Consider the following 129117-nt stretch of genomic DNA (forward strand, 5'->3'; position numbering starts at 1 on the left):
CTGTCTCTGTGAGTTGGCCCAAGGGATGGCTCTCTTGGACTCATCCTATGGGGAGAAGAGGGGGCTAAGGACACCTCACATTTACCCATTTCACTGTTCCAGAGGTCCATCTAAGAATAATTTTTCTGGTGCAACTGATGATGAGATTATCCAGAAGGAAGCCTTCCATTTAGGAGCTGAGCACTTCAGGGCATCTCTAGACTAATGTTCCAAAATCCCCCTTTACCTCTTTGAACACCCAATGTTCCTCTTCGCTGTCCATCTAGAATGTCCCTTCATTTGGTGCGTATCTGTGACTTGTCATCCTGGTTTTCTTCCAGATCCTAAGCAGCAGTGTGAAAATTCATGTTTTCTTTTTATCAGAGGAGCAGCCTGAGTCCCTCAACCCCAGGGGAGCCCTGGCCTTCGGAGAAACCGCTGGTGACAGGCGGTCCAGCAAGTGTCCGCAGCGTAGCTGTCCTCTTCCTGTTGGTGTGAGAGAATGAGCCTCTTCGGGGAGGGCGTCCACTTCTCCCTGATGCTGCGCTTCTGGGACCAGCAGGAAGGGAGGACTTCTGTGTGATGCTCAGCTCTCCCCTCACTACCCAAGGGTCCCACCCCCCATAAGACCTCAGGAGAATGGGAGGGTCGAAAGCAGTAGGCCACCTAAGGCAGTAATCCCCCAACAACACCGGTGTCAGGGAGCCTCGGACCAGAGCTCGAATCTTTCAAGGACAGGGAACTGTCTGGTCCATGTTCCAAAAAGAGATTTTGATGGAGATAGTAGCAGATTCACATGCATTTGTAGTAAATGATGCAGAGAGATCACATGTCCAGTTTTCTCCAATGGTAACATTTTCTGAAACTACAGTATAATATTACAACCAGGACATTAGCATTGCTACAACCCATGGACCTTATTCAATCTCTCCAGTTTTACTTGTGCTCGTTGCATCTGTGTGTGAAGTTCTGTAAAGCTTCATCACCTGCACAGGTTCACGAGTCCACCACCACTCAAGGCACATTGGCAGCACCACAGGGGTCCCTCCTGTGTCCTTTTTTACAAATTTTAATTTAATTTTAAAGGATTTTTCTTTTAATTAATTTATTTGAGAGAGAAAGAGAAATGTCGATTTGTTGTCCCACTTATTCATACATTCATTGGTTAATCTTGTATGTTCCCTGACTAGGGATAGAGCCCCCAGCCGTGGCGTATCGGGATGACACTTTAACCAACTGAGCTACCCGGCCAGGGCCTATAACTTAAGGAAAAGGTCCATCTTTGCCTTAAGCAGACCCTCTCCATTGTTTTCGTGCATCTAGGTGAACATACCCGAACTTGAGGTCACCACCCTCCAGAGAGCACGTGATCTTGTTAACTACCCCATGATCCAACACCACCTTGCTTTCTCCCCCCTTCATGGAATCCTCCTGACATCCTCTTAATTTCTAAAGCGTAACAGAAACTGCAGAACTGTCCTTCTCCAGAGCATTTGAGGTCTTGCTTCCTGGCAATTGTCCTCAGTTTTGGCTCAAATAAACACCTATAAAAATCCTCTTCTTTTTTTTCTTTCAAACTGACGACATATGCTGGGGAACAAGATCTCAAATGCTCCTGGACATGTCTTAAACCGACATTTCTCGCATTCCCTTCCTTGAGCCTGTGTTCCTGCTGCCAGAATTGATAGTTCCCAGAACACACGCCAGTGCTGTTCCCCTGCTTGGAGTACCCTTCCACCTGTTGTTTTTCTTCCTGGCTAATTCCTACCCATTCGTCACAGGTCAGCGTGCCATGTTGTTTCTGAAATTCTACCTCCGCATGCTGCCACATGGTAATGAGACAGGCTCGTACCCGGGACAAGCGGAACAGATACAGATAGTTAAACTGAGACAGATAGTTAAACAGCAGTTTGCAGCCACCTAGTAAATCCTCTCTTCCCTAAACTGGGGAAGACTGAGCTGCCCAGCCAGGGCCCTCCTTTGTCCTTTCTAAAATTTATTTTAGAGGAACATCGATGTGAGGGAGAAACATGACCAGCTGCCTACTGCATGCTCCCTACTGGGAATCAAACCTGCATCTCAGGCAGGTGCCCTGACTGGGAATCAAAGAGCATCGGCCCGCGGACCAGAGAGACCCGGGTTCAGTTCCCACTAAAGGCATGTACCTCGGGTGCAGTTTGTCTCCGGCTCTGGTTGGGGTTGTGTGGGTGGCAACCACTTGATGTGTCTCTCTCACACCGATGTTTCTCTCTCTCTTCCTCCCTCTTGCCCTCCAGCTCTATCTGAAGATAAATGCAAAAAAAAAAAAAGTGTTGTAAATAGAATCATAGTTGGAGAGTTAGCCTTTTTGCTCAGCATATTTCCCTGGAGCTTCACCCAAGACGCTGCATGTATCTATTGCTCGTTCCTTTTCATTGCTGAGGAATATTCCGAGGTATGGATGTACCCCAGTGTGTTGAACCACTCAGCCATTGAAGGGCATCTGATTCCAGTTTTTCAGGAAAGCTGGAATTACAAATAAAACCTCTGTCAACATTCAGGTCCAGATTTTTGTGTGAACATTCATTTTTTGTTTTAAATCTCTCTAGGGAACTGGACCATTTTTTTCAAACAGCTCTAATTAAAGCAGATCCTTGAGATTTTTGAGGGATCCATTTGGAGACCTACGTGTGTTCTCATACGCTCAATATTAGAAATGTGTTTACAGGTTCCTGGCTTGGTCTTAAATCACACAAATCTCACGTCTGTCCAGAAGCACTGTTTCCTGTGCATATTCTCCTGTCCCAGCTTGGGTGCCTTTTTTATTTGAATGTGTCTATTTATTCAATTTTGTTGAATCAGGTAAAGAAGATGTAAAGGAACAGGAAACATTAAGACAGCTGTGTAGAACACACTGAAGGATTACATCCTAGAATGAACTTGGTGATAAATACTTCATAGTCTGTGTATTTCAACGTTTTCAGCTTTTGACCCCTTCAGTCTTTGTTCTGAGCCAAAGATGTTCCTATCATGGAACATTCAAAAAAGTTTTCTTCTAGAGACATTGTGCAAAACCCCTGAGGGCTCAGCCGTAGCACCAGGCAACCAGGGCTCTGACGGACTTGAGCATGGAAACTAGCTATGGGGTCTTGGGCAAGTGTACTGACCTCTCTGAGGGTCTTGTTTCTGTCCCGCACCACGAGGATACATGTGATTCAGAGGATCCAATGAGACACCCCATGGAAACGCGAGAGCTGGTACATTTCAGTAGCGACCCCACTGGGAATAAAGCAGCCCTTCCCGGGAGGTTGCTGGAGGGGCTGTGAGGGGAGAGAATTACATCACACTTCCCGGCGAAAATAGGCCGGTCTCCTACACCTAGTGCCTCCCTCCACAGTCAAGTCCCCGCCATCCCTCCCAGTCAGCCAGTCTGTCTCGTTCTGTTACCTTCACTTCCAGGTGGTCTCCCTTCTTGCCCAGGTCTGTGTGTCCCATCTGTGGTGTGTCATTCTTCCGCCCTTCAGTTCCCGGGGATGAAGTCTGTGAGCACGGCACCGAGTTTTGTTTTCCTTGTTTTTTTTGGGTCCCTGTCATGCTTACTGTTCGGTTGGTCGCCAGATTTGCTCAGGTTCCCACAAAAGGGGCACAGATGCATTTCCATGCTGTCCGGCTGGTCATTCCTGAGCTCCACATACAAGTGAGGGCCTTTCTTAGCATCAAGCTGGAAATGTGATCCCAGCCCACACACAACAGGGGCCACTAACCACCTCTGCTGACTGCTGACAACTGTCCTTTTCCCTTTTCTATTGTCTTCAACCCTGGCAGTTGGCAGGAACACTCCTCTGACGCATGGCATTGGCTTTGACTGAGATTTGCCTCCTTAGCAATTTCATCAATAAGGTGAAGAGTTGCACCCTGGCCAGTTTTGCTCAGTGGTTGGAGCGTCAGCCTGCGGTCCAGAGAGACCTGGGTTCGGTTCCTGCTAAGGGCATGTACTTCGGTTGCAGTTTGTCCCCGGCCCTGGTTGGGTTGTGCGGGAGGCAGTCGATGTGTCCCTCTCACATCGATGTTTCTCTCTCTCTGTCTCTTCCTCTCTCTCCCTCCCACTCTATCTGAACAAAAAATGAAAAAATGTCCTTGGGTGAGGCTAAAAAAAAAATAATAATAAGGTGAAGAGTTGCTTGGTAGCCACAGTGTTCCCCCAGGAGAGGAGTGGCCCGTGTGGCTGCTGGTGGCCTCAGGACCTGGCATATCAATTCGCCTCTCGCCCCACTTGGCTGCCTTTGAAACCCTTCACAGAACTTTTCCTCACTGCCCAGCTGGTGTGGCTCAGTGGTTGCGCATCGACCCATGCACCAAGAGGTTACCAGTTCGATTCCCAGTCAGGGCACATGCCCAGGTGGACCCAATCCCCAGTGGGGGGCATGCAAGAGGCAGCCAATCGATGTTCCCTCTCATTGATGTTTCTCTCTCTCTCTAAAAATTGATAAAGAGAAAAAAAAAGAACTTTTCCTCACCTGCTGTGTTACAAAATTTGAACTGAAATACACCTCCCTATTATTTCTCCCCAAAAGTAGAAGAAAAAAGTCCCATTCCTTCTTCACATAATAACAGTGTAATTATTTGAAGATAATGATCAGATATGCCCCTAAATCTTAACATTCCTACTCCTTCAAATGCTCCGCTTAGATATGGTTTGAAGGCCCCTGCCTCAGCATTTTCATCATTGGTCCACATGCTTTGGGGTATCACGCCCTCTCTGCCCCCCAAACCAAGCATGTATGACAAAATACAGTGGGACTGTCTTCTCCCTTCTCCTGAACCTTCCCTTAATGCTGCCAACTAGGATGGCGGTGGTACCCCCTCCACACTCACCAGTCTTTCCCAAACCTTCTACTGTTAAGTAGCATCTCCCTCATCCTGTATCTGTAAGATCAGCTTTGAGGAGCTAAGATCAGGAACTTGACTTTCTATTATATACCACCATCTGGCCCATTAATTCCTCCTAGGGATGTCCTGCTGACTACCAGTTCAGTCATTTGACCTCTTCCCTTCTCCCCTCAGTGCTGTGTCATTAGTGACTCAATCAGCGTGTTTTCAACTAAAAGTGTCAAGCAAGAGAGGGAAGAAGACGGGCCATGTGCATGCACTCTGCTAGAGAGCTCCTTTGAATCAACCCCGATCAAAACTCTTTTGATATCATTGTCCCACAAATGACAGGTACCACACACTTCTCCATGAAGACACTCGGTCGCATGTCTTTCTGAAATCCAGAAACCCTGTATCTGCAGTATTTGATTGTTTTACAATCTAGTAACCCTGACAACAATGGAAACCTGGTTAACTTGTCCTGACTTGCTGTTAGCAGATGCCTGCTGGTCCCTGGTCATCACCACTTCCAGCCTGGTAGCTGCAAGTGTCCTCTACCAACACCTGTAAGAGTTCTGCTCTGCTCATCATCGTCCACAGGCTGCTAGCCCCCCATCTCAGGGCCTCACTGAGCACCCCTCCTCCTGCTTCGTATTTCAGGCCTCTTACCTGGCCCGATCCCTCCTGGGGGTGACCCTCACAGACAGCCCTTGTTAGGTCTGGCCCAGACTCCCCAGACTCTATCTTTCTCTAAACTCTAACCATACAGATCTGGGTCCTCTCCATAATTTTTTTTTCAACGCAGACTTTATTGAAGTTCTGCACACAGTGTGAGCCATGACTCGCTAGGAAAAGATTTTAGGGAATGAGTAGACGCACAGAGTTTTTACATACCTAATAAATAATCTGTTGGAGTTTTTAGTGGAATAGCAAGGCCCCTGTCCCCACCCTTGTTTGCTTCAGCTCAGGACATTTTCGGGGTTTTAGACTAGATACTAGGAGGGGACACACCTTCGTCTGCAGGCTCAGCCCAAGAATAGCACCAACACGCTTGGCCCAAAAAGCTGGGAGGAGAAGCCTCTTAGGCAGGAGCCATTGTTTTCTTTCACAGCAGAAAGCAGAAGGACTCTGAGAGCAGAGAAGAAAGTGCCCTCAGCCCCCAGCCTCTGCTTCCTCCGCAGCTCCTCTGGCCAGAGGCCAGATTTCCTCTTCAAACCGACGTGACAGCTGAGCGATAAGAAAGGTCACACACTTCTGCTGGCCCCACCAAAGCCAGCTGGATATGGACAAAACTAGCCATACACCAGACTGAGAACCAATCTGGTGAGTTGCGTTTTAAGTATTTTAAAGTAGTGTTCTCTTGTGAATTCCCAGAGCCTGTCGGCGGAAGCAGGCGGACCCTAGAGGGGTGATGCAGCCGGCAGCAGCCAACATTCCGTCTCTTACCTTCTGTGTTTTCGGCTACTCTTCCTCAATCCCTAATATTTTAAGGATGGGTATTTAAAGCACAAAGCTTTAGGCTTAAGAGAGCCAGTTGGATAAATGGCTGCTACCTTCCCGGGCCACCAGGTGAGGCTCCGTTTCTAGCAGAGCGGGGAGTCTCCAGGCACTGACAGGTGATGTGAGGGATGGGGACCCTGTTCTCTTGGTAAATACCCTGGAAAAGGGAATTAGGCTCTAGTGAACATGCTTTCAGATTATAGTCACTGAACTAAAAGTGATCCGGGCACACAGGCAGCTGCCAAGTCCCACCTATGGGGGAAGGAAACTGCCCAAACCTGCCCCTGGGAACAAAGGGGTTCAGAGCTTGGACACTGAAGAGACTTGGGGCTCAGGCTGCTCATAGTAAATTTCTTTTTTAAGGGACTTTTAAAAAATTAAATTTATTGGGGTGACATTGGTTAGTAGGGTCATTTAGGTTTCGAGTGTACATTTCTATGATACATAATCTGTATATTACATTGTGTGTACATTCTGTGCCCGCCACCCAAAGTCAAATCATCTTCCATCACCATATGTCCCCTCTAAACCTTCTTTCACCCCCACTCACGCTCTCCATCCCCGCAATCACCACACTGCCCATGTCCACAGGTTCTCTTTTTTTTTTTTTTTGCTTGATTCCTTCACACCCCCACCCCCGAGCTGCCAGTCTGTCTCTATTTTGCTTGCCAGTTCAGTTTGTTCATTAGAGTCCATATTGCTCACAGTAAATCTCAACCTCATTTCCAGCAAATGGTTGGAGGAGGGTGGTCAGGGAACCTCATCAGTGTTCCCTAGATTGTTGTTGAGTACACTTTGCGTTTGCTTAACAGCTAGTTTAAGAACAAACTCTGAATCGAAACCTGATGATAAGTACAGTGGAAACTGCCTGTACTTTAAAGCAAAGCCGTTCTTTGTACCTAAAACCATTTGGATGATTTTTATTTACTTATTTATTTTTTATCCTCACCCGATGACATTTTTCTATTTTTTTGTTCAGATAGAGTGGGAGGGAGAGAGAGAGAGAGAGAAACATCGATGTGAAAGGGACACATCGAGTGGCTGCCACTCACACAACCAACCAGGGCCGGGGACAAACTGCAACTGAGGCACGTGCCCCTAGCGGGAACCGAACCCGGGTCTCTCTGGACCCTAGGCCGATGCTTTAACCACTGAGCCAAAGCAGCCAGGGCATTTGGTTGATTTTTAGATAAACCATCCCCTCACCTCCTGCCCCACTTTTCCAAGAGTTGTTCCTGGCAGGGTAATTTCTCCAAGACCTTATGATAAACCATTTAGATTTTCCTCTTATTTTAGTAAAGTTTATCCATCTTAGATAGAAAGGACAGAAGAGGGAGAGCAAGGACAAAAAATATTCGATTGATTATTATTGTTGTTAGTATTATTATCATTACTGCTGTGACGACAGTGTCAAGAGCAGCCACTCTCTAATGGATGTATGGTTCGCCAGTACTTCTGGGTTTTACCCTCACGAGGGATCCTCATGTCCTCATGGAGGAGGTGATGAATAACAGAGTTAGTGGATTTGTAGCTTGCTAAACATTTTTATTTATTTATTTATTTTTTAATTATTTATTTTTTTGTTACAGATGTTTCTCCTTTTTCACCCCATTGGCCCCCCCACCCCACCCCATCCCCGGCTTTGTTGTCCATGTCCATTGGTCATGCATACATGCATATAAGTTCTGTGGTTTATCTCTTCCCACTCCCCCACCCCCTCTTCTGGGGGATGTCAGTCTGTGCCCTACTTCCATGTTTCTGGGTCTACCGTATTCCTCAGACTGTTATGTTTATTATATTCCATATATAAGTGAGATCATGTGGTATTTGTCTTTTTCTGCTTGGCTTATTTCACTTAGGATAATACTTTCCAGGTCCCTCCATGTCATCTCAAAGGATAAGAGATCTTTCTTTCTTACAGCTGCGTAGTACTCTATTGTGTATATGTACCACTGCTTTTTTTATCCATTCGTCTACTGATGGACACTTGGGCTGTTCCAGATCTTAGCTATTGTAAATAGTGCTGCTATGAACATGGGGGTACATATAGCTTGCTAAATATTTATATCAAAAGAATTTTGAGCCTGGCCAGTGTGGCTCAGTGGGTTGAGTGTCATCCCATGGACTGAGAAGTTCCGGTTTGATTCCACGTCAGGACACATGCCCAGCTTGTGGACCAAATCTCCAGTGGGGGGCGTGCAGAGGCAGCCAGTCGATGTTCTCTCTCATCGATGTTTCTATCTATCTCTCTCTCTAAAATCAATAATTAAAAAAAATTTTTTTTTTAAGAAAAAGAAAAAGAAACACCGAGGGAGGTTACACACAGGAGAAGGAAATGAGAAAGTGAAGCAGAGAGAGGCTTGAAGATGCCAGCCTTGACTATTAGTGATGCAGCCACAGGTCCAGGTGTGCCCGCAGCCACCAGACGCTGAGAGAGACAAGGAACAAACTCTCCCCGGAGTTTCTGGAGGGAGTGTGGTCCTGCTGACACCTTGATTTGGGTCCAGGATACTGATTTTGTATTTCTGCCCTTCAGAACTGTGAAAGAATGAGTTTCTGTTGTTTTAAGCCACAAAGTTTGTGGGAATTTGTTACAGCAGCCACAAGAAACTGAAACACCTGCCTCCTAGGATCTTTAAAATAACAACTTTATAGAGATGTATTTCACATATCATTACCATTCGTCTATTTAAAATGTACGATTCATTTTCTAGTATATTCACAGACTTGTACAACCATCACCACACTCAATTTTAGGACATTTTATTTTATTATGATTATTTTTAAAATATATTTTATTTCCCAGCCAGTGTGGCTCAGTGGTTGAGCGTCAACCCATGCACCAAGAGGTTGCTGGTTCGATCCCCGGTCGGAGCACATGCCCGGGTTGTGGGCCCGATCCCCAGTGGGGGGCATGCAGGAGGTGGCCAGTCAATGTTCTCTCTCATTGATGTTTCTATCTCTCTCTCCCTCTACCTTCTTCTCTCTCTAAAATCAATAAAGAAAAAATAAATAAATAAATAAATAAATATGTTTTATTGATTTTTTTAGAGAGAGATAGAAACATTGATGTAAGAGAGAAACATCAATCATGCCCCCTACTGGGGATCAAGCCCAGAACCCCGGCATGTGCCCTGACCAGGAATTGAACCAGGATCTCTTAGTCCATGGGTTGGCGCTCAATCCACTAAGCCACACCCGCCAGCAACTTTAGGACATTTTAATTACCCTTAAAAAGAAACCCCATACCCAAGCATTAGGAAACTACTAATCTACTTTCTGTCTCAGTGGGTTTGCTTATTGTGGACATTTCATGTAAATGAGATCAAATGGTATGTGGTCCTATGTGACTGGCATCTTTCACTTAGCATCACGGTTTCAAGTATTACCATGTTGGAGCGTGTATCAGTACTACTTCATTCATTTTTATGGCTAAATAATATTCTATTGTGTGGCTATAACATGTTTTGTTTATCTATTCATTAGTTGATAGACATTTGAGTTGTTTCTACTTTTTTGGCTATTATTAACGATGCGACCATGAACATTTCTGTAAACATGTTTTCATTTATTTTGGACATATACCTAAAAAAGGAATTGCTGCTGGGTCATATGGTAACTCTATTTTTATTTTTATTTATTTATTTTTTTAATCCTCATCCGAGGACATTTTTCCATTTTTTGTACAGACAGAGTGGGAGGGAGAGAGAGGAAGAGAGAGAGAGGGAAACATCGATGTGAAAGGGACACATCGAGTGGCTGCCACCCGCACGACCAACCAGGACCGGGGACAAACTGCAACCGAGGTACATGCCCTTAGCGGGAACCGAACCCGGGTCTCTCTGGACCGCAGGCCGATGCTCTAACCGCTGAGCCAAACCGGCCAGGGCGGTAACTCTATTTTTAACCTTTTGAGAAACTTTTTCAAAGTAAATGTATCATTTTACATGTTTTCCAGCAGTGTATGATGGTTCTAGGTTCTCCGCATCCTCACCAACACTTATTATTGTCTGTCTTCTTACTTATAGCCATCCTGGTGGGTGTGAAGTGACATTTATTGTGGTTTTTATTTGAAGTTCCTTAATGACTAATTATGTTGACCATCCTTTCATGTGCTTATGGGCTATTTGTATACCTTTTTTAGAGAAATGTCTGTTCAAGTCCTTTGCCCCTTTTAATTTTAATTTTATAAAATTTTATTTTTCAATTATAGTTGATGTTCAATATTATTTTATATTAGTTTCATGTATATAGCATAGTGATTAGACAATTATATAATTTATTAAGTGATTACCCCCCCCCAATTCTAGTACCCACCTGGCACCATACATAGTTATTATAATATTATTGACTATATTCCTTGTGCTGTACTTTACACCCCCAGGTGTATTTTGTGAGTACCAATTTGTACTTTTTAATCCCTTTACCTTTTTCACCCAGCCCCCCAAGCCCCCTGCCATCTGGCAACCCTCAGTTTGATTTTTGTATCTGTGAGTCTGTTTCTAGCAGGGGATGGAGGAGTACTGACCCCTCCCCAGTATCTCAGCCTGTTTCCCTCTGGCTCAGCTGTTCACCTTTCTGAGGGGCCGACTGAAGCTCTGAGGACAGGGCCTAGGTGGGTGTTGAATTAGGGTCTTTGAGGCCCTCCCTTTGTGCTCATTAAGCCAGTTTCCAGAGCAGCAATTCAGACAGGGCAGGCGGGGGCCCAAACCAGACCTACAGCTATTGTTGTTATCACACGTGTTTTCATTATTTTTATATTCTCATTGCACTCTGCTGATTTTCTTTCAAATCATGTCTTTCAAATGCCGGCTCTCCTTTGATCTTCATAACAAGACTAAAGTAGTTAGAGTGAGCATATTATTCCCATTTTATAGGTGAGGAAAGTGAACCTCAAAACATTGAAGTTATTAAACTGCGGAGCAGGGACTGGAGCCCCCCCAACCCTCTGATCTGCATGTTAATTCATCAGACCGGAGGCTACAGGCTGGGGGAAATGGCTGACATCTTATTTCCTGTCACTTTAGTCATGAGATAAATGGGGGGCCAGCTGTGTGAGGTGCCTGCAACTCTCAGACAGAACGGCTGCCTGCCTCCCCCACCCTTCCTCCCGGACCCCACCCCAGCTTCTCAGAAAAACCACTTCCTGAAGTCTGTTCCAGCAGGCAGCTTTTCACGCAGTAATGAATTGGTGTGATTTGGGTTCGTGTGACTTTCCTGGTATTTGAAGCAGAAGCACAGCATGTACAGACCACTCTGTCTTCTTTCCATCCCCTTTGGCTGAGAAGGGGAGAAGGGAGCAGCGCTCCTAGGGATGTAGGGCTCGGGGAGCTCGTCGGGCCTGCTGAGCACACCTGGGCCACCATCCTGGCCCCCGACCAGTCAGTGACTTGACTAGTTACCAGGGAGCTAAAATAATTGTGAGGAACACTTTTTTCTTGTTCCTGGTCAAGGAATCCACTAAGGAAAGGGGAAGGAAGGGGCAAGATATGTAAAGTTCACAGACATATAAAAAGCCATCCCACTTACAATTTTTTTAAAAAGCGAAATGGAAAAATTCCATTTATACATTGTTAATTTTCAATAAGACTTTCATACTTTACAAATAAAGACTAAGGAGCATGGTCGTCTTTTCTTTTTTATTTATTTATTTTTATTATTTTTTGTAAATCTAATTTTATTCTTTCATCCCCATTTATCCTCTCTATACCCCCCCCCCAACCGTCTTTTCAACGACTAAAATAAATGAGGAAGACCATATTCAGTTCTTACACCACAGCCAAGGCATTGGAAGAAAAGATTTCCATGAGAATGGGAAGGAGTGGTTCTGAAGGAAAGAGTGGGAGACAGACCCATGGGAAGTGGTGAGGGGAGCTCTCCCAGGAGGACCCACAAATCTTGTGCCAGACCAAACCATGTTGTCTTGGCTCTTGGGGCCTCATCATGTGACCCTGTGATACTGTCTGGGCTGGGCAGAGTTGGGTACAACAGGCGTTTTAAATGATTTCCAACCCTCTGAGGCACAGATTGTATTTTAAAATTCAATTTCTTAATTTGATTCTTAAAAGATAATACGTTCATATGATTTAAAAACTAACAAGGACACCAAGGTTTACAATGAAAAGGACACTGAAAACTCTAAAACATTAGTGAAAGTGGGCTTAAATAAATGAAGCGATGTGACTCATAGGTCAGAATACTCAGTATTGCCAAGATGTCAGTTCTCCTCAAGTTGATTTATATAGATTTAATGCAGTTCCAATCAAAATGTCAGAAGTTATTTTTTGGGTAGAAATTTAGAAGCCAATTTAAAAATTCATATAGAAGGGCAAAGGCACTAGAATAGCCCAAATAACTTTGAAAAGGAAGAAAAAAGTTCGAGGACTAAAACTACCTGACTTCAAGATGTATTATAGCGCTACATAAATCAAAACAGTGCGTTACTACAGAAGGATAAACAAATACATCAATGGAACAGGATAGAGACTCCAAAAATAAAGCCACACATATACAGACAACTGATTTTCAACAAAGTTGCAAAGAGAGTTCCCTGGAGAAAAGATCGTCTTTTGATAGTTTTTTTCAACAGGTGGTGCAATTCAACAAATGGAACAATTGGACGTTTATCTGGAGGGGGGGGGAGAACTTTGAATGACACCTTGCATCATTGCCAATGTTAACTCAAAATAGATAATAGATCTAAATGTAAAAACATGAGGGAAATCTTTGTGACCTTGGTAGGCAACAGTTTCTTAGATGTGAGACCAAAAGGATGATCCATAAAAGAAAAAAATTAATATACTGGACTTTATTCATTAAAAGTTAAAAACTTCGCCCTGGCCGGTTTGGTTCAGCAGTTAGAGCGTCGGCCTGCAGTCCTGAGAGACCCAGGTTCGGTTCCCGCTAAGGGTGCGTACCTCGGTTGCAGTTTGTCCCCGGCCCTGGTCGGTTGTGCGGGTGGCAGCCACTCGATGTGTTCCTTTCACATCGATGTTTCTCTCTCTCTCTCTGTTCCTCTCTCTCCCTCCCACTCTACCCGAACAAAAAATGGAAAAATGTCCTCAGGTGAGGATAAAAAAAAAAAAAAAAGTTAAAAACTTCGCCCTGGCCGGTTTTGCTCAGTGGTTAGAGCGTTGGCCTGCAGACCAGAGAGTCCTGGGTTCGAGTCCCACTAAGGGCACATGCCTCGGTTGTAGTTTGTCCCGGGCCCCGGTTGGGCTCTTGTGGGTGGCAACCACTTGATGTGTCTGTTTCACCGTCGATGTTTCATTCTCTCTTTTCCTCCCTCTCTCCCTCCTGCTCTATCTGAAGATAAATGCAAAACCAAAACCAAAACCAAAACAAAACAAAAACTGCTGCTCATCAAAAGACACCACTGAAAGGATAAAAAGCAAGCCACAACCTGGGAGAAAATATTTGAAAATCACATAATTGACAATGGACTTGTATCCAGAATATTGTATCAAGATCTCTAGCCCTTACCGGTTTGGCTCAGCGGTTGGAGTGTCGGCCTGCGGTCCAGAGAGATCCGGGTTCAGTTCTCGCTAAGGGTACGTACCTCAGTTGCAGTTTGTCCCCGGCCCTGGTTGGGTTGTGCGGGGGGGCAACGACTCGATGTGTCCCTTTCATGTCGATGTTTCTCTCTCTCTCTCTCCCTCCCACTCTATCTGAACAAAATATCAATGCCCTCAGGTGAGGATAAAAAAAAAAAAGAAAAGAACTCTAAAAATACAGTACTAATGCCCTGGCCAGTTTGGCTCAGCGGTTAGAGCGTCAGCCTGCGGTCCGGAGAGACCCGGGTTCGGTTCCCGCTAAGGGCACGTACTTCGGTTACAGTTTGTCCCCGGCCCTGGTTGGTCGTGCGGGTGGCAGCCACTCGATGTGTCCCTTCACGTTGATGTTTCTCTCTCTCTCTCCCTTCCTCTCTCTCCCTCCCACTCTATCTGTACAAAAAATGGAAAAATGTCCTCGGGTGAGGATAAAAAAAAAAAAAAAAATACAGTACTAAAAAAAAACAACCTAACCAAAAATTAGGCAGAAGATTTTAAGACACATAAGATAGAAAATAAGCACATGAAAACATGTTCAATATTATGGGTCATTAGGAAAATGCAAATTAAAGCCATGATAAGAAATCACTAGAACGGCTAAAATTAAAAAGATTGACCTGCCAAGTGCTGGTGATGATGTGAAGCAACTAGAACTCTCATTCTTTGCTGGTGGGAATGTTAAATGGTGTGATCAGTTTGGTAACAGCTGGGCAATTTCTTAAAATGTTAAACATACACCTACCATATAACACAGGCATTCCACTCCTAGGTATTTATCCAAGAGAAATGAAAGTATGTGTCCATACAGGGACTTATTCATAGCAGCTCTGTCCATATTAGCTTAAAATTGAAACAACTGAAATGTCTGTTAATAGGTGAATGGATAAACTAACTGTGTCATAATCATGTAATGGAATATTACTCAGCAATAAAAAGAAATGAAGTCTTGATTATGTGGATTGAATGAAGATAGGCAAAAAGAGTACATACTGTATGATTTCATTTATATAAAGTTCTAGAAATGCAAAGCAGCCCATAGTGACAGAAAGCAGATCAGTGTTTGCATGGGGGCTAGTGGGTGTAGAGAGAGGGGTGCAAAGGGGCATAGCTTTGAGGCGATGTATATTGTCAGTGCCCAGGGCAGGCCACCCCAAGATATCCCACAATGGCATATTGATTAAAATATGTTTTTTTAAAAATTCTCACCTGAGGATACTTTTCAAACATTTATCTTCAGATAAGGGAGGAGGAGGAGGAAGAGGAGGAGGAAGGAGAGAGAGAGAGAGAGAGAGAGAGAGAGAGAGACTTCGACTGGTTGCCTCCCACTGGTTGCCTCCCACATGACTCTGACCAGGGCTGGGACAAACTGCAACCAAGGTACATGCCCTTGACCGGAATCAAACCCACGATTCTTTGGTCAGCAGGCTGACGCTCTAACCACTGAGCAACCGTCTAGGGTTAAAATATGTTTTTATCGACTTTTTAGAGAGAGAGGAAGAGAATGAGATATAGAAACATCGATGTGAGAGAGAAACTTTGATCGGCTGCCTCCTGCCCGCCCCCCATTGGGGATCGAGCCTGCAACCCAGGCATGTGCCCTGACTGGGAATTGAACCTGGAGCTCTCAGTCCATGGGACAATGCTCAGTCCACTGAGCCACACTGGGCCAGGCGGCATATTGATTATTTTGAATGAAAATCACATGAGAAGTAGCAGGAGTGGGAGGCACTCTCTGACTTGCCTCTGTCCCTCTAAATGAAAGAAATAAACCTTCATAGTAGGTGCCCTCCATGTTCCTGAGGGCTCAGAGGCAAGCTTATCCAGGAGTTATAAAACCTTGTATAAACAAGCCTTGTAAAGCCTTTACGAATGTATTACCCAAGCCCAAACCTTGCTTAGATTCCTTTCTAGTGAGCACTAACTTTCTTTGTCCTGTCGGTTTCTCAGAAATGTATTGTGTTTTTTGGTCTGAAAAGTTTAAAAAAGTCTCCTGATTCAATAATTTCTTTGAGCCTTATTTTATGATCTGAGCATCATATTGTGATTCTCCTGTGCACATATATGAAGTTGATTTTCCCCCTGTTAACCTAGTCTGGTGGCAATTTTATTATTTTATTGTTAGTCCAGCCGTAAGAACTAAAGAAGGGGGGCGGATTATTCCCCTCCCTGACAACATGTTCAGTTGCTTAATTGGGGCTATCATGTCACGGAGTATATTTATGTCAACATTTTTCTAACTGTACCTTTTAAATATGTGCAATTTACAGTACATCAATTATAGATCAATGAAGATGTTAAAACTTTCCATTTCTTATGACAATTTTAAAATATAATACAAAAAAGGGTAATAGTTACATAATTTATTTATTTTTATTAAAGAGAGAGAAACATTGATGTGAGAGAGACACATCGACTGGCTGCCTCTCACATGACCCCAGCTGGGGCTGGGGATTGAACCTGCAACCCAGGTATGTGCCCTTGACCAGGAATCAAATCCGAGACCCTTCAGTCCATGGGCTGATGCTCTTACCGCTGAGCAAAACCAGCCTGGGCAGTGGTCACATAATTTAAAAATAAAAAGTGTGAAAGGTTTACAATTAAAAGAGTCCCAACTGCCCAGTTTTCACCACCCATCCCCCCATCACAGATAAGAATTATTTGCATTGCTCTAGACTTTCCCAAAGTTAATGTTTACCTTTACCGATTGTAAAATATCTTAGTCTACAGTAAACAGCAAGTCAAGCAGAGGTTCACACACCCTCAGGTAATCCCTAGGAGAGCCTACTACTTATGCCCAGCACTGAAAGAATACACTGTGATCCTTTCTGCCTATTTCCACATTTCAGATACTTTTTATTGTTATCTATCTGTTCATATCGTTTGCCCATTTTTTATTGTATTGTTGATCTTTTTCTTCTTGATTTCTGAGTGCTTTTTACAGTTAGAGAGATTAGCTCTTTGTTTATGATGTGAGTTGCAAATATATTTTCCAGTTTGCAGTTTTTCTCTTGACTGAATTTTTTTTTTTTTTGCAAAGCAGACATTTCATGGAGTATAATTTTTTTTTTTATCCTCACCGGAGGACATTTTTGCATTTATCTTTAGATAGAGTGGGAGGGAGAGAAGGAGGAAGAGAGAAAGAGAAACATCGATGTGAGAGAGACACATAGACTGGCTGCCACCCACACGACCCCATCCAGGGCTGGGGACAAACTGCAACCGAGGTACGTGCCCCTAGTGGGAACCAAACCCGGGTCTCTCTGGACCACGGGCCGACACTCTAACCGCTGAGCAAAACCGGCCAGGGCTCATGAAGTATAATTTAACAATTTTTTTATTTTAAGTCATAGTTAAACCAGCTTTTACCATTCCAAGGTTAAGAGGAATTCTTTCATATTTTCGTGTAGAACTTTTATGGTTTTATTTGTACCTTCAGATGGTTGGTTCATTTGGAATTTATTTTGGTGCATGACGTAAGTTGTAGGTTATAGTTTTTCTGCTTTTCTTTTAAAGCACTAACATGTTTTTTAAATAAAGCTTTTTTACTCTCCTGGTGTTCTCAAAGTATTAGCATTGTATATGAAACAATGACTAATTTTTAGAAGTTTACTTTTAGTTGGGCCAGTGGGGCTCAGTGGATTGAGCATTGTCCCATGGATTGAGAGGTCCCAGTTCGATTCCTGGTCGGCGGGGCACATGCCTGGGTTGCTGGCTTGATCCCCAGAGGGGGGCCTGCAGGAGGCACCCAGTGGATGTTTCTCAGATCGACGTTTCTCTCTCTCTCTCTCTCTCTTCCTCTCTCTTTAAAAAAATCAATAAAACATATTTTTAAAAATTAGAAGTTTAAACTTAAGAGTAAGGGGTGAGACATTTATCGCTATTGCTTGAATGTTACTTTGAGAAGCAAAAGTTGCTTACTCTACAGTATGGAAAAGTTAACTTTGGAGCCAACATGTATTTTCTTATTCATGATGATTCTTCTTTTCCTGCCAAATCAAAATTTGGTATATCGGTGGGGATAATTTCCAGCAGGCTTCCAAAGAAGATGGTTTACAGCGGGGAAAGGAGAACACAAAGCAACAAAGACAGAACAAGAGGAAGCACCTTCGCGCACGTTGGCTTCCACAGTTCTCATCAAAACGCACTGAGCCAACGAGAAGAGAATCGGGCTCTAGAGACTTCCGGTCAAGATGGCGGGCGGGTACCCGGGTCTCGCCTCCCACAGCCACGCCAAACTTACAACTAAACTACAGAACAACCATCCCCCAGAACCACCTGACACTGAGCTGAATGAAGTCCTACAACTACGGAGTTAAAGCAGCAGCTGCATCGAGACTGGTAGGGGGGTGGAGGGGACGGGCTGGTCCCACACCCACATGTGGCGGATAAAAATCAGGAGGACACCTCGGCTGGGAAGGTCCTCCCTGAAGACTGAGGGGTCCCCGTCCCACACCAGGTGCCCTGCTCAGGGTTCCAGTGCCAGGAAGAGAATCCCCATCACTTCTGGCTGGAAAAACCAGCGGGAACTGAGGCAGAGGGAGGCTGGGGTGGCTGGAGCCCCAGGCAGCTCCTCTTAAGGGCCCGCGCACGGACTTACTCAGACTTGCACCCTCTAGACTCCAGCATGGGGGAGGCAGCTCGAAAGGCACCAGAGACGTAAGGGGAAGAACTGAGTTGTTTGGCATCAGGGCAAGAGCTGGAGAGGCAGCTTTCTCCCAGACATGCTGGTGGAGGCCTTTGTTCCTTTGGTGAGCTCTTCCCCAGGGCGACAGACAGGTGTCATATCTGGCATTCCAGCAACCTGGCTCACACTGTTCGTCCCGCCCTGGTTATTCCCTGAGGCCCTGCCCCACCCAAGCTGTTTCCAGTGGCTTTACCACAGGATTGGCCTGTCTGGGCTCCTGCTATAGATTTTCCTAAATTCTCTCCTTCTTAAAAAAAAAAAATGTCTCTCTTGATTTTTTTAGAGACAGGAAGGGAGAGAGAGATAGAAACACCGATGTGAGAGAAAAACATCAATCTGTATGCCCCCTACTGGGGATTGAGCCTACAACCTGGGCCTGTACCCTGACTAGGAATTGAACTGGGACCTCTCAGTCCATGGGACAGTGCTCAATCCACTGAGCCACACTGGCTGAGCTCTAAATTCTCTCAAACAAGCAGCATCTGGCCTCAGTGATTCCCGTACCTCTCTCTAAGTGGCCCCAGGCACAGCACTAGAAGCAGCCAGCTTTGGCTCACAACTTGGCTTTGCCTGGGCACCTCCAAGCACAGCACAAGAAGCAGCCATCTACAGATCGCTTTGTAGCTTATGCCTGGTGGCCCCGGGTAGAACACAGGCAGTGGCTGACCTTGCTTCAGAGCCAGCACTCCTAGTGGACAGCTTCAGACCTCGGCATAGCACCACCACCCAACTATCTCCACAAGCAACACAATCAAGGAGTGGACTCAGTGGGTACCAGAGCCCTGCTGAAGCAAGTCTTGTTCTGTGTGGTGGGCCCCTGCATAGCTGAGGTAGTCAGAGGTCAGTGCTCAATGGGCATAGCCAGTCCTCGCAGCTGATCAGCCTGAGTAAATCACCCCCATTGACATGCCAACAGCAATCAAGACTCAATTACAATATAAGGGTGGACAGTCCACACTAGGAGTGCACCTTGAGGACCCAACTGGGGTGATCAGGGAGGTTGTGCTACTGGACCCTATAGGACACCTACTACAGTAGGCCACCCTACCAAGCCTAGGAGACATAGCAGCTCTACCTAATACATAGAAACAATCACAGGGAGGCAGCCAAAATGAGGATACAAAGAAACATGTCCCAAATGAAAGGACAGAACAAAACTCCAGGAAAAGAACTAAATGAAATGGACATAAGCAATCTAACAGATGCAGAGTTCAAAACACTGGTTATAAGGATGCTTAAGGAACTTAGTGAAGGCCTCAAGAGCATAAAAAAGGGTTAGTCAGAAATGAAAGATGCACTAACTGAAATAAAGAATAATTTACAGGGCCCAGCCATTGTGGCTCAGGGGATTGAGCATTGTTCCATGGACTGAGAGTCCTGGTTTGATTCCTGGTCAGGGCACATGCCCAGGTTTCAGGCTTGATACCCAGTGTGAGGTGTGCAGGAGCCAGCCAATCAATGTTTCTCTCTCACATAGATGTTTCTATCTCTCTCTCCCTTCCTCTCTCTAAAGGTTCAATAAAACATATATATATAATATATATATATATAATTTTTTATTCAGTGAATTAAAAAATAAAGAAATTAGCTACAAAGTCATGAAAAGACATGGAGGAGCCTTAAATGCATATTTCTAAGTGAAAGAAACATACTGCATGAATCCAGTGATAAAACATTCTGAAAAAGGTAAAACTAGAGAGACAGTAAAAAGATCAGTGGTGCTCTGGCCAGTTTGGCTCAGCGGTTAAAACATCAGCCCTCAGACAAAAGCGTTTCGGGTTCCATTCCGGTCAAGGGCATGTACCTCGGTTGCAGTTTGATCCCCAGCCCTGGTTGGGGTCATGCAGGAGACAGCCAATCGATATTCCTCTCTCTGTCTCAAACATATTTTTTATTATTAAAACAAAATTTTTTTTTTCTTTATTGATTTTAGAGAGAGAGGAAGGGAGAGGAAGAGAGAGATAGAAACATCAATGAGAGAGAACATCGACTGGCCACCTCTTGCATGCCCCCCACTGGGGATTGGGTCCACAACCTGGGAATTGAACCAGTGACCTCTTGGTGCATAGGTCAATGCTCAACCACTGAGCCACACCAGCTGGACAAAACATATTTTTTTAAAAAGAATAATTTATAGGAAATCAATAGTAGAGTAGGTAAAGCCAAGAAGCAAACCATCAATTTGGAATATAAGGAAGCAAAAAACACCCAATCAGAATAGCAAAAAGAAAAAAGAATACAAAAAATGAGGACAGTGTAAGGAGCCTCTGGAACAACTTCAAGCGTGCCAATTTTCGCATCATAGGGGTGCCAGAAGGAGAAGAGAGAGAGCAAGAAATTGAAAACCTATTTGAAAAAATAATGACAGAAAAGTTCCCTAAACTGATGAAGAAAACAGACATACAAGTCCAGGAAGCACAGAGAGTCCCAAACAAGATGAACCCACACCAAGGTGTGGTTTACACCAAGAGGCCCACACCAAGACACATCGTAATCAAAATGCAAAAGGTTAAGGACAAAGAGAGAATCTTAAAAGCAGCAAGAAAAAAGCAATTATTCATAGGTCCCTTATAGAAGGGAACCTCCCATAAGACTGTCAGCTGATTTCTCAAATGAAATTTTGCAAGCCGGAAGGGAGTGGCAAGAAATAGTCAAAGTGATGAAAAGCAAGGACCTACAACCAAGATTATTCTACCCTGCAAAGCTGTCATTTAGAATCAATGGACATATAAAGAGTGTCCCAGACAAGAAAAAGCTAAAGGAGTTCATCACCACCAAACCAATATTATATGAAATGTTGAAGGATCTTCTTGGAGAAGATAAAATATATAAACAATAAAATGGCAATAAATACATATTTACCAACTATTGAATCCAGAAATAAAATGAACAAGCAGAACAGAAACAGACTCTTAGATACAGAGAACTTTTTGTTGGTTGCCAGATGGGAGGGGAGTTGGGGGGATGGGTAAAAGGCGAAAGGATTAAGAAGTACAAATTGGTTATTAGACTGATGAACCTCAAAGGGAAGGGGGGAGAAGGGGCAGGAAGAGATAAACCAAAGAACGTATATGCATATATGCATAACCAATAGACACAGACAATAGTGTAGTGAAGGCAGGGATGGTAGGCTGGAGCGGGGGAGGGGGTCAATGAAGGGAAAAGGGGGGACATCTGTAATACTTTCAACAATAAAGGTAAGTTAAAAAAAAAAAAAAGAATTGTTCTCTAGCTGGAAGTCATCACTTCTTGGTACTGGCCCTGAAGTAGAGAAATCTTTGGTTTCTATCATCTCAGCTAGTCTGACTTAGCTTTACTATTACCAAAAAGGGGCCCTGGCCCTTAGCAGGTCTGCCTAGAGCTGACCAGTAGTGTGTGGGTTCTTGACTTCATGCAGGAAGAGTTTCACAACATGAGTCCAGGTAAATTTTAGAGGGTGTTTATTAAAGTTGGGGACAGTGAAACAAGAAAGGGCTGGGAAAAGAGCCTGGGCTGGGCTGCTCTGGCTCACTAGGAAGTCAGAGAAAAGGGGCCTTGGGGACAGGCTCACAGGGTTGGTCTGGAACGAACTGCTGCTGCCATTGCTGCCCCGGTTGCAAGCCTCATGGGGTCCCATAGAGTTTAGGAGACGCGTGCCTGTGGGGGAACAGCTCCTGGGAAGGAGAGTATGTGCTGGGATCTTCATTTTGAGGGGTATTACAGGCTGGGCAGTTAAGGGAAGTCTTAGGGGAGGATCGCAATAGAATATTCATCAGCTTTATGCTGATGTACCAAAATGAGGTTTATTCTCTTAACTTCATTTATCCTTGGGTGTGGTTGGTAAATGGCCCTAATTGGATTTATGCTATCTGTCTCCCTGAGTAGGGTGATTTAAGCTATTAGCCGCCTGGTTGGGGAGAAGTACAAGCCATTTACTCTCAAGTGTCCCTGGTTTAGGGAAGATAGGATTTACTAGGTGGCTGCAAACTGCTGTCTCAGTTTCCCCATTCCGCTTGTCCCGAGTACGAGCCTGTCTCATTACCATGTGGCAGCATGCGGAGGTAGCATTTCAGAAACAACATGGCACACTGCCCTGTGACGAATGGGTAGGAATTAGCCAGGAAGAAAAAAATGGGCGGAAGGGTACTCCAAGCAGGGGAATAGCACTGGCGTGTGTTCTGGGAACTATAAATTCTGGTAGCAGGAACAGAGGCTCAAGGAAGGGAATGCGAGAGATGTCAGCTTAAGAAATATCCAAGAGTAGCCCTGGCCGGCTTGGCTCAGCGGTTAGAGCATCGGCCTGTGGACCAGGGAGACCCAGGTTTGGTTCCCGCTTAAGGGCATGCACCTCGGTCGCAGTTTGTCCCTGGCCCCAGTTGGGGTCATGTGGGTGGCAACTGGTCAATGTGTCAATGTTTCTCCCTCCCACTCTAACTGAGGATAAATGCAAAAATGTCCTTGGGTGAGGATAAAAGAAAAAAAAAAAGAAATGTCCAGGAGCATTTGAGATCTTGTTCCCCATCAGTTTGTAAGAAAAAAAAAGAAGTAATGTCCAAATCTGTGGAGAATTTTTATAGGTATTTATTTGAGCCAAAACTGAGGATAATTGCTAGAAAGCAAGACCTCGAATGCTCTGGAGAAGGACAGTTCTGCAGTTTCTGTTACGCATTAGAAATTAAGAGGATGTCAGGAGGATTCCATGAAGGGGGCGAAAGCAAGGTGGTGTTGGATCACGGGGTAGTTAACAAGATCACGTGCTCTCTGGAGGGTGGTGACCTCAAGTTCGGGTATGTTCACCTAGATGCACAAAAACAATGGAGAGGGTCTGCTTAAGGCAAAGATGGACCTTTTCCTTAAGTTATAGGCCCTGGCCGGGTAGCTCAGTTGCTTAGAGTGTCATCCCGATACGCCAAGGTTGGGGACTTCATCCCCAGTCAGGGAACAGACTAGAAGCAGCCAATGACTACATGAGTAAGTGGAACAACAAATCAGTCTTTCTCTCTCTCTCCCCCCACCCTTCCACTCTATAAAATTAATTAAAAACAAGTTACGTGCCTGAGCATAACAACGCATCATGACCTGTCCAACTCAAACAGGAATTTATGATTAGGTCACCCTGTGAGGTTACTTTCTGTTGGACTCCTTTTTGTCCATGGAGACCAGGCTAGAGAGGTTAGCAAGGGCTGGATGGTGGAGGAGTGTAAACTGACTTTCTCTGGAGGGCAATAGGGAGCCAAGATGGGGTTTCCCTGGTGAACCCACAATTTTCTGGAAAAGTCAGCCCTGTCCCATGGCCCTGCCAGGAAAGGCAGGAGGTCCACACTTATGCTATGTGGAAAGAGTCCCTTTGGGGGTCAAAGGGAGGCAGAGGGGTCTTGCTGAGTGTCCAAGGAGAGAGGCCATTTGGCTGGAAGTCGGAGAAAGGGAGGAACCCTCTTACTCTTCCATGAGAAGGGGCCCCAAACCCAGGCAAGAGAGGAGCGTCAGGAAAGCTGAGGTGAAATACCACTTGTGCCTTTTTTCCCTCTTAAAAACTAAACAAAGCAGCTATGTTCCGTGGCCCCTCAGGAAGACCAGTCATTTCCTGAGGAGATATCAGGCCAGCCCCAGGCATTGTTCCCGGTTTCCAGCAATGGCCTCCATTACCTGACCAGCCTCGCAGCCGGTCCTTCTGCGGCGCTGGCAGAAGTCACCAGAGTGGTCTCCGTGCTTTGCGCAGAGCAGTTCCTCATCTGCAGTGTCTGAGAAGCATCTTCTGCTGTAGGAGCATGGCCCCAAAGCAGAACTAACTACTCGAAGTCTGGCTTTTCAGATTCAGCTGGGGTTGACTGCAGGCAAGATGTGGCCGGGAGCCCTGCTGACACTTCTGCTCTGTGAGTTTCACTCTCTTCCTACATCACTTGCACTGCAAGAGACTCGGAGCAGGTGAAGTCAACATCTTTTTCTGTCTTTTCCAGGTTCAAGCCTTGAGGCTCAAGAAAACTGTAAGTTGTAAACTTTCCACCTAGATGCATTCCATCTTTCTGTGACTCTTCACATTCATGTCAAACTGCTTGGGTTGATGTTTCTAACAATGGGGAAAACGTATTCCAGTTGAAAGCTAATGTTTATTGCTTTCTGGCATTTTTTAAAGGTTTTAGAAAAAAACAAAACAAAACACTTGTTCAAAGCCAAGTTCTAATCAGCATGTTTTCTAGATCCTAATGAACTGCTGTATGTTAGGATTGGGCGGGGTGATTAAAAAAAAGTGAGTGAGCCGCCTTGGTTGGTTTGGCTCAGCAGTTAGAGCGTCGGGCTGCGGTCCAGAGAGACCCGGGTTCGGTTCCCTCTAAGGGCACATAGCTCGGTTGCAGTTTGTCCCCAGCCCTGGTTGGGTTGTGTGGGTGGCAGCCACTCGATGTGTCCCTTTCACGTCACTGTTTCTCTCTCTCTCTCTCTCTCTCCCTCCCACTCTATCTGAACAAAAAATGGAAAAATGTGAGGATAAAAAAAAAAAGTGAGTGATTGAATAATTTGTTTTTTGTTGTCCTACTGTAAAATTCTCATTTTCATATTCTACTCCTCCCCAATTTTTTTATTCACAAATGAAATGTAATCAATTTGTTAGATTCATGAAGACAGAACATAGTTTATATTGTTGTTACAGCTCTTTTCCTCCTAAATGATCTAAAACATATTGGATTTCATTTCCCAGCCACCCACGAGGCAGCAGTTCTACCTACAATAGGGTGTGCTTGTGCACAGGGAGGTGGGCTCATCCTTGAATTCTGGTTTATCATTCACTTTGGAGTTCATTTTGAATCTTTAAGATAAGCGGGTGTGGTTCTGCTTCAATGGGGACCATGTGAAGGAGGGAGCTTGGCTGGATCTGGGGGCTTCGTGGAGGGAGAGCCCACAGGGCAGGGTCCCTTGTCAGTGATCACTTCAGTCGGCAAAGAATGGCGGTGACTGGGTTGTGAACAGTTGTACAGCTCTCTGGAGGCGGTGTACTTGGGTGATGCCAGTTTGTTGAGCCAGGGCTCAGAGCAGGGGCTCCAGGGCATGGAGGCCTGGTGTGGCTGCTAGCAAAGCCGGTCTGCTGGTCTCCCGCTCAGCTGCCCATGTGCTCTGGCAGGCATTTGATCCCTATGGCAACCCATGGAGGCAGGATATCCATTATCATCCCAATCAACTGATAATGTCTCTGCATCTCAGAGAAATAACTGACTTGCCTGATGAGGGCCAGGACATCAGCACTAGAACCTCTGCTATCCAAAACCCACCTAGTCTGTCTGGACCATAGGCCTGACTCAACTCTTTTTTAAAAATATTTTTTCTTTATTGATTTCTAGAGAGAGAGGGATGGAGGGAGAGAGAGATAAAAATATCGACGAGAGAGAACATCAATTGGCTGCCTCTTGCATGCCCCCCACTGGGGACTGGGCCTACAACCTGAGCATGTGCCCTGATCAGGAATTGAACCGGCAACCTCCTGGTGATGGCTCGATGCTCAACCACTGAACCACACTGGCTGGGCCTGACTAAACTCTTTAAAGCCACTTTTACTTTGCCTCTTTGAGCCTTTTTTTCACCTTGTAAAGTGGGGGTGATAATAGGATTAATCGCAGAGTCATGTAAGGATAAGAATCACAGAGTCATGTGCCTGCCCAGCATGTGGGCTAAGTGTGGTTTGCCATCTGCAGTCCTGGTTCTCCCCAACTGTACGTGCACAGCTCCTGCGCCACCCTCTCTGTCCATGCCAGCCCACTCCTCCCAGCTTTTGTCCAACCACACCCTGCCAACACTACTGCTTCTGGGCTTCTGTGTCCTTTGCTGTGGACATCCTGTTTCCCAGACCTCCGGGTTCTCCCACCTCCTTCTCCATCTCAGATGGACGTAAATCACCCGCTTCTCATGGTTCGTAGAGAAAGGTCTTTGTACTTTCAGGGAAGACCTCAGAACTGCAGATTTAGGGCAGGCGGCTCTCCCTCTGCTTCCTCAGGCCTCCACCTTGTTTTATACTTGAGCAAACTAAGGCCCGGAGGCCAGAAGGCACTTGTGCATGGTCACAGTCCTGGGTGTTAACAGAGTGGGGCCTAGGATGCAGGCTCCCACTCCTCGGGCCATCCCAGACCATGCTGAGAACTCCTTTGCCATGCATGGCCTCCGAACCTGCCCCACATCGCCTGCTCTCTGTGGTTGAGGTCCTGGCTAGCTTGGCCCTTCCACTCCTTAATCTCAGGCCCTCGCCCTCCCCGGGCCCTCCTGCCTCAGGAGATGACCTCAGCCTCATCTTCACCTTGAAAACAGTGCTGTCTGGAGGGAACTCCCTCAACTTCCCGCCCTGCCCTGGCTACAGCTTATCTGCCTCCCCACCCATCCTCCTGGCTTCCATCCCAACTCAGACAAGACTCAGACTGCCCCTCCCCCTGTGCTGACCAGGCCAGCCTGGCCCCCTGGGCTCTGAGCCCAGCCCTCGCCTGCCCCCAGGATCACTTTTTATCATTGATTCAGTTGCCATCCCACATTTAGTGTCTTACCCCCTCCTCTAGGTTCCCCCAAACATGATTGGTAGCTCTTATTTTTTTTGGAAAAAGGAAAATCACACACACCCCCTCCATTTATCTTGTGTCCCCCATCTGTCCACTCCCCTCCTCAATCAAATGTCTCTGAAGGCTGGGTTATCGGCACTGTCTGCTCCCTCCCCTCTTAGGCAGCCCTCACTCAGCAGTCTGGCCCAGGCCCCTCCTCCCTGCAAGGAAGCCTCTACCGACCCCCTGAGGCCAAATGCTATGCACACTCCAGCCCTTAGCACTGGGGCCCTTTGCACACGCCTCCTTCCCGGGCCTCCTGGCCCTCCTGCCTGGTGTTCTCTTACATCTCCGACAGACCTCTCCTTTCCCCAGGGTATCTGTGGACTTTCCCAGGGTCTGGACTCCCTCCATCCCCTTGTCTCTGCAGGCTCCCTGGTCTTATCCTCTCTGGAGCTCAACACCTCTCTACACTCCATATACCCGCAGGCCCCGTCCAGCCCTGGCCTCTCCCCTGAGCATCAGGTGGAGCCAGTGGGTGGCATCTCCTCCTAAATGTCTCCCAGGTCCCCCCAAACCAGTGTCATCACAGGACTTTTTTCTTCACCCTTATCTTTTTCTGCCATTCTCTACTTTAGTCAGTGACACCTATATCCTCCTGGGTACCTAATCTAGGAATCTTATCTTCCATTCTTTGCTTCAACCCCCGTATTTAATTAAACGAGTCATTTTTTTTTAAAAGATTCTCATCCGAAGATACTTTTTTCCATTTTTTATTTTCAGATAGAATGGGGGGGGGGGAGGTGTGTGGCGAGGAGAAATATCCATGAGAGAGGGACACATTGATTGGTTGTCTCCCACACAACCCCGACTGGGGCCGGGAACTGAACTGAAACCGAGGCACATGCCCTTGACCATAATCAAACCCACGACTCATTGGTCTGCAAATCAACACTCCACCGCTGAGCCAAACCAGCCAGGGCTTAAACAAGTCTTTAAAAATTTTTCTAAATAAAATTTATTTATTATTATTGATATTTAGTATATTCATAATGTTATGCAAACATCACCACTGTCTAGTTCCAGAAACTTTTCAACCCCCCCCCCCCACCACCACCAAATAAGTCCTTTTGTGTCCACTAAATAGTTCTCAGGTCCATCCCTTCCGTCATTCCCGCTGCACCTGGCCTCGCTCAGACCTCATCAGCTTTCGTCTGAACCCCTGTCCAAGGTGGTCTCCCTCTAGCCCACATTGATCTTTCTAAAGCTCCGGGGTCATCCTGTTACCCTTCTCCTAAACACCCAGGACAGGGCCCAGCTTGTCAGCACAGTGGGCCAGGCCCTCTGTTCTGGAACCTCTACCTGGCTCACTTGGCCCCTCTGGCCCCATTCTCTGGTTCCTGTAACTGTTTGTGCCCGTGCACTGATTTGTCATGCCCCTGTGCCCTGGTACATGCTGTTCCCCTGCCCAGAGCACCCCTGTTCTTGGCCTGGTTCAAGGCTTGGTTCAGAGATCACTTCCTTCAGACTTTCCTTGGCCTCTCCTGGGCAGCCTTTCCTCTTGGTGTTTGTATCACTGGACTCGAGCTATCTGCGTGGCCTGTGACAGGGGTGATTTAGTATTCACCTTGTAAGCCTACTACCTAGCACAGGGGCTCGGTAAATGTCTCATTGAAGGAGACACCAACTGAACTTGGAGATATTTGAGATTAAATGAGAAGATGGGCCAGCATGCTCTGTGCTGAGCGCTGAAGTTCCGCAGGGACTTTTGTGATTTTCCTGACAATAGCGGAGGCTTCTCCTTCTCTACCCCCCCTTTCTGTCTGCGTCATTTCCAGGTTGAGGGCCAAGTGGCTGGCTGAGTCATAATACCTCATCTTCCCAGGGAGCATCAGCATCCGCTGACTGGCAGCTGGAGGTAGAGGAAAGCAGGCCCCTTGGTTTGAGTGTTCGAGGACTTGCCACTGTGGTCCCTGGGTGCCTCATCTGTGCTGTGGTGACTTTGTTACTTTGGATTCTTCTCCATCAACCTTCATCTCCCCTGGTTGAAAAGAGCTGACCTCTTTAGGCTCTTTTACAACCCTGTCCTTCTATCACGACAAAACCTTTTGTATTTTATAAGAGAGCTGTGGATCCTCTCTCCAGAAAAATGCACACTTGCCCTGGCCAGTGTGGCTCAGTTGGTTGGGTGTTGTCTCATGCACCGAAATGTTGCTGGTTTGATTCCCAGTTAGGGCACATGCCCGGGTTGCAGGCTTGATCCCAGTGGGGGGGGTGTAGGAGGCAACTAACTGATTGATGCATCACTCTCACATTGATGTTTCTCTCTCCCTCTCCCTTTCTATCTCTCTCAAAATCAATGAAAAACCTTTGAAAAAAAATGTTCCAAGGGTCAGGAATCCAGGAGTGGCTTAGTTGAGTGGTTCTGAATCAGGGTCTGTCAGGAAATTGCAGATAAAATGTTGGTCAGGGTTATAGTGGTTGGAAGTCTTGTATGACACTGGGAGATCTTTTTTTTCTCCTTTTTTTCCCTTTATTGATTTTAGAGAGAGAGGAAGGGAGAGAGATAGAAACATCAATGAGAGAGAATATCGACTGGCCGCCTCCTGCATGCCCCCCACTGGGGATTGGGCCCACAACCTGGGCATGTGCCCTGAGCGGGAATTGAACTGGTGACCTCTTGATGCATGGGTCGATGCTCAACCGCTGAGCCACACCGGCCAGACTGGGGGATCTGCTTTTAAGCTCCCTTATTTGGCCGTTCCTCACCATGTGGTTCTCTCCATAGGGATGCTCATGAGATGGCAGCGGGCTGCCCAGAGTGAGTGACCACAGAGAAACAATGAGTGACTAAGACAAACGTTGCCATGTGTTTTATAATCTAACCTCTGAAGTGACATACCAGCCCTTTCGTTGTATGCTGTTGGTCACAAGACCAACCCTGACATGATGTGGGAGGGGACCACATGCAGATGTGACTACTAGAAGACAAGGCTCACTGGGGGCCATCGTGGAGGCTGGCTACCACACGGGTGGCGGAGGTGGTGGCGGTGTTGGCGGCGGAGGTGGTGGTGGCGGAGGTGTTGGCGGCGGAGGTGGTGGTGGCAGAGGTGGTGGTGGTGGAGGTGGTGGCGGCGGAGGTGGTGGTGGTGGAGGTGGAAGTAAAATAGAGGCTGCTGGTTTTGTTACATCAAGTCAATGAGGTTTTGGGTTAAGCTGAAGAACTAGATTTATATGTTTTTATATGTTTTGTAGAATGCTTTTCCTTCTTCTGTCCAGCCCTCCTTCGTCTTCCCTGTGTGTGTTTCAGCTGGCCATGGGAGTGTTCTGTTCCTAACTGGGAACCGGTTGAGTTAATTTATTAAGCAGATGTGTGTTCTTGTTGCTTAGAAAAGCAAGATGATGGACATGCCCCATGCTCGTGGATTCTCATCCTCTCTATAAACTACCCACGTGTGCTTTACAACTGTGAAAAAGTGGTAGGGCTCCTATAGAAAGGAAATGAACTAGGTCTGGTCAGGAGGAGGCCCACGCAGGGGTAGCACTGGGGTTGGAAGGCCTGGGGCAGGGCAGGATTGTGAAATGCAGGCTGTGAGCTCCAGAGGGGAGGAAACTGGCTCACTCTACTCTGAACCCCAGCATCGGGTGCAGTGCCTGACACACAGAGCCCACTTCAGTGCCTGCTCAGGAACGGTGTGAGGAGGAGAGAAAGGAATGGAATATCAGCCAGGGCCAGGCACTGAGCAATACATACTCTGCCCCTTCAGTGCTCTCAGCCACCTTGCTTGTGGTCGTTGTTCAAGATTAAAACCAGGGAAGGCAGGTATTAGTGTTCCCATTTTATCGGATGGGAGGTGGTAGCCTGGAGGGATTAAATAACTCCCAGCATCACCCAGCTGATGGCTGTGGGATAGGGTGTTGAACCTGGGCAGCCTGACTTGCTTTCTTGCTGTACCCAGCTCTGTGTCCCAGCCTAGGGCATAATCAGCCATGGGTATGCATTTCATTCCAGATGATGACAGTAAAGTAGCCTAATACATGGGAGGGCTAACACTGGGAGTCTGGAGAAGTCGTTACGACTTTACCTGGGAAATTTAAAAAAATGGTTTTCTTTTGCCCGGCCTGTGTAGCTTAGTGGTTGAGCATTGACCCATTCACCAAGAGGTCACTGGTTCGATTCCTGGCCAGGGCACATGCCCAGGTTGTGGGCCTAGTCCCCAGTGAGGGGCATGCAGGAGGCGGCCAATCGATGCCCTCTCTCTTCAATGTTTCTATCTTTCTCTCTCTCTCCTTTCCTCTCTCTCTAAAATCAATAAAGAAAAAAGGTTTAAAATAATAATAATAATAAATGTTTTTCTTAAAAAAAAAACAAAACTCACTAGAAACACAGAGTTGAAATGAGATGGAGAGTTAGAGACCTCAAAACTCAGGAGCTGGTTTTACATATGTGACTGACAGAATCTAGCTAATGTTCTTCAAGTACTTCATCAGTGCCAAGTACTTAACTCAGGTTCCCATGTACACTTATTATTATTACGTCCATTGTATGGATAAAGAAACTGAGGCTCAGAGAAGCTCAGTAAGTTGCCAGAAGCCACACAGTTTGTGAGCAGCAGAGGTGGGATTTGGCTCAGGCAGTCTGTCTCTGCACTTAACTTCTGTCTAATATCTCCTGATAGAATCACTATACTAAACAGCATAGCTTAAAATGAAGGAGGGGTAGTGACACTTGCCTGTCCCTGCCTGGGAAGGGACCCAGTTGATCAATTGGAAACTCAATATGGTCCAAAGAAACTTTTGTACTGAGAGCTCACCCAGCAGGCTCTTCCGACCAGGAGCTAACAAGGAATAGAGAACAGAAAAGGGACTTCTAATGACTAATGCTGTGGAAATAACTTGAATTTAAACCCGCACCTTGTTTCATCTCATAGACTCAGCAGATGTCATCTTTTGTCAAATTAATTGCTCAGAAGAAAGGGACAGATGTGGACTATTGTATTCATTCAAAAACCTGAGACGTTGTAGACAAATTAAATTCTAAATTGCTGAAAAAAGGTTTGACTTTGTTAAAAGAACGGGCAAGACAGTTTTTGCCAGTGTCTCCAGCCAGCTAGCTAGCTGTGCCTTTTCTTATTTGAAAATTGATCTAAGCCCGGCCTGTGTGGCTCAGTGGTTGAGCATATACCCATGCACCAAGAGGTCGCCGGTTGATTCCCAGCTGTAGGCTCAATTCCCAGTGTGGGGCATGCAGGATGCAGCAGATCTGTTTTTCTCATCAATGTTTCTATCTCTCCCTCTCCCTTCTTTTCTCTCTAAAAATCAATGAAAACATATTTTAAAAAGAAAACTGATCTGGGACCACTTACAAAAATTATGTGTTGTTTAATATAATTCAATGAGGGACCATAGCAAGGAGGTCCAATTGCAGATATCTGAAATTCTTCCTTGATCTAAAAATAAGGAGCATTCGAGTACCCAGGAGATTCAATAAATATACATTTATCAGGCATGGCTCATGAATATTTTTCTGTTATCAAAAGTGTCTGATGAGAATTGAACTTTTAGGAGCCTTACCTAAGCCATGTGACCCTGTTTTGCTTGATCAACACCTAGTGCCCACTGTCCCACACCATCTCTGGCCTCTCAAGTCGTTATGGGCCACATAAACTCCGAGTAAGGTCCACACTTGCAGCTGCCAAACTCTGTGTATGAAGTTATGCCTTTTGTAAAAGAGTGGGGAGGAGTAAATATGACTTTATTTTTGTATTTGTTTGTAGATGCATAAAGACTAGCTGGAAGGGTACACGAGAAACTAAAATCAGTGGTTACTTCTACAAGGCGAGGTGGACAGGAAAGAGAATGGGAAAGAGGTTTTACACTCTATCTTTTTCTCTGTATTTTTCTTTTTTGCACTTTAAGTACACAGATTTGGACTGAACATAAGTACATATGTATACTTTTTAAAAATTATTTTTTTAGAGAGAGAGGAAAGGAGAGCAGAGAAAGACATATCAATGTAAGAGCAAAACATCGCCCTGACCAGTTTGGCTCAGTGGTTGGAGCATCAGCCCGCGGACCAGAGTCCCGGGTTCGCTTCCTGCTAAGGGCATGTACCTCAGTTGCAGTTTGTTCCCGGCCCTGGTTGGGGTCCTATGGGTGGTGACCACTCGATGTGTCTCTCTCACGCCAATGTTTCTCTCTCTCTCTTCCTCCCTGTCTCCTTCCTGATCTATCTGAAGATAACTGCAAAAAAAAAGTCCTCGGGTGAGGATAAAAAAAAAAAGAACAAAACATCTATTGGCTGCCTCCTGCATGCCCTTTGGGGATTGAGCCAGCACCTGGGCATGTGACCTGACCAGGAATCAAACAGGCAACCTTTCAGTGCACAGGACATCACCCAACCAACTGAGCCACACTAGCCAGGGCTCACTCTCATCCTTGATCCATGCATAATTGCCTGTCGTTTTATTTACATGTGTTTTTTTAATAACAGTGAATTCGCAGGACCCCACCACTCCACCCAAGCATTAGACAATTACCCATATCTCTGCCTACCTGTATGCTCCTCCTAATCTTAGCCACCTCTTCCTTTCAGATGTGACCACCATCTTGATTTTTAATATTAATCTTATATTCATCTACCCTTTATTATTATTATTATTATTATTTATCCTTAGAGTGGGAGGGAGGAAGAGAGAGAAAGACAGAGAAAAATATCGATGTGATAGAGATATATCAACTGCTTGCCTCCCGCACGACCCATCAGGGTCAGGGACAAACCACAATCCAGGTATGTGTCCTTGACTGGAATTGAATCCATGACTCATTGGTCTGCGGGCCAACGCTCTAATCACTGAGCCAAACTGGCCAGGGCTACCCATCTACCCTTTAAAATTTACACTGTTGCCCTGGCCAGTTTGGCTCAGCGGTTAGAGCGTCGGCCTGCGGTTCAGAGAGACCTGGGTTCAGTTCCCACTAAGGGTACGTATCTAGGTTGTAGTTTGTCCCCAGCCCTGGTTGGGTTGTGCGGGTTGCAGCCACTCGATGTGTCCCTTTAATGTTGATGTTTCTCTCTCTCTCCCTCCCACTCTATCTGAACAAAAAAATGAAAAAAATGGCCTTGGGTGAGGATAAAAACAAAAAACAAACAATAAAAACTTACATTGTTTTAGATGATTGTCAGTAGGCTCTTTGGGGTTTCTCATAGATATCATATCATCTACCTTTGGGGTTTTTGAAACATTTGACTACACTATCCACTCAAAAATTTAAATAAAAATTTTAAGTCTGCCCTGGTCGGTTTGGCTCAGTGGTTAGAGTGTCAGCCTGCAGTCCAGAGAGACCCGGGTTCGGTTCCCGCTAAGGGCACATACCTCTCGGTTGCAGTTTGTCCCTGGCCCTGGTTGGGTCATGTGGGTGGCAGCCACTCAGTGTGTCCCTTTCACATTGATGTTTCTCTCTCTCTCTCTTCCTCTCTCTCCTTCCCACTCTATCTGAACAAAAAATGAAAAAAATGTTCTCGGGTGAGGATAAAAAAAAAAATTTATATCTTATCATGATTTTATCTGCATTTTGTGGAGGTAGGTGACTCAGGAAGCTAGCAAAGTACACCAGGTACAGTAGTTCTCAACCCCACACCCAGTGCTTGGTAGGTGGTCTCCTTAGAATGGGAAAGGTGGAGGTTTACAGGGGCGGTGTCGGTGTTTAGAGTTTTTGAGAGGCTGATTTTAAGGTCATGGACTTCAGATGCATTTCCCCCAATACTCCCTGACATATTATCTATATTCTTTCTAGTCGTATGTAGATCACAAGGTAGTTGAAGTTGTTTATTGTGACACGAGTTTGGAGAGTGAATATTTTATAGCTCTGATTAGGCCTAGGTCCATGCGTTTAGATAATAAACCACAGGGAAGGTAGAGCTGAGGTGCTTTGAGGTACATCAATGAACATAACTAGGAACCCAGGGGACTGCAGAAAGACCTGTGGCAGGATCAAGAGGTTTCTCAAAAGACAGACCTGCCCTGATCTGCTCTGAAGCTTGGACAAAAGTCCTGAACAATAAGTAGGGTCCTGGAAAAATTTCAGTGCAGTGGCCCACCATCAACAAACCAACAGACAAAAATATTTATTAAGTAGCCAGAGAGCACCTACTTTCAAGCAGTTCATCTTCCCATCAGCCCATCATCATAAATAAGTCTCAAAATGTGCTCTCTATCCAGCTGAATTCTGTCAATAGGCCGTGGTTGCTGGATGTTAGATGCTGGATGACATGAGCGAGAAAGGATGCCCTTGGCTAGTTGATCTGGTACTGGTTGCTGGCAGAGACTGGGGAGCTAGCTGGGCATTGTAGCTGCTCTGGGTGTTTGAGCGGAGATTTCCTTCATGAGTAGAGGAGAACCTGTGCGCTTTGCTTCTCAAGGGCAGGTGGGCATGGCGACTGCATGTGGCAGCCTCACAGACAGTTTCAAGTCCTCACCCATCTGGTGAGGTCTCTAAGTTCATCAGCTAGAAAACACCAGCTGGGACTGTGGTAATTGTGTCAGGCGAGGGTGAGGAAGGGAATTTCCAGGGTGTGACCATCCGATTTCAGAATAGTGGTAGCTGTCACTTATGAAGCTATCACTGTATGTCAGGCACTGTATGGGTCTTTTCCTGCAAGTCTGGCTACAACTACTGAGTAAGTATTAATACCCCATCTTACAGATGAGGAAGCAGAGCATAGAGAGGTTTGTTGCCCAGAGTCACACAGTAAGTGATGAACCAGGACTTGAATACTTGTCTGCCTGAATCCTATGCTTCTTCCAGGGGCCACAATGTGGCAGTTCGCGAGCTGCATATATCTTATGGACATGTTTTATGTCCATGAAGACCGCCACCTTGTCTTGGTGGGAAAATGAGCAACTTAGTACCAACTGCCTCATGCTTGACCCAGTGCCCATCATTATTACCCATCTGGCCCTTGTAGGCATTTGGGACCCCTGGACAGTATACTATGTAGGATGACACCAGTCCAATGTGGTGAAGGTTACCAGAACATTGTTTTTTTTTTATCCTCACCAGAGGACATTTTTCCATTTTTTGTTCAGGTAGAGTGGGAGGGAGAGAGAGGAACAGAGTGAGAGAGAGAAACATCGATGTGAAAGGAACACATCGAGTGGCTGCCACCCGCACAACCGACCAGGGCCGGGGACAAACTGCAACCAAGGTACGTGCCCTTAGCGGGAACCGAACCCGGGTCTCTCAGGACCGCAGGCCAACGCTCTAACCGCTGAGCCAAACCGGCCAGGGCAGGACATTGTTTTTTTGAAGTAACAGATGTGTCTTTCCTCCTTCTCTTATCATTTAGCTTTCACCATCAACAGCATCAACATGGTAATCCTGCCAAGCCAGGAAGTGCAAAACGGGAAGAACATGACCCTGCGGTGCAACGTGGACATCAGCACCACGTCTCACGTCAGGCCTCAGCACCAGGTGCTGTTCTATAAGGATGATGTGCTGCTTCGCAATGTCTCCTCCACGGAGATGACAGAGAGTTATATCATCCCCCAAGCCCGGGTCTTTGATTCAGGAACATACAAATGCACTGCGATTCTGAACAACAAGGTGAAAACCACACAGGAATATGAAGTGTTGGTGAGAGGTGAGTCCCTGGAACTGAATGTAGCTCAAGCAGATGTAGAACACATGCAGTAGCAAGAACAGTAATTGGATGCAGTGACAGTAGACCAACCTGCTGACCCATCACCTTTCTCAGTCATCTTCCTGGCACTTCCCTAACCTGACAATGTCGGCATTAGACATGCTCCCAACATGCCAGGCTATTTCTCACCATCTTGCCTTTGCACATGCTGTTCCCTCTTCCGGGAATACCCTGCTTTATCGCATCTCCTCATGAACTACTACTTCCCCTTCAAGACTCGACTCACTGATCTCTTCTCTGACATTTTCCCAAACAAAATTGATCTCCCCCAGGGTCTTCATAGCTCTGATGCTCCCTCTACATTCAATGGTATTTGTACCAAGGCCTTTGGGTCAAGCACTGACACTGGATTCTGTAGTCAGTCTGCCTGGGTTCCAATCTGGGCAAGTCCTTGACCTCTCTAAATTTTAAAGTTCTCGTCAGTGAAATGAAGATGATAATACTCAGCTCAGGGAGTTTTGAGAGGATTACAAAATACTGTAGGTAAAGAAAGGGCCTAACCTAATGCCAACACATAACAAGTTCCCAGTGAATGGCATTTACCTGTTTCCTCAGTATTGCAACTATTTCTCACACATGGGTCTGCTCTTTTGGACTGAGGTCATTAGGAAAGAGGTGGTGTTAGGTCTATTTCTGTATCTCAAACAAAGAATATGGTTCCCGGTAGGCAATCAATAAATGATTGGATGAAAAGGAGAACTAGAAATGGAAGGGGAAGGGGGAGTAGAAATGGAAGGGGATGGAGGAACAGGAGAGAAATCACTGTGGGAAATTTGGGATCAGAGATATAGGGATTCATTCATTCATTCATTCATTCATTCATTCATTCCCTGGAGAAACATTTCCCAAGGCTACAAGTCAGGGAAAAAACCAGGTCAGGACATGAAAACGCATCAGGTAAGCCCCAGCTCCAGCGGCAGTTGCAGCCTGGTGGGGAAGGAAGACGTTTAAACTTACGATTACAGTCCAGTAGCTATATGACCCGAGAGCCCAGGGAGCACACAGATGGGAGGAAATAATTCTGCCTAGAGAAGTTAGAGATGTCTTCCTGGAGGAAGGGACATCGAGTTGAGTTCCAGAGGATCGTGTAAGCGTTTGCTTGATGGTGAAGGGGAACAAGGGCAGAGAAAAGGGACGTGGCATCAGAATGAAAGAGCAGAGGCTGAGAAAGAGGCGAGTATCCTAGTAGAATGCCCAACCTCTTGGAATCTTCATTTCCTGTCTCTAAAATGGAGATAACTAGTTAACTACACGTACCCTTGAATGGTATTTTGATGAAGGATTAAACGAAATAGAGAATGAAGTGTGCTCAGTAACCAAGTGTTGAATGAATGCAGGGCCCATCATGTATGAGGTACTGGGCCAGGCCATGCTTAGGAAAAAAACCAACCCTTTTAGTTAACAGGAAGCAGCAGGAAGAACTTGTGGGCAAGTATCCGGTGGCATTTTTCTTTGATAAGTATGCAATCTCTGACCACTTTCTCACATGGGAGAACATGACTGCATCATCCTCCAGGTCAGTTCTTCCGTGGGTGTTCCATGGGCAGTCAGGGGGGCATGGCTGGCCAACATCTCTGTGTCACCAGAGGCAACAGCCACATGACGCAGACCAGTCCTTCTCCATCTCCACTGAGGACAGGGGAGGAACCAACAGGTCTGGGCATCTACATTAGTGATGAGGAAAGATTGGCAGAGTTTGGGAAATGTATGTTGGAAAGAAATGTGCTGGCAGGCTTTTGAAACTTCAGGTAATTTTTCTAAAAACTTGGATGAGTAATGGACAGAGTTAGTGAATTCAACCCCATATTTCTTGACAGCTGCTGCCATGACCGTCATTTCTGCATTTTTGTGTTTTTGTAATCAGAACAGTTATTCATACTATTATTACTTCCAGTAATAAGAACTACTACTTATTAGGCTCTCATGAGATAAACGGTTACAAGTTCTTTGCCTACATTTCATTTAACCCCTGCAGTAGCGCTGGGAGAGAAGTGTGGCTCCTCCCACTTACAGGTGTGGACTAGGGGGCTCAGAGAGGTTGAGTGGTGTGCTCAAGTTTCACAGTCCATCAAAGGCAAAGCTAGAATTAGAACCAAGGTCTATTTGACTCTAAAGTTGACCTCTAACTCTTGGTTATTATGATAGGTCTTTGAGGTAAACAAAAGGCAATTCAACTATTCATCAAACATTTATTGAGTCCCTACTCTAAGCCAGGCCAAGCATCCAACAATGAGTAAGGCATGGTCCCTTCCCTCGGGGAGCTCAGTGTGGAGCAGGGGAATGCCTTCACGAATAGCTGCCACCACAGGTGACAGTAGTGCTATGAATATGGTACAGATCTCCCTCCCCAGCAGACAGCCCTCCATCTCTGAATGATGGGCAAAAAAAAAAAAAAAAAAGGATTTATAAGAGTCATAAGTGACTGGGTAAGGTGGCACATCCAGGAAGAGGCAGATTTAGAGTGCAAGCAAGTCTGTCTGACTCCAAGATGAAGCTCATGACCACCAGGCCATGGGGCCTGGACAGGACATCGAATCTCAGCCAGGTTCTCCCAGCTGCCCCTAGTTTGACCTGGTTCCCCACCCGATGTACTTTCCTCCTTACCCCTTTCTCTGCTCTAGGTGGCCCTCCACTCATCTACTGTGGCCCAAGCAGTTTCCCTTACACATGTGCACCCTGAAATGCCTGTCCTTAGCCCCATCCCACATCACCTACCCAAATAACACCCTTCTCCAGGATTCCTCTCAGACCCTGTCACTTTCTAGAATTTTCTCTGAATACCCAGGCAGAGAGAGCCTCCTCCTTTCCTGACTGCTCCGTTGTTCATTGTCTCTGCAACACACTCTGATGCCTGGTTATTTTCAGCTTTCCTTTTTGTTTTTTTTTGGTACGTGCCCCTACGGGAACCAAACCCCGGACTCTCTGGTCCGCCGGCTGACGCTCCAACCGCTGAGCCAAACCGGCCAGGGCTCAGCTTTCCTTTTTGACCTTGGAGGCCATGTACCATCTTCTCTCTCATCCCCGCTACCCCAACCTCTGGCTTTGGAGTCAGACAGACCTGGGGTTGAATCTCAACTTGGGCTTCATAGCTATGAGCTTTTGGATGAGCCCTGAACCTCTCTGAGCTTCACCTTCTTCATCTGTAAAATGGACATAATTTTATCTTTCGTGCCCACCCAGGAGGTTTATTATGAGAATTACATGGGGTCATGGATATAAAGTCAATTGAGCCTGTGACTGGCATTCGATAAAGTATAACAATAGTCACAGTAATATTGATGAATACTGGCTGGTTTGTTTTGTTTTGTTGTTAACTGTTTCAGTTGGGAAAACCTGTCTTTCCAATGGGATTATAAATGTTGAAAGCACCAAACACATCTTCAACATATTTTATACTTTGCAAAGTACCTAGTGTAGTGCTGGGCACATATATGTGCTATAATTACTTGGTAGGTAGCACTGGGTGTTCTGGGAATAAAAGAAAAGAACCTTTCGATGGGTCAACAACAGTGACTCAACTTGTGCCGTTCAATCAACGGATACTGACGGACTTTCTCTTTCCCCAAAGGAGTGCCTCCTCCCAGAGTGATGCTGGACAAGAAGGAGGTGATAGAAGGTGGGGTCGTGATGATCAATTGTTCTGTCCCTGAGGAAAAAGGCCCAGTACATTTCACAATAGAAAAAGTCAACCTAGGAACCAAAGATACCAAGTCAAAAAGAAAAAAATCTTCTCCGAACCAGAATTCTGTGTCGCTGGAATTCACAGTCGAGGAGCAGGAACGTGTGATCTACTTCCAATGTCAAGCCAGCATTGTTTCCGTAAGGCACATGGAGACCTCCGAAACCACCAAGAGCGACGTGGTCACCGTGAGGGGTCAGAGCGCTGCTCTTTTTTTATTTCTTTCTAGTTTGCTGGTGTGGTATGGGGAGAAAGAGCCCAGGATGAAAAAGGGGCTGGGGGCTTCTGGCTGGGCTGCTGTTCTCAAGACTGTTCTTAATCACTTTAAGGCCATGGTTTTCTTTTAAGGTCATAATTTTCAAACTTTCTGACTTTGGCACAGTTTAATATGTATATTTATACACACACACACACACACACACACACACAGCATAGGGCAAAAGTAGGTTTATAGGTGTAAGTACGTGAAACACAGTTTATTCTTGTATTATTTATTAATTATTACATTATTTTCCAAATGAAATTCCACAAATGATACTTAACCTTAATAGGTGATGCATTTTGCTCTTTCTGTTCTATTCTATTTCAGTTTTTTGTTTTTAAACTCTGGCCATGACTCACTAAAATGACGTACCGTGTGACCTGCTGTTTGGAGACCAACGCTTTAAGCCAGTGTGGGTCAGACATCAACAAGCAGGGTTAGAGGGGACCAGGAGGGAAGGGGGGCCAGGTCCTCAGCCTTTGCCTTCCACACTGGATGAGGAACTCCCTTCTTTTCCCCACACCCCATCAACAGGAGTTGGACAAATAGGAAAGCAGTGAGGTGACCTGAGAGTTGCTCTTGAGCGAGAACAGGCAACCCTGGGACCTGTGGGGAACAGTCAGGGGAAGACATGATCTTATACAGTTGGCCCGAATGTTATCAAAGTAGGAGCTCTAAAGTCTGATAAACGACACTCTGCTTTCAGCACCTGACTTCACCCCTGCCCGTGTGTATGTATATGTGTCTATGTATATTACATAATATGTATATGTATATTTATATACATATATAAACATCATGTATATATAATATTTTCTGATTAGACTGCATGGTATGGATTAAATTTTTAGAAAATATGGCATGGTATACAGTATCATAGTACAAATCATTCATAGTACAACTACTACAAGAAAACCACTTGTGTGGTCCTCTAGACTTACTCTCCACTTATACATTCATGCCCACACAAAGTTTTTGTTTTTCTTTGCTTTTTAAAAAAAATAGAACTTGTCAAACACACTATTTTATAACTCTTTCTTAATTTAATATATTATGGACTTCTGTCCCCATCAGGAAATGTAGATCTACGTCATTTTAGCGGCAACTGGGAATACTGTTGTCGGGATGTATTATAATGTATTTGCATTTTTCTATTGATGGACATTTAGGTACTTTCCCACTTTTTGCTATTGAAACAATTTTGCAACAGACAGACTTGCATTTAAAACTTGTGTACTTTTGCAAGTATTTTATTATTATTATTATGGGGTTGATTCCTAGTAGTAGACAATCTCAACAGAAATGTTTTGTACATTTTCAATATCGATAGATATTGCCAAAGTACTCCTCAAAATGACTGAGCATTTCCATCAAACGGGATACTCTACCAACCTAACTAACAGTGTTATCAGCGTTCTGTTTGCCAGTCTGAGGCACGATGATATATTGTTGTTGTGATCTGTATTTCTTTGGTCTCTAGTGAGGTTGAGTATGGTCTTTATGTTTATTAGTGTTTTACATTCATTCCCATAGACTACCTGTTCCTGTGCACTCTGCCCATTTTTACTGTTCCTTATTGATTTGTTTGAGCCCTTTATAAATGAAAGGAATTAACTCTTTGTCAGGTACTGTGTAAATATTCTCTCCAGTTTGTCATTGTTATTTTTTAAAATACGTTTTTATTGATTTTAGAGAGAGAGGGAGATAGAGAGAGAGAAACATCAACGAGCTGCCTTCTGCATGCCCCCCACTGGCGATTGAGCCCACAACCCAGGCATGTGCCCTGACTAGGAATCCAACTGGGACTTCTCAGTCCATGGGATGATGCTCAATCCACTGAGCCATACAAGCTGGGCCATTTTTGGCATTTAAAAAAAAAATCCACACTGGAGGATTTTTTTTCTTTTACTTTCAGACAGAGAGCGAGGGAGGGAGGGAGGAAAGGAGGGAGAGGGGGGGAGAGAGAGAGAGAGAGAGAGAGAGAGAGAGAGAGAGAAGAAACACGATGCAAAAGAGACATATCAACTGGTTTCCTCCCACACGATCCTGACCAGGGCTAGGGACTGAACCTCAACCAAGGTATGTGCTCTTGACTGGAATTGAACCTGTGGCTCTTTGGTCTACGGGCTGACGCTCTAACCGCTGAGCAACACTGGCCGAGCCATTGTTGGCATTTTTAATGTCCCTATTTGTATATGCTCTCTATGCTCTGCTATTTTGAGCAGGAGCGAAGGCTTAGCTCTGCTTCCCTCACCATTTTCAGATCCCACACCCTGGTCTCTGACTCATGTTTTATTGAAATGTTGTTTTCAAACTGTGTGAGCCATGAAATCAATTTAGTCAGTCACAGCCAACATTTTAAAGAAAGAAATAGAATACACTAGAAGTCTCTCTCTCTCTCTCTTTTTTTTTGCATCTGGTTATTTAAATATTTATTTCCATGAACCAGCACATTCTATACCACTGTCATTTTTGAAAGCTAAGGACTATTTATACTGAAACACCAGAGTTCTGAGAGACAATGTGAGAGGAACCTAGGAAATCCTTGGGGGGCAGGGGGAAGAGTCTGTTTCTCTTTCTGGACTGCAGGCAAACTCTCTGACCGCTGAGCCAAACCGGCCAGGACAGGAAGAGTCTGTTTCTAAGGTCTTATTTCTGAGGTCATTTGAAGAAGGTGCTGCAGATGAGATCTAGAGAAGATGGTTTAGCCTTTGGGAAGTTCAGTCAAGTTGGAGAATTGTAGTTAAGAAGAAGGTTGAAGATGCAAGAACGAGCAAGGAAGGAGGGAGCATCAGAGCAGCCTAGTTGAAGTTTTCTGAGAGAACAAGTTGACTTTTTTTGTTGTTAATTTTCACCCAAGGATATTTTTCCATTGATTTTTTTAGATAGGGTGGAAGGGAGGGAGGGAAAGAGAGAGAAACATGAATGTGTGTGAAAGACATGGATAGGCTGTCTCCCACATGACCCCAACCAGGGCCAGGGATCAAACCTGCAACCCAGGTACATGCCCTTGACTGGGAATCGAACCTTCAGTCCCTCGGTCTGTGGGCCAATACTCTACCCACTGAGGCAAACTGGCCAGGGCTTGACTGCTTTATTTACTTATTTTTTGTTAATCCTCACCTGAGGATATTTTTGCATTGATTTTTTGAGAATGGAAGGGAGGGAGAGAGAGAAACACTGATGTGGTGAGAGAGACACATCAATTGGTTGCCTCCTGCAAGACCCCGGCTGGGGTGGGGATTGAACCTGCAACACAGGTACATGCCCTTGACCAGGAATCAAACCTGCGACCCTTCTGTCCGTGGGCTGAAGCTCTAACTACTGAGCCAAACCGGCCAGGCTTCACTTTTTTTTTTTTTTTTTTTTTAAATTAACAAGGAAGAGCAACAAAAAGAGCAGAGAAGAGGAAGCAGTGCCTTCATCCCTCACCCATGTTTAAACCTGAGTCCAAACTGCTTGTCCTCTTTTTGTAGAATCCTTCTCCAGTCCCAAGTTCTACGTCTACCCTGAGGGGCCGATCTTAGAAGGTACTCTAATGCACATTAATTGCACCATTCAAGTGGCACACATGGCCCTGGCATTTCCGGAAATCATAATCCAGAAGGACAAGGCAATTGTGGCGCACAGCAGGCAGGGCAACACGGCCACCTACTCAGCGATGGCCACAGTGGAGCGCAGCGGCAACTACACGTGCAAAGTGGAAACCAGCCGGATATCCAAGGTCAGCAGCATCGTGGTCAACATAACAGGTAGGGCTGCTGCTGGAGGCTGTTGGTCTAGGGCTGGAATGTAGGATGACCAGTGAGACATACCTTCATTTCTGCTTGTCTGAATGAATGCATGCAGATGGGGCATGGTGCTCATGGGGAGAAGTCACTGCAGAGCCAGTAAGCAGTTAGCTGTGGCGGTTGAGGGTGCAGGTTCTGGGATCAGATCCCAGCCTTTCCACTCACCACTCCTGTGACCTTGGGTGTCTTACTGAGTTTCTCTTTGCCACAGCTCTATGAGATGAGAGTAATGACAGAGTACACGGATAGCACTGTTACAGTGACTTGGTGACATAAGGAGCCTCATACAGAGGAAGCATTGGGTGAATGTCAGCTACTGTTTCTATTATTATAGCACATTCACCAGGCAGGCCCTTTGACAGGGTCAGGAGTGAGAAAGCATTAGCAAACTCAGAGATAATAGTAACAATTCCCCTCTGTTGAACACCATGTGACCTGTTTGCATACTTTTTCATTTCATGCCCATGACAATGCTATGAGATCCATATCATGATTCATTTTATGGATGTGGATACTGAGGCTGAGAGGTTGGGCAACGCACCCAACAATTATAGAATTACCAAGTGGAAGAACAAGAGTCACCCCGGGGCCTATTTAACTTTCAAACACAGGCTCTTAAAAGTTCCCTTGGACTTCTTCCTGCCTTACCTGCCTTATTTCTCTTTGTAGCTCTTACCACCAAAAAATGTATTCTGCTTCTTCCTGTGTATTGAGTGTATTCAGGCACTAGAATGTAAGCTGATTAGGGCAGGAACATTACCTATTTTGTGCAGTGCTATATTGTTGACACCCAGAACAGTGTCTGGCACATTGTTGCATGAACAAATGAACCTAGGATGACAGTGTTTCAGAGGGCAGAGAGTCAGCACTTCTTAGTTCCCAAGTGAAGGTGTTCACTCATTTACTGACACCCTCCTGTGTGTTAAGCATTGAGTATCACAGCAACAATACCCATTATCCTAGGTAGGCTGCCAACTACCCAACTGGGTGATTGGCCTATGTATTGGATCCTGCTGGTCTATAGTGTGTGCTAGCAATTTAGTTTACTGTTGAAAATGACACATATTTTGAGGGCACATGCTATTTTTCACTGATAAGGCATGTCTTATCTCATTAGAGGAAAGTACTACATTCAACGTACATTGAGCACCTTCTGTTTTGCTGGTCAACTTATTGGTGCTAGAGAGCTGCCCAAGGTCCAGCTTTGCCCTTGAAGAATTCACAGACATAAATAGGCTGTTAGAATGCAATGCAATGAGGAAGTAAATAAAGGGATGGGCATAGTGCTGTGAGAGCAACAGGTGAACATATGGACTGTTTCACCAGTTAGAGAAGCATCCTTACCCCTTGGGCCAGGCTACTTAAGGAAAGCATAGGGCATCATTGGACCATGTGGTACTATTATAGCTGATTACCCACATCCAGATGTCTGTGTCATGCGAGATGTACAAGTCATTCAGTAGATCAGTCTCCCTAGCCCAAGAAAGCAAAGTGTTCTACTCAGTCTGCCCTTCCGTGCCCTCAGCCTGCGTGCACTGTGGCTGAACTCTGTCCTTTCCATGTGGAGCTGACCCAGCCACATCAGCGCTGGCAGGCAGACACCCCCACGTTCAAGTTCGACCAAGCTCACTTATGCATCTGGTTTTCCACATCCCTGTTACTATCAAGTCTTACTGTAAGTGGCTCTCTATAGTAATACTGTAGGCTCAAAATACTTTTGTGAACATGAAAATCATTGAATTACTCATTTGTCTTGGGGTAGAAAAAGGGTTTCTTCCACGCCCCTGCCAGGTCTGTCACCCCTGTCCTGTCTTCTCAACTCTATAATCACACCCTCACCCCAGGATTACCACAGGGATCTCCCTGAGCATTTCTGTTTCAACTCATACTTCAGCTGCAGGAGAAGCCCTCCTAAGATGTCCCCTATTTGACATACCTATTCCTGAGGGTTAAACTCCTCCTGCATGGTCATGATTCTTCACCTTGACCCACCCTCTTCTAAATGTCTCCTCCTACTCAGCCTATCCTTTCCTCTTGGCCACTGGAAAACTTCTGTTGTCGTTAAAGACTAAGCCCCAAATCTCAGTCCAGGCTCCCCCAGGCAGAGCCCCACACCTCAGGTCCCACTGCACTTGACTCTTCTCCTGACGCTAACAGTTACTGCAAAGATGCAGCATCTGTCTTCACCACTCGGTGTGAGCTCTTGAAGGACCAGGTCTGTGGCTCAATTCATCTTAAATCATCGATACTTAGCAGAGAACCTGGCACAGTGTAGGAGCTCAATAAATATTTGTTCAAGACTGACCCTTATTAGCCCATGTCATGGTCCTGCTCGTCTGTTTACATGATCTCCTTCACAAGCAGACTGTTTCCTGACATTTCCTTCCTAATTGTAAACCAGCAACATGATTTCTATTTTTTTACATTTTTGTTTACACATATATATATATTTTTAATCCTGACCTGAGGATATTTTTTCCATTGATTTTTAGATAGAGTGGGAGGGAGGAAGGAAGAGAGAGAGAGAGAGACATTGACATGAGAGACACATCGATTGACTGCCTCCTGCATGACCCCGACTGGCGTGGGGGATCGAACCTGCAACTCAGGTACGTGCCCTTGACTGGGAATCGAACCCGAGACTGTTTGGTCCATGGGCGGTCACTCTAACTACTAAGCCAAACCGGCCAGGGCCTGTTTACATATTTTTTAATGTAAAGTCATTGTGTTGGGATTTTTTTTTTTCTAAGTCCTTTTTTCGCATTTTTTGCCACCTGCCCAATGAGGGTGTGTGGCACTTCAAGATGTCAATTTCTCTGGTTTCTTTCCCCACTCCTTGTTTTGAGCTCTGAAAACAAGTGAGTCAATATTTACTATATAGAAGGCAGGATGGCATGTGCCTTAATAAAATGTAGATTAATTACTGAGGAACCACCTTACTTGTAGTTTTATTTTATTGCCTGTACAGGAAACTAGGAAGACACTGCAAACTAATTAAGATGGAAATGACTTCCATACCAATGTAACATCAGCGATGACAATGACAGTGTTCTTGGTTTGTACCCCCAAACCTATATAGCAGGCAAATACAGAGGCAAAGGTAGAACTCGATTTCCTGATTCCTGATTGCATTCTCAAATCTCTAGCCCAACAAGCTTCCCTCAGAGAAACTTTGGGACTCAGTCCCTTCCTCAATATGCTAATAGTCTGAAGAATCACCGACTCCTTCTTCATTCTGCATCAGGGCCATAACCATGAAGTCAGGACGCATTGGTTTGTAAGAAAGGGCAAAGTCCTCACATTGGTCAGGTACTTAATTAATACTTTCCCTGTAGTTGCAAATAAAAACGTATACTGTAACTATGAAATATGATGTACTTCAGGAAATATTTAAATCCAACCTAAATAAGGGTACTAGGTATCACTCATTCATTCACCTCCCAGAGATCTTTCCACAACATACATCTATAGCCTTCCCCCGACCCAGGCTCTCCATGCTTCTCATTGCTGGAAGGATGCAATCCACACTTCTTTAGGTGGTTGCCAAGGTCCTTCAAGATCCACAGGCCTCCCTTTGGACTCTTCTACTCCCACTGTTCCAGGCCGACTGACCTTTCAGGTGCTTGAACCTCCTGCCAGGTCTTCCATGTGCTGTTCCTTCTGCCTGTGACCCTTTTCCTCTTTGCCAGGATGACTTCCTCCGTGCCTAGGTTCAGTGTTCCCTCTGTGGGATCTGCTGCAAACACTATGTTGGAACCACTCACAAGACATCAGTCCTTTGAAATCAGGGACTGTTTCTTTTTCACTGTTGTCTCTCCAATGCCAAGGGAGGTGCCCAGCACAGAAATAACCTGAAATAAAATACTTGTGGAATAAAACGTGTAAGTGAATGAATAAATAGGTAAATTCATGAATCATTACAAGTTGCAAACCTTTTCTAATCCATGTCTATGAAATAGTTTGGATTAACAAGGGAGGCAAACCTGCCATTGGAATTCCTAGGCAAAGAATGAACTCTAGTTCTTGATTTGCATGGTTATCAGGTCTTCGAGAAGCAAAGGAAGTTGAGAGTCGGTTCTGCCAAAAGCAGCCGGGCTAAGGGACTCTATAAAGGGGGTTTGGGAGCAATTCCCAGGAACATCTCACTCTATTCCCACTCACTGGTTTCTCAGAGCTTTTTTCCAAACCGAGGCTGGACTCTTCCGCCACTCTTCTGGACCAGGGCGACAACCTGCACCTGTGGTGTTCCACCTCAAGAGCAATTGTAGACAACTTCACCATCCAGAAGGAAGACAAGATTGTGTCGCAGACTAATACTTTAATCAAGAAAGCCTCAGAATGGGACAGTGGGATATACACCTGCGTTGCAGGCATCGGCAAGGTGTTCAAGACAAGCAACGCAGTCCGGATAACTGTGTGTGGTGAGTATGTTCTTGCTGACTCAGACAGTCCTGAGATTGAATGAGAGAAAGTGGCTTTTTCACCACCTGCCATGGTATCCAGTTGAAGGCAGATCAGACTGAGGCAGGGTAAGAACTCGAGGGAAAGAGAGAGGAGTAAAATCGAGAGACTGGACAGAAGCAAGTGGATTTCTGCTTAGAGTACAGGAAGGAGACTACACAAAGAGAATATTGTTGGCAAAAGTGAAGTTCATGGCTTTGCTGTGACTATATGCCAATGATGCGGTCTCTGAACTGGCATGATTCTGGCTGCTGGGGCTGGCATCTGCCCACAAGTCCGGGGAGGGAACACTGTTTAGTTAACACTAAATTTGAAGATCGAAACTTCAGTTTTTTTGTTTGTTTGTTTTTGTTTCAATTTTTTTTCTTTATTGATTTTTAGAAAGAGAGGTAGGGAGAGGGAGGGAGAGAGAGAAACATCGATGAGAGAGAACATCGATTAGCTGCCTCCTATATGCTCCCCACCAGGGATCGGGCCCCAACCTGGGCATGTGCCCTGACCTGGAATCAAACTGGTGACCTCTTGGTGCGTGGGTCGACACTCAACCACTGAGCCACACCGGCCGGGCACAAAGCTCTAGTTTTTAATCCATGTCCTGGCTGACCAGAAAGGTCTAGGACTTCTGGTGGGCGGAATGTAGGTACTGAGACCACCTAGAGCTGCGCTTCTGAGACTTGAATAAATGTGCAAAACCTGGTTATCATGCAGGTCAGGATGGAGCCAGATACCATGTCTCTACCCAGAACCTTGAGATGCTGGTTCTGCTAGGCCCTGGACTACCCTTTGAGGAGAGGGATTCTGATTTTTTTTTTTTTTTATCCTCACCCGAGGACATTTTTCCATTTTTTTGTTAGATAGAGTGGGAGGGAGAGAAAGGAAGAGAGAGAGAGAGAAACATCGACGTGAAAGGGACACATCGAGTGGCTGCCACCCGCATGACCAACCAGGGCCGGGGACAAACTGCAGCCGAGGTACGTGCCCTTAGCAGGAACCGAACCCGGGTCTCTCTGGACTGCAGGCCGACGCTCTAACCGCTGAGCCAAACTGGCCAGGGCAGGAGAGGGATTCTGAATGAACGTGGAACTCTGGCCAAGCTGTCACTGAGTATGGGTCGACACTCAATCCACTAAGCCACTCTGGCCGAGCATGGGTCATTTCATTTTAATTCTTTTTGTTGTTCTTAGGAGGAGGTCATTTCATTATATAAGCTTTATAAATAAGCTAACTTATAAGTAATGACCTAGTAGAATTCTTGTTTTGGAGGCATGCAGTTTCCAATCAGGAGAGGCTGAGGCACTAATTTGTTTTAAAATATATTCTGTTTGTGTTCTTGTTTTTTTAAAAATGTTTTTCCTGTATTTTTTCTCAATAATTTTTTAAAAACATGGATGTGGATGTATGTGCATGTGAGAGATATGAAAATATAAACATGTATTTAGAGAGCATGGTGTTTTTCTTGAATTTATGTCATCTTTTGTTTATAGTATTCTCTTTCCCTCTCTCAATACACACGTACACACACACATGCGCGCGCGCACATGCCCTAACCATTTTAAAGGAGACCTGTAAGGTAGATGGGGCAGGCAGGCTTTTTTTCTTTTTAATTTAATTTTTGTTACAGATGTTTCTCCTTTTTTATCCCATTGGCACCCTCCTCCCCATCCCCCCCACCCCGTCCCCGGCTTTGTTGTTCATGTCCATTGGCTATGCATACATGCATATAAGTTCTGTGGTTTATCTCTTCCTTCCCCCTACCACTCCCTCTTCTGAGGGATGTCAGTCTGCACCCTACTTCCGTATTTCTGGGTCTACCCTATTCCTCAGACAGTTATGTTCATTATATTCCATAAATAAGTGAGATCATGTGGCATTTGTCTTTTTCTGCTTGGCTTGTTTCACTTAGGATAATACTTTCCTGGTCCCCCCATGTCATCTCAAGAGATAAGAGATCTTTCTTTCTTACAGCTGCATAGTACTCCATTGTGTATATGTACCATGGCTTTTTTTTTTTTTTTATCCTCACCCGAGGACACCTTTTCATTCTTTGTTCAGATAGAGCAGGAGGGAGAGAGAGAGAGAGAAACATCGATGTGAAAGGGACACATCGAGTGGCTGCCACCCGCACGACCAACCAGGGCCAGGGACAAACTGCAACCGAGGTACATGCCCTTAGCGGGAACCGAACCCGGGTCTCTCTGGACTGCAGGCCGACGCTCTAACTGCTGAGCCAAACCGGCCAGGGCTACCATGGCTTTTTTATTCATTCGTCTACTGATGGACACTTGGGCTGTTTCCAGATCTTAGCTATTGTAAATAGTGCAGGCAGGCTTTTAAAAGTACAGTAATGACATAAAGTGAAACCCAGAGTTTAGAGAAAGAACCCCTTGGGTGGGATGTTTTGCTTCAGATGGTTTCTCTCTGTGTCATTCTAGAAATGCTCTCCAAGCCCAGGATTTTTTATGACTCCACGTTCGAGGTGATAAAAGGACAGACCATAGAAGTCAGTTGCCAATCCATAAATGGAACCTCGCCTATTTCTTATCACCTTTTAAAAGCAACTGACATTTTGGAGAGTCGCATGGTAGACTCAAATGAGCCCGCGGTATTCAAAGATAACCCCACAGAAGACACGGAGTACCGGTGCAACGCGAGTAATTGCCATTCCAACTCCGAAATGACCAGCGAACCTCTGATGGTCAAGGTGATAGGTAAGTTGCTGTGTTAGGAGAAGAAATCCTGTCGGGCCCTGGCTGGGTGGCTCAGTTGGTTGGAGCATCATCCTGTACATCTTGGTTGTGGGTTTGACCCCTGGTTGGGTGCATGCAGGAGGCAACCGATCTATGCTTCTCTCTCACACTGATATCTCTCTCTCTCTCTCTCTCTCTCTCTCCTTTCCTCTTTCTAAATATATCCTCGGGTGAAGATTTTTTTAAAAAGAAGAGGAAATCATGTGGGATTGGGGCTTTAGTTCCCATTTTCAAAGGTTTGGGATTGCCCAGGGATGGTGTGGACAAGGGAAGTGGGTGGTACTTATGCCAAGTCCATAAACATAACATGGAGCAAAGCAGGACCCAGACCCAGGTCAATGGGGCTGGAAAATATGTAGGAACAATTGGTGTGGCCAGTGTCCTCTCTTTTCAGAGCCTTTCAGGTGAAGTGCTAAGATATAGGAAAGAGTGAAGTGTCTGACTTCAGGAAACTCTAAAGTTGTGCTTTAGGGCGCTCTTAGCATTTGCTCCTTTCTAGGTGAACTGCCAGCCCTCCCAGAACTGTTGACCAGAGCTCGTCTCTACGGTTGACTCTTGTCGGGCTGTCACATGCAGAACCTGCAGCAATTAGTGCTGCAGGCTGTCGTCACGGGACTTGCTGACAATTGCCTGGACTCTCCTACCCATTGTCCTGGGTGGATGTTTTCCCTTGAACCTCTATCTGTGTCTCTCAGAGGCCTCAGGAGTGCCATCGCCTGCATCTCTGAGATAGTCTGCATCCTGTTATAAAAAGCATATAAGCCATCCAGCCGGTGTGGCTCAGTGGTTGAGTGTCAACCCATGCACCAAGAGGTCCCCGGTTTGATTCCCCGTCGGGGCACATGCCCAGGTTGTGGGCCCAATTCCCAGTGGGGGGCATGCAGGAGGCAGCCAGTCGATGTTCTCTCTCATCGATGTTTCTCTCTCTCTCTCCCTCTTCCTTCCTCTCTCTCTAAAATCAATAAAGAAAAAGTATTAAAAATAAAAGCATATAAGCCTTCCTTCTCTTCCTCCTCTTTCTTCTTGTTTAATAACTTTTATCTACATGTGCCATGTGGACATCTTTTTTTTTTTTTATCCTCACCCGAGGATATTTTTCCATTTTTTGTACAGATAGAGTGGGAGGGAGAGAGAGGAAGGGAGAGAGAGAGAAACATCGACGTGAAGGGACACATCGAGTGGCTGCTACCCGCACGACCAACCAGGGCCGGGGACAAACTGCAACCGAAGTACGTGCCCTTAGCGGGAACCAAACCCGGGTCTCTCCGTACCGCAGGCCGACGCTCTAACCGCTGAGCCAAACTGGCCAGGGCCATGTGGACATCTTGACAGAAGTTCCTGCTACCATTAATATATAGTCTAAGAGTAGCCATACTTTTCAAATTAACATCAATATACATTAAGCACCTAATACTATAGGGCATGTTAAAAAAGACATAATCTTGCCCTAGCTGGTTTGCTCGGTGGTTAGAGCCTCAGCCTGAGGACTGAGGAATTGTAGGTTCGATTCCCAGTCAAGGGTGCATATCTGGGTTGTACCCCAACCCTGATCGGGGTCGTGCAGGAGGCAACCAATTGATGTATCTCTCTTACATTGATGCTTCTTTCTCTTTCTGTCTCTCTCTCTCTTTCTCTCTCTCTCTCTCCCCCTCCTTTCCACTCTCTCTAGAAATCAGTGGGAAAATATCCTTGGGTGAGGATAACAACAATAACAAAATGTCTTTGTTTTCAATAATATAACAAGAAACACAGGATTGCCTGATAAAATAGTGGGAAGCTAGTTGGGTATACATGAATATTTGAATAACAGTGCCAATAAGCATAGAGAAACGTTATTAGGCAACACATTATTGTTGCATGAAATGTCCTTACAGTGATGGAGATAGGAATTTAGGGCATGAAGATATCACCTGGTCTGAGTGGGAAGAGCTGGGTGAGGAGCCAGGGCTTGACCATGTGTGGGCAGAGAGGGCTGGAGATGGCCCACCAGTCTAGTCAACTACGTGAGCAAAATCTCCAGGGACTAGTTCAGAGCAGGTGGCTGGAAACAGGTTTGAAATGGAGAAGCATGGATACAGACTGGAAAAGTGCCTGACCCCAACTGTGAAGGGCAGCAATCAAACGCCAGTCTTGGGGGCTGGGAGCGTGTCCTGTGTGCAGTGGAGAGCCAGAGGAGGGCAGGCAGACATGATGAGAATGGGGTCTTGGAAGATTAAGCCGGTGTCTCTGTCAGTTAGGAGTAGTGACTTCAGACCTTATCTATCCTTAAGAAGCTAATGTAGGAGCCTTTGTGAAACTGTTGGTTTAAACCGGGTCCATGGTAGTGGCTAACATTTGCTGAGCCTTGATCATGTGTCCAGCCCTGTGTGAAGTATTTTAGCAAATTATTCCCATTAATACTTAAAGTAGCCATGTAAGACCCATAATAATATTACCCTTGTTTTGTGATGAGGCAAATAAGGCTTCAGACAAGCAGCTGGTAGGCAGTGGGGCTGGGAATTGAGGCAAGGCAGTCTAGCTCCTGATCCCAGCTTGCCACTGGCCCCTTGTGCTTCACAAGGAAAGAGGCTGTCATGTCAGGCCACATGCTTCAAAAGTCTGCCCTTGTGGTTGACCTTTACCTTCTCATCCTAGGCCTGGGGCTCCCTTTCCTTGGACCAGCAGCCCCATGGTCTGGCCACCCACTACACTCAAGAGGTTGATTTATAAGCCAGATGCTAGTCTACTGACCAGCCCATTCTCACACTAATAGGAAGGTCTACATGGGAAGACCATTTAGGATCAACATTTTGGTGGTTGAACATGGAACCAGGGAAAGGGGATATAGGAGGAAGATATGTTCTGCTTGGACCTGCTGGGAATGAGAGGCTGGCAGGCTTCCCGGTAGAAATCAAGACTTGCAATTCAGAGGAGCAATCTGGACTAGAGCTATGTATTTAGGCATTAAACGCTGTGTGTTTATGTATTAAATGTACCGAGAAGCGATGATGTAGGTGAAATCACTAAAGGAGGATGGAGAGGGAAAACAGGACTGAATTTTGCAGAGTCCCTATTTAAGAGGCAAAAGGAAGAAAAACTGGTGAATAAAGAGGGAGCGGCAGGTGAGAATCTGGGTTGTGAGGCATCACAAGAACCCAGGGGAAGCAGTGTTCTAAAGGAAGGGCTGGGTGACAGCTGAGAGCTGGAGGGAGGCCAAGGATGGGGAGACTGGAGGAACATCCACCACTGGATTTAATCACTACGGACTCAGAGATGAGCTAGTCAGGGGATCAGGTGACCATTGGAGTTTCTTCAAAGCCAGAGGTAGAGTCCAGTTTCAGAAGCAGAGGGATGGAAGTCAGATGTCAGGAGTAACAAGAAAGTGGGAAGTGAGAATGTGAAAGCAATAGGTTTAGACCATTCAAAAAGGAAAAAGGAGAAAAACAGGAAGGTCATGAGTTTAAGTTACTTCTTCATAAGATCTGGAAATGCCATGTATCTTTGTAAGCAGAGAAATCACACACACACACATATACACACACGTGCACACATGGGTGTGCACTCAGACTCACACAGAACAGACCTCCACAGAACACATAAGTTAATAGGTCTAGTCAAGCTGAGTGGTCAGTAATACTTGAGGTGGTAAGTGAAGATGGGTGTCCCTAGCATCTGTGTTTAATCAACACATGAGGACAAGAGGCATCCGTTGCTACCCTGCTGGGCTAAGTAGGGGAAAAACTGAAGAATTTGGGATAAGAGGACCGATAAATCTAAGTCTGAGTCATGGTAAAGGTGGAGGCTGGCCATGGGCAGTGGCTGTGTCAGGTGCTACCTCCGCCACACCCCACCCCATCTTTTCTCAGTGCTAATCCTTTTCCTGCTTTTCAGCTCCGGTGATAGAGGTCAAGCTCTCTATCTTGAGTAATAAGATGGTGGAGTCTGGAAAAGAAATTGTGCTTCGATGCTTCGTGAACAAAGCATCTGGTCCAATCACCTACAAGTTTTTCAGAGAAAAGGAAGTCAAGCCTTTTTATAAAATCACTTCGAATGACACCCAGGCCTTTTGGTACAAGACACAAGCTAGCGTGGAACAGGAGGGCGAGTATTACTGTACGGCCTCCAACAGAGCCAACCCTGCCCCAAACGTCCCCAAAAGCAACACACTGACAGTCAAAGGTGAGGCGCGTCTGGACAGTGCGACATCAGAGAGCTCACCACGTGTAAGAGGAAACGGGTGGGGTTCAGTGTTTATTCCTGAGGGCTAAGAGACCAACGTCCTTCAGGCTCTTTGGTCCCCGGTGACAAGAACACTCAAATTAAATATAAAAGAGGAATCAGTTATTATAAGGAATTGAAAGTATTTCACACAGTTGTAATTCCAAATTCTTGGTGGAGAGATAGCAAATGACCCATCTTGGGTCAAACATCTACCCCCATGAGCCACCTGTGGCCACGGGGATTGGGTCGTGCAGAACAGAGATGGTCAGAGGAGCCCACCTGTGTGAATAGAGAGGGTGGCTTCCTAGGGAAGGAGGAGGCCCAAACAGACCCAGAAAAGCGTCCATATCAGTCCTTGAGTCCTGTAAGACCCTGGCTGACTCTGGCAAGAACAGCCATTTCTATACCAGCTATGAACACAGAATCCCTCAGAGATGGATGCTCAGTGTAAGATGTGGTTGCAGGAACTAAAAGTCAGTCTTATTTGTTGCTTGAGCCTGCTATTGTTTCTTGCTGGCAGAGAAAAAACAACAACAACCCTCTATTTTAATTTTTCTTATTTGCAGTCTTTCTTGCCCCATGGAAGATAGGACTTATTGCAGTGGTTGTCATCGGAGTAATTGCCCTCTTGGCACTTGGGGCCAGATACTATTTTCGGAAGAAAGTCAAGGGTGAGCACACTTCCTTCACTGCATTCTGATTGGTTGCCCTAGCCAGGAATCTGGCCATGGATGTGAGGGACCTCAGCTTTATGGGGGGCTGTGCTCTGCCCCAGCAGGAGCTAAGGAGAAGTAACTGAGGACAGTTGTTTTCCTCCTTGGGGTGTCACCTTGGTAACCCAAGATCTTGGTTTTGGTGAGTGTAGATGGAGCTAGGCAAGAATGAATGTGGTTGTTTTCCTAGTTGGGCAACCCAGAAAGGTAAAATTGGGGGAAAGTTCCATCTATGTGCGGTCAGAAGAAGCCGTTTCTGTGGATTTGGCCACGCTTAGTCGTACAGTTGGTAGAGTGGAGTGTGAGTGCACACCCGCATACACCGAATGCCCCCCATTTAATCTGCCTGTTGTGCCTGGATTGCTACCCTGCGCTTGAGGTTAGCCGCACATGGAAGGGCAGCCAGGACCACCCATGGACTCTCTGGAATCGCAGCCAGTTAGCCTGGACTCAAGGAAGACGGCCCAGCACCAGGACATTCTGCCAGGATTTTTGTGGGATAAGGCAGTTTCTGTTGGGGCCCTAGTGCTGCTGCTTGGGATGGGTAGGGCCAGATGAGATAAGGAGGGGCCCTGGTTTTTTTTCTAGAATAGGAAATTCCTCTGAGAAGACAGGCTCCAGAACAAACCCCTTCCTAAGGTAACTGGGTCATTGCAAAACAGTCAAGGTTAGAAGACAGACTTGGTCTCAGGCCAGCTTGGGACTCAAAGCATGGGGGTTGATTTAGCCTTTACTCTTTGTTTTTTTTTTTTTTTTTTTTTTTTTATCCTCACCTGAGGATATTTTTCCATTTTTTGTACAGATAGAGTGGGAGGGAGAGAGAGGAAGGGAGAGAGAGAGAGAAACATCGACATGAAGGGACACATCGAGTGGCTGCCACCCGCACAACCAACCAGGGCCGGGGACAAACTGCAACCGAAGTACATGCCCCTAGCGGGAACCGAACCCGGGTCTCTCCGGACCGCAGGTCAACGCTCTAACCGCTGAGCCAAACCAGCCAGGGCTGCCTTTACTCTTTGGAATAGTCTTGAATGGAAGAGATAGTTGCCTTTTTATCTGGCTAACCTGGTCCCTGTATCATTGTAGTCATCTCTTATCACATTCCATTAAAGAAAACAACTCCTGGCAAACAAAACAACATGTCAGAGTCCTGGATGAAATGGTGTGAAAATCTTTCAGAATAATACCAAGAGAAGATCTACTTTGTTTATTATTTTTTCTTTCTTTCTTTTTTTTTTTTTGAAAGCAGAAATATATTTGGCTTTCTTTTCTCTTTTTATGGGTAGCCAATCTTCAAGAAAGTCCAATGTGGTTGAAATGAGTGTTTGTGTCTATTACAGACACGGGCACTTTTTATTGACTTTGGTTTTTCTCTTTCTCTTTCAAAGCCAAGCAGATGCCCGTGGAGATGTCCAGGTCAGTGTGTGTCCTCGGAAGAGAGGTAGCTGCACTGTGGGTGTGGATACACTTGTCTGTAGGGAGTCTGGTCATGAGGAAGTTTTCCGTGATTCTTGGGAAACTCAGAATAAAAAGGGTGTGAGTAGGGTAGGGGTGTGTGTGTGTGTGTGTGTGTGTGTGTGTGTGTGTGTCTCTCGAAGTGGAAGACTGCCAACTGTCCTTTCATGGGAAGAAATGGCTTTATCCTGACGTCATGTCCTTCCTACACTGTTTCTTGTGAAATCCCCTTATAAAATTATAATGGTAGTAGATAGAATTTTAAAAATCTATGTACTTGGCAAAGTAGAGTGGGCCTAAAAAGCAGTGGCTGTAGTCTTTTTACTGTTCTTGAAATCCAAAAGCAGATGGACAAAAGAAAAAAGATCCTTTTAAGAGAACAAAAGCATGTGAACAATGGCTTGTGTAGTGCAGAATGAGTTCCTGGGGGTTGGGATCCACCTGGGAAAGGACTCCTGTGGTTTACATGCCCTTTGGCCCCGACACTTATTTTAACAGCAATCATATTTGTTAAATAATCTTACAACTGAAAGATAACGTTTGTTTTCCAAATGAGAAAGTGAAATCTGCCTTCACTTCTCTTCCTGCTTTTCTCATGATCTTTCCTTGATTATTGTGTTGGTTTGATGTGAGAGCCAAAAAACCATTGCATGTTTTTTTCCTTTTCAAATTTCATTTTAAGGCCAGCAGTGCCGCTTCTGACCTCCAACAACGAGAAAGTGCTGTCAGATTCTAGTCCTGAAGCCAACAGACCTTACGGTACAGTCATGTTTCCTGCAATTGCTCAGAGATTTTGCCAACTTGCCACCCACTGGGTTATCCCTCTTAGAATCGGAACCTGCAGGTGTGGGGTTCAGGTTCCTGGGGACGCCCCACCAGCAGGAACACTTAATCTAATCAGCCATTGGGTGGTGAGCTGATAAGCAAAACAAAAACATAAGGAAAAGAGTAGAACATTTTACTCTAATCTTACCACCTTCTAAACATCCTGAGGAATGAAAGGTGGGCAGTAATTACAGTGCTGTGGATACCCATCTGGGTCATCCTCAGAGACTTTGAACATTGCCTATGTGTAATTCCCCTCCCTTGGTAAGAGAGACCAGATAGCAAATGAAAGCAGCGATAAAACATCTCTCAGACGGAATCATTTATTACAAGCACAGACATTTTCATTTTAAACTTGGCACAACAGGAAACCAACTTGAATATTTCTCTGTTAGTAAAAACATTTTTAAAAATAATGGAACAATAGGGGACCACCTGGTTTTGAGCCTTATTGCAAGCTTGAGTTAGCCAATCCCAGGTGTTCTTTTTTCTTCTTCTTCTTCCTCCTCCTCTTCCTCTTTCTCCTCCTCTTCCTCTTTCTCCTCCTCCTCCTCCTCCTCCTCTTCCTCTTTATTTTTTTATTATTGATTTTAGAGAGAGGAAGGGAGAGGGAGAGGCAGAAACATCAATGAGAGAGAACATCGATTGGCCGCCTCCTGCATACCCCCCACTGGGGATTGGGCCCACAACCAGGGCATGTGTCCTGACTGGAAATTGAACTGGCGACCCCTTGGTGTAAGGGTTGATGCTCAACCACTGAGCCACACCGGCTAGGTCCCAGGAGTTATTAATCCCATTAAAGTCTAAAAGAAAATTGTTCGAGAGGGGCCTATAATTACATCACACAGAGAGCCTTGTCCTGGGCCAAATTTAGAGCCATTTTCTTTCCTTATCAATAGGTTTGGGAATAGAACAGCCATGTTCTGTTCTTTTTTTTTTTTTTTAAATCCTCACCCGAGGACATTTTTCCATTTTTTGCACAGATAGAGTGGGAGGGAGAGAGAGGAACAGAGAGAAAGAGAGAAACATCGATGTGAAAGGGACACATCGAGTGGCTGCCATCCACACAACCAACCAGGGCCGGGGACAAACTGCAACTGAAGTACGTGCCCCTAGCGGGAACTGAACCCAGGTCTCTCCAGACCGCAGGCCGATGCTCTAACCGCTGAGCCAAACCGGCCAGGGCCGTGTTCTTTTCTAATTCACCAACAGTATTACACAAAATTAGAAAATTTCAGAAGAAAAGCAAATAATAAGTAAATAAGCACTAAGAGAATAAAAAGAAAATTAAAAAAGAGGAAAAATAAAACAAAACAAATAAAACATACCAAAAGAAAAAAAGAAGAAGAAAAGAACAAAAATAAATAAATATATAAATAAGAACATTTCAGGATACACCTTTAATAGGGCATGCCTGAGAGATATGTTTTAAGAATTCAGCAATTCTTATAGTAATAAATCATAAACCTTTAAAAAGTGAAATAAGCCCTGGCCAGTTTGGCTCGGCGGTTAGAGCGTCGGCCTGCGGTCTGGAGAGACCCGGGTTCGGTTCCCGCTAAGGGCACGTGCCTCGGTTGCAGTTTGTCCCCGGCCCTGGTTGGTCGTGCGGGTGGCAGCCACTCGATGTGTCCCTTCACGTCGATGTTTCTTCCTCTCTCTCCCTCCCACTCTATCTGTACAAAAAAATGGAAAAATATCCTCGGGTGAGGATAAAAAAAAAAAAAAAGTGAAATAAAACATTTGTAGTAACAAAAGTACTGCTCCAATAAAGACAAAAGAGCAAATAAATCATTTAAGAAACTACATTCAGAAAAATTCAGTGACTATTTAGCAAAAAGGAATCCAATGTTATAGAGAAAATACCTTTTTTGGGGGTATAAGATGGGTTCTGTTGGCTATTTATATTCTTTATACATAAATACAGAGATGTTAAATGAAATACTGATATAGACATGTTAAAATAGAATATTCCCCCAAATGCCCAAGATGCAAAAAAATGGTTTAATTCTTATGTTGTCTCTCCATGGACTATTTCAGTTTAAAAATGTATGTTAGTGATCACAATAGCAATTAGTTCAAATACATAATGAAAAACCAGGTATTCTCCAGAAACACTATTTATTTATAACATTCAGAAGAATTGCCTTTAGTAAAGAACAACTTGATTAAAAAGGTTAAAAATTTGTGCCCTGGCCAGTTTGGCTCAGCGGTTAGACCATTGGCCTGCGGGCCAAATAGTCTCAGGTTCAATTCCAGTCAAGGGCAGGGACCTCAGTTGTGGTTCGTCCCTGGCCCTGGTCGGGGTCGTGCGGGAGGCAACCAGTCTATGTGTCACTCTCACATCGATGTTTCTCTCTCTCTCCCCTCCTCCCCCTCCACTCTATCTGAGATAAATAGAAAAAATATACTCGGGTGGGGATTAAAAAAAAATGTGTTTGCCTACTGAGGAGGCAGCCTGGGGGCACTGCCTTATAAACCGAGTTCTCATGGATCCACTTCTCCAGCTGGAGAAGGTTCATTTCCTAGTCCTTCACGTTGTGTTACAGAGCTCCCTTCTGCTGCAGTTAAGTTTAATTTCTAATGAACTTGCTTAAAGGGAACAATTCAGAATCTTGAACCATTCGCAAGTAGAAGTGTGGCTTGAGGGATGGTGGCCACCCCACTGTATCAGAAAGAAACCACATAGTGGGTTGGACGGAGCCATCGGAAGACCAGGGGGGACCCAGCAACACTGCTGTGTGTGGGTGGTGGTGGTGAGGGAGTTATATATAGAAAACTAGAATTTCCATAGCCACCCATCCTAATTGTTATTTTTCAAACTAGGTTACAATGACGATATTGGAAACCATGCAACAAAACCAATAAATGAAAATAAAGGTAATTATATAATTTAGTTTTAAAAAAACTAGAAACCTTTACATTAAAAAAGACCCCTTGGAAAAGAACTAAAACTGTTAACACCTGTGGGTATTTCCCCACCTCTCTTAACAACCCTGTCAGCAGCTGATAAGTAAATGCAGGAGGCTGGTTGCTTTCTCCAAAAGCACGATCTAGCGTCCTTAATGGGAAAGTGGCCTAAATTCCAGTAGGAAAGAGCTGGGTTAGACTAAAAAAAGGAACTTCCTAAATCAGAATGAATTACTGAATAAGGTAAGAGAATCTCCTTTCTCTTGGAGAGTAGAGGAGGAGGTTTTTTCATTTGTTTTCAAATAGCATCACTGCAAATCATCAGGTTGGACATCGTGAACTTACACATGTTATATTTCAATTCTATCTCAGTGAAGCTGGGAGAAGAGTGTTAAGGGGCTGGGGTTGGGGAGAAGCACGCAGGGTATTTCAAAGGAAATAAAAATGTTCTTCTTAAAAAGGGTGATGGTACAGCATGAAGTTATCTACTGAATTGCTATTGTTTCTGTAACTTACAAATATTTTGCACCTACTCAATATTTCATCAAAACAAAAACTACACTCTAAAAAATAAAGTAAAATAGCGCTGCTGCTTATCTTTCAAGACAGTTAACAACAGATTGCTTGTTTCTGCCTGAAGCTCAGGAGGGTTGGGCTACATCATTTTTCAAAATTCCTTTCAAAACCGTACTGTTATATTGAGCTGAAGACAAAGTAATTTGCTAGATTTCACCGTGGCACCCTGACCGCTTTCATTAACTTGCTTTTCTGTGTGTACACATCTTGTCCCAGAGCTTTGGTAGGCTAGGGGTACCCTGTCGTTCCCCATTTCGTGAGATCCTTTCCATCTTGGAGACAGCTTTCTGTGCCTGTGGCTGATCCTTGCCTTTTCTGTATCTACTGAGTTTTTACTAACCCTCCCACCGCAGAAATAACAGGGAGCCAGGCAGAAGGGTGCACCGCGGTCCCGGGTGTGCCGGGTTAACCTGTGAACGGAGTCACACCTGTGTTGGCTTGGCCTCAAAATACGGAATACCTTCATCATTTAAGTGAAATCTCTCATGTGGGCTGAGGACGCCCCAAGGGGATTCTGCCTAACTGCGAGGTCTCTGTTTCCTTTGAGCAGAGCCTCTGACCTTGGACGTGGAGTACACAGAAGTGGAAGTGAACTCACTTGAGCCTCATGAAGGTAAATGCCATCACTCGAATCAATCCCCATGCTTTGCTGTCTCCTTGGGGGTAGACGCACAGGGTGAGCTGGGCAGTGATCCAGGGACAAGAGTCTACTCCCCTTCAGTCACTCAGAAGGGAGGTGGTCAGTAGACAGACCTGCTGGACATGCCTAAGGTAGGAGCAGTGACCCCTGCCCAGGCTTTGAGGTGTAAAATTTCATTAATTATTATTTATCATACTACTAATAAAGGATACATTTTTTTGAGCAGTTACTAAGTGCCACATTTTTCGATATTTTGTTCAGATGGAGTGGGAGGGAGAGAGAGAGAGAGAAACATCGATGTGAAAGGGACACATCAAGTGGTTGCCACCCACACGACCCAACCTGGGCCGGGGACAAACTGCAACCGAGGTACACACCCTTAGCGGGAACAGAACCCGGGTCTCTCCAGACCACAGGTTGACGCTCTAACCATTGAGCCAAACCGGCCAGGGCCCAAGAAGTGTGTTTTTTGAGAGACTTTTGGAGATCAGCCTCACTGCCGCGTTTGAGCTTTCTTCCAGACGTACACCCCCTTGCCCAAACCCAGCATCTTCCTTCAAAAGTTGCGTGTAGACGGAGCTTGTGTAAATGAAATGCATGTTTGAAGGTAGTGGGGGCTTTGCTACTTAAAGGGACTTTTGGGTAAAGCCTTTTGAAAGCACAGATTCCTTTCCTGTGTAAACAGTGGCTCCAGCTTTATCTTCAGGCTTTGTTTTTATGTGCACTGTTCTCTCTGGGGTGCCCTGGCCCGGCTCTATGCTGGGGAGATGGGCTCAGAGTGGGCGGGTCCACAGCAAACGCCGCTGGGCAGCTCTCTGCATCTCCCTTCCTGCTGAGGCTGAGGCTGAGGCCAGGCAGGCCTGGGGCTGTTTTCTAGACCAAACCTGCATAGCATTAGCCAGAGCCATGGGGTGGTGACATTCTCAGCACCTCTTGCTCTAGGATCTGGGAGGAGTTTTGGGTTTTTTCCTTCTTCCTTGCTTAGATTCTGGGTACCAGGTCAGCAGGCATGTGCAGAGAACCTCCAGGGAAGGCGGGCCATCCAGCCCCTAGGCTGTGAGCTGCACCATCCCCCGGGTGGCCCGTCTGCACATCCCACTTCTAAGTCAGGACTGGACCTGGGAGGGGTGGGGGCATGGCAGACCTGAAGTTCTCTTCCTCTTTATTTCATCATAAAATAATCCACTTGTTGAGTTAATAAATTAAGGGCCCTGATGGACCAGCAGCAAAGGTACCTCCCACCGAGGTGGAGCCTCTGAGGGAGCCCAGCAAACACGGAGCCAAAGAATAAGTCCTATCAGGTTGAGCAAGTGCTCAAACAGAAGGGAAGTGGGTGCAATGAGAAGGTATGGACGGTGACGTCTATTCCGGCTTGGGTGGCCCCTGGAGGCCGGTTTGAGGGGTGACATTTGAGCTGCAGCCTGAAGGGCACAAAGAAGTTGACCCCACTCAGAGGAGGAAGGACCCAGGAAATGGGAAGGGCAATGTGAGGTGGCCCAGAGCTTTGCTCATGTAAGGATCTGAAAGGAGACTCGTGTGTCTGGGGAGGAGGAGGCAGGTGGAACTGGGAGGACAGGAGAGGGTTCTCTGCATTCTAGTCTCAGTGGATTTGGAAGCCTTTAGGCAGGGAAGTGGCATGTTCCAACTTCCTTCTTTAAAAAGTAACCCCTGTGGGCCCTGGCCAGTTTGGCTCAGCGGTTAGAGCTTTGGCCTGCGGTCCAGAGAGACCTGGGTTCGGTTCCCGCTAAGGGCATGTACCTCGGTTGCAGTTTGTCCCCGGCCCTGGTTGGGTTGTGTGGGTAGCAGCCACTCGATGTGTCCCTTTCACATTGATGGTTCTCTCTCTCTCTCCCTCCCACTCTATCTGAACAAAAAATGGAAAAATGTCCTTGGGCAAGGATTAAAAAAAAAAAAAAGCAACACTTGTGGCTGATGAGGTCAGATGTGAGGGGTGGGGTGGCAGTGGGGGTGGGGGATACAAGACTGGTCAGTAGACAGGGGGGGATGGATTCCAGATATATTTTGGAGACAAATCACAGCACTGGATGTAAAATTTCACAGCCAGAATGAGGGAGACAAAATTACTGCGTGGATGGTCGTGATGTCTGAGACTGGGAGGAACGTGCTGTGATGACAAGTCACTCACTTGGGTTAAGTTCCAGATGCCCAAGAGGAGGCAGCACAGGGGTCTTGTGCTCAGAACCGAGTTTGGGTGGGCTGTGGCAGACGATGGTGGAGGGCTCCCTGCAGCCTTCCCTGGTCCAGCCTGAGCCCCTCCATCACTGGGCATCGTGGGCTTGGTCCCTGAGTAGCAGCTCACTTCCTCTTCAGAGGGCTTCTGGTGTAGAAGAAAAGAGGCACATGACAAGAGGCCAGGGCTGCCCAAAGATGTTGAATGTGCTGGAAACCAACCCCATCTTCTTGACCCCCACCCTATGGAGTGCTCAAGAAGACAGGGCTGTAGCCTCAGGTTCTGACTCTACCCCCAGCCTTTGCTCTGCTACTGGGTGTCGGGGAGGGGCACAGGGGAGGTGGAATTATAAGAGGGCTGTGCCTGAGGCCTGGAAGGCTTTGGCTGGAAGGACACCGAAGGAGGAAGAAGGAAGCAGGCTTTTGGCCTTGGAAGGGGGTTCCTTTGGGAATATTTTCGAGTTAGTAGTGTCTGGTTAAATTAGTAGTGTCTGAAGAGGGGAGGGTGGTGTTGAAGGGAAACAAAGTAATAGGACAGGATGAGTCAGGGGTGCAACCACCCAAGTGGTCACCTTTTCCCAGTTTGCACAGAGTTGCTGTGGGGGCCTCTGCAGAGCTGGAGTGAGGATCATTCGGGTGGAAATGGAGAGTTCCTAGAGGACTCACGTGTTTTCAGGACCCAGCCTCTTTGGCGGCTGAGGGCAGTGGGGAGGACAGGGCAGGCCTGGCCGTGATGCTGCTCCCTTGCTTTCTCTTGAGTGGAGTGGGGGGTTACCAGGCAGAAAGGGCTTTGTGGGTGCAAGGCCAGAGATGAGTGTACTTGACCTGGTCTTGGCCAACCCAGTTCCCTGTCCTCAAGGCCTCCCTCCTCCACAGCTGGGGTGGAGAAAGGGATTGGGGGGGAACCGTTTCCACTTCCAACCCTGGCTGGCGGCTGACCAAGTGGTCCCTTGGGGGTGGAGGAGGGGCAGGAAGGAACTCAGTAAACACCGGTTTGCTGTGTGTTTGCTCTGAGACTAATTGCTGGGAAAACCCCATGAGGGTGAAGCCATCTCTCTCTGTTAACAGAGAAAAACAAGCCAAAATAAAGCCCCATCTGGAAATACCTCTGACAGCTGAGCCGAACAGCCTGCTGGCTGGTTTAGTCATTAGCAGCAGCTGCTGCTGGGGAGCAGCAAGGGGAGGGGTAGCCCCAAGCTCCTGCCCACCACTGAGTTGGGCAGAACCAGGAGGGCACAGGACAGACCGCTGGGCACCACGAAGAGGCAGCCACCCTGCTGCCCAGGCTCACGTGCCCTTAGGAGGAGAAAGGGAGTTGAGTGCAGCTCTTCGGGTCCAGAGTGTGTGAGTGTCCCCAAGGTAACCAGAGAAGTCTACTGGCCACCCCTCATGAGCCTGGGACAGTGTAGTTCCCAAGGGTGTCAGGGCCCTAGGCTTGGCCACCAAGCCCCAGCTCCATTCCTTCCTCCTGCCCCTCCTCCACGTCCATGCGGGGCAGGGTCGGAGGATGAGCTGGCAGCCACCCCAGTGTACCTGACACATGTCCTACAGTATTGTTTGTGCACCCATCGCCCATAGCCTGGGGCTCCTGAAGGCTCGAAGCAGGTCCAGGTCACCTTTTCCTCTTCCGTGGTGCCCGGCACATAGCAGCTGTTAGGATCATACTGAACGAGTGACTTGCCAGGCCTGATGTTAAGCAGAGTCCTCTGGGGATGTGGTGGATCCTGCAGATATGGGGATCCCTGGAGCTTCCCTATACATTCCCAAATCTGTGTCACAGAGGGAGAGTGGTGTGGGCATCTCTGCGGTCCTCTTAGGGAAAGGCAGATGCCCCATCAAGGAGGTGCCAGGTATCTCAGCCACTCTACTGAGTTCCAGCTCCTGTTCCATGCGACAGGGGCGTTGCTATGACGCCTTCTGCAAGGCCTTGGCAACCTCAAGTGCCCCAAGTTCAGCTGTGGGGATCTGAACCACCCCCAGGCTATCTTCTGGCATTCAGGTCCTGCCACAGAACCACCATCATTCAGTCTATAATGAATGACCGGGATTTTAATCCTAAAGCCGAAAACCTCAGGGAGCCCTGGCCGGTTTTGCTCAGTGGTTAGAGCGTCGGCCTGCAGTCCAGAGAGACCCGGGTTCGGTTCCCGCTAAGGGCATGTACCTCGGTTGCAGTTTGTCCCCGGCCCTGGTTGGTCATGCGGGTGGCAGCCACTCGATGTGTCCCTTTCACGTCAATGTTTCTGTCTCTCTCTTTCTTCCCCTCTCTCCCTCCCACTCTATCTGTACAAAAAATGGAAAAATGTCCTCAGGTGAGGATAAAAAAAAAAAAGAAAACCTCAGGGATTGGGCTGATGGTGCCAAGACCTTTCTGAAGGTCATGGGTCTGAGATAGACACTTGCAGGGACATTGACTGGTGTCTTCACTGTCATATCAAACCTTTACAGGTACCTCCAGGTAGCTGTGCAGGGCCCGGGATTGAAGGTGCACAAGATCTCAGGTGCTGCCCTGAAGGAGCTCTGGGGCCACCAGGGTAGACAGTGTGGGGACAAATAATGTCAGCATATCATGGGCAAGTGTCCCCAAAGTGCTGTGAGAGCACAGGGGCCTATGTAACTGCCCAGGGCACAGGAAGGGATGAGTATGTGAGGGTGTGTGCACCCGAGTACAGGAGCAAAGCTTGTCCTGGGGCTTGGAGGACAAGGAGGAAAGGGGCAAAGAGAAAGGGCCATGTAGGCAGTGGAGGAGTTCGTGCAGGATCAGGGGCAAGAGACGGGGGTGTCCCTGAAGCATAGTGAGGTGAGGGTATCTTTGTGTAGTTGGAGTCCAGGAATGTGCCCTCGCCACTGGCCACTGAGGAAGGAAACACTTACATGGCACTGACTGGCAGCAGGAAGGGCTACGTTTCCCAGTGTGCAGAGGGAGAATCTGGCCACATGGCATCAGATGCCTTCCCACAAGGAGGCTTCCTCATCCTTTGTGCAGTGAGAGGAGCCAGGGAAGTGGCCAGGTCCATCCTGTTTCCTGAGGGTTTGTGGTGTGTGTGTATGTGAGTGTGCATGTCTGTGTGTGCATCCTGTGTGTGTGGACTATGTGTGTACACTGCATGTAGACTCACTAGGAGTGTGTGTACATGTGCATGTGCACAAGCAGATGGTAGAATGGGTGTTCTTTGTCTCCCAAACCTGTATGCCTCCTCTGGGTGGAATTCACACCCAGGGTGGCCCATCTTGTCTGCTGTTTCAAAACAGTCCAGACAAGGGGATCTCAGCCCAGTCTGCCTATTAGAATCCCCTGGGGAGCGCTTAAAAAATACCAAAGCTAGGGCCCACCCCGGTAGATTCAGTCAGTGTCTGCGGTGAGGGCCAGGTGTTGGCATGTGAAATCCAGGAGCCCAGCTGTCTATATCTGGAAGTGGTTCTCAGTCCCAGTTAATATTTAGTCATAGACGATGCTCAGGCTGTAACCCAGACCTCGGGTGATGGGAGGCCACAGCCCGGCCTCCTAGGACAAGCTGTCAGAGCTGCTGGAACCAGGGATACAGTGACAGGAAAACAGCGAGGAGGCCACTGAGCTGGAGGCTGCAGCCTGTGCTGGGGGCCTCTCCACCAGTGGCCCCTCAGGTCCAGGGTTCCCATGGTGATCTGTTGTCCTCGTACTTGCAGGCTGAGTGGCACTGGTTAGACCAGGATCTTCTAAAGCCGGGAAGTGGCCTGGGCTTGGTGGTGAGAGGTCTCCAGGCGCTCCTGGAAATGGCACTCATGGGGTGGGGCATCAGGGTGCAGCCTTGCCGGGGGAGCCTCCGCTCTTTTCCTGCTCAGCAATGGGTTGACCTGGTGCCCAGAGGCAGCTATTGACCTTTGACTGGTCCCTTTCCAGGTCTGGGAAGGAAGGGCACCGAGACAGTGTACAGTGAAATCCGGAAAACTATCCCTGGTGAGTGAGGGGACCCTGACTCCCCCAGCCTGCTGGGCACTGCCCCCAGAATCATCCACGAGGTGTTGGGTGGGCAGGGAAAAGAAGGTGCAAAGGAGATCAAATAAGGCTTGCCACCTCTCACACAGAGTTGACTCTCACCAGGCAAACAGGCCCCCAGCTGTGGGGTAGTTGGACTGGAGTGTGTCCTGACACCATTTTGTGCTCACAGGACTGTCGACAGAGCTCTGGGTGACCCAGGGAGAGGAGCAGGGCAGCCCTGCCTATTCCCAGGTGCCAGCCAGTGAGCCTCACCCGCTCCACGGGGGCCCTGGTGCGGTGGGCCCCCCATGGTCAGACAAAGTCAGTGCTGTGCTTTGGAGCCAGCCCGTGGCTTCGGCCTTCCTGAGAGCACGCTGACCTGGGGGAGGGAGTACGGATCTGCTCCGGTTCCCTTTGGTCCTGCCTACACCCGCTCAACTCCCACCTCGCCGCTCCCTCGCGAAGAGCTTTCCCCGGACTGAGCGCGGTGCCTGGCAGACACGGAACCAGGGGCTCTCGACAGTCTCAGTTTTTGAATAATTATTGTATTCCATTCTGCAGAAGTGAAATCTACAGAGATTACTTTTACATTCTGAAAATAAGTTGTGACCCGGGGGAAAGTAGTCCCTTGCTTGTACAGCAAACCGCTGAGTGGGTTCTTTGAAAGGGAGTCATTGAAAAGGGCTGGGAGGCTCGGTCAAGCCCAGCTAACGTGCATGTGGTCCACAGGCCAGCAGCAGCCATGGTCCCCGGCCCCGCCCGACCCACAGAGTCACAGTCGCCAGAATCTGAACTCTAACAAGTTCCCAGATGTTTCTGATGCTGACAACATTTGAGAAGTCAGGTAACTGTCTTACCTGAAGAGCCTACTTTTTATCTGAAATAGGAAACACTCCTTAAGTAATTTTTTACAATTTATTTTGAGGAGAGCTTTTCTAGTTTATTACAAAGAGAAGATGCCTTTATTTGGTCAGAAAATCAAGATTGATTTTTTTACTTTTCCTACGAAACGCTGCTGTTCAAACAGCCAGAGTGAATCGTCTCAGTCACTTACTTTAAGTCCCATCACATTCACTTGGTGTCCTCGGCTGCTGAAAATCTGGCCTTTGAGTGCACAGGGAGACAAAGTCCCCTGACCAGCTGTTCCAGAATGTCCTAGTCCTAAAAATTAGGTACAGCAGGGCAAACATTTTCCAAAATAGATGTCATATATATAATATAGACACATTCGTACATACATACTTTTATTCATGTGATGTCCACATTTTAAAAAAATGTACACATTTATTACAAGATCATAACAAAGACTGGACAGTGTTTTGCTCATTCTGGAAAGATGACGCTCAGTAATAACACAATCCCGGAAACCATTTAGAGATTGTAGCAATACCTTTCTTCTAAACAGTCAGATACGTTTGCATTAAACTTGGTCAAACTGCCTTTCAAAAACAGAAGGGGCCCGGCCAGTGTAGCTCAGTGGTTGAGTGTTGACCCATGCACCAAGAGGTTGCTGGTTCGATTCCCGGTCAGGGCACATGCCCAGGTTGTGGGCCCGATCCCCAGTGGGGGGCCTGCAGGAAGCGGCCAATCGATGTTCCATCTCATCGATGTTTCTATCTCTCTCTCCCTCTTCCTTCTTCTCTCTCTAAAATCAATAAAGGAAAAGAAAAAATTAAAAAAACAAAACAGAAGGGAAAGTAAAATGAAGGAAGCAGAACTTGCTCACTTTTCCAAATGAAATACGAGAAGGATCTTTGCATAAACATGCACATTTATTTTATTACCAATAGTGCTACAATGAACAGTGCAAATTTTGTGGTCTAATTTTGTTGAGTCTTTTGTGGGTTTTCTTTTTTACATTTCAGAAACGAAACAGTCAACCTCTGTCTGTGTGCTTGCTTGTCTTTATAGACCCAAGTCTGTCTGCTGGCAAAAAAGAAAATAATGAAAAAATTCAGACCCTGCTCAAACTAGAGAAAAACAAATGACAAATTGAGTTCGTGGGCAGCACATAATTAGTAAGGCAGGACCTCAAATGGTGACCCTTTGCATAAGCCAATTGCCAAAACCTCAAGGAAGTAAAACTAGTGTGCCTGGGCCACATCAGTTCTGCAGTTATGTTGAGTATTGTGCTGAGATCACCATACCCCAAAAAAAGGAAAGTCTCTTTTTAAATTTATTTTTTTATCCTCACCTGAGGACATTTTTTTTCCATTTTTTGTTCAGATAGAGTGGGAGGGAGAGAGAGAGAGAGAAACATTGACGTAAAAGGGACACATCGAGTGGTCGCCACCCACACAACCCAACCAGGGCCGGGGACAAACTGCAGCCGAGGTACGTGCCCTTAGCGGGAACTGAACCCGAGTCTCTCAGGACCGCAGGCCAACGCTCCAACCGCTGAGCCAAACCGGTCAGGGCTCTTTTTTAAATTTTTATTATTTTTTTTCTATCCTCACCCGAGGACTTTTTTCCATTTTTTGTTCAGATAGAGTGGGAGGGAGAGAGAGAGAGAGAAACATTAACTCAAAAGGGACACATTGAGTGACTGCCACCCGCACGACCAACCAGGGCCGGGGACAAACTGCAACCAAGGTACGTGCCCTTAGCAGAAACCAAACCCGGGTCTCTGGGGACCGCAGGCCAACACTTTAACCGCTGAAGCAAACTGGCCAGAGCGAAAGCGTTTTTTTTTTGTTTGTTTTTTTTTTAGAAGGCTTGCTGAGCAGGATTGTAGTTGAAGGTGGATGGCAGGTGAGGCTGTTCTTCTAATTTGTCATTTCCAAATGGAACTCCTTAGCTACTTTCCTCCAGTTAAGACTGTCAAAGAAGTAATATGTTCCCCTCTCGTATGTATTGGTTTTTATTGTTGGCTCCATGCCTGGTGCCCTGGTAATCCATACTTGTTCTTCTTTGTGGTATCTCCGGTCACGGTTAAAAAGCTCTACCACGCCCTGGCCAGTTTGGCTCAGTGGTTGGAGCGTCGGCCTGTGGGCCAGAGAGTCCCGGGTTCGGTTCCCACTAGGGGCATGTACCAAAAAAAAAGCTCTACCGCAGCCCTGGACAATTTGGCTCAGCAGTTAGAGCATCAGCCTGCAGACCAATGTGTCTCGGGTTCGATTCTGGACAAGGGCACGTACCTCGGTTGCGGTTACTCCCTGGCCTTGTCAGGGTTGTATGGGAGGCAACCAGTCAATGTGTCTCTATCACATTGATGTTTCTCTCTCTCCCTCCCTCCCACTCTATTTAATGATAAATAGAAAAATATCCTCAGGTGAGGAATAAAAATAAATAAATAAGCTCTACTACAGCTAGATGTCTCCTCCTTTCATGTAGTAGAGATAGAAGAGAAGGTCTTCTCCATATCGACCACGTTGTATTGCAGCTTATCCCTAGGAACTTGGAAGTCTATGTCTTGAGGTTGACAAGGTGAAGATGCCTAGGGGTGATGCAAATTTGGGGTAGAGATTTTCAGGAGAGTTCAGACTGAGGCCTAATGTGTTAAGTGACTTCCTAATGCAAGATGTTCCATTCCTGCGTCTGTCTCTGCTGCCCTGGTAAATGCTAACGAGCCAATCATTTCAAACTGATGTCACCATCCCTTGAAGAATGTTAGTAACCCGACCATCAGGTAACACCTGGATCCCTTTTTTTTTTTTTTTTTTTGCTGGTTATTATTTTGTGTTGTTGAACTTTTATCTCCAGAGAATTTGGGTCCATCTGTACTTGAAGTTAGTTGTCTTGCCAGATGTATTCAAATTAGATTTACTGTCATCATTACTTGATGTTGGATCTTTATAGCTGGAACAGGTAACACTGGAAAATCTTCTTTGTGTATTGAGAAGTCCTGGGATTGTTCATTTGCTGGCTTTGCTACCATTCCAACGTAAGGAGCTCTTCCAGCCAAGGGCTTTATTAATGGAGCTGAGTTACCACTTCCTTCCCTTCTGTTTCGGTCTGCTAATGCTGGGAAATCTGAAAGGTCCAATCCGGTCCCATTTTCGCTTCCATCTGTTCCATTAAAAATGTTACTTGATAAGGAGTTAATCATTCCAAATGCCTGATTCCTGCTCATTCCCAATCCAGACCCACTGTCCACAGCACAAGGCTGTCGAGGAGGCTGCTGCTTTGGCATACATATGCTTGGCGAGCTTCTGTTGGGGCTTCCTAACCCTGAACTGCTCATGCTGTTTGTCCTGCTAGGAATCCAATGCCCTGACCAGCTTGGGATGGTTCATCATATTCCTAGGATTCAGGCAAAATACCCCTGCTTGGAGATGGAGGTGTGTGAGTGACATTGTTGGTACCCCTGTTGTTGGTGTGACGTGGCTCGGTAACTGAGTGCCACGTGATGAGCTGCAATTTAACGGAGGGGTATTGTTGCCCACTCCCCTCATTGGAAGGCCTAGTGCACTTTGTTGTTCAGATAAACTTGCCCCACACTGAGACAGCTGACCTGGTGCAGATGGTGACGCCAGCACCTTTCTCTGAGCGATGTGGAAACAGAGAAGATGGGCTGCAGGACGTTCTCTTCATCATGGTGGGCACCGTCGACCCCTCTACAAACTTCTTTCTTGAAGCACCAAGCGTGCCGTGTGTCACCTGGGCAACTTCTTTCAACATTTGCTACTCTGGGGTTGGAAAAGCTCAGAGCTGGAGGCATGTAAATTTTCTTGTCCCGTGGATCCAAGACGGCCTTAATTTTTTTTTTTTTTTTTAATCCTCACCCGAGGACATTTTTGCATTTATCTTCAGATAGAGGGGAGGGAGAGAGGGAGGAAGAGAGAGAAACATCGACGTGAGAGAGACACATTGACTGGTTGCCACCCACACAACCCCAACCAGGACCGGGGACAAACTGCAACTGATATACATGCCCTTAGCGGACACTGAACCCGGGACTCTCTGGTCTGCAGGCTGGTGCTCTAATCTCTGAGCCAAACCGGCCAGGGCAAGTAATTTTTTTTTAATGCTATTTTCATAGCTAGAGCAGAAACTCAGCCCCTTGTGGTACTCAACACTGACTGAATAGTTTTTAAAAACCTTTTTCTGGGGAATTTTTGGCTTAAGTGTTTGATTTTATGTTTTCAATATATTCAGAGCTAGCAAAAAGTAAATTTGTAAATAAAGAGGCTTTCTCTGTTCTTCTCTCCATTCTTCTAGTGTAACAGAAAGCTAAAGGTTAGGCAGGGTTCAAGGTTATAACTGTGCAAAAACATCTCTTCTACTTCCTCCTGGTCCCAGGCATATTTATTTCTCTTTCAGTTGCTTTGGTTCTGCAAAAGCTCGTGTATTGAGAGCATAGTGTGTGTGCTAAGTGGTCTATGTTACACGATCTCTTTCAGCCTCACAGTAAATCCCATTTTACAGATGAGGATACTGAGGCATAGAGAGTTTAAAACACTTGCCCAAGATCACACAGCAAGCAGGTCCCTGAGAACTGGTCCATCCCAGAGCCAGACGGGCTGCAGGGATAGGCCTTGGAGTCTGCAGTCACTCGAGGCTGCCCCTGAAGGCCCTTTGCAGCTGGTGAAGGCCACCCCCAGTGTGGATTCCAAAGGGTTGGTGTTAGGGGCTGACCAAAGGCAAATCAACTAGAGACAAATCGGCAGTGATGAGTAACGGAGTGGAGTGGTTAGGCCCTGTGGCTTATTTAGCATGTTACACAAGAATGATAACTTTGTAGAGAAGTGACAAAACCAAGGACAAGGTTCCAGGGTGGTGAGCCATGTGAAGGTAAATGTGTGGAGGACACTAATGGGGAGTCAGGCGTGTTGGCGGAGGTCCACCTCGGCACCAACTTTTCCTTTGTCATCGTGACCACAAAACTTCCCTGGGACAGAGCACTTACGGAGGCCCTTATGTCTCAGAAGTGTCTGCTTTTACTCAGAGAAGCTCCCAGATGGCTTCTTTCTGCATCCTTGGATTCTCTGATCCCAGCTCCAACTAACCGTTATGCCAAAGTGGAGTATTTAGGGGAGATATATTCTGATTTCCTGCATCTGCTTTGAGACGGCTGTTCACATGAGTTCTCTCAGGGTCCCCGGGCTGGCCCTCAGTGCCAGGCTATTGGACTGTGACTGCTCCTCTGGCCTTGGGCTGGAATGGACCATAGGCACCGTGCGAACCCAACACTGTAGGGAGGGATTTGAGGCAGTGAAGGGCCCTGTTTTGTTGGGAATCATCAAACCCCTCCCTGGTACTGCCACTTACCAGCTGTGTGACTTCGACTGAGATACCTAACCTGTCTGAGGCTTGATTTCTTCAGCTGTTACATGGATATGGGTTTAAATGAGAAAAGGGGGTGAGATAGGGTCAGGGGAGATGGTCCTAGTTACCTTCCCAAGCATACAGTCAGTGTTATCTCTACCATGTGGTGAGCACGCAGTCTGTTTTGGCTGAAGATATAAGAGGATGTGGAGTCCTGAGAGTTCAGTGCCCAGGGTGAGACTAAAGCCATCCCCCGACTCCCAGGCCAGGACACTCTCCTTGTGCCATCTGGGCTCTCAGGGGTCAGTAGGGCTTGGATCCCTTGCGAATCTGGTCTCTGACCTGGCAGCTGACTCCTGCCCAAAGCTCTGGGTCCTGTAGCCAAAACCACAGAGCTGCTGTGAGAGCCAGTGAGGCCCCGCCCCTCCTGGAGGCTCCCGTCCTGGAAGCCGGGGAGTTCCTGTTTCTGAGCATTTCCCGCCCAGCAGCTGCTCAGGGAGAGGAGGCTGCAGGTCCTGGTTGATTCCTCTTTTTTTTTCTTTCTTTTTCTCTTACTGTCAGATGCTCACTTCTCAAAATCATCATAAGGCCGATGGAGGCTCTATTATTACTCCTGCTGTACAGATGGGGAAATGGCCCAGGGGATAAATAAGCCGCCCTGGTCCCAAGGCCAGCAGTGGTGGGGCAGGACTGGAAGGCCGGGAGCCTGGCTGTAGACCCCTCACATGTCCTCTCTGTGTTGCCAGACCAATGGACTGTGGTATAATGCGTCAGTGAGATAACCAGAGACACACAGCCAAATTGTAAAGGAGCACTTTGTTCTGCCTGCGGGCTGCAGGGGGGCATAGTCTCCCCTCAGATCAGCAGCCGTGATTCTTCTTGCTCATCCAATTTTAAAGACAGAAGCCCCATCCTCCTTTTGCGTGCCCCCCCCCCCCCGAGAACCAGTGGATGTGACAATAGTGGATGTGACAGCAATTACAGAAGTCAAAATTCGCATTATTTGCCAGGCTCAGGAGTACTGCAAATGCCTGCAGTTACCGGTACTGGAAACTGCAAATGCCTCCCCACACATGGGGCAACTATAATCTTAGGCAAAGTTTCTTTACTTCTAGTGGTAATTAACCTATTATTGAAAAACATATCGAGGAAGGTCCATTGATGATATAAATAGAGTTATTTAGTCGCCTTAGCCAAGAGGCCTACATAAGAATTGAATCTAGTCGCCTTAGCCTTGGGGCCCAGGTCACTTGCTTCTACCTTTTCCAGCTTGTTTGTTTGCTTGGTTTCCACATTATCCTCAGCTCACTTATTGGTCCTTCAGAAGCTAAGAGTAACAGCATAGTATGGTCTGGGTGAGGCATGGGACCTCTCCGGACCTCGGTCACCTCTGTGAAATGAGGGACATGGGCTCAAATGTAGGTCAGGGGTTCTCCAGGTTTGTTCAAACACAGGTGGCTTGGCACCACCTCCTGCATTCCCGATGCAGTAGGTCTGGAGCAGGGCTGAGAACCTGCACGTCTAACCAGTTCCCACCCGCCACTGCTGCTGGTCTGGGGACCACACTTTCAGAACCACCGTCTAGATGCTCTGAGCTCCCTTCTGATTGTATCACTCTAAGTTCTGCCCTGCTTTTTGTTTGAAGGGGTAAGGTCTTTCCTACTCCCCAGCATCCTGCAGGGATGGCTCAGAGCAGAGATAACCGTGTGTGCGTGTGTATGTGCGTGTGTGCGTGTGTGTGTGTGTGCGTGTGCGTGTGTGTGTGGAGTGGAGGAGTGACCCACAATAAAATAACAGCCCTGGTCAGGAGATGGTTCTCTGGACAGGTCATTGTGCAGACTGAGGGCAGAGCTGAGTCTTATCTAACTTTTCCTTCTTAATGTTTTATTCTTCCCACCTTAATTTCTCATTTCCCCAGCGTCTTCCAACGGGCAGCGCTTCAGGGCTGGCTATTTTGGGAACTGGCTCACAGGGCGTAGTTCTGGCTCTTAAACCCCCTTTTCCCCTGAGGCAAACTGCTCTTCTAGATAAGCAAAAGGGCACTGGGTAGGCCTGCCACCAAGCAGCAGCCCCAGGGCGGGGTCTGGGTAAGACCTGGGCAGTGCCGGGCTGCTGGCTGAAGAGTGTGGGGGTCTCTAGGCCCAGGGAGGCACAGGTCTTTGTAATCCTGGCTTCAGTCTCTAAGCTCAGCAGTTTATTTTAACTGTGATATAGTACATGTAACGCTTGCCATTTTAACCACATTTTTTTAAAAAAAATCCTCACCTGAGGATATTTTTCAATTTATCTTTAGATAGAGTGGGAGGGAGGGAAAGAGGAAGAGAGAGAGAAACATCGATGTGAGAGGGACACATCGACTAGTTATCTCCTGCATGACCCCCACCAGGGCCGGGGACAAACCGAAACTGAGGTACATATCCTTGGCCGGAATTGAACCCGAGACTCATTGGTCCGTGGGCCAATGCTCTACCGCTGAGCCAAACCAGCCAGGGCCATTTTTAACCACTTTTATGTGTACGTTTTAGGGGCATCACATCCATTCATAATATTGTACAACCATTGCCACCCTCCGTCTCCGGAAGTTTTCCATCTTCCCAAATGGAAACTTCATACCCATTAGACAATAACTCCCTTCTCTCTTCGGCCCCTAGCAACAACCATGCTACTCTGCATCTCTTTGAATGTGACTAAATTCAGCCCTTTTATCTGTCCAATGAAGTAGTTACAAGAAGGATCTTTTTTTTTTTTTTTATTAATGATTTTTGAGAGAGAGGAAGGGAGAGGGAGAGAAAGATAGAAACATCGATAACAGAACATTGATTGGCCGCCTCCTACATGCCCCCCACTGGGGATTGGGCCCACAACCTGGGCATGTGCCTTGACCAGGAATTGAACCAGTGACCTCTTGGTGCATGGGTCGATGCTCAATCAGTGAGCCACACTGGCCAGGTGAAAGAATGCTCTTAAGTTGCCTTTCAATGATAACATTTAGAATCTCAATGTCCTGGTATTTGGAAGCGACAGTCATTTGTCTATGCCAAGGGTGGGAAATATCCTGCCCATGGCCATGGGCCATATAAGGCCCTGAAATCAATACCAGCTAACATCACACGTCTCATCAAATTAGCCTGACCAAATACAGCAGGCTAATTTTTAAGTTGATAATTTTGTATGACCCAAGAATGATGTTATAAATATCCAAATGGCCCTGGCCAGTTTGGCTCAGCGGTTAGAGCATCAGCCTGTGGTCCAGAGAGACCTGGGTTCGGTTCCCGCTAAGGGCACGTACCTCGGTTGTAGTTTGTCCCTGGCCCTGGTTGGGTTGTGCAGGTGGCAACCACTCAATGTGTCCCTTTCACATTGATGTTTCTCTCTCTCTCTCTCTCTCTCTCTCTCTCTCTCTCTCTCTCCTTCCCACTCTCCCACTCTATCTGAACAAAAAATGGAAAAATGTCCTCAGGTGAGGATAAAAATAAAAATGGCCCTTGGCAGAAAAAAGGTTTCCCACCCCTGGTCTATGCCTTAGTCAGACCAAAAGCATGCCCCTGAACATGTGGGTGAGGAGGGGCCGTCAGTCACTTCTACGAGCCACTCCCTGGGTCCCTTGGAGCCAGTTCTAATCCTTTATCCACCCTCGACTCCAAGACCACACAGGTATTTACTTTTAAGCCTGAGTATCCCCTTTAAATATGAATTAAGTTGGAGATCTCAGGACCAGCTTACTGGGTTTCTGCTGCATTGACACTGGCCAGAGTCCTGCCTGAATGGGTTTTGTACTGTGCACCTGATGGGAAACCTCCTGTGTAGGAGATGGAGACCTGGGGTTGGGTCTCAGCTCTACCCTGTCAGGTCCCCAGCCCTCGCTTCTTCCTCCAGTGTTAGTTTTCTCATTAATTCTCAACAAAATGCCCCTGACCCATATAGAATTGCTGTGAGCACATCAGTGCCCTCGGGAGTATGTGTGGCCCTTGGTGGGTAAGGACGGGCTGTGGTGGGCAGGTAAGCTCTTTAAAATGATCAGGAGGGGGCCCTGACCAATGGTTCAGTTGGTTGGAGCATCAACTGTACACCAACAAGGTTGTGGGTTCGATTCCCAGTCAGGGCACATACTTAGGTTGCAGGTTTGATCCCCATTCAAGGCGTGTGTGGGAGGCAACTCATCAATGTTTCTCTTTCACATCGATGTTTCTCTCTCTTTCTCCCTCCCTCTCTCTTTCAAATCAATAAACATATCCTCAGGTAAGGATTTTTAAAAATAAAATAGAAGAAGCAGGACATCTCTTCCAACTCCATGTCTGTTGCCAAGTCATGGCCACGGTCATGTGAGTCTGCCATCCTGGTCAGAGCCTACCATTGTGCTGACATAGTCTGCCATCCTGGTCAGAGCCTACCATTGTGCTGACATATAGTCCAGCTAACTTCTCTTCCCAGCAATTAACTCCTAGTCCAAGGCAAGGAAACGTGTTGGTCTTTGAGCTTCTGCCCTTTCCAACTTTTAGATGGTTTTGGGCTATACATTAGGGTTAGAGAAGGAGGGAGGAGGTTCTCAGAACTAGAAAACTTACACCAGAAAGAACCCACATTGAGAGCTTCTGCAGCTCTGTAACCTTCTGTTTCTTAGGGGGCTGGAGAAAATGCTGAGATGTTCCTTGTGGTTTAGATCTGCAGATTTAGCACTCGAGATTTTCCAGAGTTCTCGTTCCCTTTCAGTTATTTGCAAATTCTCGTCAGCAACAGCTACCCTAGTTATGGCTTGTGACTTGGCTCTCCCAGGCCCTGGGAGGAGATGTCAAGTCCCGCTTGAGACACTGGTGCATCAGACAGAGCCCACTTCCCATCTGAGTATCTGCCCACTGGGCCTCCACCTTCTGCTTTCTCTTTGCCTGGAACCCAGACTTCCAGATGTTTCTTAAGGGGGAGAAATTCAGTAAACCAGGAATAGCTGGTCAAGAAAACAGGACAGAGGGCCTTGGGGCCATGTCCCCTCTGGGAGGGCAGGAAGAGCACTCGGGGGCCACTTCTCACCCATCCTGTGAGGCCCAGAGCACCCCAGGCATGGACTTCGAGAGGGTAAACAAGTACTCCGGAGGGAGGGGGATACTGCCCTCCAGATTCTATTTTTGTGGTGATTCCTCTATAACCAGAAAGAAAACTACAAATGTACATAAACTTGGTGTTTATCAGCAGGCTTGAATGGTAGCATTCCATGTTCAGATTGCATTAGGAAACACAGACTGAGGCTTTTCCCCTCTTTCCTCTCATTCCAGAGTCCTTGGGGCTTTGGGGGAGCAGGAAGCATGGGGTTCTTCAGATCCTCCCAGGTTAGATTTGGGGTGGGGGTGGGTGCTGCGCAGGCCTCGCTCAATGTGGGGAAGTTTATACAATGGCTCAACTTCGAGGGTGGACTGATTTATCCATCTGGCCGTTGACGCCTGCCGCTGCCCCAGCCAGGACAGAGGGGCCCCTTAGGAACTCCTGGCCCTGTTCCTTCTGGAGGGGACACACAATGGAGCTGTGATAAGGCAGGGTTCGAGGGGGAAGTGGACTTGTGGAAACAGGATATTTCTAAATTAGGGACAGAAACAGAAGGGTTGTGACAGATGGCTCCTGAGACTGCCCAAGACGCAGAAGGGACTGGGTGTGAGCTTGGGCAGCCAGGAGAAACTGAGGCCCCTTGGAGAACTTCTACCAGTAAGACTGAGGACTCCGGAGGGGTCACAGCCTTCCTGCCATCACTCCACCACCACTGGGGGCAACCACCCCCAATTTAAATCTGCATCTCCCCTCGGGGCCTTCCTCAGGTAACAAGAGGTCCCTGTGGCTTCTCTGTCTCCATGTCTATGTTGATAGTCCAAAGGAGTCAGCCCCAACATGTGGGCCACTGCCCTTTCAGAAACCCTGCTACTAGTGGGGGCCTGGGCCTGTCCAGCGGGGCAAATCATACCCCTCTCTTGCCTCCTGTAGTGAAAACCATCTCTAATAATGCAGGCAGGGACCACTCGCCCTCCTGTTCTCACTCCTTCCTCACGCTCGCTCATCTTCCTGACATTTGGTTAGGGCCATTTGCATCACTGAAGCCTGGCAGGGCCACCGAATCCCTCCATGCACTCTGGCAAGAAGACAGTGGCCTCCCGACAGCTGAGATGAGGCTCCCCAGGAACAAGGATGTGGCGGTCCTGCCCTTCAGCTAGCACGTGGGCCACACATGCCGAGAGCATCCACGATGTTTGCACTGTCTGCTCCACTGATCCCACCCCTGGGAATGAACAGACTAGTGAGAAATAGGGAAATAGCTTTATCCAAAGAGGATACTGACAGCATTATTTAAAATAGCAAAAACTTGGAAAGAATCAAAATGATTAAAGTGAGGAACTGGTTAAGTAAATAACTGCGCATCCATCGAATGATTGTTACACATTTGTTTAACGATGACATTTCAGAAGGTACCAGGAAATGTTTGTGAAATCACGTTATGTGAAAAAAATAGGCTATAAAATGGCAGGTACTGTATAATTATAACTTCAAAAGCCTACTTGTAGCAGACAAGATAAAAAGTGTCAACAGGGTTTAAAGAGTAGAACCAGAGATGCTTTTTATCTGCTACTTTCTACTTTTCTGTAGTTTTCAGTACTTTTCCTAAAATAACAGGTGGTACTAATTTTTTTAAAACTGTTTAAAATGTCAAATGAGCCCTGGTCAATGGGGATCAGTTGGTTGGGCATCGTCCTATGCACCAAGAGGTTGCCGGTTCCATTCCAGTCAGGGCACACGCCCAGGTGGCAGGCTTAATCCCCAGTAGGGGGCGCACAGGAGGCAGCCAATGGATGTTTCCCTCTCCTCTCTCATCGATTCTCCCTTCCTTTCTCTCTAAAATCAATAAAAACATATATATTTTTAAATATCAAATGAGCTGCCAGGGATGTTATATGCTTCTCTCATGGAGCTCTCGGGCCCAGGGGAAGCTGTCTGGGCAAAGGAGCCATAAATCTGGGTGCCCAGTAAGCTTGCAGGTCTGGCATCTCCTCCTGCATCCCCCCCTTTCCTTTCTGGGCTCAGCCCCTGAGATGTTAGGGTGAGAGGACCCTAACACTCTCTCTCTGCATCTCTCACCTCCCTGTTACCCTTTGTTTTACAGATTTCACAGAAAACAGATATTCTGTAAGTACACATTTTATATACTTTTTTAAAAATAGTTCATTGAACAGTGAAATATTTCCAGACTCACCCAGATTCTGCATTCCCACTAATTACACCCCGGTGCTGGCCTCGTTTGGACAGTTTAGAAACTGTCCGGTTTTAGACCAGGAGCCCTGGGCCAATGGAGATTGTGTCATTAGACTAGCCAGCTTTTCCAGGCCAGCTGCGATGTCAGAAATTCTCTCTCACTGTTTCCATCCTCACATCTGAGCCTATGTATGCAGAGAGACCCTGGGAATCTCCTCCCAGAGAACTGGGAATCTGGGGCACTTAGCTATTTCCTGCTAGGTCAGGGTTCGGGCTTGGGAAAAAGGCAGTTTTGAAGGGTATGCTTGGAGGAGTGGGGCATCCAACAGCTCGTTTCAACTCTGAGAGCCTATGCCAGTCACCCCTACACACCAGGCCCTTCACCCAAGGAGGGATTCAGGCGAGTTATCACTGATGAGAAAGCAAGGTACTGATAGCTACACCAAGGACTATGGAACCACAGAAGACAGGTGCTTCATTCTGCCTGGTGAGCCGTCTCTTCGCCAAGGAAGGGGTCACTTGGGAGGGCCGTGAAGAATGAGTCGGGTTCCAGCAGGGTCCAGGTAGGAAGAGGGGCAGGAGCAGAGGCGTGAGGGATGGCGCAGTTTTAAGCAGCTCAGAACCGAAGAAGAGGGTGCCAGCGCCAGTGACGGGGAAGTGGCAGGGTTTGCACATGGAGGACTGAGCGCTTCCTCAGGAGGTGTCATCCTGTAGGAAACGGGATCTAGGCAACTGCTGCTTGGCATGTGAGAATGTGTGAAAGAAATGCAGACGTCCAAGTTCAAATGTTCAAAGACCCATCTTCCCCTGTCTTCCTACTCTCAACCGTTTTATGAACCACACAACAGTGCAAGAGTTAACTTACTGGGCGGCTTGCATCTTCAGAGATGAAGAATTGACCCCACTGAACTGCTTCTTTAAGGTCTGGGAAGAACGTTCAGCAAGATTGCTGGTAGCCCTTCCAATGGGCCCCAGGCTTCCTTTGTTTTCCTGAGTCTGAATTCTTATAAAACAGAACTCATTATGCCTTTGATGGACAGGAAGCCGCTGACATCCTTATTATGGAGGAAAGCTATCAATTTAAGGACAAAAGGAATGAAATGAATGTCTTTTTCTAACCTAAACCCACCCAAGCTTCTGAATTCAGAGACTGATCCACTGGAAGGGCAGGGAACCAATCGATAGGTGAGAAAACAGGCCTGAATTGGCAAACAGCTTGCCCAGGGTGACCCAGCTGGTTCATCGCAGAGCCAGGACTAGAATTTAGATCTCCAGACCCCTGTCTGCCCGCTGGCCAGCCCGCGACACAGGACTCCCTCCAAGAAGTGATATCACTGTCCCAGCCGTCATGGCCTTGAAAGAATGGAAAGTGAGACTTTTGTTCCATGGCAGTGTGGGGCCCGGATAAAGAGATGCTGCAGTAAACATGGCTGTGTCCACCCAAGGCAGGTCTGCTGGATCTGCAGGACCGACTTACTGACTTTGCCTTCAATCCAAATGGTCTCTCTGGACAAAGGCTTCGAGCTCCAGGATGGACAGAACTTTCCCTCTCCCCAGAAACTGGCCCGTGGGCCCAGGAATATGCTCCCAGGGTGCTCCTGACAGTCCACCCACAGCTGGTCCTGCTCTTCAAAATACTAAAGTCTTTTGGCGGGAGAGCAGGGGTTCCCAGCCATTGGGAAGGAATTTTGAATCTTTAAGTGAAAGCATTTTGTTTATAAAAGAAGCAGGTATAGTTTCCCCAATAATCAGCTGGTGGGTGAGGGTCAGGAGAAAATTAATTGAATTGCCCAGCAGGGAAATGGGAGGGGATTTCCTTCCTGAAATCAAACCTGGCGATCATTCCCAGTTGTTTAATGGCCGTTGCTTCTGAAAACATATTGGAGGAAATATCTAACAATGAGATAGCCACTTAGCCAAATACCAATTTAGTATTGTTTGACTTGCTTCAATGGCACATTCTGACTTCATTTTCCTCTGCCATTTTTGCCTTGTTTATAAATTGTGTTTGTGGCCGAGGCAGACAGATAAAATGAAGGAGAACACCCCGTCCTTAAATGAAAGGGGGGAATCTGGACCTGTGTGGGTCTTGGGATCTTGGAGAGAACTTTGCTTTCTTACTGAAAAAAGGCCATTGCTATTTACAGCTCACCTCCTTCCCTCCTGGGAGGCAGCAGGCAGTGAGGTTGCAGTGGGCACTGCCCAGGAGTTGGGGTCAAGAGACTGGAGTGTGAGTTCTAGTTCTCCGGACATCTTTGGGTGATCCTCAAGCCTCAGCTTCCTTATCTGTAAAATGGAGATGATGACCACAACAAAAACAATAATAACTGCCTACTAGGAATTTCTTAAGTGAGAAACGTGTGCCAAGTACTATGCAAACTGCAAGCTATCATTTAAAAGCTAGTTGGTGATCTGTTTTGAAGTTCTTTGCCTCAAACCCTTTGGCAGCATGGGGCATGGGTGGGGGAACTTCACTTGGCCTCAAAATGCCCTCATCACATGAGGGGAACGTAGTACTTACTTACTCAAGGCATAAGATTCAACCAAAGCCGGGCTTTGGCTTAGGGTCAGAGATCCCCATTAAAACTTGACTTTTCCCTTGGGAGCCATTTATCAGCCATGTCACTTTGGGCAGCTTTCCTAACCTCTCAGCGCCTCAGTTTTCTTGCCTGTAAAGTGGAGGTTTTTAAGACTCCCACACCTGGCTATTGCAAGAACTAAATGAGCGCCTAGCACAGACCTGGTTTATGGGAAGTGCTCATAAGGGGCACACTGTAGAAGCAGAAAGTAGATATCCCAGGGGTGTCAGAAGCAAAATGATCTTTGGCTAGAAAGCAGGGCAGTTTCGAGGCTGTATATGAGTGGCTGACCCCTGGCCTCTGATTTTTTTTTTTTATCCTCACCCGAGGACAGTTTTCCATTTTTTTGTTCAGACAGAGTGGGAGAGAGAGAGAGAGAGAGAGAGAGAGAGAGAGAGAGAGAAACATTGACATGGAAGGGACACATTGAGTGGCTGCCACCCATATGACCAACCAGGGCCGGGGACAAACTGCAACTGAGGTACGTGCCCTTAGCAGAAACCGAACCCGGGTCTCCTTGGACCGCAGGCTGACTCTAACCACTGAGCCAAACAGGCCAGGGCGCTGGCCTCTGATTTAAGCGCAGGCAAACACAGACCTTGGCTGTGAGCATGTTAACCTTTACTGCAAGATCTCAAGGCGCTGTTGACTGTGGCCCAGCCCTTCCTGTCTGTGGGCTGGTCTGACAGCAGCTCCCCAAGCACTGGCTTCCTTTGGAGAGGGAGAGCAGAGGTGTCTGGGGAGGGAGGGACTTGGTCTGGGCCCTGCAGAAAGGCTGGCCACCAGGGTCACGACCCCTCCAATGGAGTGGAGGAAGTGGGGCGAGGGTAGCTGCCAAGGCTGGCGGTCCTCCAGCCCCCTGGGGCCAACACAGCTCTCTTGGCCCGCTTGCCAGGGTCTCTCCTGGCAGAGGAGGAGGAAGAGCCTTGGACTTCCAGCTGGAGCCCCTCAGACCTACATCCTGCTCCCAGAGTCTCCTCAGACCCAGCAGGGTCAGAACAATTCAGGGACTCTGTCTCAGCCCACCCTTGGGGAGCCAACCAGTGTGGCCACGGGGTTGCCCCACCCTGGCTTATACCCACCACTTATCCCACTCCTGCCTCCCTGAGTCCCACCTGTGGTAGGGTGCTCTGTGTCCACGGACGGTCCAGAGTCACAGACTCAGGTGCTGCCTGCTCTCGTTGCCAGGGCCCCTCTATTCCAGTCTTTCCCAGCATCCTCCACTCTTGCCTCCTCAACCCATCCATTTACCCAAATCCTCCCCACCTTGGAGGCTGGCTCCAGAGTCACTTTCCGGAAGCCCTCCGTGATTCTCTGACTGCCCAGCTAGGGTCCTCTGACCACCTCTGAGCTCCTACACTTTATTAGGGCTCTTCCACCTTCCATCTCATGGTAGTGTTGTTTGTCAATGTCTGGGACAGCCCTGGCCGGTTTGGCTTAGCGGTTAAGCATCAGCCTGTGGTCCAGAGAGACCCGGGTTCGGTTCCTGCTAAGGGCACGTATCTCGGTTGAAGTTTGTCCCCGGCCCTGGTTGGGTCATGCGGGTGGCAGCCACTTGATGTGTCCCTTTCACGTCGATGTTTCTCTCTCTCTCTCTCTCTCTCTCTCTCTCTCTCTCTCTCCCCCTCTCTCTCTCCCTCCCACTCTGTCTGAACAAAAAATGGAAAAAATGCCCTCGGGTGAGGATAAAAATAATAATAATAATTTCTGGGACATAGAATTGCAGGAGAGGGGGTGTCAGGTTCTTGCATCCTCAGCATGGAGAACGGCCTGGGTAAGATGTGGATCCAGTCACTGATGGGTGGGTGGGGACATAAATGCCATATGCAGCAGTTAGAGAACACTGCAGGAAGGCGTATGGGACCTTTGTCCTTTTTTTATTGTCACAAAACATACATAGCCTCAGATTTACCATTTTAACCATTAAAAATTTATTTATTTATTTTAGAGAGAGAAGGGTGGAGAGAGGGAGAGAGAGAGAAACAATGATGTGTTGTTCCACTTACGTATGCATTCATCGGTTGATATATGTGCCCTAACCAAGGATTGAACCCACACCTTGACAGATTAGGATGATGCGCTAACCAACTGAGCTACCCAGTCCATTTTAACCATTTTTAAGTGTACAATTCAGTGGCAATAGGTACACTCACATTGTTGGTCAATCATCACCACCATCCACCCACGGAACATTTTCATCATCCAAACGAAAACTCTGGACCCCTTGAACAATGCGAGGCCCCTTGTCCCCCAGCCCCTGGCAACAGCTGTTCTGCTTTGTCTCTCTAAATACTCTGGGTACCTCACATTGGCAGAATCATATAATATTTGCTCCTTTTGCATCTGGATTATTTTACTTAGCATAACATTTTCAAGGTTGATCCATGTTGAAATCTATCAGAATTTCATTCTTTTTTTAAGGCAGACTCATATAATTTGAAAACATGTAAGTTTGATCATCAGAGTTCAGGCCTTCATTTTTGAAATTAAAAATCAGTGCTAGAGAAGGTCCATCTCGTGTTAGAGGCAGGGCGGGGGCAAGAAGCCAGGTCTCTTGACGTCACTAGTCTTCCTCTGTGGGTGAGTGTGGCCCCCATGGGACATACTGCGGGCGCACAGTGGGTGCTGGAGGCAGCTGGCTGGTGGTCTGATGTGCAACATGTACATGGGGAGTAGAGGCTGCAGGCCCTGCAGAGCAGGCACAGAGTGAGGGGAAGTGGGTGTGGGCAGAAGCAGTCCCCGCAGGGCAGGTGGGGCCAGCAGATGACAGTAGTGCTTTGGAGTTCCTTTGAGAAATGCTGACTGCGTGTTGGCATGCCTCCCCACCAGCCAGTCTTCATTCCTGGAGGGTGTGACCATACCTTATCTTGCCTCTTGTGACCACAGAGAACGGAAGGCTCCCTTGATGGAACTTAAGACTGCGAGAATGGACACTCGTCCCCGGGAGGACATCCACATTCCAAGAAGAGCAGACGATTCCTGATTCCAAGAGCTCTGTGCACTTACTTCTGAACCTGCCCTGCTCCCGCTGAACATCGCCATTCCTCAGGCCAAGTCACCAGTTCTTAAAGCCCTCTTGCTACGTCGATGTTGGGTGTGAAGACATCCAGAGGGGCTGGTTCGTGTCCCACACAGCCACCTCCCACCAGGTTGGAGCATCCTCGGGAGCGGAGAGCGGCAGAAGGAGGTTCAAAGTCAGCAGGTTGTTGGAATATTTTGAAACTTGAATATTTTGTCTTGTACAGAGATAAAGAACTTTTCCAAGTACCTTCAAACACAGAACCTGTTTTGTTTTTGCAGTTTGATTTTTTTTTTTTTTTTTTGGTAGTTGATTGCTTCTAGCAAATGGCCTAGCTTAGGGGCTAGTTTTTTTCTCTTTGTCTTTGGTCTTTAAAGGCCTGTAGTTCTGGGTAGTCCTTGTTCCTTGGAAGTGCATAGCACTGACCAGAAAGCTGTCCCCTGTCCCCTCTGCAACCTTGCCCAACACAAATGGGAAAACAAAGCTGCTTGGAAGCAACCCCATCGATATGTCAACTGGAAGACAAGGTTTATTCCGGGCACTGTACAAAATAGAAAAGGAAGTTGGACAGCACAGATGTTCTTAAGCTGTTTCTCTATACTCTCTCTTTCTCTACCATGCTGCAGGCTGAACAGCAGGAAGATGGTGGCCTACAGCAAATATTATTTTTAATAGAAAAATGCATATTTTTCTTACTAATTTTTTTTATTTATTCCTTGCTAAAGAAATGGTCTCCTGAGATCTTACAATGTTTCTGATGGTGTCTGGAGAGGGCGGGTGAGGGGCTGAGGCCATTTCCAGTGGAATTTCACGCGTGGGCACCCCAAACCGAGACTGCTCCCTCCATCCGCCTCAGTGACAGAGCTGCAGGCACCCTGGCGGGTGTTGTATTAAATAAATTTGATCTTTACTCTTCAAAGACCTGTGAGATGTCATCTTCTGAGAGGCCATAGGCATGTGGGGTATCTAGTGCTCGGGACTCCTCGGGCCTGCTGAGGTCACATCAGCAGACGGAGCCAACACGGGCAAGGGGCCTCTGTGCCTCCACTAAAGTCAGGGCGAGCGTGGCCTGAGTCTCAGACACTGAGTCATTAATATCCATTGGCTGGTGCTTTGGTGTTTGCTGCCCAGATGAAGACTCCTAGGCAGATGGGGTTGTCAGACTGAACAGAAAACAAAACCTACCCCAAACTCAGGATGCCCAGTTAAAGTTGAATTTCAAATAAAGGAATAGTTGAGTATACGTATGTCCCATGTAATATTTGGTACATACTTATACTATAAAAGCATTCATCTGAAATTTACATTTAGCTAGGATGCTATATCTTGTCTGGCAACCCTACTGGTAAAGCGCCCTCCCACCCTCTGAGCCTTGGGATCCACGCTCCCTACTGACCTCAGACGACCTCGCTGCCTCATATTCCAGGTCCCCTCAGAGCACCACCCCCTGGGCCTGAGGGCAGAGGGAGAGCTGAGTGCCTCCTGGCTCTGCCAGGCTCCGGCTGCAGAAACTTGAACTTCAGAGCTTCAGATTCGTTAAAATTAGATTAAACTAATGGTTCTTAACATTGATAGGGTTTAGACGCCTTTGAAAAGATGATGAAAGCTATAGACACACATACACACACAAAGTTGTGCCACAAAAATTTTATACTTTTTAGGGCCATGGACTCAGGCTGGAGGCAAAAGATTAAATGATTTCTAACCACCTCGAAGTCTGATAGTCAGTGTGCTGAGGATTTGGGGAGAGGCCGGAGCCCCCGGGTCACTTCCTCAGTCCGTTGCTGCTACCAGAGCAGGGCCATTGCCGTGGAAGCTGGAAAGACCCTGTTCTGACTGCTATGACTTATTTATGGGGCAGAAGTGGGTTTTTAATTATGTATCCCCTTTGTCTCTCTCTAAAGAAACCACCTTCGCAGGGATCTTTCATAGTAGATTTAATGACTAGAGATGTCTCTGCACCCAGGACCCTGGTTCAGCTGTCCTAACCGGATGGCATACGCAAGCATCTGAGTTTGAGCTCATCACTGGACAAGAGTGTCCAGCCACCAATTCCAACGCCGTTTCCCAGACGTGGTTGAACTTGTTAGTTAGAGCTCCCTCTCGTGTACTTACATTGTAACAAGTCGTTAAGGGCTTGAAATGCTCCACAGCAAACGCATGGTGGAATTTTTTCCTCCTCTGAGGAGCCTCAAGAGGTCAGCCCCCATGTTGTGAGCCTGTGCGGAGCGCTCCACCAGCGTTAAAGATGAACTGAACTCTCACTCCCTGATGTAGACTCCAGTTGGGCAATGTGGCTCCCAGGTCAACATCCATTCATTGAAACTGATTTTCCTACCATGGTGATTTTGCCTCCCAGAGTAGAGGGACATGTTTAATTGTCACAGCTGAGTGGGGGTACCATTGGCATCCAGTGGGTAGGAAAGCCAGGAATGCTGCTGAATATCCTACACTGCACAGGACAGGCCCCGTGACAAAAATGACCACGTCCAAAATGCCAGTAATGCCAAGGTTGGGAAACCCTGCATTAAATCAGCCAGTTATTCATTTATTCACTCAACGAGCTTTGTTGGGAAAATGTCCTGGGGTCCAGAGACCAGAGGAAGAGGCTGACAACTCTAGGATTACATCGAGTTTATTAAGAGAATTTACAGACAGCCCTGGCCGGTTTGTCTCAGCGGTTGGAGCGTCGGCCTGCGGTCCAGAGAGACCCGGGTTCGGTTTCTGCTAAGGGCACGTACCTCGGTTGTGGTTTGTCCCCAGCCCTGGTTGGTCGTGCGGGTGGCAGCCACTCGATGTGTCTGTCTCACATCTATGTTTCTTTCTCTCTCTCCCTCCCACTCTACCTGAACAAAAGATGGAAAAATGTCCTCGGGTGAGGATAAAAATTTAAAAAAAAGAGAGAATTTACAGACAGAAGCAGCACCTTCAGCAGCAGCAAGACAGTCCATCTCCACTCCCAACAAGAGACAGGACTTGTCTACAGCCAAGTGGTCTGAGCTAACAGGTGGTTTGTAGCCACATGGCTCGTGCTTTTTAAGAGCTGTAAAATCCAAAGCAGTAAGCCTCTTCATGGACCCACTTTTCTAGGCCAGAGCAGTCCCTTCAGGTGATACGGTGCCGCCCTGCCAGGGGTGAACTGGGGATCAGCTTGCTTCGTGTCGGGAATCATTCCGCCCAACAAGCTTGTATCCATCATGCTCTGTTTTCTCGACATTGTCGGTAATAAGATTATAAAAATCCATGCCACCTTCTCTCCTGGGACATACAGTCCAGTAGATACAGATTAGCCAAGAGCCAGTTGCAACAGGGACAAATTCTGTGCTGGAGAAATTCAAAGCAAATGGGGACCCAGGGAAAGGGCTCCTAACACAGACTTTGGGAGCCAAGCAAAGTGTCTGAGAGGAAGTTGGGTCTAACCAAAGACCAGGGGTAGGTAGAGTAGCAGGTGGAAAAGGTAGGGTGAGGAGCAAGGCCAACAAAGGGGAGATTGCTAAGGCCCTGGGACAAGGGCGGGGATGGTGGCCTCAAGGAGCAGTAGGAAGACAGTCTATCAGCCCCAATCCCTTCTAGCCCTAGGACTCAGTCGGTCCTTTTCATAAAGCCTGCATTGTCCCCGGGAATTTCTGTCAGACTCCCATTGGCCAGACTCAGACTCTGAGAGGCGGGAGGGGGCCCCTGAACGCTGCTCAGCAAGAACTCAGCTCCTGAGCACGGCTGTTTTTAGGACTCTCCACCGGTGTCATTGTGGAGAAAACATCTGCCATAGGCCAGATTCGGCCCTTGCTTACACCATGTGGCTCAAGCAAAAAGGTGCCCTGGTGGGAGATGTCTGCCTGCCAGGTTCTTTGAGGACAGTCTCCACTGCCGGGGTCCACAGTGGGGGCGGGGGTAGTGCATGATGTCTGTGAATCCCTTGAGAGTAGGTGCAGAAAGTTGTGGGAGGTCAGTTTTCTGGGAGAGGTTCGGTCCATAGCTGTCATCAGTTCGCCAAGCATGATCCAACAAAGGGTTAAGAACTATAAAATAATTAAAAGCTTCATGTTTGCTCCATGTGGTTTGATGTCAATTGAAAACCCCCCAAAGAGTGGCTAACTCATTTCCTATCCAAGGATCTGTTCATGGACAATTTTAAGTCCAATACCACCAGCAAGACTTGGCATGCCTTGAAAAAATTGCTCAGGATAAAGAAATAAATGGTGGTTTTTGTTAAAAAGAGCCTTCATCTCTCAAAAGTAATATGCTATTCAACTGTTTTTGAAATACCAAAGGAATAGGCAATCCATTTATTGAAAAACTTCATGGTCTGAAATAGTTCTGAAGCCTGAGTTGTCCCTTCGTTGTGGTTTTATAGAGCCATGGGAAATAAATCTTTATTTCAAAATAAACTTTGACTACAGAAGGGAAAAATCATTTCCCTTTTTGCAGAGGATGAAGGATGCTGGGAAGCAAACACAATTCTTTTAAAAAAAATTTTTCCCTTTATTTTAGAGAGAGGAAGGGAGAAGGAGAGAGAGAGAGAAACATTGATGAGAGAGAATATCAACTGGCCGCCTCCTGCATGCCCCCCACTGGGGATCGGGCCCACAACCTGGGCATGTGCCCTGACCAGGAATCGAACCAGTGACTTCCTGGTGCATGGGTCAATGCTCAATCACTGAGCCACACCGGCCGGGCCAAATAAGCTCTTTCTGTTGGTGGTGGTGGGAATGGCACCAGGTGTTAGACCGGTGGGGCCAGACTGGACCTGGGTTCAGCAACCTCAATACTTGAGTTCTGTCTGGAAAAGAATTCAGAGCCAAGACTTAAAACTATAAGAGAACCTTTATTTAGAAAATCACAGAGGTAGAAGTAATTTGTAAAAGAAATGGGCTTAGGAAGCATGTTATGGAGGCAAAGGAAGGGCCTTTGCAGTTTAGAAATGAGGACAGTCAAGGTGCCATGCTTGGGGTGGGGGGGGGGGCTCCATATACTCCCAGGAGGGAGAACGCACTGGGTCCTCCATCCTGAGTGTTTAAGGGTGGAGATTTTAGGGGAGGCCCCGGGGAAAGATCTCAATAGAACATTCAGTGGCTTCTAGGTGTGTCCTTTCAGGGTTGTGTTCTCCCCACTGATTGATTGGTTGCCATCAGGGCAGAGGGTCATGTTTCAGTGCAGCTGGTCCTGAGGTCAGTCTTGGTGTGGGCTTGTCTGGTTTTGCTGCTTTTCTGTGCCTTGAGCTGAAATACAACTGAAGCCTACATATTATCTCTAGGGAGGAAAGGACAGGGGACGAGGTCTCACCCTGGTAACCTCTGTACCTGGCCCATCCTTGCTCTGCTCATGTCTGTCTAACTGCCTACCACAGTTCCAGGTAGACATGGGGCGGGAAGCGGGGGGCTCTTTTCAACCCAGTACAGAATTGGAGAGGATGAGCTCATGCCCTTGCAGCTCTAACTTGCCAGGTTTCTAAGATGCTCATGTTAGTAAACAGGTATGACAACAATGCTTTACCTTTAACAACCTTTGGAGAACTCTCAATCTCTCACTGTGCTTTGCTCTTGTGGTTTGTGTCTCTTCTGAAAAGATGATTGTGTTTCTCTCTCTCATGTCCTTCAAGTTCTCCCTCCCTCTCACTTCTCATCCCTTCTCTGCTTCCTCCTTTCCCTTCTTTCTCCTTCTCCATTCTACCTTTTCCCTTTCTCCTCCCACCCCCAACTAATTGGCCATAGAACAGAACTGAAGTGTACATATTCCTTATGTGTATAGATAAATCTTATATTCCCAGCGCTCTGTTTGGAGAGCCAATGCATGGAATATTTTCTATTTTTCTCTTTCCTCAGAAAAAGAAAAAAAAAGCCCCCAAAAGCCTGCAAGGTTGTTTTCTATCTATACTTGACACTTGGTAAATTATTGTTCTAAGAGTTTATTGAATTCATTAGGAAAAAGTCCCTGGTTGCTGCCCTACTTCCTCCAGTCCTGGGATGTGCTAGTTTTCCTGGAACCTCTTGGCATAGGAGGGTCTGGTGAGTGCCAGAAACTATTTCGTTAGCTTCTGGTACAACCAACTCTCCCCTCCTCAGGGTTTGGGTTGTCCAGACCAGAATTTGCAGCACGAGGAAACCTGTTGTTGGGACTTTGGAGGGGGGACTGGGTCCTAGAAAAAGGAAATGGAGTGGACTTCGGGGCCTTCCGAAGTGAGGACCGACCCTGAACCGGAATCTGAACCAGCTCTGGGAGCTGTCACACCCCCGGACAGAGTTAAATGTGTGTCCCTGAGCCGAGACGAGCTCCATTTCCAGGCTAGTAAGGACCAGCTGGCCAAAGGGGAGGCTCTTTCTATCATGAAGCCTTTGACCATGGCCATTTCAGTAGGCCCTTCGGCATTTGCAAATTTACCATGTGGGGTTTTGACTTTCTGGGAATGGCCAGGAGGATTTAAACGTGGGGCTGGTGACGGTTCCACGGGGCCCCTGTGGCAAGGCTATTCATTGAGGTACAATTTGTTATTAGTTCTCTCTGGGCTCCCGCTTGGCTTCCGTGGCTGTGACGCATCTGTGATGGGCAGGGTGCAAGGAGGCTCAGTTGACGACACGGTCCTAGTGATTTCTATTTAAAAGTGCGCCAGACAGAAAAGAATGACTTCAGAAATCTATTAAAATATTTACAAATCATATATTCAATAAGGGATTCATATCCAGATATAGAAAGAGCCCCTAGAACTCAACAACAACAAAAAACAAACAACTTGACTCAAAAATGAGCAGGGGACTTAAAAAGAAATTTCTCTAAAGATATATAAAAAGCCAATGGCACATGAAAAGATTCTCAACATCGCTAATCATTAGGGAAATGCAAATCAAAATCACAATGAGATCACACCTATTTGGAAGGCTACTAACCAAATACCCCAGAAAATAACAAATGTTGGCAGGGATGTGGAGAATTTGGGACACTTCTGCACGGTTGATGAGAATGTAGAATGGTACAGCTGCTGTGGAAACAGTATAGTGGTTCTTTAAAAAATTAAAAATAGCCCTGGCCAGGCATCTCAGTTGGTTAGAGCATCGTCCTGATGCACCAAGGTTGTGGCCTCGATCCCTGGTCAGGGCACCTACAAGAATCAACCAATGAATGCATAAATCAGTGGAACAACAAATCTGATGTTTCTCTCAAGTCAATTTTTTTAAACTTTATTTTAAATAATTAAAAATAGAATTACCATATGATCCAGAAATTCCATTTCAGGGTATATACTCAAAAGAAATGAAGGCTGACTCACCCTTCTCTCTCCTTTTCTCCTGCTGCTCTGTCTCCCCCTCTCCCTCCCCCTCCCCCTCTCCCCCCTCCCTCTCCCCCTCTCTCCCTCCCTCTAAATAAAAAAAAGAAAAAAAATGAAGGCTGAGTTTCAAACAGATATTTGTGCACCTATATTTATAGCAGCAATATTCACAATAATTAAATGTAGAAGCAACTCAAGTATTTATCAACAGATGAATGGATAAACAAATGTGGCACATACATACAGTGGAATATTATTTAGCCCAGAAAAGGAAGGAAATGCTGTAGCATTGAAGATGCTACAATGTGGATGAACCTAGACATTATGTTAAGTGAAATAAGCCAGCCAGGGAGGCAAATAGTATATGATTCCACTTACATGAGGTACTCAGAATAGTCAAAACCATGGAGACAGAAAGTAGAAGGGTGGTTGCCAGGGGTTGAAAGGGGAGAATTGAAGTTATTGTTTCATGGTTGTTTAATGTTTCAGTTCTGCAAGATGAAAAGTATTGTGGAGATGGGTAGTGGTGATTGTTGCACATTATGAATAAATGGTTAAAATGGTAAATTTTATGTGTCTTTTTCCACAAAAGGAAAAAAATTTTAAGCACATCAGGCAAAAAATATGCCTTGGGGATTCTTTAAATTAAAAAAAAAAAAAAAAAAGATAAGGGGTCTATAAGAAAACATGTATTGTCCTTTATTCAAATATATTGACTAGAGACTTCCGGTCAAGATGGCGGGCGGGTACCCGGGTCTCGCCTCCCTACAACCACGCCAAACTTACAACTAAACTACAGAACAACCATCCCCCAGAACCACCTGACACTGAGCTGAATGAAGTCCTACAACTACGGAGTTAAAGCAGCAGCTGCATTGAGACTGGTAGGAGGGGCGGAGGGGACGGGCTGGTCCCACACCCATGTGTGGCGGATAAAAATCAGGAGGACACCTCGGCTGGGAAGGTCCTCCCTGAGGACTGAGGGGTTCCCGTCCCACACCAGGTGCCCCGCTCAGGGTTCCAGTGCCAGGAAGAGAAGTCCCCATCACTTCTGGCTGGAAAAACCAGCGGGAACTGAGGCTCAGGGAAACTGAGGCGGCTGGAGGCCCAGGCAGCTCCTTAAAGGGCCCGCGCATGGACTTATCGAACTCTCTCCCTCTAAGCTCGGAGGGGAGGCAGCTCGAGGGGCACCAGAGACATACAGGGAAGAACTGAGCTGTTTGGCACTGGAGTGAGGGCTGGAGAGGGGGCTTTCTCTGGGACAAACATGCTGTCAAAGGCCTTTGTTCCTTTGGTGAGCCCTTCCCTGGGGCGGCAGACAGAAGCCATATCTGGGACTCCAGCAACCTGGCTCACACTGGTAGCCCCGCCCTGCTGACTCCCTGAGGCCCCGCCCCACCCAACTTTCAGGCCCACCCAAGCTGTTGCCAGTTGCTTCACCATAGGATTGGCCTGTCTTGGATCCTGCTTCAGGTTTTCCTAAATTCTTTCAAACAAGCAGCATCTGGTCTCAGCTAGCCCCATACCACTCGTTAAGTAATACACAGAAACAAACACAGGGAGGCAACTAAAATGAAGAGACAAAGAAACAGGTCCCAAATGAAAGAACAGAACAAAACCCCAAGAAAAGAACTAAGCGAAATGGAGATAAGCAACCTAACAGATGCTGAGTTCAAAATACTGCTTATAAGGATGCTCAGTGAAATTAGTGAGGGCCTCAAGAACATAAAAAAGGACCAGTCAGAAATGATGGATGCACAGTTAGAAACGAAGGAGGCTTTAACTGAAATAAAGAATAATTTACACAGAGTCAATAGTAGAGTACGTAAATCCAAGAAGCAAACCACTGATTTGGAATATAAGAAAGCAAAAAATGCCCAATCAGAACAGCAAAAAGAAAAAAGAATCCAAAAAAATGAGGATAGTGTAAGGAGCCTTTGGGACAACTTCAAGTGGGCCAACATTCGCATCTTGGGGGTGCCAGAAGGAGAAGAGAGAGAACAAGAAATTGAAAACCTGTTTGAAACAATAATGGCAGAAAACTTTCCTAACTTGGTGAGGGAAACAGACATACAAGTCCAGGAAGCACAGAGAGTCCCAAACAAGATGAACCCCAAGAGGCCCACACCAAGACACATCATCATCAAAATGCAAAAGGTTCAAGACAAAGAGAGAATCTTAAAAGCAGCAAGAGAAAGGCAGCTAGTTACCTACAAGGGAGTTCCCATTAGGCTGTCAGCTGATTTCTCAAAAGAAACTTTGCAGGCCAGAAGGGAGTGGCAAGAAATATTCAGAGTGATGAAAAGCAAGAACCTACAAGCAAGATTACTCTATCCTGCAAAGCTGTCATTTAGAATCGATGGCCATATAAAGAGTTTCCCAGACAAGAAAAAGTTAAAGGAGTTCATCACCACCAAACCGTTATTATATGAAATGATGAAGGGTCTTCTTGAAGAAAAAAATAAAAAATATGAACAAACAAAATGGCAATGAATACATATCTGTCGACAATGGAATCTACAAACAAAATGAACAGGCAGAACAGAAACATTCTCATAGATACAGAGAACATTTTGTTGGTTGCCAGATGGGAGGGGGCTTGGGGGAAGGGGTGTAAACGGTGAAAGGATTAAGAAGTACAAATTCATTGCTAGACTGACAAACCTGAAAGAGAAGGGGGGTTGAGGGGTGGAAAGAAATAAACCAAAGAACTTATATGCATAACCAATGGACACAGACAATAGTATGGGAAAAGGTGGGAGGGGGGCAGGACAGGGGAGGAGGGGGGGTCAATGGGGGAAAAATGAGGAACATCTGTAATACATACAACAATAAAGATTTTTTAAAAATAAATAAAAATATATTGACTAGTATTCACTCCGAGGTTATTCAGAGGCTTTGTGAAAAAAACAAACTGGGTTTTGAAAAAACATCCCTAGAAAACAGAACAATTGTCCCTGCTCATCGGTGGAAAACAACTTCCTGGTGGCCAGGCGAAGATGACCAAATGGGCACTGTCTCTCTTTTGGACACGTGATAAACCCTGGCAAATACCTAATGCAACTTGAAGAAACAGAAGTGGCTTCCCCTCCTGCCCTCACTGCCCTGGAGATAGCCGGGGAGCCCTGTGGGGAAGTGGGGAAAGGAAAATAAACATTTATAGTAAAAACTCATTAAATATTTGTTAAACATAGGAAAATCCAATCCATGAATTAATTGCCTGTGGTTCCATGTTTATAAAAGATTTGAGACATCAGATACTTGTGAAAGATATTCCTAGACACGTTGAACTATATATTTTTCTAGATTCTCTAGTTTTCATCTTTATTCCCAGTTAGAACGTCAGAGTAGAATTCTTCGGGGCACAGGAACTGTGTGCTTTATGCGATATACTTAGTCTTTGCAGATAAAAGGATTGCACTCTGCAACCACGACTTTGGGTTTTTTGGAAACATTGGCCAGTTTGGGGCCCAGTGGATGCTACACAGAGTTCTCCTGCACCAAAGCCTCCTGGACGTGAGTTCCATGGGGTGCTCAGGCTTTAAGTCAGTGAACACTGTGCAGTCCCACGTGCTTCCTGTTTAACTCAGCTGCCAAAGAATTCAGAGCCAAATTCTGTACCCCACTGGAGTAATTCACTACTGTCAAGTGCCTGTTACATGGACTCCCTCTTCCTTTAGATGATATCTCTTCCATTTTGAGTCTCAACTGTTTCATTTTACATAAACTTTGATCTGGTAAGCTACTTCAGATCCTTTTTGGAAAAGGCCTAGTGCAATAATAAAAATGAAAATTGTAGCTTAAAAATGAACCGGTAGAAGCAAGTCCTACTTTTGATTCTATTCATTTAGATGAGAAGAATATCCCCACAGTCTGTGTGACCTTGGGCCAGTCTTTATGTTGCCCAAAGACCTGGAGCTCATTTCTTCATCCACCAAATGAGGAGATGGGGTTCCGTTATCTGCAAGGTCCCATTAAGGTGCACAAATATTTTCTTGTATACTTACTGTGTGTCAGACACTGTTATAGGTATTTGGGATATATCGGTGAAGAAAATAGACAAAAATCTCTACTCTCATGAAGCGTAGATTCTAGCAGAGACAGAAATAAACAATAAACATAATAAGCAGATTATATGGATGTGAGAAGGTCGTGAGGCCATGGGAAAAAGAATCAAGCAGATTGAAGGGAGCAGCAGGGCTGGGGGCAGGTGTTAGTGTTTAGTAGGATGGTCTGGGCAAGCCTCATTCAGAAGTGAGATTTGAGCAAAGGCTTGAGGGAGCCCAAGCAGAAGGCTGTCTGGGGAAAGAGCTTTCCAGGCAGAGGGAGTGGCTACTGCAAAAGCCCTAAGGTACATAGAGCAAGGAGGCCAAAGGGCTGGGGTGGAGGGAGGGGGAGAGGGAGGAAGGGGATGGAGAGCAGCAGGTGAAGCGTCCGTCGTTGCTGATTATGGTATAAAAATAAAAGTTGCCTAATTGTAAATAGGTACGTTTCTTCATGTGCTTGTTCTAATACCCTGCTCCTCAAAGTGTGGTCTGCACATCAGCAGCATCCCAATCACCCTATCACCTGGCTGCTTGTTAGAAATGCAGTCTTTGGACCCATCCCAGGCCTACTGACTCAGAATCCTATGATCCGGAAGCCGTAAACAGAGCGACATGATTATGAGTCATATATGAGAAGTCATGCTCAAAAGGATAGCACCTTGATAAATGCGGGCATTTCTATCATGCTATGCTTTAACAAATAGCCATTTCTGACCGAGACCAAACGGGTTTGCTCGCCTTCTTGAAACCTTTCACAAGGGCTTTTGAGGTCCAAGTCCAGGGCCTACCGAGAGCGCCACCTAGTGGCATAAGAAAATTTACACAGAACAAGGATACAGCATAGGATTCAAGTAAGATGTTTAAAGTAATTGTAGTTTTAACGCAATTGGCTTGGACTTTACAAGTATCTCTAGTCTGAAAAGACCCAAATGGGCTTAGGGAACTGCTCTAAATTAAAGGAGACTGAAGAGGCTGGACAACTAAATGCAACACGTGATCCTAAATTGGATTCCAGACTTAAAAAAAAAAAAGCTACTAAAAGGACATTATTGGGCCACTTGGGAAAATTTGAAAATGAAATGTATATTAGCTACTAGGAGAGTAGTAATGTTAAATTCCCCAAGTGTAATAATGCTGTGGTTGTGTAGGATGTCTTTGTTCTTAGTAGAAGAAATAAAGGAGATGATGTCTGTATCTAAATTTCAAATAATTCAGCAAAAAATAAAATTAATATATAGAAAAAGAGAGAAAGCAAATAGGAAAAAATGTTAACAACTAATGAATCTAGGTGAAGGATATGCAAGTGTTCATTGTATTATTTCTTGTAACTTTTCTGAAGGCTTGAAAATGCTCATGGTAAAAAGGGAGAGCTATCACCTTGGCCTATGCTAGAACTACTAAAGAGACCTGAGGCCAGTGGGGCCATCAGTAACAATTGGGGTAGCCTTGAAACCTCCCCACATAGGTTTTGTTTCTCTGGATTATTTTCCTTGAGAGATAAAGATCACACCTATGAGCTGATGGGGTGCAGAGCCATGGTGTCCCAGCTCCAAGCCTTGGCTGTCTCTTGGGCTCCATTTCTGCATTTTTCCTGGACTTTGTTTCCTCATTTTGTATTATTTTATTATTATTTATTTTTTTATTCTCGCCTGAGGACATTTTTGCATTTGTCTTCAGATAGAGTGGGAGAGAGGGAGGAAGAGCGAGAGAGAAACATCAATGTGAGAGAGACACATTGACTGGCTGCCACCCACACGACCCCAACCAGGGCTGGGGACAAACTGCAACCAAGTTACGTGCCCTTAGTGGAAACCGAAAGCGGGCCTCTCTGGTCCACGGGCTGACGCTCTAACCACTGAGCCAAATTGGCCAGGGCTCATTTTGTATTATTTTAAATTACAAACACAGTGCCTTTTTATTGTGGGGAAAACTCAAACAATATAGAAGCTTAGAGCGTAAGATCCAAAAACCCTCATCAAAATCATGTCCCTGTTCATGTTCACCTGCCCAGGAATAACCGGTGTCAACAGTTCCTCTCAGCCTTGTTACTGTTTAGTTACAAACCCTGGCTATGCCCGTCCGTGAGGGTGGGGGCATCGTGTGCTTTGCCCTTTTATCCACGGTGCCTGGCATGCAGTAGGCTCTCATTAAATGTTGGCCGAATAAAATAACTATTTCTTTTGACATAAAAGGGATCATTTAACCATATTTTTCTTCTGCCTGCTGTTTTCACGTAATAGTAGACATTTTCCTGCCATCTGTACAGGTCTGCCTCACTGTCTTTTTCCTTTTTCTCTCTTTTTTTTTTTTTATCCTCACCGGAGGACATTTTTCCATTTTCTGTTCAGGTAGAGTGGGAAGGAGAGAGAGGAACAGAGAGAGAGAGAGAAACATCGATGCGAAAGGAACACATCGAGTGGCTGCCACCCGCACAACCGACCAGGGCCGGGGACAAACTGCAACCGAGGTACGCGCCCTTAGCGGGAACCGAACCCGGGTCTCTCAGGACCGCAGGTCGACGCTCTAACCGCTGAGCCAAACCGGCCAGGGCCTTTTTCTCTTTTGACTCAGTATTTTAAACTACATGATACAGCTTTCACAGTATCCCCTAATATGGAAGGACCCTCACTTATTTAAACAGCTGCCCATTGATGTCCCCCCTCCCCCAATTGCAAACAGCAGGAAAAGCCCTTGCTACAGCGCTGTGCACGTGTGTGAGCGTTCTCTGGGTGAGATTTCTACCTTGGGAACAGCTGGTCAGAGGATGAGCACCTCTCACATTTAAAGGCTGTTGTCCATGGACTCGGTCAGGCACTGTTCCCTCCTCCTGGAGATTTCTCTTTCCCTGTGACACTGGAGCTATGAGCAGACCCTGCGATCCTTGGGCACAGGGGAGGGAGTGAGTTGTGGCCTTTTCCATTCTAAAGGCCAAGTCCGCTGGCCCACGGGGCTTCTTCCTTAGGTGCAGGTGGGTCCAGACTCTGAGAAATTCTGCCAGGGGCGCCCCCACTTGCCAGAGGGGGATGGAGGCAGAAAGGGAGAAAAATGTGAAATATGACAACTAAGAATATTGAGCTTTTGGGTTGTCAACCTCCTGCCTGCATGGTGGTTGGGAGCCTCTAAGGCAGTGGTTTTCAACCTGTGGGTCGCGACCCCTTTGGGGATTGAGCAACCCTTTCACAGGGGTCACCTAAGACATAACAGCAGCAAAATTACAGTTATGAAGTAGCAACAAAAATAATTTTATGGTTGGGGGTCACCACAACATGAGGACCTGTATTAAAGGGTCGCGGCATTAGGAAGGTTGAGAACCACTCCCTAAGGTGAGGGGACACCCATTAGCTGAGCTTCTGGGGAGCAGGAAACTCGAAGGAGAGAGAAGCAGCAGCTTTTCTAGGGAAACCCAGAAGCAGCCTAAGCCCAGGAGAACAGATGAAATATGGGTGCTCGCAGCTTTGGCAAAATTACCAACCATGCGCCAGGAGAAAATGAGCCTGTGCGTTCCTCCGCTTGCTGAAACAGTAATTATATTTCAAAAGCTTGCTAAATCTCCCTCTTCAAAAACCACCCTGCTAGGCAATTTTTCTTTCACGTTTAATAGCAACTATTTCTGTATTCTTTCTTGTCCAAAGTGGTGGTAATTGTGGGGTGTGAGGAGACAAGCCCCCTCCTAGGCTGCTGGTGGGAGAGGGGAGAGGCAAAGTCCTTCTGAAGAACTAGTCCAAAGCCTGAGAAACCTGCCTGCCTGTGGCTCCGTAATGTCTTCTCTAGGAAACTATCCGAAGGCAAGACATGGACCCATGGACAGAGATTTATGTACAAAGATGTTTTTCACAGGCTTGTTTATGCTACAAAAATCTTGGAAATCACCTACACTGTGACCCTTAATGATCCTTAGAATCCACTGGAAGTTCATTAAACATGTGCGCTCACACTCTGGGGCAGAAGCTGGGTGGTGCAGCTGTGGTTGGAACATCTCTATTTTAAATATTTTTTTAATGTTTCAATTATAATATATTATTGACATACAAATTATACATAGTGTTTAGACAGTACCCACCTGGCACCATACATAGTTATTACAATATTATTGACTAGATTCCCTACGCTGTACTTTACATCCCTGTGACTATTTTATAACTACCAATTTGTACTTCTTTTTATTTTTATTTTTTTATTATTATTTTTTTTATCCTCACCCGAGGACATTTTTCCATTTTTTGTTCAGATAGAGTGGGAGGGAGAGAGAGGAACAGAGAGAGAGAGAAACATCGATGTGAAAGGAACGCATCAAGTGGCTGCCACCCGCACGACCGACCAGGGCCGGGGACAAACTGCAACCGAGGTACATGCCCTTAGCGGGAACCGAACCCGGGTCTCTCCGGACCGCAGGCTGACGCTTTAACCGCTGAGCCAAACCGGCCAGGGCTGTACTTCTTTTTTAAAAAATTTTTTTTTGCCCTGGCCGGTTTGGCTCAGCGGTTAGAGCGTCGGCCCGCAGACCAAAGAGCTGCGGATTCAATTCTGGCCAAAGGCTTGTACCTCAGTTGCGGTTTGTCCCCAGCCCTGGTTGGGGTCACGCGGGAGACAACCAGTCAATGTGCATCTCTCACATCGATGTTTCTCTTTCTCTCCCCTGTCCCTTCCACTCTATCTAAAGATAAATGGAAAAAAATATCCTCGGGTGAGAATTAAAATAATAATAATAATAATAAAATTTTTTTCTTTATTGATTTTTTAGAGAGAGGAAGGGAGAAGGAGAGAGAGATAGAAACATCAATAAGAGAGGACATTGATTGGTTCCCTCCTGCAAGCCCCCCACTGGGAATCGAGCCCACAACCTGGGCATGTGCCCTGACCAGGAATCAAACTGGTGACCTCTTGGTGCATAGGTCGACACTCAACCACTGAGCCACACTGGCAGGACCCAATTTGTACTTTTTAATTGCTTTACCTTTTCTACCCAGCCCCTTAATCCCCTCCCATATGGCAACCACCAGTTTGTTGTTCTCTTATCTATGAATTTGTTTCAGTTTTGTTTTTGTTTATTTTATCTTTTAGATTCTACGTATAAGTGAAATCATATGGTATTTGTATTTCTCGTCTGATTTTTTTCACGTAGCATAATACACTTAGGTTCATCTCTGTTGTCACAAATGGAAAGATCTCATTCTTTCTTATGGCCGAGTGAAATTCCACTGTATATATGTATCACATCTTCTTTATCCAATAGACTGTCAATAGACACTTAGGTGAGCACCTCTCCTTTTAACAAGTTCACACAGGTTATTCTTATGCTAACATCAGTTTGAGAATCACTCACCTGATCCCTCTAGAATTATGGGTATTTCTTCTTTAAATATATATATATAATATAACATATAAATAAATATAATATATTATAAAATATAATATATAAAATAAAATAAATATATATATAATCTCAAAATGAGCATGAATTACCTGTATAATGAGAAAAATATATTGAGAAAATAGACTAAGAGACAAGGCAGTTTAGCTGGCAAACACCTATCATGAAATAAAGGGAGCATAGTCTGTCCTTTGAGAAATGCACAGCCTACAACCGGAGATGTGCAATAAATATTCGTCAATATACAGAGAGGTGCTGTACTACAGGTAAGTGCCAAGCACAGGGCTGGTGCGACTGAGCGAGTACTTAGCACTGGTTAGAAGCCTTGGGAACCCGCTTCTGGAGTAGGAGATGTTTCAGCCAGTCCTTGAGACGTCTATAGGACGGAAGGAGGGAGCAGCATTCCAGGCTGAGGAAATGGCTCAGGCAGAGGCATGGAGGCATGAAAACCCTTGCATGCCTGAGGAAATGTGAGCAGGGAAGTGTGGCTGCAGCCAAAGGTTGACATAAGCCATAAGAGGAGGTGAAACTGGAGAGGTCGGCAGGCTGGCCCAGCTCAGGGGTCTGTGCACTAGGCTGAGGACCTGAACTGGAGCTGGAAGACCAATGGTTCCCAAACTGTGTACCGAGGAACACCAGTCCTCCTTCAGACTATGATGGATGTTCAGTGCAAAGGGGTTCCATGGCAAAATGCCTTTGGGAAACTGTAGATTAAGGTGTTCTTATATTTTTAAAAATTTTATCAAAGTCTTTACTATACTAATTTGTGAGGGCAGCAGAGGGAGCATGTCCCAAATTTCTTTAACCAGACCAACCACCAGCACCCCCCACCCACACACCTTTATTTCTGTTGTTTTAAAGAAGTTGCAGGACTGGGTGACTTTATAGGGTGAGGAGGGGGATATAGAGGGTGCCCATGGGTCTAGAACCAGTGGCTCTGGAGGTTGGTGGGACTTTTAACCAGGGCAGAAAGTCCAGACAGCAGCACTTGAGGAAGGAAAACAATGACTTGGGTCTAAATCAGACCCTTCTGCATGACTTAAGACCGACTCTCAAAGCTACTCCTTGATTGATTTATTTTTTTAGGGTTGTAGACACAATGATTACTCCCAGTTTTAAACTGCATTTCATGGTTTTTTTTCTTCGCCAGACTTGGAGAGTTTTTATTATGATTTTGCCCCAGACTACAATAATAAAAGAAGGAAGAATACATTTTGGGTGGGAAAATTAGTTGCTCAGCTCTCGCCTGAAAATTTCGTGCGTGTGTGTGTGTGTGTGTGTGTGTGTGTGTGCACGTGCTGTCTTTGAAGGAAGAGACTAGTTCCACAGCCCTGGGTCATGGCAGGAGTGACCGTGCTGCCTTTTGAATGGATGTCAGTGGCACTTAGATGTTTTCACACTGAGAGACTTAAGCACATCCCCTTATGAAGGTGTGTGTTCACCACCAGTCCACCACTCATTATAAAGAATGAACTGTAACAAGAGGCAGACATTTTGCTTATCTCTGATCCTTGTGACCTCCCAGGAGGATAGCTCAAGGCAGCATCCTTTTGTAGGATGAGTAGTGAGGTTAGGTCATGTGCCTCAGGGTCACACAGCTAACTGTGGCTGGGTTAAGATTCCTGCTCAGGTTTTTCTGGTTCTAAAACGCAAACTTCACTATCCCATTTCCACATATCTCTGGAGATGGATGCAAAGCAAATGCTTAGCACAGCGCCTGGCACACAGTAGGCACGCAGTGAAGGTTAGGTGCTCCTATTATTAAGCTCAGAGCAGGGTGGTTGCCAGTGGTGGATTCTGAGATCTACTGAGAACCACCCCGTCCCCAGCCTCCAAGGTGCTACATGGTAGCAAAGGTTTGTGAGCATGTTCGCATTTCCTTTCAGCTTAAGAGAACAGGAAGCAAGAGGGAAACCACCCTCTCTCCCCCAGTCCAGGCGTTTCACAGGCAAGGAAACCAAGGCTGGGACTTGTCTGGGATTACCCAGTGAGGAGGGCAGAGGGGGACTGAACAGAGACCTCCTGGCTCTGTAGCCAGGGCTCTGTCCACTTTCTTGGTGGGGCTTCCTTCCCATCCCTGTGGGGCCTGCTTTGGGTTAAAGCAGAGGCTCCAGAAAGTCCCCCTTCCACCTACCTGTAGACCTGTCAACCAGAACAGGGGCAGGCCATGTGGCTGTACTGATGATGATGACAGACCATGAAGACTAGAGGGCTGTGTTAGTTTCCTAGGGCTACTGTAACAAATTAGCACAAACTGTGTGGCTTAAAGCAACATTTTTGTTTTTCTCTCTTGGGTCTGGAGACTGGAGGTTCCAAAATCAGTATCACGAGGCTGAAGGCAAGGCGTTGTCAGGCCCTGGAGGAGAATCTGTTCCTTACCTCTGCAGTTTCTGCAGGCTGCCGGCATTCCTTGGCTTATAGCCACATTGCTCCAGGGCCAATAGCTTCAGATCTCTGCTCTGTCATCATACTGTCTTCTCTGTGTGTCAAGCCTCCCCCTCTGCCTCTCTCTTATAAGGACACATGTGATTGCATGTAGGGCCCACCTGGATAAACCAGGACCCTCTCCCCCTCTCAAGACCCCTGATTTAATCACATCTGTGAAGATGCCTGTGAAGGTCACATTCACAGGTTCCAGAGATTAGGGGGGACCACCTTTCAGCATACCACAATGGCTAAATAAATGTCCTTGTCTGCTCGCTGTCCTCAGGGCCCTGAAGAATGGGAGTTGAGAGGAGAACGTTCAATGAAGTTTGAATTCCAGCTCTGGGTTTTCCCCTCAGCCCTCAGATCTTTTTCCGAGTTCTCTTTACTCATTTACAGTTACTCCTCTGTATAGTTAATAATTCTTTATATTAAACCTTTCTGGTTCAAATTTTCATGTGATTTCCCTCCTGAATGTTACATAGACAGTGTGAATTTCACCTTGTTGGGTGCTGGATATTTTTTATTCCTATAAATATTTTTGAACTTTGCTCTGGGATGGGGTTAAGCTGCTGGGAACAGTTCTGTCCGTTCAAGGCTTGCTGTCAAACTTTGTTAGGCAGGATCAGAGCAGTGTTTAGTCTCGGGCTAATTTTTCCCCACTGCGGAGGAAAACAACCCAATGCCCTATGAATTCCACTCTGGCTCGTAGGAACATGGGCTGTTCCTGGTCCTGTCTGAGATGCACAGATGTTTTCTCTGCTCCTTTCAAGGGGTTCTTTCTCTGGCTCCTGGTAGTTTCCTCACAGGCTTGTGCTTATCAATACTTAGCTGGTGACTTGAGCAGGACCCTCTGGCCCCCCAGCTCTTCCTCCTGAATTAAAGGAGCCTTCCCGGGCTCCATCTGGATTCCTCCTGCCCACACCATGGCTGCAAACTCTCCGGGAAGTTAGTTGAGGCCAGTATAGGGTTCATTCACCTCGTTTGTGTCTCATCTCCCAGCGATCGCCATCCTTTGCTGCCCGATATCCGATGTCTCAACAACCATCGTGGCACATATTTTGTCTGGGTATTAAGTTGTTTCAGAGTCGTGGTCCCCATGACTCTGTCTTGGTCAGATGCGGAAGTGAAATCTAATATTTAAATATTCATTTATTCAACGCATGCAGAAACAATGATCGCACACCAGCCTTAGGGGTGCGGCAGTGAACAAAACAAACCCAAAACTCTCCTCCTTCCTAGAGTTTGCCTTCTTATGGCAACGGAGGAAGAAAATGTCTACTGCTGTGGGTGCCCACAAAATGTGTCCTGGCTGTGGGCCACCAGGCTGTGAATCCACCCCAGCCCTCCCCTGCCCCAAAGTTGTACTGAATTGCAGCTCTGTCCTCTCCCCAGCCTTCCACTCACAGTGCCCACGATACCAGAGGTGGCCCCTCCTTTGCTTTTCTAACATAATTCATAGAATTCTTCAAACCGCCTTCTCTGCGCATGCCTGTGGAAAGAGTCGTGATGAATGCCTCCAACTCCTGGAACGTGCCATTTATGTTTTAAATGATATCTTTCTAGCATGATGGGAGGAGTTTTCGTCCTTCCTAGCTCCATAGCATCACACTCGTTCTTTAGTAAATAGATTGAAGTCAAGCCTGCCCCTTGCAGGATCACAGATAACCAGTCCTAGTCAGCACCTTGCATCTGCCAGCTCAAAACCAAGGTCTTTTTTTGAAATAATAAACTTATTATTTTAATTATTAGCAGGACAAGAGCAAGTAGTGTGTGTGTGCCACCCCATGTGTGGAGTGAGGGATTAAGGGCATATTTACAAATGCTATAAAACAAAACAAAACAAAACAAAACAAAGAAACCTCCCTTCTCCTGTTACTGACAGGGTCCTGGATAATTGACCCCAGACAGCATGTAACGTTCTCGAGACATTTCTGTCTTGTCTCATTCGGTGCACGTGTACTGAGCACCTACTCTGAACCTGCTATGCTGGGTACACGCTGGGAATACATGGCCCCAGCTTTCCAGGAGCAAATAGGCTCATGAGAAAAGGCAGGGACATCTGCAGAAAGGAAAAATGAGAAGGACATATTATTTGATGACTGCATTATAGATAATCCAGACACCCAAAACCATGCCTTTGTCCTGTCTAGGCCTTGCTTGGGTCTCGCCTGTTGCAAAGCAGAGCCAGGACCATGGCAAGGGCTGGGGGAGCAGCGGCCTCACATGCAAAATTGAAGTGGGAGGGAGCAAAACATTCAGTAACCAAAATCAATAATATTTTAATGCCATAGTTTAAAAATAAAATCAATGTTAAAAGATCCATAATGGGCCATATTAAATGTTAAATAAAGCCAGGATCAGACCATGCCGTTGCATGAACTGGACTAATTCTCTTCACCCTCACCTCGGCCCTCATGTCAATAAAACATTATTAGTATAATAGCCTGTGGGCTGTAGAGTGCAGATTTTGTTTTTAAAAATATTGCATTAAGCCGTGGCTGGTCTGGCATGGCAGTTAGAGCGTCGGCCTGCGGTCCAGAGAGACCCCGGTTTGGTTTCCGCTAAGGGCACGTACCTCAGTTGCAGTTTGTCCCCGGCCCTGGTTGGGTCATGTGGGTGGCAACCATTCGATGTGTCCCTTTCTCTCTCTCTCTCTCTCTCTCTCTCTCTCTCTCCCTCCCACTCTATCTGAAAAAAAATATCGAAAAATGTCCTCGGGTGAGGATAAAAAAAAAAAATGTCCTCAGGTGAGGATAATATATATATATATATATATATATATATTGCATTAAAATATTACTGATCTTGACAATTAAGGGTTTTTTTAGTACTCTCTTAAATTTGACACCCTCACTTGCCTCTAATCCCAGACCTACTGCAAAGTGTTCTTGAAAAGAGAGTTGCCAGGTAAAATACAGGACACACAATTAAATGGAATTTTAGCCCAGACTGTGGTTGAGAATCAACCCATGCACCAAGAGGTCACTGGTTCAATTCCGGGTCAGGGCACATGCCCAGTTGTGGGCTTGATCCTCAGAAGGGGGCATGCAGGACTCAGCTAATCAGATGTTTCTGTCTCCTCCTCCCTGTCTAAAATCAATAAAAAACATATTAAAATGTTTTTAAATTAAAAAAAAAAAAAGAATTTTAGATCAGCTGGTGTAGCTCAGCAGTTAAGCATCAACCCATGCACCAAGAGGTCGCCGGTTCAGTTCCCAGTCAGGACACATGCCCAGGCTGTGGGCCTGATCCCCAGTGCAGGGCATGCAGGAGGCGGCCAATTGATGTTCTCTCTCATCGATGTTTCTATTTCTCTCTCCCTCTCTCTTCCTCTCTCTCTAAAAAATCAAAAAGGAAAAAATAATTTTTTCCATAAATAAATAAAAATAAATTTAGATAAAGTGTGTCACATGGGATATACTTATACAAGAAGGTTATTTGTTTATCTGGAATTCAAATTGACTTGCGCATCATGTATTTTTATTTGCTAAATCTGGTAACGCTCCTTGAGAAGTAACAAAGAGCCCCCTCTAATATAAAGCAGTATTTGTCCCCTAAGCCAAGGTCTTATTTATAGTCCTGTTACATACTTACCTTTTCCCTGCCAAGTTCATCTTGTATTATTCTATTTTAAATTGGGCAGATAGCCAACGCACATCATCTTTGTCTCCCCAGTGGCACAGGCTGAGTAATGGCATAAATATATGTATGTATGTAATATATATTTAATAACAGCTTGGTTGAGATATAACTCACACACCATAACGTTCATCCTTTTAAAGTATACAACTCAATGATTTTTAGTATTTTCAGAGTCCTATAACCACCACCAATCAATTTTAAGATTTTTTAAAAAATTGGCTTTTAGACAGGGAGGAAGGGAGAAGGAGGGAGAGAGAGAGAGAGAGGGAAACATCCATGTGAAAGCAAAACATTGATTGGCTGCCTCCTGCACGCCCCTACCAGGGGAGAGGTCAGTCCATGGATTCGTTGCTCTGGAAATTTCTCCCAGGTGGCTGGTTGTGTCGTGACCCACCTTGTTCTCACTATGAGGTGAGGCCCTGACTTGGACTCCAAAGGCAGGGCTCTTTCCACTGTGACATGCTTCCTCCCAAGACAGGAGATCGTTCTTTGGTGGCGGATCCTGACTGACAGCCCCAGATGGCTCTCTCGCTTCCCTGGGGTTCTGTGATCCAATCCTCTCAACTCCTAGATGGACTGCTGTGGAGCCGCCAGTGAATCTCCCTGGTTCTGATCGTTGGGTTGACCATCAGAGCAGGAAATGGCTTCAGTCTTTGTTCTGAGCCCTGTCCTTTGAGAACATGTGTGTGCACCTGATATAGACTAGGAAGGACATTCTGAGAGTCAAACCCCACTACCTAGCCGCCACTTATCCATGTCTCTGAGATGTTACTTCTTTCTCTGTGATGGAGCTTCAGGTGGAAGCCACTCTTCAGCCTGAGTCTTGCTGGCCTTGAGTCCACATGGTGACCTGTGAACACTGAAACTCAGACGGGGAGGTGGAAGGGCCGGAGGCAGGGGACAGCTGGCCATCTCTGACCACCCCCAGCACAGCACCTTGTCTGCCCCCAGGAGCCCGGATGCTCCTGGCAGTAGAGTAGGAAGGACAAACTTCAATAGGCTGCCTCCTGCACACCCCGTAATGGGGATCGAGCCTGCAACTCGGTCATGTGCCCTGACTGGGAATCTAACCAGGACCTCTCAGTCCATGGTAAGAGGCTCAATCCATGAGCCACACCTGCAAGGCTGAACCCTGTGTTTTAACTATACCCCATAGGTTCTTATTATTTATTTTTAATTTTTTTCTCCTTTATTGATTTTAAAATGAGAGGAAGTGAGAAGGAGAGAGAGAGAAACATCAATGAGAGAGAACATCAATTGGCCGCCTCCTGCATGCCCCCCACTGGGGATCGGGCCCACAACCTCGGCATGTGTCCTTACCAGGAAAAGAACCGGTGACCTCTTGGTGCATGGGTTGACGCTCAACCACTGAGCCACACTGGCTGGTCCCATAGGTTCTTTTTTTTTTTTTTTATCCTCACCCGAGGACATTTTTCCATTTTTTGTTCAGGTAGAGTGGGAGGGAGAGAGAGGAACAGAGAGAGAGAGAAACATCGACGTGAAGGGACACATCGAGTGGCTGCCACCCGCACGACCAACCAGGGCCAGGGACAAACTGCAACCGAGGTACGTGCCCTTAGCGGGAACCGAACCCGGGTCTCTCCAGACCGCAGGCCGACGCTCTAACCGCTGAGCCAAACCGGCCAGGGCCCCATAGGTTCTTTTTAAAGATTTCTTTAAGAATTGTATCTTTTAAAAATTATTGTTATTTAAAGATACCCATCTGTTTATGTTACTAATAATAACAGTTAACATAACCCCTACTAATAATAGCTCATGTGTTAGATACTGTTTTAAGGGCTTTGGGGTTTGCATATATAAAATAACTATAATTAAATGTAAATGTAAGTATAATTAAATAATTATAATACATAATCTAATCTTCACTGCACAACAACCCTGTGAGGTAGGATCTAACATTATCATCTTCATCTCACAGATGAAGAAAGTCAGCCTAAGCCAGGTTAAGGGTCAGAGCCAGGAGGAAATCTGCTCTCTGCCTCCAGAGCCCTGCTCTTACGCACGATGTCGTATGTGTCACTTTTGGATGTCCTTGAAACAAAGCCATGCTCAGGAGGAAGTTTTCCAGACTCTGCAGTGAGAAGACAGACGGGCAGTTCCGGCAGGGACCCTGACTGCTTGTCGGGGTTTGGGGCAAAAAGCAACAAAACTCATTATGTCAAAGTTCCCCAAATGTTTCTGCTGCAGCAGACCCAGGCGCCAGTCTTTGGGAACCTCAGGTCTGCTTCCTCCGCTTTACTGGAAAGAAAGCCGAGGCTTGGCGAAGCTGGTTTAGTCCTTGCAGAACAGGGGTGACCCGGGAAGGATCTGATGTTGGTGAAGTTACAGAGTATCCAGGTTCAGGCTCCACCAGGGTACCCCCTCTATCAGGTGGTTTTCTGGTAGACGTATCAGTTGGGTTTTCTCTGCACTGGTGGCAAACACTGAGGCAGGTGGGCTTCTCTATGAAAGTTGACACAGTGGAGACAAGTTTCCAGAAAGTCTCAGGCTGAACGTAGACTAACTCTGAGACAGGTGAGCCAGAGTCATGCAGGATGTATAATGGGCCAGTCATATGAAATCCTTGAACTGTTTCTCACCTACAGATGATTACATGGATACACCCCGGGTCCATGGACTGAGATGAACCTTGAGTTGGAGGTCCTACCATAGAAGACCCAGGATGACATTTACACTGTTTATGGAGCTGTACTATTTGTCAGTTTAATTTTGTCTAAGAGTAGTTGTTTAGTTTGACCACAAGGTGGCGATAACAGGATTGGTGGCCAATAGCTGCCGCAGTATAGGCATTGTGGACTTGAAAAACAAAATCGTGCCCTGGCAGGTTTGGCTCAGCAGTTAGAGCGCTGGTCTGCAGACCAAAGAATCTGAGTTTGATTCTGGTCAAGGGCACGTACCTCCATTGTGGCTCGGTCCTGACCCTGGTCGGGGCCCTCCAGGAGGCAACCAATCAAGGTTTCTCACTCCCTCCCTTCCTCATTCCCACTCTATCTGAAAATCAATGGAAAAATATCCTCGGGTGGTATTAAAAAAGAAAATCATAAGATTGCCCTCTTCTTAAATGAGCAAATCTTGCTTTTTGTTCTTTTATTCCTATTCTGCACGTTCCAAATTTTCTGCAATGAGCTTAGCATTACTTTTACAAAAGCAGATTTTTGAGAAGGATCACTCCTCAATGATAAACTATTATTTTGATATGTTAACTCTGGACACTTTTTCTTTACATGGTTGTGGTTATATGGTAGTATAATTGTTTAATAGTGTTTAAACTTGATATTATAATAATTTTCCATCTCACTACAAGTTCTTCATAACACATTTATTGCTGCACATTATGCAGTGACCATATATTAAAGGCTCAGTGGGAGCCAGAGAAGCACTTTGCTGAGTGTTTTTATGTGCATTTTTGCTCAGTCCTCACAATGGTAGTGCCTACCCATTAGGTGGATACAATTATTATTCATATTTTATCTGTGAGTAAAATGATGCTTCGAAAAGTCTTTTTGGGAAATGGAGGAGTGAATCTCCTAACATCACTGCCTTCCCCTAGTCACAGTGCTTTTTTGCTGGATTTTACCATAACTTACTTAACTGTTCACCTCGTGTGTCCATTAATGTATTGCCAAATTTTGTTGTTATAAATAAAGCTGCAGAAAGCATCTTTATGTAGAAAGCTTTTTCTGATTCGGGAAATATTTCTGGAAGCAAAGTTATCCAATCTAAACATGTTTAAGGTTCTTGATAAATACACAGCACCAGATGTGAAAGAAAAATGTCAGGACAACTTGAGCTCTGGCTGGATATTTTATTTATTTGTTTTTTAAATTTATTTATTTTTCCTTTTTTGGTTGTAGAGAGAGAGAAAGTGAGAGGGAGAGAGAGAGAGAAACATCGATGAGAGAGAACATCGATTGGCTGCCTCCTGCATGCCCCCCACTGGGGATCAGGCCCACAACCTGGGCATGTGTCCTGACTGGGAATCGAACCGGTGACCTCTTGCTGCATGGGTTGACGCTCAACCACTGAGCCACACCAGCCGGACTGGCTGGATATTTTATTATATGAAGAAGTTATTGTTCATTTTCTACGCATGCTAATGGTATGGTGGTTATGTCTCTTTAAAGAGACTTTCCTAGAGATACAGAGTGAAGCCCTGGCCGGTTTTCTCAGTGGTTAGAGCATCGGCCTGCGGTCCAGAGAGACCCAAGTTCAGTTCCCGCTAAGGGCACGTACCTCGATTGCAGTTTGTCCCCGGCCCTGGTTGGGTCGTGTGGGTGGCAACCACTCGATGTGTCCCTTTCACGTCGATGTTTCTCTCTCTTCCCCTCCCACTCTATCTGAACAAAAAATGGAAAAATGTCCTTAGGTGAGGATAAAAAAAAAAAAGTATATACAGTAAAGTATTTACAAATAAAATAATATTGCCTAGAATTTACTTAAAAATAATCCAGTCGAGGGAGAAGTAGGGGATTGGTGAAAAACATAAGGCATGTATTGATCATTGTGATAAAGTTGGGTTATGGGTACACACGTGTTGATTATGCTATTCTCTCTGCTTTTGTATATGTTTAAAAATTTCTATGATAAAATGTTTAAAATATAGCTATGAAAATATTATAATCTATAAGAGAATCCAGCCCCATAATTCCTATTCTGCCTAATTAGTGCAAAAGGCAGAACAAAGGGTAGCTTTCTAGAACAGTTTTGCTCAACTCCCTCTTGCCATCACACGAGAATTAAGATCTCCCTAAAAACAAGGACATACGAGTCGATTTTGCTTTACTAAAACTTTTCAAATTTTTTATAGGATTATAGAACTAGAAAGGGTCTTAGATCTGGTCCTCATTCTTTTAAACTTCTTAGAATCCTCTTCTGAATTGTAATCAATGCTCTTATGACAGTTTCACACACACACTTACCAGCCATCGTTGGGTTTGTTCCAGAAATGGGGAGTGGGGAAACTCACCTGTCGCTTTAAATTTTAAAAACAAACCGGCCCTGGCCGGTTCGGCTCAGCGGTTAGAGTGTTGGCCTGCGGACCAATAAGTCCCGGGTTTGGTTACAGTCAAGGGCACGTACCTCGGTTGCGATATGTCCTCAGCTCTGGTTAAGTTGTGCGGCAGGCAACCAGTCGATGTGTCTCTATCACATAAATGTTTCTCTCTGTCTCTCTCTCCCTCCCTCCCACTCTATCTGATGATGGATGGAAAAGTAACCTTGGGTGAGGAATAAAAAAAAAAAAGTTTTCCCAGCCTATGTGGCTCAGTGATTGAGTGTCGTCCCATGGACTGAGAGGTCACAGTTCGATTCCAGTCAGGGCACATACCCAGGTTGTGGACTCAGTTCCCAGTAGAGGGTGTGCAGGAGGCAGCCTGTAGAAGTTTCTCTCTCACATTGATGTTTCTATCTCTCTCTCCCTTCCTCTCTCTCTAAAAAGTCAATTCGAACACATTTTTAAAATATTAATAAATAAAAACAAAATGTTTTATGGATATGGGTGAGCACTGAGCATTGGAAACTGTGCCCTGGGGGAGGCCACAGCACCAAAAGGAAAGAGAGCTATACCCCTTGTCACTTATGCACACCTCTGTGTGGTTTACTCTCCTCCCTCCCTCCCTTCCTCCTGTGGGCTGTACCTTCTACCCACCCTCCTGCGTCCCTTCTGCAGAACACACAGGCCTCACCCCGCCAACTCCGCCAGCGTCAGCAGCCAGGCTTGGGCCTGTCACACAGCGTCTGTGCAGCTGGTCCCCAGCAGGACAAGTGCAAAAGAGAAAGCTGATCAAAGACGGCAAGCAACATGGTACCGGACTCTGTAGGTCTTGGTTTTTCAGTCTTCAAGAGTCCTTAAGGGAAGGTGAAATTTAGCACACCCGGCCCCTCTTTTTTTCCTGGTTTGGCCACAGAAACAAGAATTTCTACCTATCCTTACATATTCTATGTGATTTAGGAAATAAGATCTTTTTAAAAAATGTTTTTTTTATTGATTATTTTAAGAGAGAGGAAGGGAGTGGGGAGAGAGAGGGAGAAACATTGATGAGAAGGATCAAGCCTGCAATCCGGGCAGGTGCCCTGACTGGAAATTGTACCAGCAACCTCTTTGCTCAACCACTGAGCCACAGCAGCTGGGCAGGAAATAAGATCTTCTAAGACAGGGTTCATTCTCTTCAACAAATACCGCTACTGTGGGGTTTCATTAGGTTCAGTGGATGTTGGATATTGGAGACACCGCCCTCCTCTGACCATATATGGGACCAATTTTGTCGTTTTCTCAGGCCTTAGAGACTCCATCCTAAGGAGTCGAACTAGAGGGTTTTTGCCTCTTTTTTTCTCCTGGTGCTGCTCAGTTCCCTTGATGAGTCTTATCAGTTTGAAGCTTCTGAGACCTAGAAGGAAACGATGCCTGTCACACCACTGTGGCGTGGGAACAAGAACTCTGGCTCATTCCAGCAGTTTCTAGCCTAAAAATATCTCAACTCAGCTTGCAGGACCTTTTTTCACCCTTTCCTTACGGTAGACAAGACTGGAGGCAGACGGGACTTCTCCAAACTCTAGCTGGATAGAACGTGTGTCTATAGGGCCAAGGTGAAGAGAAGAGCTGAGAGGTGTTTCCTTGAGTTCAACAGGGCCAGGGAGGGCCCTTCACTCTCCCTGGGTGGACGACATCCCTTCTGCCACAAGTGTTTATTGAGGGTCCATGATGGGCCTGGTCTTTTGGAAGAGGGACAGACGAAATCCAATTCCTGCTCTCCTGGTGCTCATGGTTCAAGGACAGAGATACGAGTAATTTCCCAAGTCACTATTTTGGTAAGTGTCACAAAAGATATACAAGACCAGAGGGACACAGACCACTCTGAGTCGCAACCCAGGGCCAAAGGGAATGGTTTACAAGGGTGACAAGCTCAATTTCATCTTTACCGAAGGAATGGTTTGGTAAAGGTGAAGAGGTCTGAGAAGAAGGAAATGGGTCTTGATGGAAAAGGTTGGGATTCGATATTGATCGACCTTCAGGAAGGGAGACTCGGCAAGGAGGGTTCAAGCTGTTCCCTGGGCACCTGTGAGCATAAACATTAACCAGAATTATAGCAGGTGCATGAATTCTATGGCCGAGCTCTAGAAAAGGTCACTGAGATAAAGTCATAGCTGCACGGGAGCCTTGAATGATGTCAGCCAGGCCTCAGGCTGTCCCATCCTTCAGTACCTCACAAACAGGTCACTTCCATGGACTGCTGCCCACAGTGGGCACCTCCTCCCTGGCACTCCACCCACAGACAAGGTCCTTGGAGGGGAGGGCCGAATCTTCTCATCAGGCATTTTATTTTTGGGAGCCCAAGTTTTCTCTGTTGCTCAAACCCCATTAGAAAGGCATTAGTAGAAACCGAGATGGGGGTTGGGAAGGAGAAACACCAGCAATCCTATCACTCACCCGTATCACCGTGTGAGGTTTCCCCGTCCTGTGTTCAAGATGAAGAGAAAAGGCTCGTGGGGACATTGTTTGGTGGCCATAGCAGACACCCCAGGACCTGCCCTCACTGACATCCCACTCCTACATTTCCAGTGGGCAGACTGAGTTCCCTCCTGAAGGCCAGTCTGCTGGACAAGAAACGGACCACCAACGATGTGTGGCCTGGGTGGCAAAGCTTGCTGTGACTTGGAGGGAATATGAGAGACCAGACGAGGGGAACAAGGTTTGCATATGTTGAAAGGCAGCCAACAGATGTTTTGAAAAAGCCTGCGTAAGGGTCGAGTGAGCTCTGGATTTAGCAGAGTGGAGGTCATCAATGACATGACAAGAGCTGTGTCAGGAGAGTGGTGGAGAGGCCCATGTACAGAAAAACAAAAACAGAGTGGCAGGAGCCACTCTGAAGGACGTTAAAGGGGATGACAAGAGAGGAAAAAAATTCTTTTGAGAAAAGACAGCAGAGAATGGGAAAGCAGTGGGGAGTCTTGGGCCAGAGGGAGGGGGTTTTGCAGGAGAGAGATACCAGAGCATGTCCGTGTGTTGATGGGAAGACATCGATTGTGCAGGAGAAAGAAAGGAGATGATTACAGCCAACTCCTCGCAGGCCAGAGAGTTTAGGCCTTTGATAGGCCCAAGGACAGAAAACAGAGGGCATGCCTGCAAATGCCACTGGTAGACTCAGTGCTCAGACGGGGGAGTTCTGTCTGTCGGGGCCTGTATTTCCAGGGAAGGATGAGATGAGGTCAGCAGCTGAGGGGAAGGGAGGTATTGGGTATCTGAAGGAGGGCAATCAGCTGTCTCAGAGAGTAGGAAAGTGAATTTGCTCACAAAATATAAGACTGCTGGCCAGGGTTGAATGCCCATTTGAGGTCTGTGATTATCAATTTAAAGTGGAAGCACTGAATGAGAGTAAAAGCCGAGAATCCTGATGAAAGCTGATGGTGGCTGTGAAGATGGAGAGAAGCAGACGGTTTTGAGTAGAGTTTGGATGTGCCCAAACCAGGACTTGCTCATGGATTGGATGTGACCAGGGGAAAATGAAATCAAGAATAACTCATTGTTAAATGGGTGGGCAGTGGCACCGCTGACAAGGACGGCGGTGGGCAGAGACCAAGAGCCCTATTAGAAGAATCTGAACTGAGATGATTGTCAGGCATCCACGAGAGACCACAGGCAGGTAGGTAAGGCTGGAGCTTGAGGGGGAGGCACTGTGTTTTCTCCTCTGCTCTTAAATGTATGAAAACCATAACATGAGCTGAGCCCAGGTATAGGATGTTGACCATCCTAACTTGCATAAAGAGGAGGAAAAGTTTTGGGACTAGACCACAAGCTCCTTGCAAGCAGGACCTGGGTTTTGTTCACTGCTGTGACTCTGCCACCTTGCAGAGCACCTGAACAAAGCAGGCGAACACGGTTTGGATGCACTGAGAGGCAGCCCATAGATGTTTTGAAAAAGCCTGCGTAAGGGTCGAGTGAGTTCTGGATTTAGCAGAGTGGAGGTCATCAATGACGCAACAAGAGCTGTGTCAGGGGAGCAGTGGAGAGGAAGTATATTCTGGCTGCTTAGATGAAGAACATCATGGTTTCCCTCCCAACCTCCAGCCTCCAGAAACTGGGTGACATTCTAAAATCTGGGCTAGACCTTCATAGCTTAATGAGAGAGGCCTTACTAATTACAACAATGATGACCATGATTTGGGGATGAGCAATAGTCAGGAAGGGCCTCTAGCTCTTCTGAATCATCACTTAAATGGACACACCACAGTGTCTCGGAGGAACATGAGCGACAGGTGGATGTAGGAGGGTGAGGGCGAGTGATTGGAAAGTGGGAGGGAGGCAATTCCAATTCCACCAGAAAGTGGGATTTGCTCAGTGACCTCAGGCTAGCTACCTGACTTCTCCAGCCCTTTGAAAATTGTTTTGTGGGAGTGATAGAGATCTACCACCCCAAATGGCCACGCTAATAAAATTATGGCGCCTCTGTGGTAAACAAGGGAACCTATAAACCAGAGGCTGAGCATCAGTCTTCAGGAGCAGAGACGTCCGTACTTTAGGGAACTTGGCTGGGGCCCTGGATACTGTGAAAGAGGCCAGTCATTTTCAAGTCAAAAGGCAACTATTGGACTTGGCCTCGAGGAAGGTAGATGGTAAATGTAGTCCGTGTTTGTTCTGCTCTTTGCCTGTGTGTCCCAGGGACCTGTTGGGAGTGTTCCCACCTTCCTCTGGCTGAACTGAGCAGGTGCTGCCTATGAGATGGAGGCCTCCGCTCATCTCCTCCTGCCAAGTTTCTCAGCCCCATGATGGAAACCACCAGAGCTTCGTGGGGACCAGGTGCCGCAGTGTGTGCATGCCACAGAAAGAAAGAAGAAGAAGCTGGCGTGGGGTGAGGAACAGAGGTATCGCAGACAGTCTTCCTACAGGAGTAAAGTGAGGCCATGTGGCAGGTGGCCAGGTAAGCAGCCATAAAACAAGAGAGATGAAGGCTCACAGGATGTAAGTATGGAATGGCCCAACCTCTGTGGTTTTATAGAAGAGGAAATTGGAGTCCAACAGAGGTCACCTGCTTGTTCATCAGACATTTTTAAGAGCCGACTGTGTGCCAGGTGCTGGGCCAGTGTTTTGGTTAAATATTGCTGCATACCACATCGCTCCAAAACTCAGAGGCTTAGAACAACAGTTATTATTGTTCACATTCCTATGGGTTGTCTGAGCCTAGTGGTGTGATTCTTTCACTCCATATGGTGATGACTGGGGCTGTGGGGCTGTGGTCAGCTTGGGCAAGACTCAGCTGGAATCTCCAAGATGCTCACTCATGAGCTGGCAGTTGGTGCCGACTGTTGGCTGGGAGATTGCCTGACCATTCCACCTGGCATGCGTTGGTTCTCCTCTATATGGCTTCTCCATGTGGCTTGGACTTCTCAAAGCATGGTGACTGATTTCCAAGAGCCTGGAAATGGAAGCTGTCAGTCCTCCAAAGGCCTGGGCTCAGAAGTCCCAGAATGCCACGTCGATGGCATTTCAATGGTCAAAGCCAGTCATAGAGTGTATTAGTTACCTACTGCTGCATAACAAATAATCCCCAAATTTAGTGGCTTAAAATGGCAATAAGTATTTATCCCTTGGTTTCTGTGGGTTAGTCAGGAATTATGGAGCAATTTTGCTGGGTGGTTCTGTCCTGGGATATCTCATGAGATGCAGTCAAAGTGTCAGCCAGAGCTGTACTCATCTGAAGGCCTGGAGGCTCCAGGGACTGGGACTGGAGGCTCCATTTCCAAGGTGGCTCATTCATATATTGGCAAATTGGTGCTTGCTGTTGGCCAGAAGACTCAGTTTTTCTATACATGGGCCTTTCCATAGGCTGCGTGAGTGTCCTCATGACATGGTGACTGCCTTCCCCCAGAATGAGTGACCCAAGAGACCCAGGCAGAAGCCTCAATGCCCTTTATGACCTGGCCTTAGAAGTCAGACTTTGTCACCTCTACCACATTCCATTTGTCATGCAGACTACCCTTGGTTTATGGTGAAGGAGGAGACTATGGCAGGACATGAAGGTCCAGGCAGTGAGGACCACTGGAACCATCTTGGAGGCTGGCTACCATGCACAGCCAGCCCCAAATTCCAAGGGGTGGAGAAATAAACTCTACCTCTGAATGGGAGGAATGGCCAAGACTTGGTGGCCATCTTCAATCCACCAGAGCCTCCAGGGACTTAGCAGAGGACCAATCAGAAGGGGCTTTGTGCTCACAGAGCTTATAGTCTAGAAGACCACACAGAAAAGTAGTGGCAGAGAATGGATGTGTCTATTATCTTTGTTACACAGATGACAAACCTGAAGCTCAGAAAAGTTAAATAATATGCCCAACATCATATAGTGAGTAAGCAGCAGAGCTGAAATGGATACTCAGACCTTTTGGACTCTAAGTCCTTCTTTCCCTTAACCTATATAGTACTGCTGTTCATTATGTTACAGTGTTAACTTTTAAATAGGGAGTACAAAATTGTATATAATGTAAAAGAGCCATGTAAAACAAACCATGCTTTTAAAAAGAACAGAAGAAGCCCTGGACGGTTTGACTCGGTGGTTAGAGCATCAGCCTGTGGACCAAGGAGTTGTGGATTTGATTCTGGTCAGGTCATGCAGGAGGCAACCAATTGATGTGTCTCTCTTGCATCAATGTTTCTCTTTCTCTCTCCCTCTTTCCCCTCCTCCCACTTTATCTGAAGATAAATAGAAAAATATCCTTGGGTGAAGATTATAAAATAAAATAAAAAATAAAAAGAAGAGAAGGAAATATAAACAAAATGCTGACACTTGTTAATAGGTGGTAAGAAAATGAGTGAGAGTTTTTCTTCCTTCTTTTAGGTTTCTGTGTGTGTGTGGTCTTTTTTTTAATGCTCTAAATTGAGCTTCTATCACTTTCATAATAGAACAACCCAAACCATTTCCTGCTGTGCTGGATCACACATGCCCAGCAGGAGAGAGGGGTGCTGGGGGATTGGAGGGGGAGGTGGGGGAGTTGGAAAGGAGCCCTCTATCTGTGGATTTTGGTTCCTCTGTAGTGTGTATTGTGCTTCAAGTTTCTGATTTTTCTGAAAGTCACCTGATTGTTGATTAGCTCACCTGTGCAACAGAAGCTGCCCCCTCAGCTGAGGTTGGGAGGAAGAACCCCCTGGGAAAGAAGAGCTGTGCTTCCTGTACTCCAGGTGTGTGAGCTGAACAAAGGAAACTAGAGGGTTGAAGTTTCCCCTTCTTGATGGGATATACATATAATGCTGTTTTCTGGCCCAGGATCAAGGTGACTGCCTCTCAAATGAGTTTGTGTACTGGGACAAGAGAGAAATTGATGCTTCCCCAGAAACTCCAAGATATATAACCACTGTAGATAAAAGCTGTTTGGTTATTTGAAATATTAGAAGTCTTTTTTGTTTTTTGGCAGCCATGTGATAACTTCTTTCACTTCTGATTTTGAAGTGTAAACATATCACTCCATTGTCATTGAATGCATTATACTTTGCGGCCAGTAATTTTCCCTAGAGTAAAAAAACAACAGCTTCCATTAATTGGGCACCTATTATGAAAAGATGCTATATTAAGACTTATACATACACTTAAACTCTACGATAACATATGATGTGAAGCCCTGGCCAGTTTGGCTCAGCGGTTAGAGCATCAGCCTGCGGTCCAGAGAGACCCGGGTTCAGTTCCCGCTAAGGGCATGTACCTTGGTGGCAGTTTGTCCCTGGCCCTGGTTGGTTGTATGGGTGGCAGCCACTCAATGTGTCCCTTTCACATCAATGTTTCTCTCTCTCTCTCTCCCTCCCACTCTATCTGAACAAAAAATGGAAAAATGTCCTCAGGTGAGGATAAAAATAAAAAACGAAACAAAAAAACATATGACGTGAATATCTCCAATACACAGATGAGGAAACGGGCTGAAGGAGATTCAATAACATCTCCAAGACCACATGGCTCAGAAATGACAAAGGCGAAACCTGAACCCAGGTCCAAATGACCTCAAAGCCACTAACCTAGTGCCGCTTCCCTAGAAAGAACATTAACATTAAAAGACATTTGAGCCTTGACATGCCAAGGTTGTGGGTTTGATCCCAGTCAGGGCATATACAAGAATCAACCAATGAATAAATAAATAAGTGGAACAACCAATCATTATTTCTCTCTTTCTCACTCTTTCTCTCCCTCCCGCTTCCTCTCTCTCTAAAAATCAACCAATTAAAAAAAAAAAGATACTTGAAATCTTATATCCATCCATCCTAATCTAAGATAGCAGTTTGGGGAGGAGAGTAGAAGGCTCCTCTTTCTGAAGATGGACTTTGCATCAGACAACTCTTATGTAGCACTTGAGATCTTCCAGCCACTGCTGTAGTGGCCAGTTCTGTGCGTGCTCCTACCAGCTTCTAGCAGGTGCAATCTGACAGTATCTTGCCTCAGGCAGAAAGCTGGCACCTCTCAGCCCCCGCCCAGGGCATCTCTGTCGAGACACCCACTTGGTACCAGGCCAGTGAATCCTAGAAGGAGGGCTCAGGCACCTGTGCTGAGCCTTTTACCAGTTGGGGCAGAGGTGATTGGATAAATGTCTTCCCCTTAATCCCCCATCCCAGATGGAGGGTCTGAGAGCTGTTCACAGGGCTGCTCAGTCCCTCCGAATCGAGCAGCCTAGAATATGACCGTCCCAATAACACATTATCAGACACCTCTGCCCTGTCCTTGCTTTGGCCCCTGAACCTCAGGTATGCTCCCTGGGCTCATGCTCCTCTGTGACATATTCACATGTGAGCTTTCTTGTCAAGTTCTGCTTTCTGGGGTATTCTGGCCTAAACAAATCTAAACATTTTCTTTGTCTAAGCTCCCACCCAAATATGGAGCATTTTTGCCTTCTGAACCATACAGGTGCTAGGTACAGTAGCCACATGGAAATGTCAAAGGCTAGCAAGTCCACCATTCCCATTTACAATTCTGTTTGACAAGCTCCAGCTTGTCCCAGATCACCCTGGAGCACAATTCTAACTCTAGGATGGAGGGTCAGCTGTGCAGCCAACAGGTGCTGGCCCAGCCCTGTCTTGTCCCCACCAGAACACACCACCCCTTAAGTAGCAGGGGTGGGAGGGCTCAGCTGGCCACTTAACGACACACCCATCCACCTAAACATAGAGGAAAGTTGGTTTTTCTTTAATCTTGCAAAAGTGATTTATATACCCTGATATAGAGTAGCTAGAAGTCAATGGGAAATGTCAGCTCTGGACCAGGTTGTCTTTAGGAACTCCAATTCTATGGCCACACCTGACCTTATCATCATTCTCAATTGTTCTTCTGTGAAAACCTTGCCTCCCCTCTCCCACTCTGAATGGACTCAAAATCTGGATCTTCTCTCCTGCTCCCACATTACCTCCCATCCATCCCCTCCTCCTTGGATTTCCTTGAATCTCCATTCAACATAGAACCCATGATCAACTTGCCCCATTGTCAGTACCCCAAACTATTTTGTATTTCTCCCATTTCTGACCCTGTAAATCCCTGAGTCTGGATTCTCCACATCTGGATGCAGCCTCTCAGCCCCAGATAACCATCCATCCAACTCTGGTCCTGAGTCCCAAAGGGCTGCCCAGAATTCTCCCTCTCAAACTGGCAGCTCCTCCTTTTATTTCTCTCAGTGGCTTTTCCTGTTTTTCAGTTTCCCTCAAAGCTGCTGTTATCACCTCTCACCCACTCTCAAGAAATGATTTTTCTTCTCACTTTAGAGCTAAAAAATAGAAGCCAAGAGGAAGGAATTTCCTCAATTTCCTGTCCTTGACCTATGAATGAATCTAGACCCACAACCATTCTTATCTGCATCTACCTCTTCATGGTGTAAGAGCAGACCCTCTTCCTGCCCCTGGCAAATTCTCTGTCCCCATGGGCCTCCTGGGACACTGGTCCCTTTCCTCTCCCACCGAGCCTCTTTATTCTCTTGTCTTAGCTCTTCTCCTCAGCCAAGCTCTAGGGAGCCTCTGCATTTATAGCCCTACCTACACTGCTTTGGTCCCTGACCCAATAACCTTCTCATTTCCAAATCCCAAGGTATACTGTTCAGACCTCTTCTAACTTGACCCTTCTGAGGCGTATGTCGCACCAATCTATTCTCCTTTGGTGACAGCATGTTACTTGGGTTTTTACCACTTTTCTGGTTTCTTCTTAATAGCATTCACCTGGCCACCTCTAAAATATTATTGGAATTCTCCAGGGGTTATAAGTGCCTATTCTGTGCCACATAGCTCCTGGGTTTACTTTTGTGGAAGCCTATACTGGTCTATCAACTTGTTGGTTTTTCTCTACTAGATCTAATGCTAAAAGGTCACCATGTTTATGCCTTTTTTCTTTTTGCAAGTACTTTCATTTCCATCCTCAGTGCTTACCACACCGCCTGGTACTAAGCTCTCAGTGACTGCTCGTTAATGGTGCAGCTCGTGGCACAATGGAGTCCTAACATTTTTTTTAGATGTACAGGTGGATCAACTTATTTTTTCCATACTTCATAACTGCTTCTCCCTCCGAAAGTGCAAAGCAGTGTTAAAAAATTGCATTAAAAATATTAGAACAATGCTTGAGGGCAGGGGTGGATAGGGAGGAGGGTGTCTGCGGGGGGGAAAAGGAGAAGCATCTGCAGCAAAAATAAATAAATTAATTTTAAAAAATCGTAGAGAATTTTTTGGTTTAATTTCATGAGAAAATAGGGATTATCTTGAAATGTCATAACTGGAAATAATTCAAGTATACCAGGTCCTATGTAGGCTTAAGATGAAGCCTGGGTTGAGAGAGAGACTGGGGTGATGGTTGGGGGAAATGGGGGGAGGAGCAAATGCCAGAGTAATAACTTAGGCTTGAATTTCTATGACTTCTACCTCTACTGTAGGTGGAAAAATTTAGTTCACTTTGTACTTGCTGTACATGTAGCGCAACTATTTGGGGGACAAAGTAAGAAATCTTGCTCAATATCTGAATTTAGCAACACAGCGCCTGACCGTTGCCACAGGTCACCATAATGAGTCACAGATGCCAAGCTCTCTTTTCATTTGTAAGTTCAAAGTTCATATATATATATATTTATTGATTTTAGAGAGAGAGGAAATGAGAGGGAGAGAGAGATAGAAACATTGATGAGCGAGAACATCAACTGGCTGCCTCCTGCATGCCCCGCACTGGGGACCAGGCCCACAACCTGGGCATGTACCCTGACAGAGAATTGAACTGGTGACCTCTTGGTGCATGGGTTGATGATGCTCAACCACTGAGCCATTCCGGCCAGGCCATATATTTTGTCTTTATTTGATTTTATTTTCATGCCAGCCCAAGGAAGCAGAATTGTTATTATCCCATTTTACAGATGAGCAATGTGAGGCTTAGAGAGATTTAATTAGATAACTTGTTCAAGGCGAAACGGTAAGTTATAGCAATGGAACTTAAACTTCAAGGCAGTGCTCCCATATTACACTGTCTTTTGATGAAAATTAGTGATATTTGCTTCTTTTGCCTTTTGAAGTTATCCGTCCTGTTTCTGGCAGCAAGAAGGGGCACTGTGACAGGCATTGGAGCAGAGCAGTTGGGGGAAGCCTGGTCCTTGAGGTCATGAATGGGGGAATCACTATCCTCTCTGAGCTTTGGTTTCTGCATCTGTAAAGTGGAGAAAATAGCACTCATACCTACCACACAGGGTTATTGTAAGGTTTCAGTGAATTAATATGTACAAAGGCCTTGACATAGTATCTGGTGCATAACAATCTCTTAATAAGTAGGCACTGTTAATAACTATTATTATATGTTCATTTATTTTTTAAAGCATTCAAATTTCTCACTTTTTGAAAAGAAGGGCTCTTTCTAAGTGTTCATTATTGAGTCTTACTGGCCTCTAGTTTGAGGTGAGGTTCAGGGTGTATTAATTAATCTAATAATTATGTAGGGCTTGGCATGGGCAAGGAGGTGGATAGGTACTCTGAGATGCACATGGCTAGCTTCCAAGGACCCTTACAGTGGTGGAGCCTAAGGGCCGATGCCCACTCCTCCTCCTGAGGTGGGGATTTGAAGATGTAGCTGAGCAGCCCAGCTGGTGTGGCTCGGTGGCTGAGTGTCTACCCATGAACCAAGAGGTTGCCGGTTTGATTCCTGGTCAGGGCAAATGCCTAGATTAAGGCTCGATCCCCAGTTAGGGGGTGTGCAGGAGGCAGCTGGTCAATGTTTCTCTCTTTCTCTCTCTCCCCCTCCCCCCTTCCTCCCTTTCTAAAAATCAATAAAAACGTATTTTAAAACATTAAAAAGAAAAAAAAAAGATGTAGCTGAACAGAGTTTTGGGCTCTTTCTTCACTGATAACTGTCCTCCATGCACAGTTCCAGACTGGAGCCCTCTCCTGCTGAGACAAGAGTTCCTTTCCCTTTGGGAAGGCCAACGGTTGGCAAATGGAGATCCTAGCACAATGTCCTGACAAGGCTGATCAATGTGTGTGGAGCTGTCCCTGGCAAACACAGCACCCATCAGATAATCACAGCAAAAAATGAGCTGTTGTGTGGAGCCATTCATTCCTTGTAGAAGGGGCTGGGTGGAAGGGGGCTGACCTTGAAGTTGAGGTCAGTGACTTCTGGGCCAGATGTGTGTCTGGCACACCCCGGTGGAGAGAGGAGTGTGGCTGGCAAGGTGGGCAGAGCTTGATGGCGTTGGAATGAAGTTCCCGAAGGGCAAGACACCCTCTAGGATTATGACTGGGCCTGGCGATGGCAATGAGGAAGGGTGTGTTTGTCATTAAGATTTAAGCATTGTTTCACGAGTCAGGGAAGAGATTGACTTGTTGCTTCCTCCTAGCCCTTCAGATTCAGTTCTTAGCGTGACCCACTCAGGGAACTGTTTCGAATTTCTCAGTAGGTGACCTCCAGCCCAACTCGCAAGTCTCTCAACCATATTAGTTATTTTGAGAATAAAAAAGAGTTTGGCTTTATTTTTGGCGGTTGAATTTGAATTTCATTACGACAACGGACTTGAAATATATACCCGAGCGTGGCTCTTGTAACAAGTACATCAGAATCACCTCGGGGGAGGGGTGTTGAAAAATGCACATTTCCAACCCACTCCCATCCCGCGCATAAAGAATTAGCGGCTCTGGGGCGGGACCTGGGAATCTGCTTGTTAAAATCCTCCAGGGTGAGGCTGAGAATGTTCCTTTTAA

The 129117-nt window shown here is 46.4% G+C and overlaps 1 protein-coding gene and 1 pseudogene across 4 annotated transcripts; one reads left to right on the forward strand and one right to left on the reverse strand.

The window, feature by feature from the left end:
- Positions 1-5963: 5963 nt before the first annotated feature.
- On the forward strand, positions 5964-70010 carry PECAM1 (platelet and endothelial cell adhesion molecule 1). Of its 4 annotated transcripts, XM_036267855.1 has the most exons (17): positions 5964-6150; positions 13639-13877; positions 24353-24413; positions 24498-24524; positions 36397-36690; positions 40319-40624; positions 44168-44443; positions 48655-48903; positions 51376-51651; positions 55561-55848; positions 56457-56561; positions 57992-58019; positions 58741-58817; positions 61707-61760; positions 62917-62979; positions 69074-69130; positions 69881-69987. In XM_036267855.1, exons 3-17 carry the CDS (start codon positions 24380-24382, stop codon positions 69985-69987), a joined length of 2241 nt encoding a protein of 746 aa, XP_036123748.1. In that variant the 5' UTR covers positions 5964-6150; positions 13639-13877; positions 24353-24379. The 4 variants fall into 4 exon arrangements, with proteins under 4 accessions (XP_036123748.1, XP_036123749.1, XP_036123750.1 ...); XM_036267856.1 differs by lacking the exon at positions 13639-13877; XM_036267857.1 differs by lacking the exons at positions 5964-6150; positions 13639-13877 and adding an exon at positions 13225-13236.
- Positions 70011-71857: 1847 nt separating this feature from the next.
- Positions 71858-73771, reverse strand: LOC118633818 (annotated as a pseudogene).
- Positions 73772-129117: the final 55346 nt, after the last annotated feature.

The sequence above is a fragment of the Molossus molossus genome, unplaced genomic scaffold, assembly GCF_014108415.1.
Source record: "Molossus molossus isolate mMolMol1 unplaced genomic scaffold, mMolMol1.p scaffold_m16_p_19, whole genome shotgun sequence".
Lineage (NCBI taxonomy): Eukaryota > Metazoa > Chordata > Mammalia > Chiroptera > Molossidae > Molossus > Molossus molossus.

Bases quoted from the DNA above. Each gene is read 5' to 3' on its own strand.
- PECAM1 (XM_036267855.1), top strand. From the start codon at position 24,380: ATGTGGCCGGGAGCCCTGCTGACACTTCTGCTCT. The intron at 48,904-51,375 runs GTGAGTATGTTC...GTGTCATTCTAG, and splicing joins AGTCCGGATAACTGTGTGTG to AAATGCTCTCCAAGCCCAGG. The intron at 61,761-62,916 runs GTAATTATATAA...TCCTTTGAGCAG, and splicing joins ACCAATAAATGAAAATAAAG to AGCCTCTGACCTTGGACGTG.